The 114,471-nt window shown below is 44.0% G+C and overlaps 5 protein-coding genes across 5 annotated transcripts in view; 4 read left to right on the forward strand and 1 right to left on the reverse strand.

Moving 5' to 3' along the window:
- oplah (5-oxoprolinase, ATP-hydrolysing) overlaps positions 1–13,508 on the forward strand; it is a 23,880-nt gene extending 10,372 nt beyond the window's left edge. Inside the window, exons 10-27 of the mRNA XM_036521846.1 lie at positions 721–1,037; positions 1,610–1,722; positions 2,607–2,777; positions 3,552–3,689; positions 4,467–4,605; positions 5,059–5,171; positions 5,788–5,939; positions 6,307–6,467; positions 6,851–6,952; positions 7,252–7,426; positions 8,253–8,437; positions 9,077–9,223; positions 9,858–9,992; positions 10,712–10,861; positions 11,483–11,640; positions 12,241–12,401; positions 12,569–12,666; positions 13,264–13,508. Of these exons, the coding sequence (XP_036377739.1) occupies positions 721–1,037; positions 1,610–1,722; positions 2,607–2,777; positions 3,552–3,689; positions 4,467–4,605; positions 5,059–5,171; positions 5,788–5,939; positions 6,307–6,467; positions 6,851–6,952; positions 7,252–7,426; positions 8,253–8,437; positions 9,077–9,223; positions 9,858–9,992; positions 10,712–10,861; positions 11,483–11,640; positions 12,241–12,401; positions 12,569–12,666; positions 13,264–13,428 (2,780 nt within the window). The 3' untranslated portion in view covers positions 13,429–13,508. The remainder of the gene's footprint in view (positions 1–720; positions 1,038–1,609; positions 1,723–2,606; positions 2,778–3,551; positions 3,690–4,466; positions 4,606–5,058; positions 5,172–5,787; positions 5,940–6,306; positions 6,468–6,850; positions 6,953–7,251; positions 7,427–8,252; positions 8,438–9,076; positions 9,224–9,857; positions 9,993–10,711; positions 10,862–11,482; positions 11,641–12,240; positions 12,402–12,568; positions 12,667–13,263) is intronic.
- Positions 13,509–17,084: 3,576 nt separating this feature from the next.
- Positions 17,085–21,196, reverse strand: foxh1 (forkhead box H1). The gene is made up of 3 exons (XM_036518345.1): positions 20,681–21,196; positions 18,649–18,753; positions 17,085–18,029 (listed from the first exon to the last, which is right to left on the reverse strand). The coding sequence occupies exons 1-3, from the start codon at positions 21,194–21,196 to the stop codon at positions 17,085–17,087; spliced, it is 1,566 nt and encodes a 521-aa protein (XP_036374238.1).
- A 19,148-nt stretch (positions 21,197–40,344) lies between these two features.
- Positions 40,345–49,009, forward strand: ppp1r16a (protein phosphatase 1, regulatory subunit 16A). Its single transcript, XM_036522360.1, has 10 exons — positions 40,345–40,737; positions 42,132–42,202; positions 43,903–44,048; positions 45,214–45,317; positions 45,657–45,781; positions 46,173–46,298; positions 46,592–46,667; positions 47,097–47,226; positions 47,850–48,012; positions 48,481–49,009. Exons 1-10 carry the CDS (start codon positions 40,488–40,490, stop codon positions 48,976–48,978), a joined length of 1,689 nt encoding a protein of 562 aa, XP_036378253.1. The 5' UTR covers positions 40,345–40,487; the 3' UTR covers positions 48,979–49,009.
- Positions 49,010–55,214: 6,205 nt separating this feature from the next.
- On the forward strand, positions 55,215–79,959 carry LOC118773271 (alanine aminotransferase 2-like). The gene is made up of 13 exons (XM_036522131.1): positions 55,215–55,361; positions 63,043–63,190; positions 63,678–63,867; positions 73,098–73,187; positions 73,439–73,547; positions 74,008–74,141; positions 74,940–75,183; positions 75,477–75,556; positions 76,041–76,177; positions 76,629–76,803; positions 77,395–77,550; positions 78,134–78,246; positions 79,019–79,959. The coding sequence occupies exons 3-13, from the start codon at positions 63,730–63,732 to the stop codon at positions 79,107–79,109; spliced, it is 1,467 nt and encodes a 488-aa protein (XP_036378024.1). The 5' UTR covers positions 55,215–55,361; positions 63,043–63,190; positions 63,678–63,729; the 3' UTR covers positions 79,110–79,959.
- A 20,199-nt stretch (positions 79,960–100,158) lies between these two features.
- Positions 100,159–105,703, forward strand: LOC118770592 (polymeric immunoglobulin receptor-like). Its single transcript, XM_036518356.1, has 6 exons — positions 100,159–100,216; positions 101,630–101,959; positions 102,335–102,641; positions 103,561–103,639; positions 105,427–105,486; positions 105,698–105,703. Exons 1-6 carry the CDS (start codon positions 100,159–100,161, stop codon positions 105,701–105,703), a joined length of 840 nt encoding a protein of 279 aa, XP_036374249.1.
- Positions 105,704–114,471: the final 8,768 nt, after the last annotated feature.

Genomic DNA, 114,471 nt, shown 5'->3' on the forward strand with positions numbered 1-114,471 from the left:
CCTCTCTCTCTCTCTCTCTCTCCCTCTCCCTCTCTCTCTGTCTCACTCCATCTCTCTCTCTCTCTCTCTCTCTCTCTCCCTCTCCCTCTCCCTCTCCCTCTCCCTCTCCCTCTCCCTCTCCCTCTCCCTCTCCCTCTCCCTCTCCCTCTCCCTCTCTCTCTCTCTCTCTCTCTCTCTCTCTCTCTCTCTCTCTCTCTCTCTCTCTCTCGTGCATGCTCTTTTGTTCTTTGTCAGGCTGACTTTGCAGCTGTTCTCTCTCTGTTGTTTTTTTTTCCTCTTTTATTTCTGTCCACTTCAGTTGAAATGGCTTTGCTAGTCTTATGAATATAAGATCTGCTTTGCCATCTTCCAAATCTCTCTCTCTCTTTCTCAGTTCAGGAAGTGCTGAAAGAGCTGGAGCTAATTTCCGTATGAGCTCTGATTTATTCAAATTCTAACAAAATTTCTGATTTTGAAAGATTGAATCTGACAGGGGCAGATCGTAAATTGCCTTTGCACTTGGTTCCTAAAATCATAACATATAAGTCCCAAAGGGTCTGTCTCTGTACAGTAAATATGCGTTCAGAGCAGTGTGCCTGTCCGTGACTGCGTATGCTGTATTAATAGTGCCACGAGATGTACTGTATGTGCGTAATAATATGCAGGCCTAAAGGCCTGGAATGTCATGCTCGAGTATGTCTAGATATGCTGAAGAATTAAATAGGTCATCCTGTCCTGCAGGGGGCCCCCTCACTGTCACAGATGCCAACCTGGCTCTTGGCCGCCTGCTTCCCTCCTTCTTCCCGCGGATCTTCGGGCCAGGAGAGGACGAGCCACTGTCCACCGAGGACACCATGAAGCGCTTCCGCCAGCTTACCCGTGAGATCAACCACTTCCTGTCCACTGGCCAGTCGCACGCCTTCTCCAGCAGAGGCAGCCAATCAAACAGCGGGAATGCCCAGGGCAGCAAATCAGAAATGAGTGTGGAGGAGGTTGCCATGGGCTTCATCCGGGTGGCGAATGAGACCATGTGTCGCCCAATCAGAGCCCTGACACAGGTATCTGGCACAATCCACAGAGTAATAAGGATGATATACTGCACTACTGAAATATGTAGGAAAGTCCTCAGGCTTGTTCAGTTCAGAATGCACAGGCAAGGAAAAAAAACCTGAAGTCAGCTCTTTGAGTTTCAAATGTAGACATGACAAAACTTTGCATGTGTGAAACTATGTCATTTTTCTGGTCCTTTGATGTTATAGTAGAGATCCTAATCTCAGTCTTAGAATGGCCTCTTCTCAAATGTAAAAAAAATAAGAAATTGAAGCCAGATATTTTCAGTATTTCAGTACTTTGAGTGACAAAGTCAAGGTGGCAAAACTATGGAGTAGAGGGGGGGAATGCCACTTTCTTAAGAAGACAGAACAGCTGTCACTGCACTGCCTCACTAAGGTGCTGAGAGAGAATCCCGCATTGGTTTCTCATTTCAAATGCGGGCCTCTCTCAAACTGATGCTTAAGCAGGGGGTCTTAGTGTTAGATTCCCCCCTTTTTATTTGAAAAAGAGATCATTGCATTTGCTGCGGATTGGTCACAGCTTTGCGTGAACGGTTGGTCTCCTGTCCCTCCCAAAGGCCAAAGGACACGACACGTCCCAACACATGCTGGCGTGCTTCGGTGGAGCGGCCGGCCAGCACGCCTGCGCCATTGCCCGGGCCCTGGGGATGAAGACTGTCTTCATACACAAGTAAGTCCCGCTGTGTTGTAGGAAAGTGGAGGCTGGAGGCTGGAGGCTGGTTGCGGTGGTGGCGGGGGTGGCGTTGTGAGGGGGGACGATTTAGAAGAGTGATGTCACCGAAAGGAACAGCGGGCAGGGGGGTGGGGGGGGCGTGAGCGGGTCCTCACGGCGGCCGTCACGTTGCCGAGCGGGGGCCGTGACAGCCGAGCCCCCGCGACGGGGCTCTGGGCTCTGTTTTAGATATTCCCATCGCCGGGGTTATGATTTATGACTCTGAAACAGGTGGTCCGAATGTTCCGCGGATGGGCGGACATCCATCCCGGAATGCGTGACAGTTTTATCCCCGGCTCGCACGATACCACTTTGCCCTTTATCTCCCGGCTTGGTGTATGATGATGACATGTGTGGGGAAGCACAATGTCAGGCTGTGTGCATGTAGAGCCCTTAACATGTGCAAACCCCCCCAGTCCTTCCTGCTCAGAGTTTTTATGTTTGCTCTGGTATGCATGCAGCTGTGCATGTATGACCGAGGGATTGTGCATGTGTGTGTTGTGGGTGGGCTGCTGGTATCTGTTGCATGGGTGTATGTAAGAGTGATTGTGTGAGTGCATGGATATCTGAGCTGCTTGGTAACTGTATATGTATGCATGTGTTCATGTGTGTGAATTTCTGTGAGAGTGTATGGATGTGTGTGTAAGTGTGTAAATGTTTAAAGTAACCCCCTCTCCTCTCTCATGTACAGCGGTGTGCTCTGTGCATGAGTGTGTATGTGTGTTTAAACGAAGGTAGAGTAACTCCTCCCTCTTCCCTCAGGTACAGTGATGTGCCCTCTGTGCGTGTGTGTGAGTCTGTATGTGTGTGTAGGGTAGAGTGACCCCTCTCTCCTCCCGCAGGTACAGCGGCGTGCTGTCGGCCTATGGGCTGGCCCTGGCGGATGTGGTGGAGGAGGTGCAGGAGCCCTGCTCCCTGCAGTACGAGCCGCGCTCCTTCCGGGAGCTGGACAGCAGAGTGGAGCAGCTCAGCCTGCACTGCCAGGAGACCCTGAGGGCCCGCGGCTTCTCCAGGTCAGTCCATGCACCGGAGCCAGTGCACACATGCAGTTCCACTATAGTACCAACACTCAGGTGCTGTACTGCCAACATCCACAACACCAACACACAGACACTGCACTGCCAACATCCACAACACCAACACTCAGGTGCTGTACTGCCAACATCCACAACACCAACACACAGACACTGCACTGCCAACATCCACAGCACCAACACCCAGACACCACACCGCCACAGTACCAGCACACAGACACTATACCACCACAGTACATATACACAGGTGCTGTACTGCCATAGCACCAACACCTATGTATTGTACTGCCACCGGGGTGGCAGCACTATGCACAGCACCAATGCCCAAAATGCTATACCTCCAACATCTACTGCACCAACACACAGACACTGTAGCAGCAACATCCACTGCATCAACATACAAGCACTATACCACTATAGTACCAGCACCCAGATACCATACTACTATGCCCAGATACAATACCGCTATAGTCCCGACACCTAGATACCATGCTGCCACCATCCACTGCATCAGCACAGAGACACCATACTGCTATGCCCAGTCACCATACCGCTATAGTACCAACACCCAGACACTATACCGCTAACATCCACTGCACCAACACACAAACATTATACTGCCAACACCTGCAGCACTGAGACTCACACTACCTATCCCCATAGCCCCAACAAGCAGACACCACAACACACATAGCAAACCCCTGCCACTGTCACCAAGGCCTGCTAGCATTGATCTCTCCCTTCCTGTCTTAGCTCTCAGATCAGCACTGAAGTCTTCCTCCACCTGCGCTATGAGGGAACCGACTGCGCTCTCATGGTGACGGCTGCCGGTCACCCCGGCAACGCCCACTCCTGCCGATCCGGGGACTTCCGCACGGCCTTCACCAAGCGGTACCACCATGTTCATGCTTTTGAACCTCAAAGTAGTGCACCCCTTTTTAGCTGGACAAGACATAAAGACTGGTATCAAAGCTAGGCAGCTGTTAGCTGTCAATGACCCTCTATGGGTGTGATGTTTCAGAGACAGTGTCTCTATTCACATTTGAATATATATGTTGAATATATATGGTACAGATGTTACATAAGATTAAACACGAACACTTGTGTCCATCTGCTGTGTGTTAGTGTCTGTGTCAGTGGTTTTTCTGTGTGATTTGAGTATGTGTGTTCGCGTACGATCTGTGACTGTGTGGACTTGAATCTGTCTGATCTGTCTGCTCTGTCTGACCCTGATTTTGCAGCTGTTCTATATGTGGAACAGATAATTCATTCATCTCATTGTGCTTTACATTGAACGTTCTGTCTCTGTCTCTGTTGAAGATATCAGTGTCCTGATTTGCTGGCTTGTTATGGACATTCTTGAAAGGGTGTGGTCTAAGAGAGAACATCTGTTCATAATATAGAATATCTGTGGTACTGATGTCTAATAGTTTCTCTGCTGTCGTTGCAGTACTAATACTATGAGAAACAAGTCTTCCTCCAGTGTTGGACACTCAGGGTCATAACTTTGTGCATGTCCCTGTCTGTATCTACACTCCTCCATGTGAACACATCTATCCTCTCCTTTTTCACCATGACCTCTTGTCTGCCCATAGATATATTATTCCCCCTCTTCATGATCATCATCATAATCATCATCGTCATCCACATCCTCTCTCTATCACACAGGTACCTGAAGGAGTTTGGCTTCACCATCCCCGATCGCCCCATTATGGTGGATGACATCCGGGTCAGGGGGTCAGGGAAGTCAGGGATAAAGTCAGTGACCAGGGCCAGGATGGTACACGGGCCCCCGAGACCCGTGAAGGTACGAGAGCGGGGTGTTGAGGTAGTGGGGGGGTTGGTATATCATGTGACTTATCACCATGAGCGTCAGCAGTGGGTCAGCGTCCTTCTATGATTTCTGCTGGACCTACATGTTTTCATCCTTGGCTGCTTTTATGGGAGAATGAATTGTACTTTAGACCTTTCAAGCTGTGAAGGAAGGAGTAACAGAATAGCTTACTGGGCTGTAAGTAATCATTAGACTGTCTTTTGAAAAGCACAGGAGCGCAGACTCCAAGCAGGCAGTGAGGCAGCAGATCAGGCTGTACAGACACACTCTTCACTGCTAAAGTCAAATGACAGCATGCAGAGTGCTTCCTAGAGTTATGCAGTGCTCAAGTCTTACTATACAGGTGTAGTATTCTGTCGGTCTGTTCAAGAATGCCCCTTTTTCTGATTCTCACAACGCCTCATTAGCATTTTCCCTATTCTCTAGGTGACCCAGTGTTACTTTGACGACGGTTACCTGGACACCAACGTGTACCTGTGGGAGGAGCTGTCGTGTGACCACAGCATCCGAGGCCCGGCCATCATCATTGACAAGAACAGGTGTGTGCCTCCCTGCACACTGTCTCAGTGCCTCTCAGGTAGAAACAGTATGACAGTTGACTCACTGCCATAGAGCCAGAGGGAGCCATTTTGGATCCTATGCTTATGCATGTCATGGGGGGAGCTGTGTCTGCCTTAAAAAGGGTGATAAAAAGGCCCACTTAATTTCCCCACCATTATACTGCCAAATATGGAGGTACAAAGGAGGCTTAATAAAGAAAAAAATGATAATCCATAATAGTAATCATAATTGTTTGAGACCTGGATTATCCTGTGCTCATTTTCAAGTGTTTGTTTTTAGGATAAAACATGTATTTTTGACAATTAGAAGCTAATTGTTAGCTTTTTAAGGTCATTGGAAGATTTTTTCCATTGATGTGAAATGCTATGCAGAGCTGTAGCCAAAGATATTAGCAGTGCTGGACAGATTAATCGTGTATTTTATGTATGTAACTCAGTTTGCATGCTGTGTCCATTGATCAGACCTCGGATTTGAAATCTGATGCAACCATCACTGGTGTTGAAATACGTGAGGGAGTTGGAAACAAGGTTCCTCTGTGCTTGCAACACACAGTGAAATGACCATTCCTCCTTTTCTGTCTGTTGCTTCCCTCAGCACCATCCTGGTGGAGCCCTGCTGTGTGGCCCAGATGACAGCAGGGGGCGACGTGTGCATCGCCGTGGGCGCGGACCAGCTGTGTGTCCTGGGCACGGAGCTGAACACAGTGCAGCTCTCCATCTTCTCTCATCGCTTCATGAGCATCGCCGGTGAGGAAGAAGAGAGGGAAAGACAGAGAGGGATGGAGGGCAGAGAGGAAGCAGAGGGAGGGAGAGAGAGTAAGGACTGGTATGGTATGGTAAGGGTGGAAGGAGACAGGAGAGAGAAAAAAGAGGAAAGGAGGTAGAGGGGAGGAGAGAGACCCTTGCTATGAGGGAATTGGAAAAAGACAGTTTAAATCCATTAGTTACATTAAGTACATTAGATACATTAAAACCAGGGCAGTGTTTATGACTTACAAGACAGACGGATGTATGAACCTGCACCACATGGCTGTTCAGGGTGTGTAGGACAGCTCTGTGCGCAGGGCATAGTAGTATAACACACTGAAGTGTCCTGTTCTACGCCCCTCTACAGAGCAGATGGGCCGAGTGCTGCAGCGCACCTCCATCTCCACCAACATTAAGGAGCGGCTGGACTTCTCCTGCGCCGTGTTTGGGCCCGACGGGGGCCTGGTGTCCAACGCCCCCCACATCCCCGTGCACCTGGGGGCCATGCAGGAGACAGTGCAGTACCAGGTGAGACACTGAGCCCACGGCAGACTCCCAGTGGTAAAGGCATACGGGTCGCACTTACAGGGCTGCTCCGTGTGCACATTCCATAGGAGAGCGGTGACGTGTGTTTGCACTGTAAAACATCTTTTTCTGCCTCTCACCTACATGTTGCCTCTCTGTGTCCCTCTCTGTTTGTCGTGCTCTCCCTCTCCCCCCTCTCTGTCCCACCCTCTTCCTGTCTCTGTCTCCCCCCCCCACCTGTTCTCCCTTTTTTCTCTCTCTCCTCCTCCTCCCTCTATGTCTCTCTCTCCCCATTTCTCTCTCCATAACACCCTGCCTCTACCTCTCTCTCTCTCTCACCCTCTGTCTGTTTCTCTTTCTCTCCCCCTGTCCCTCTTTCTCCATAGATCCGAGCTATTGGGAATGATCTGAAAGAAGGAGATGTGATCCTTAGCAATCACCCGAGTGCAGGAGGCAGTCACCTCCCGGACCTCACCGTCATTACTCCGGTGAGCTGTGCTCTTACTTACTGACTGACTCTACCCTGTGTCAGTCCTCACTGCCAGCCCCTCCCTCTACTCTACCTCAGTTCTTACTGTGAGGTCCTGCCTCTGTGCTGATGCTGAGCTCCCTGATTCTGGGTCTTTCTCACTAAACTGCTTCTGAATCCCTGCCTCTACTCTTCAATTAGAGCCCTTACCTCTAGGCTGACTTTACTTTGACTCTATATCCCTACCTCTACCCTGACCCCCATGAATAGGTTACTTAGTGTATGTGATGTCTCTCTATATTCATGTTTTTCTCTCAGGTGTTCAGAAAGGGTGTGAGTGGGCCCATCTTCTTTGTGGCCAGCAGGGGCCACCACGCTGACATTGGAGGGATAACTCCAGGCTCCATGCCCCCGCACTCCACCTCCCTGCAGCAGGAGGGCGCTGTTTTTACCTCCTTCAAGCTGGTCACAGGCGGGGTCTTCCAGGAGGAGGGTGAGAGAGGGATGCAGGAAAAGGAAGGGAATAAGGGAGAGGGGGACTGATGAGTAAGGGAGATGAATGACAGAGAGACAGGTAAAGGGGAAGAGGATAACTTTGCACCTGTGAGTTTAGCATGAGGAGCATTTCCAAAATCCACCAAAATAAGTTTAAAATCTGTGACGTACTTGCATAGCACTGATGAGTTTGTTGCACTGATGTCAGATCAAATGAGAAATTGTTAGTCATTACATTACATTACTGTCATTTAGCAGACGCTCTTACCCAGAATGACTTACATAATTTATAATATTTACATGTTATCCACTTATACAGCTGGATATATAAGGCAATTGTGGGTTAAGTACCTTGTCCAAGGGTACAGCAGCAGTACTTTAGCAGGGAATCAAACCAGCCAGCCAGTCAGCCTGTATCCCACGTGTGAGGGATTCAGCTGGATAGCACAGCTGAACCAACACTGCAGTGCAGTCCAGAGGCTGCTGTTCTGTTACCTTATTCATTTGCTTAGATGACCCCACCATCTCAAACAAGTTACAGACCCGACATTGTTACATATTATTCATTTATACAGCTGGGTATTTTACTGATGCAGTGCAGGTTAAGCTGTCACAAACTGCTACCCACAGTGGTTCCACCGGGTAGTATATAGATACCAAACCATGCAGACTGTAAAGCTATTATGCTGTGTTAGTCCATATTCTGAAACGGTGAAACAGGAGCAGTGCTTACATTCTCTCTCTATCTCTCTTTCTCTCACTTTCTCTATTTCTTTTACTCTCTCAATTTCACTCTTTTTTTCCCTCCTTTTTCCCCACCTCAGAGGTAACGGCTGCGCTCTTGGCGCCCGCTCAGTACCCAGGGTGCTCCGGGACGCGCAATCTCCATGACAACCTGTCCGACCTGCGGGCACAAGTGGCGGCCAATCAGAGAGGGAGCCAGCTGGTGGGGGAGCTGATCGACTGCTACGGCCTGGAGGTGGTGCAGGCGTACATGGGATACATTCAGGTGAGGGAGCACACAACTGGCACGGTTCAGTACTCAGAGCGTGTGGGCTCCTGAGTGACTTGGTAAAGCACTTGTTCAGAGCGCAAGCTGAGAGCCCACAGCCAGGGTTTGAATCCTGTGTCATCTGCTGACAGTAACCTGAGGCTCTTAGCAGCAGAGGGGTCTTGGGTTTGTGTTGCTCTGTGCATGTGTTAACTGTGTTCGGTTCAATGTAGACCCCAGTGTGGGTTCAAGGCAACCTTTCTGAATGTGATTTGTACAACGTTTGATTTTGGATGCAAATCCCAAATTCAGTGTGTTCACACAATTTCACTAGATGCCATTGGTGGTACTGTGACATTGCTGAAAAGCTGAAAACATGTTTTATTAGTACAGTGGGGGATTGCCAAGAATGTCAGATGTGAGCTTCAGCAAGCAAGACAACTGTGATTTAATGTCACTTAGTATTTTGGTGGAGGTGTTGCTGACTCCGTGTCTGTGGGAACATTTTTGTTCTCTGCTTTTCCCGAGCAATGTATCTCTTGAAATATGCTACCAATGTGGTGAAGTGTTAATAACGTTCATGATTCAAAGAGAGCCTACAAACCAGTTTGGTTTGTGTCCGCTCAGCAGTTAAAGTGTGTCTCTGTGTGCATGCAGAGTAATGCAGAACTGGCTGTGCGGGACATGCTGAAAGAGTTTGCTCATCGCCGACGGCAACAGAGGGGCTCGTTGGAGGTGGAAGCAGAGGATCAAATGGACGACGGGACACAGATCAAATTGCGGATTCAGATCAATGAGGAAGAGGTGGGCGTGGCAACCTTACAGTATGGAACCGGACAAAACTTGTTGAGCTCTGTGCTTACCTGTAGCAAAAGAAGAGACAGGCCTCTTGAACCCGATAATGGGTGAAGCTTCAATGTGCAGTCAGTCACCGATTTGCTTAAACCAATCAGAGGACTTTGTTGTTTACAGCAAAACAGTGTGAATGGTTCAAATCAATGAGATAATAATAGCACACGATAACTACAGCCACTTGGGGTTCATGAAGCGTCACTGTCCAATGACGGCTTACCCTGTAGTGTAGACACTACTGTTTGGATTCATATAGTGTTACAATGTTATTTATTGTTTATTTTTTTATTTAACCTTTATTTCACCAGGTTTGTCCGATTGAGATTAAAACCTCTTTTACAAGAGAGACCGGGCCAAGAAAAGCAGCACACCAAGTCTCAGACAAAATGAAAATTACATAAGCATTAAAAATACACAAAAAGACACAGGACAAGTAGCAAGTGCAAAGTGCTACAAGTGCAAAAGCGATCAATTTTCAGCTAAAAACATTTGCAAATCCCAGTGTTGCACATACAAGCACAACGTCTTTATCAGTTTTCATATATCCTGTACAATGCCTCCCCAACCTTTGTGTCGCCTCCCTCAGGGCAGTGCGGTGTTCGATTTCTCGGGCACGGGGACAGAGGTGTGGGGCAACTGCAACGCTCCTCGTGCCATCACCCTCTCCGCCCTCATCTACTGCCTGCGCTGCATGGTGGGACAGGACATCCCCCTGAACCAGGTGAGATGGAGGGGGGGGGGGGGGTAGGGGGAGGAGCAGAGAGGGGAGGCATAGAGGAGGCATTGGGGTCATCGAGATAGAGAATGGGGGGAGGAGGAGAGGGGGTGGAGGTAGAGTGGGAGAGGAGGAGAGGAAGGAGAGAGGGTGAGGAGGAAATGGAGATGGGGGAGGCAGAGGAGGTCATGGGGTTATGAATATACATAGAAGGGGAGATGAAGGTGGAAAGGGGGGGTAAGGGGGAAATGGAGGTAGAAAGGGGGGTAAGGGGGATAGAGATATAGAAAGGGGGCATAGACAAGGTGAGATGGTGGTGAGGGGTGAGGGAGAGGAGGAGGAAGAGGGCAGAGATGGCAATAGAGAGAAGGGGTGAAGAGAGAGGCATGATGATCACCCCTGGAGATGTGGTCACAATGTGAAGAGGACATCTTTTTGAGCTAGGTGAACAATAGTTGAAGGTTTGATTCAGTATAACATGGTATTTAAACCAATCCCAAGAAACAACAAGGTGGATTTCATGAAACATTATTCCAGAACTCCCCCATGTGCCTTTTTTGTCCATGATCCTCAAACACAATAAGCTTTTTGCTGTTTTACTCTTGTAAGCTTGCTACCCAGTTATTGGTGAAATTCTGCTCCCTGTCTCTTCATATTGAACCTAGACTCCTAACTCCTGACCATCCTTCAGCCCTCACACATATTTTCACACCTCTGTGTTTCAGGGTTGCCTCACCCCCATCAAAGTCATCATTCCACCTGGCTCCATCCTCCAGCCTTCCCAGAACGCCGCGGTGGTGGGCGGTAACGTGCTGACATCACAGAGGGTGGTGGACGTCATTTTCCGTGCTTTCGAGGTGTGCGCGGCTTCACAGGTGAGAGGGAGAGCTCCACCCACAGCAGCTCCCGATTGGAGCGTCTCAATGCTGCCTTCCTGCACACAGTCCACACACAAATTGGTCTTGTGTTTTAGGGCATCATGCTGCACAGATGGTACATGGGCTCAGACCTTTGAATTCAGATTCTTTGATCTATGAATCATCTGGATGGGTGATACCCTTCTCTTTGCCCACTGCATCAGCCCATCCACATAGTATAAAGGACAGCAAATGTGCATAGACTCTACACATCTGTGCTGCACAACACCATAAAGGTGACTTATGTTTCGTGGTTGGTCAATGCCAGTCAGCCAGTCAGTCAGTCAGTGTTCCAAAACCAGCTAGGGTTGTGTGAGTCATGAACTGCAAGATGGGTCGGATCAACTTTGAGGTTTAGCATCACCTTTATATTACGTTCAATTAAACTTGGGCAACGCCTGGGCTGTCAGTTTAGGAAAATGTCCGACAAAGAGCGACAATTTTGGTCATACAGATGGTAACAGTTTGTTGGATTTGACAGAGATTTGACAGAGACAGACGTTCAAATCATGAGCTGAACAGAGTGTTCTTGGATGATTATGATATCATAGATGATCTCTGTCTCTCTTTCTTCCGCAGGGCTGCATGAACAACGTGTCATTTGGCAGCGAGAGGGGAGGTTACTATGAGACGGTTGCCGGGGGAGCTGGGGCAGGACCAGGCTGGCACGGGCGGAGCGGAGTCCACAGTCACATGACAAACACACGCATCACTGATCCAGAGATTCTGGAAAAGAGGTGGGCAGACCCCGGGGAATGGGTAAGACTGGTGCCAGTCTCCACCCAGGAGTGTGTAGCATAGTGGTAGTGGCAGTGTAGCACCTCCTTCAGAAATACATCCTGGATCAGAACCTTTAGGATGAACCCATTTAACTACTGTTTATCCCCAACAGCATAGCATAAGAATCAGGGCTGGTAACTGAAAGGTTGCTGGTTGGATTCCAATATGGGGCACTGATGTTGTACCCTTGAGCAAGTTACTTAACCCACAATTGCCTCAGTAAATATCCAGCTGTATAAATGGATAAAATTGTAACCTATGTAGGTCAGTCTGGATACAATAATATAATGTAATAGCACAATAAGATACAGCATATTGCAGTATAGAAGAGTACTGTACCGTCACATTCCTCTGATTCAACAAATGACCATGTCTTTTGGGACAGGCCTGTTAAATTGTCTGGACATTCCCAGTTTCAAAGGTTGAATTAATGTCCTGCAGTACATTGTAAAATATGTAAGTCACTCTGGATAACAGCATCTGAAAAAATTGCTATTCTGTAATGTAATAATATTGTGTGCAGTGACTCCAATCCTGTGTTTTGGTCTCTGTGCCAGATACCCAGTGGTCCTGGAGCAGTTCTCCCTACGCCCTGGCTCAGGGGGCGAGGGGAGGTACCGCGGTGGTGATGGGGTGGTGAGGAAGCTGCTGTTTCGGGACAAGGTGGTCCTGTCCGTGCTGACGGAGAGGCGCTCCACGCGACCCTACGGGCTCCATGGTAACTTCACTGCTGCTGACCTTTCCCCTTTGAATTCTGTTTTGCTGTTTTTGTTTTTCATCCATTTAGAGGATTGTGCTCCCTGACTACCTCGTCCTATCACGCATACACACTCTTCCACTCTGGCTTCCTCCATCCCTCTCTCCCTCTCTTTCTTTTTCCTGCAGGCGGGGAGCCTGGAGTCCCCGGGCTGAACCTTCTCCACAGGGTTGACGGCAGAGTCCTGAACCTGGGTTCTAAGACCACTGTGAACCTGGAGGCAGGGGTAAGGCTGTCTTGGGTCTCATCAGCATTTGGGACATCTATCCATGTGGTCTTTCATCAAAGAACCACTCCTGTATATAGTAAACAGTTGAACAGAGCTTGGTTTGGATTGGTCTGAACACTCATCTCACTCAAAGATGATTAGCCAGAGTCTGTTTGGTATTGATGCTGTTCTCCCTGACTGTGCTTGGTCATCTGACTAACAGTACATTGACATAAATGCCAGCACATGGCCTGACTGATGCCTAGGCATTGCCTTACTGGTGCGGGTAGGGTGAGGTTGAGCCTGAAAGAAATGTCAGTGGGAAGGTTATTCTAACAAGGCAAATATTGGAATCTCCTTCATGCTGAATGGCAACATGGATAAGTTTTGAAAATTAGTTTGATTGACAATAATATAAATTCCTGATTTGCTGGTTCACGGTGCAAATGAGTGTAGAAAAAAATGAGGACAAAGTAATGTCCAAAGCAAGGTCTTACATTAAAGTTAACAGCAAGTTGCCATTAGCCGAAAGTTACTTCCGGTTTGATGCAATACGACAGGCTTTCCAAATATGAACATATTTTCACTGTCTGTACTATTACTGTCTGTCTGCAGGACATGTTCTGTCTGTACACCCCGGGAGGAGGGGGTTATGGGAAGGACGAAGAGGACCAAGAGGACGGGAACGGCAGCCCCCCCATCAAGCGCAGACGCCCCTGCGAGACCTTCCCGGAGAGGGGGAGCGTCTTTGAATTCCGCAGGGTCCAGGAGAGTGTCTGAGACCATGTGTGAACCGGTCAAAAAAACCTTAGGAAGAGACAAGAAGCATTCTGCTAGAGACGGAGAGAGAGAGAAAGAGAGAGAGAGAGAAAGAGAAATGGATAAACAGTTTTTATCTGTGTCCCTCCATGACATATTAATCCCCCTTTTTGAATGACTTCTGTAGATTTGTTTCAAGAATCATCAACCATTTGTTGAAAAATAAATTAGTTTTGAAACAACCCCTGAGCACACTGTCTTATTGTACATACATGATAAATCTAGAAAGGGTGGGACATCTTGATTCCTATTCCTGTCCTTGTGGTGCAATACTGCTTTCCACGTGTGAAGTTATGCAAGCAACATTACATTCACATACTGGTGGCAGCCCTGTCAAGCTTCCTGTGTGAATACAGTTTTCACCATTTACTCAGGAATGATCCAGTCCAGGCTGTTGCCAAAAACTATTATGGAGATCTTGGTCTGATTGGTCCCCTTTGGCACGATACATTGCCAAGCTGGCAAAAAGATGGCATGCCCACATTTGGCACGCCTGAAAGAGCTTGATGCTGTTGTCTTACAGTCAATTTCAAATTTCAAAATTTCAAATTTCAAAAACGGTATTTCATTGGCCAAATGGGCAAGCATGACTGTTTCAGAGGAGGGGAGTACACCATTTACCTAATAAAATCCAATCTGAACCCTTGTGATGTGACTGCCTTGAATAGACCTATCGGCATGAGATTTCCTTAACAGGTTTTAGGGAGTAACCTGGACCCTAATTTGCACATTTAAATCTGGAAATGACACCACTGAAGAGACCAGCAACGCTGCTAACACAGCTTAGACCACTTTGCAGGGAACAACAGTTACAATCATATCAACTCAAGCATAATAAAAAATGTCACTTTACCCGGACTAAAACCTACAGAGTCATTTTCTATTTGGGGTACTGTAAAAAGAACTTTGAAGTCACCCTTCCATTAGTACAGTCATTTCTACTGTACTGTAAAAGGGATAAAAGTTAAGAAATTGTTCTGTTTAATGACATACCAATTAATTATACCAATTACCAATTCAATAATTTCCAGACAACATGCTGTTTTTGGGCTTTTATTTATCAAAAATATGGACCATTCCTTTTAAAAAGCAGTGAGCTTGATCCAACATATTGCATCTTATACACAACCCTGAGAATGTGGATAGGTTTTCTGAATGTAAAACACCTTATTACTGCATTGGTCAGTTTTTCCACCTGGGCTGAATGGTTAGAGCGGTCATTTATACTGTAAAAAAAAAAAGCCCTGGACTTTGTCATTCCCAGAGCCCATTTCTCTTATGAACACAGCATTCTACTGCCCCCCTGTGTTAAGAATGTCAACTTTCTACTAAACATAAAAGCTCACAGTGGCAAAAAATAAAAAGGATGCTCTTGTGCTTGTGCTGAATAGTTTAAAAAATATTTTAAAATATTTTAGTCAGAAAGCAGCCTTTTTCTTGAATTCTCACTGAACAGAGATGGAATTTTCTGCCTCTGGAAACAGCGAGGATTCAATCACCATGAATGCCAGGGAGCCACAGAGCGTTCGGTCAGAGATAAGGCTGCCCAGCAGGGGGTGATCCTACAGAGACTGGATGGATGGGGGGTGGTTCCTGTAAGATATTTATGGGATGAGATGAAGGAATGTTATAGCAGCATGAGGTAGGGGTGTCAACTAATCTCAAAGTGGAGGGGGGGGGGGGGTCTGGAGGCAAACTGTAATTGTAATTTTGCAAAGGGTCACCGTGTCTACATAATTTAAGACACTGTATCTGAAAAAAAAACCCACAAAAGCAACCACAAATGCCATTTCAGACTTGGAAACCACACTGGTCAACCATTCAGAACTGGAATGCATTAGTGAAGTAGTGGGGGGGTAATCTTATGGGACTTTGAATCGGACAGAACCTGTAGGCATTGATGTTTGAACCAAGTACCATCTTCACAAAGAGAAAGTCCTAAACCCCACCACCCCCATCCCACAGCAGTGGCTCATTCTCCTGCATTGGCTGATACAGTAGGCTGAGACTGTTCCACTGTGAAGAGGGTGGCTGGCAGAGCCATCACAGACACTCCCCAGTGTCACAGCTATAGAACTCTTTTGCCTGTGCTTCTGTTACGAGCCCCCTGTAGCAGCGGATTTCAAGAGTAGCTTTCACTTAGCGACCAGTCTGACCCTTACATGTCTGGCAATTTTAAAAACCTGGAGAATTGGAGAGGGAACCCAAATGACCCTAAACCCCACCCTACTCCATCCTTTTCTTAAAAACACTATCCACCACAAAAATGAACTTGCTCAGAATGAATGGTGTAGGCCCTGAGCACGACCTTACCATCTGTTAAAAGGTACATGTGTTTTCCTTATAACAACAACTGTGCACAGGTCAAAATGTCAGACACTTCATTTAAAAGTTTATGATGTGAGGGAGATACTTTGATGTGGCATAATACAGGGATCAGCACCAACTACAATACAGGCCACAATTTTTAAAATTCATTTGAGATGACTGGCCTGCACTCATACACAAAACAAATGCACACAAACTCACAGTATTTGAGTGAGGGCTCCTTTAAAAAAGAGATTAAGCACTCAAGACAGACAGACAGACAGAACTAAACAGAAACTCAATCCCTTTCTGCCAACAATGACACAACAGAGTAAATACTTCCCCCTATCTTTCTCAATCTCCCTCAGAAACTACCAGACCATGTGTGGTAGAAGAGCGGAAAAACATCTCCCAATTCTAAGATAACCTGTCTCTGTATAAATATTTAGCTCCAGAATAAGACCACAGAATCATAACATTTTCACGGGGCAGAAGTCATATATCAATTTGAATATCATTTCAACACAGCTCCTCCTCTTAAACAATACTGCCTTTGAGGGTCTGGCTTCTTGGAAAGTTTTAAAGGACAAGAAAACATTTTTTAAAAGACAACTCTTAAAAAAAAACATCACACTGGAAAAAAGACATTCCCTGAGATAAAAAGTTCAACATTCGGTTGAGACTAGGTAGGCAACGTTTATAAAGATTCTTGAAAAAGAAAACAACCAAAAACACATTATTTAAAAAGTACGACAATAGTGCAAATGACACAGTCAGTGCAAAGTCTGGAAGCCTTCAGTCAAGAAGCCCCATAGCAGCTCTGTGATATCTAAGAGATGAAGGTACACTTGCAACTGAAGCACATCTCCTGACCTTCCCAACGTTGACCCATGTTTGATGCATGACTTTTAATGACGTATACCCGCCCCCTGAAGAGGACATGGCATGGATAGTCCACCTTCCGGGGAAATGGATTGAGTGAGATATAACCCCTGAGGAAATGGCAACATGATTGTATCCAGGCGTCAATGATAATGAAAAGGTTCTTCACAAACTATGACCAGAGCTGTGAGGAAATTCAGTGTGGGATTCATGCCTATCTACTCTTGCATCCTTTTTTTAAACACACAGATGTGATTGTCTTGCAGTACTTGGTCACTTGGAAAACTGCACAAATCACAGGCAGGGATGACGAAAGCCATGTCAAGTGATGAATATTTCCTCTTTGTTTCCTTGAATTCTGCAGCTCTGACTTAGGGTTCTGTGGGAGGTAGGTACACAGAGGTAGTTGGTGGGTGGGTGGGGGCCCATTAATACTGAGAGTATCGGGAGAGGGGAGGGGTGCTTTGCAGGGAGTATTGTCCTGGTGGCGGGTGCGACGTCTGGTTGGCAGGACCCAGGACATCGAACACACTCTTGTTGGGTGGCACAGACTGCAGCAGGCTGTCCAGGTCCATCAGAAGAGGTGGGGCCTGCAGGGGGACATGCCCGCTGGGTAGGAGGGGCCAGTAGGAGTGGCTCATAAAGTGGCTGGGCGCAGAGGCAGGGGGCCCGCGGTAGCTGTAGAAGGGCAACCCCCCCAGTGGCAGGAACGGGCCCCCATTGAAGCGCATGCTGGGCGGCGCCACCACATTGGGTGGGGCATACTTGGCGTAGGAGGTGGGCAGCTCCCAGGGAGGGGGTGCTGCGTTCCTCCTGGCTGCCTTGCTTGGGGGCGGGCGGCACTCGTCGTACCCGTCCGAGCCAGCCTCCCCCCGGGGCCTGCGCTTCCTCTCACGGGACGCACCCCCCCAGTCTTCGTCGGAGGAGGAAGAGGAGGATGAGGAGGCCGGGCTTGCCGAGCTGGCCGAGGCGCTGCGGGCGGAGGAGGAGTAACGGGGCTGCGGTGGGGATGGGGGCGCCCGCGGGTGCTCCGCCCACAAGTCCCTGCCCCTCTCGGCTTCCCCTGCCGCGCTGGCAGGGCGGAGGCTGTGCAGGAGCGAGTCGATGGCGAAGGAGGAGTCCAGCTTGGGGCGGTACAGCTCCTCCGGAGGGGACGGGTCATCCCTGCCGGGCGGGGTGGGCAGAGGGGGCGTGACCTCTGGCCGGAGGGTGTGGCCGTGCAGGATGTAAGGGGCCAGGTCCTGCGCGAAGATGGTCTCGTCCTGCCGGGAGACAGCTGTGTTCTGCCTCTTGAGGAGCTCCAAAGGCACCCGACTCAACTCTACCACCCAGTAATTCCCCTTCCCCTGGGGCTTTCCGGGATCCTTTAGCACCTGGGAGAACAGAGGAGGGATGGGATAGGGTGGGGAAACAAGGGTCAGTTCCACCATCACATACTCCAACAGACTGGCCAAGCTGGATTTTCTCCAGACAGATACCATTCACAAAACAATCACTGTCAGTGCCCTGCTGTGAATTGCTAAGAAGTCTTGCCTACCTCTTAAAAAAAGGATAAGGATAGGACTCTTATGTTTACACAGTACCAGTAAAATGTTAGGACACACTTTTCTTTATTTATTTTAACTAATTTTACACATTTTTAGAATAATAGTAAAGACATCAAAACTATGAAACAACACAAACGGAAGCATGCAGTGACCAAAAAGGTGTTATAAACAAATCTAAACTTAGATTTAGAATCTTCAAAATAGGCACAAAATATTTTTAATTTTTTTTTAAAAATTGGGAAAAACTTCATACATAGGCATCAACTTCACTATTTGTTTGTCTAAGGAACAAATTTCAAGCATTTAAGCGTAAGTCGTTAGATCAAAATGTCTTTGAATACATGTTTCCCATTATCTTAATCAGGCGTATGCAAATTTTTGGACTGGTGCTATATAAAGCTCTGATATAAGGCAGGAGAGGGAAAGGTGGCTGACGTGTACTCACCTTTACAAAGCAGTCGTACGATGAAAGATTGTGTCGCACAGAATCCCTCCAGCCCTTGTAATTCCCCTTGAAAAATGGGAAGAGGGTACTAATCTCCTTCAGAATCTACAAACAGAGAGAGACGGGAGAGCAGGGGTGGGGTCAGCTACTTTTCCAAGGCGATTCCCCATTTCCATAATGAAAACCGATATGAATGGAAATGGTAGCATGGCAGCAGACTGATCAAACGCTTGCTTAAACGGGCGGACAATGTTGGAATAACATACTGATGAATCCAGTGTATGGCAACATTTACTGTGGTCACTCACACAGTCCCTCAGTAAACTGTAAACCAAGATTGGCAACATGTTAACAGTAACAGTTCTGAAATCAGTTACCTAATGAATGTCATACAAATCTACCACAGACGCAAAATAAACAGGCTCTGTTTTTTCTGCAACTACAGACAGCAGCTGCTATCTGATACTGCAGAGTACATATCTCCTTATCTACAACACAAGACAGTTGGAGCCAAATCACTCCACACATGCCAGGGTGTAGTAATTAACTGCTGTATCATTAAGGGGACACTTCACTTGACAAAGGGAAAGCTATATGCATTTGACTTGTTTAGGGGGGGACAAATGTCCATATAACACTGTCATACACAGGGTATCAAATACATTCTTACAATAAAAAGATTTTGGCATTCAATCTAAACGTTACGTGATCAGACAAAAGTCTCTGCAAGGGTTACTTTCACTCTTGTGAAAAATAGTTCATTATTTCCAGTGGCCCAGAAATTTATGAATCTTTGTACAAAACCAAAAATGAGCTGGACTGAATGATCCATCCTGAGAAGGGAGACTGGAGAGGGGGAGGGGGGGAAAGGGACTTTCTGTGTTCCACACTGACGTGTGGGGTTTTGTTCTGAGAGATGAGATAGACTGCAGAGGCTGGCCAAACAGGTCCTGGAGAGGTTAAACATCTCCGGCGCAAAGGACGGAAAGCAGCTTTGCCGCCCCCACCCCTAGAGCCACCATCATCATCACAGCCCACTTCTCTCAGAGTCTGACAAATTTATAAACATCCCTCTTCACAGAGAATGTCTGAAAATGTGGCCTTTGTCATCAGAAACTACTTCTGTGTAAACATTCATTATGAATAAATACAGTGTGGACACACGCATGTGGTGTATTAGTGTACACTAATAATAACTAAGGTTTGAAAATTAATCATCAATGGGCAAGGCAGATAACCACGACTAAAGTTTAAAACTAGTTATGACTTGAAACATGAATTGCAAGTGTTGTACTGTTAGAATCATTTTCTGTTAATCAGACCAGTCAGATGTTTAGGTGGATGGTGGATATGTGCAGCTAGGTCTTAAATCTAGTTTAGCTGGAAAAAAGTATGTATGCCCTGTATATATTCTTAGGCAATCGCGCTCAGTTTCACCCTAACCCATCAGAGACATGGGTTAGAGTGAAACTGAAACTTTGGTTCCAATGTATGCGCTCCTTATTAAAACAATTCAAGACGGGGCAGATCAGTCAATGGGAAGTGTCACGCGGAGGTTATACGGAGCGCATGAATGGCTGTCCGCCGGAGTGTTTGTGTAGGTGCTGGCAACAGAGCGGTCTCAGCCCCCTCCGGGAACATCACAGCCACTCACCAGACAATAATAATAAAATTCCAATTTATTAAATGACCCTGGACAATCAGCTCGATTTGCATCTTTAAATAACGTCACGAGGGACAAACAATAGTTTGCAGATCGAACGTTGTAATCATCAGTACATGTAAAAACGTTTGAAAGGTAATCGGTCAACGCTATGCGAGTTTACGAAGTTAATTCTCTTTGCCAAATCATCTGTGGGCATTATGAACAGAAATGACCGTGTCTTTTAAAGTGCTGTACTAACGAAATACCTTAATGTCTAGTCGATTAACATATATCCGCGTAGGACAGAGACGAATAGGCATTTCGAACGGATCGCTCCATAGTTCCTTACATAAAGTAGCGCACGCACTCCTGCGAAAGTCAACTCACCTCAGACAGGGTAAGCCTCTTTTCGGGGGAGCTCTGGATGACCATGGCGATCATGGCGAGGTACGAATAAGGTGGTTTGGGGTACCGCTGATAATTCTTTTTCCTGCCGCCTTTGGGGTTACCCTCTTGGTCCCAAGTATCCGCAGCGCTGCCATGCTCCTTGACTGGTGTGTTCTTGGTTCGCTGTGGAGCGGTGTAGAACGGTGCCGGCTGACGGTTGCGGTCCTGAGGCATCATTGTGTCCATGGGCGCTGTGCCACAGGCGACTGGTACAGCTGCGGTCCTCTCTAGCCGGGGAGGGTCCTGCGCCGGCCAAGGACTGGGTTTGCTGTCCCAGTGTGGGGCCGGAGTGTTCCCGGCTACGCTCGTCTGAAGGCAGGTTGAGTGCGCATTACCTGCTTGCGCGTCTGAAGCGAAGTCAAGGTGATGGTCGCGGTGCGCCCTAAAGCTACGAGAGGGCAGGTAGGTGACGGCGGGTGGTGCCAACAGGCTCTGACCCCCCCAGTGCTTTGTCATGCTGATGAATGGGGGTATATTGGGCGACCTCGGCCCGGACAGGAGGAAGAAGGAGGGAGCCGGTCCTTAACCGCTGGCAGACTGCTGGCTCCAGCCGACTCTATTTGAAGAGCAAACAATTAACAGTTCCATGTAAATCCCGCAGCGTAATCGAGGAGAGAATGGAGCGCTATCTGTGGGCAGAATGACTGATCGCCCCGGGGGGCTGGGGACGTTTGTATGTGTGGGAAACGCTGTAAATCTGTAAATAGCTCTCTGACAAATATACACAACCCCATCTATCTCACAGCTTTTATTTTGTCAACGTCGTGGACAGAATAGTAACATGTGATGATTAAACTGAAGACTTTCAACTCTGTGAATTCTTCTAAAAAATGTATTTTGATTCCCCTCCCCCTAAAGTGTGGGGAAGGGTGACACCGATAGGTCAACACCCCCCCCCCTTTTCCCCCACATTGTTGGAGTCTGCTTACAGTAACCACAGATAAGTGCTGTGATATTCCAGTATCGCTGGCTTCAGACGCCAGAGCAGAGCGATTTCTGGAGAAGAGGGTGTTTGAGGAACGTTCCATAGAAAAAAAATAAATAAAGGGGAGGGGTTAAGAGTTAAGATTCTCGATGTTAAAAAAATTAACCGCAAAGAATATGGGGCCGGTTTTACATTCAATCCACAACTTCTTTATGTCAGGCAATATACATTGAATTGCTAATATACAAACCCAGCTCTACAGCACGCAAGAGATTAGCACTCTCGGTTTGAAGATACGTTCGCGGCTGATGAAATATCAGTAACCAAACACTCTCCAATATGCAATTATCTTAAGGCTGAATGAGTGAATTGTTCACAAATTCCGAAAATAAACACTTTGATATACTGACTGGAACGGCTAAACATACAACTAACATGTCATGAGAAAGATCACTTCATGTCAAAATTTGAAGATAGATATAAAACAATTAAAATGTCCGCATTTACAGAAGTTGTTGCGTGACAGGATGCTCGTGGAGGTTTTTAAATATCTTAAACTAGATCTGCAGACGCGTTTATTTGCGATGTCAGTCGTATGATATTCCTATTCGAAACATCACTTATGCCACTACTTACATTTACGTACACATTTACAATTCACAGTGTGAGGTTTTATAGTCTTTAAACTGCACGGAATTATGTAGTTTTACACAAAAATAAAGGCGTCCCAAGGGCGCTTTAACGATCATGGATGGTCACACTTTTAGGACATGCACTGGCTTGGGTTGTTTGACATCTTTTTTGACATGTTTTCGGTTAGAAGGGAACCTGCAGTGATACGTCGTTACTGTGGGTGATAACTTTCTGGGAATGGAGCGCTGCCTTTGTGCAAGTTAATGTAGTGTTAATGCCCTTGTCCATGCTTCTCAGCAAGACAGTGAAAACAAGTTGGATTAGGGGGGATTTCTTTGGAGTCAGCTATCGATGTCTCGTCCCGGGGTGCTCTTTTACATATGAGGCAACACAATGGTCGGTTCAACACTACCCGTATTGTTTTATTGTATCGACTGCTGTTGAGCGACAAACACGCCATCCCCACTTTGCAATCTTCGGGTAATCATCTTGCGTTGAGTGTTTGTACTGTGTACTGGAAAACTGTGCAACAATAGCGGCATTTGCCAGTTCTGTCGCACCAGTTTGATGGTGCACCAACAACTCGAACTGCGGCAGTTGGGAAAATGTCGAAAACTGGACGCGGTAGCCTATATCGTCAGCAGATATCATTTGGACTTCTCCGTATCAGCATTAAGATGGCGCCCACCAATCTAACAATAAACCACTCAAATTATCTGTACAAGAAAAGGAATTCATCTTCATGCAACTTTTCCTCCGGGGGAAAAGTCGTGTTCATTATCACTTGTGGTGAGAATGTAGCTAATGAGGACTGCATGTCGGACCCAAGTGACACTATGAAACCAAACTGTTACTGATATCGTCTACATGCTTATTAATGCATTCGATACTTTACGACTGGACAGGTTTTTAAATATGTCCAGTTCGTGGTACCGGTCTTTATTTAAAGTTATTTGATCAGTATTGGGTGTTAATTTACGAGACTGAATTAAGCGGAACCGGTCGTATAAGAACAAATACAAACAGGTGGAAGTATCTGTATTCTGTGAAAGCTATTCACCTATGATGTTTATAGAGGTCCAAGCTATAATATCGTTTTGAACATACGCTTGCTGAACCTTTAAAACACGCTTTGGCCACCAAGTCCATCAATTAGGACCTCTAACTACTGGGGACAACATAAAATATATAAAATAAAATAAAATAATTTTTAAAAACACGGCAAATTATTATAAAACTACGACCGACTGGTAGTTCAGTCTACATCTAAAACGAACTCAGAAACTCGCATTAATTGCAAACGAATTAACACAACTTAAGATAATCACGTTGCTACTTTTGAGACTTTTGTGACATGCGGTGCTTACCTATTCTGATAAGTTCGCGATGACTCCAAATTGCCCAACCGAAGCGATATAACTGTGATTTGGCTGCAGTATGGTATCAGAAAGTGTCATAGCGAGAGTACAGCAGGTGTGGTCGAACACTGATGACCTTTTCACCTGAATTCCGTTGTAATCACTTCTTCTTGATTGCGACCTCTGCCTCTGATTGGTGGACTTCCGACCACTCTGGGGAGAGTGTGCTTTCTTAAAAAAATCATGTAGTTCAGATTATGAAAATGAGTGACTAAATATTCAGGCGAAACAATAAACCCTCTAATTTGTCCTTTGCAGCATGACATGATTTTGTTTTTAAAGTATGAAAAATAATAGGCTAATTAAAAAATATTCATTAAAACGTGGATCAAGTGAGGAGTTGATACATTCTCAGGCATGTTTAGGCATATATAGTGAGCCTCCCTGGACCGCTCACATTCACACAGACAAGTCTGGACATAGAAAGCACAAATTGTAATACTTATTTATAATTAACTGGAGAAATGAATAAAAAACACAGCACACTATAAATATATCAGACTGAACATTTAAGTTCAAACAATTCATGTATTTTAGTCAGATAAGGTAAAGTGTATAAATTGTTTGGAAATGGATTTCAGTGAGCATCTTTGACAAATTCTTTCCCATAATAATTTCCACAAACACCCCATGAAACAGCACACATTCATCTACTGTGGCTATGAGAAGCTTTAAAAAATTCATTGAGAATTGGTGACACATTGGCAAATCATGACAGATATACGAATAATAATGTTCCTCTGGGAGATATCCTCAGTCTGACTGCAAGAACACACAAAGAGAGGTGGAAAGTCATCACACTAAACAGTAAGAGTTTAGTGGGTTTCTGCAGTTTTGGTTCAAGGTGGTCTGCAGTTACAGCAATGGGTGTTGTATGTGAAAACAGTGCTTGTTCACTTGTTGGTCATCTGGGATACTACCCATCAACAACAGCTTCCACAATGAAAAAAAAACATGTAAGACAAGACAATGTGTCAATAAGATGCTTCTATGATTTATGTGGATGCAAAAATAAATACATCTGTATATACAATACTTTCTGGTGGCAAAGTATGTCAGATGGTCCACGTAAGTTAAGGAAGAATCTACAAAAAACTTACAGCTTAGTGAGTTTTAGCATTTCCCTTTAGCAGCCTACGTGACGCAGTCTACACAGCTTGTTTCTTTGGTTGGCTTATTAATCGACCACAGCAGGTTCTGTGCTTAATGAACAGTGGGAATGGGAGCATCTTAAAGAGAGTTGTAAGACAGGGAAAACTTCAGAATTCTCCAGTCGGGCTGACATTGTTTGCCCTAATCCTGTAAGCTTCCCTGAGCCCATAGGAGTGACAAGAAGAGTCTGAGATGAGAAGCTGGGTCCTGCTGAGAGTGCCCATCTTTGTCTCTGGAGAAGATTAGCTCAGGCTGACATTCACTGCATCCTGATTGACTTCTGATCTATGAAAGACATGCACAGCCAGCGAAAGCAATCCTCCACTTCAAACAAGGGTGGCTGAGCAGAACACAATGAGAGTGACCTGTGTTAAACTGCCAAATGCCTCACTCATTTTCAGACACCTCATCCATGTCTACAAGTTCCAAAAATGTGTCCAGATTTCAATAGATTTCTGACATTGTGGTTATCTGTGTATTTTTTTAAACCGTTGCCATCATTGATGAAGCTGATTAACATGAAACTGTGTTTGAATATGAGTTCGTCAGGGCAGAAAAAGGACAATGTGTTTTAGGGGTTTGGGGTGACCTTGAAAAACATGGGAAGCGTTGTGACATGTTGGTCACACCTTTTGAATGGAAACATCAAGTCTTCAGCTCCAACTCTTTTGTCACTAATATTCTGAAACATTAAATCTTTCTTTTTGAAGGGTTTGCTTAAAGCAACTTCATTTTGCAAAAGCACCTTGAACTCACTTATTGGTGAAACACATTTCTGAGCCTTGGGCAATGAGAGCTATGGTAAATGGATATAAATTACTCAGTTTTGGCATGTTTATTGAAAAAAACTGAGAACATGAAATAATTTACATGATTAAACTGACAGACCTACAATGAACTGATGGTATCAAAATATGTTAATGCCATGGAAATAATATTAACAGTAAAAAAAAAAAACAATTGTACATGTATATTGTATCAGTTTAGGGACACTGAACTGCAAGGTTGGTAACATCACCAGACTGATCTCACTATCACTTCCGTAGGTTTACAATTTTGAATCTGTTGTCAGTTGCTTCACCCACAACTATAGAGCATGTTTATTTTTCTAAAAAACATAAATTTGAATGTAGAATGTATTTGGTCTGTATTGTTCAGCTGATATATAAAGTCAATGCATGCAAATATTTCAGTTCAATTAACTCCATATAAGGCTCACTGTGGTTAGCCAGCTGGATTAGATGGGCTATATACTGTATTTTGACAGCAGTCCCTTGAAATTTTCAAAAAGCCCTATAAATACTACCACCAAGTAAATGGTAAATAGCATGGGGACATTGGTAAATAGCCAAATGTCATCCTAAATATGTTAGTTAGGCAAGGGGATTAGCTGGCATAGAAATAGCAGCCAGTTAAAAACAATATACATTACATTATTGTCATTCAGCAGTTGCTCTTATCCAGATCAACTGATGTATGTTACAATTTTTACATGTTATCCCTTTATACAGCTGGACATTTATTGAGGCACTTGTGAATTAAGTACCTTGCCCCAGGGTACAGCAGCAGTGCCCCTTCAGGGAATCAAACCACCAACTTTTTGTCTACAAGCCCTGCTCCTTACCACTATGCTACACTACCATCCCTATATACAGTACACAATATACAGCGCAGGGTGAGTAACACCGATGGTTAATATAATGGCAGTACAGGTGAACACAGTGGTCTAATATTCTCCTAATATTCACCTATCTTTCTGTTTTTATCCGTACGCCAGGAGCTGGAGCACAAAGAAGATGGATTATGGATAGTTTTCGTGGGTGCTATTTTAACAGAAATCAGTCCACGTGTAAACAATTAATGCAGGTTTCCTGGACATTCCTAGAATTCTAAATTCTATTTCCGGTGATGATGAGGGCTGCAGTCTGTTGTGGTCGAGACAGAAGTCATCCTAGGTCCGCATCGCGCTACAACAGTAGCAGCTGCAAGCGGAATTATATCGCCTTGAAGAGACACCAGTTGGTCATAGGCGCTCTCTCCACACACGCACCGAAAGATAACACACCGCACCTCACCTGCACACCGAGTCTGTTTCATTTCTCTTCTCAGATAACAAATCTTTCTCAAAAGACGGATGGCTCCCCTTGTTCATTCGCAAGTCACATTCATCTGAGGAACCCAAAGTGAGAAAGAATACTTATTGCCATGCGCATTTACGGTGTCCAGTTTACAAAGTTGCGACGTATGAGAACACACAATGTGTGGCGTGGGAAGGGGTAATTGTTTTGTCAGCTATAGCGTTATTCCACTTGATGAAAATATCTAAAATATATATCGGTACATCTAAACTTAACTAGTGATTTCACAGCCACAGAGACATCTAACTAAACCATGAAGACAAGTTCAAGATATGTTAAGAACTTGGTATATGAATCTGGAACTTTTACTTATTTTAAGTATAAACTTGTAGACTGTCAAAAGGAAACTGTTGCGCATTGTCGCCACCTAGTGGGTCGCTATTTGATGTCGTCAGAAAATTCATCCGGAAAGAAGTGCGGCGGTTGTTATGGAGAAGCATTTCCCCCGAGGGGTAACGAGGTGGATAGAGAGCAGCTGATCGCGAATCGGGAGGCATTAGACAGGACGGATAACACGGATGTGAGCGGCCAGTTTGCTCTCACGCTCGGTTGATTCAACAGGTAAGGCACACACGCTTCAGTGTGGACAAGTTTTAATTTTTTGCTGTTCACGATCGAGGTGTGCGCTCCAAAGAACACAACGCCAAGACTTCGTGGAGCAAAGCCTAGCTATCTGGCTAAGTAGCTGGCTAGCTAATGAATTGGCACACGCTAGGTAATTCGCTGTAGTCAGTGACAAACAGCTTGCTACAGCTAGCTAGCTATGCTGTTTGCTGTGTTTCTCCAAAACCGCACACGCTTAAGTGGAAAAAAGTAACAAACATTTGCGAACCAACTAGTATTGTTCGGAAAAAGCCCGTGAACCTGAAGATGTTTTCATACAAAGTTCATTTCTGTGTATTTTGTCGCTTGTTCTATAACGGCAGGTGCACAGAGTAATAACCTGACAAAACTAGGTAGTTAGTGATACAAGCTACTGTAGCAAGCTAGCATCTGTTAACTAGCTAGCCAACTCTGGAGGAGTGCGCTTACGTAGCAAAATTAGACATTTCGCCAGAATTAATAGACATAATGCATGGATTTTGGTCCAGAAAACGGACCAGATAAGCATTTGGTAAGTGTATTAATCTTAAGCTTAAAAGTTATAAGAGAATGCTTCACGTGTACACTTGCAACCATCTCGCCAGCTACGTGCAACAGGTGAACTTAGCTAGCTCGTTAGCTTGCTTTCTGGATATGTTCTCTTTGGTGGAAAAGGGGCAGTGGTGTATATTGAGCTGTCTGTATGTACATTAGCCAGCAAGATAGCTCGATGATGTGGCATTCTGGTATAAACAGGTTTGGTAAATATATTGTGCCTACTTTCCCCTCTTATTGCCTCTTTTGCTCGTTGCCACTTATCGTATTCCAGGTTTTGTGAGATAGATTATTCCATCTGAAACTCGAAACATTGGACAAGACCGTATCAAAAAAATGTATCGTGGTTTATGACTCACATATTTGTAGACTGAGAGAAATCAGATTAAACAGGACTACAAACATTACTGCTGTGAAAAGAAGCTGCAGTCGTTGTGAACATGCTGTTTTGGTAAGCATATTTATGAGGTGGGAGTGAAAATGAACAGTGCTATGGTGGAAAGTACAGGTCATGAGATATACTAAAGTGATTTCTTGTTACTTGGCATATGTATTTTTGAAAGTGAATGATCATGGTGGTACTGCACAGAGTACAGAGGCACTACTCGTGCCATGTAAAACAATCCCACTGTGTCCGTTTGCTCTGAAATAGGTGTTCCTGATTTATTGTTCTATGGTTATTTTCTCCATTTTATATATTTCATTGTCACTTTCCTCTCATTTGAATATCTTTGGGACATCAGGTTGAAACCAGTTTCTGGTTATCAGTTTCTTTGCTGAGATTTGTTAAAATCCTGAACAAACATGTACACTTTTGTAAAGTAAGTTCTGGAGGTGTTTTCACAAGGAGGAGGTGATCTGGTTGCGTGCTAAGAGCAGTCTTAAATATAATTTTAATCCTTGTTACTACATTTTGTTCGAGAATTGCTTTATACCTCTTGCACAGAAAATTTGGGTGTGGTGTGCCATTGTTGCTTCAGTTTCCCCCAGTAGTTATAACTGTTACTCTTAGATAAGACGAGCCATTTTTTCTCTCTCCACAGAAGTCCCAAGTTGAAGTAGAGGTTATAGTAATCGCAGTCACACAACCGTAGTGCACGTGGTTGCTTGCTATCTCTGATTAAGCAGATTGCTGGGCTCCATTGCAACACCATTGCGGGCGGCATGGTCAGTTCTCCTGTACTGTGTGATTTCTACCTGCTGTAGCCCACCAGTTGGCTGATCGAGAGCACTGGCCGCGTGAAGCCTTGCTGACACGCTAAAATGAGATGGGCATGGTGTCTGTTAGGCCAGTTTTCTGACCTTTAATTTTTAACTGTCGTGATGTTATGGCATGGGGGAAAAAAAACAGACCTGAACTGAACAGTTTCTTCTCCAAACAGAATCACGCAGACTTTCCAGTGCCAGCCCAGAAGGCCTTTAATAGGAACTTTGACATGGAATTAGCCAAGGAAAAACAGGGAAATTTCACAGTGGTGTGAAATATTCACCTGACTAAACAATTCTGGGATTCATATGCCCAAGCGGAGTGGGGAGTTTATGGGTCTTTGCATATCAACCTACATTTTATAGCCTACATTTCTGTTGTCTTGCAATTTTGCCTGAATTGTCCAGTTCTCTCTCTGGTCTGCCTTGAAGGGTGAGACACCTTTGTGAGTGAGTGGGGGGTTCTCAGGTTAGAATAATACAGATGGCCTGTCTGCGATGTGTCTCTGGCAAGCAGCGCTCTTTCATTCTGCGAGGTCTGAGGCAGCCGTGCGGGTCAAATAGTGTGCTGTGTGTATGAGAGCTGAGTCCGTGATTAAGAGCGTGAGCTCTGGGCTTTGTGTTATGTGTCGAGCACATGTGCTCAGCTTGTCAAGTGCTGCGTTGGTTTGCTAGCAGAAGTGCACTTGGCAGATGTCTGTCTCAGGATCAACCCACATCATGCTTCCCTCTGAGTGTGTGTGTGTGTGTGTGTGTGTGTGTGTGTGTGTGTGTGTGTGTGTGTGTGTGTGTGTGTGTGTGTGTGTGTGCGCGCGTTTGTTTCCCTGTGTCCCTGCTGAGCTTGTCTGTTGCTCTCAGAGCACTTTCCTGGACAATGAACTGGTTGATCAGTTTCATGCATTTCTATAAAAAACCCAGAAAGAGAAATATGTCTCCCCTTTGCTGACTGGATCAAATTCTTTTTAGGCTATTTGTGAGTAGGTCATGGTATGAATTTGTGTAGCTCTGTACTATGAGGGATCCTCCACCTTGGTGGGAGAGACCCACAGTGCAGTTATGCCTGTCTCTCTCTCCCTCTGTGTTTCCCTCACTTTATTCTGCCATGTTCATCTGCCTCCCTCTCTCCAAACTTCTCTCTCCTTCCCTGTTCCTTTCCTCTCTTTCTCCTTCTCCCCACTTTGCTCTCTGTCTTCCTACCCTTGTCTCTCTCTCCATCCCTCTGTCTCACTGTATTCTGCCATACTTTCCAAACTTCTCAGTTCTTGTTCCTCTATGCTCTTTTTCCATCTTCTCACTTTGCTCTGTCTCTCTTTCTCCATCCCTTTCTCTCTCTCCCCACCCCCCCCCCTCCCCTCTCCTCCCACTCCCCCCCCCCCCCCCCCCCCTCTCCTTCTCGAACACCCCAGTGCGTGTGCTCCTCTCGCAGCTAATGGCCGCACTGCACATGACCGGGCTTAGCCGGCCCACCCGTTTCAGCTGGGTCACTCTCTCGGCTTTGTGTTTTAATTGTCCGCTAACCCATTTCAAAGCCCGGGGGGAATGAGCTTTGCAAATATTCGTCAGGAGATTAGGCCACTGGGCAGGGATTCAAGTGGCAGGATAACCCCCTCTCCGCCACCCCCGCCCTACGTTGAGTCAGCGTTGTCACAATGCTGTGACGGTCACTTGTTTGTTTCCCTTCTTTTTTTTTCTGCATTTGATTACAGAATGATCAAAGCCACATGTTGCGCTGCGTCTTTTGAATAGGGCTTTGCGGTTTCTGAAACGGGAAGCTTTATAGATTGTAATGTGGCCCTATGCACACACCGGAACATGAATACTATGAATAGAAAGGTCTGCATCATGCGGCCTGGCCAACAATCACCAAACCGCGGCCTGCATGATTTTTTTCTCCATCTACCGGCCCAGTCGCTTCAGTCTCTCCGGTTTAGATCTGCAGATTGCTGGACGCAGAGCATCGTAGGCAATCGCAAATGTCCAGACACACCGAGCCTTGTTAGCTCTTTTGGCCAACCTGCACGTGAACTTATCCGTGACAGCCGTTTTTTTCCGAAGTAGCACACAAGCACGCCCCTTATAAACAAGTGAGCGCATTTGTTTTTACAAGCCGGAGCTCGCCGGACGAAAACAAGTCTCGGCTGTTTTAAAAATGAGATTTTCTGTTTCACAGAGCGGCCTACTGTTAGCGCGTCCCATCGCGGTGATTTGCACCGAGGCGAAAAACAACTCCTCTGCAGTCCGGTCCTCGGTTAGCCGCAGGAAGCTAGCCGACGCAGATCGCGCTGTTTAGCGGCGGTGGCCTTCGAGGTGTTGGTGGGGAGATTTGCGCTGATGTGAGCCGCGGCGTCCGTTGTACTCTGAGCAATGCGCTTAGCTTGAATTAATATGGTGGCCCTGCTTCATAGATGCCTATTGTGTGAAAGGGAAGCAGAGCAAAGTCCCCCAGGATAAAGGGTATCAGCTGAGAAAGGGGAAAAACGTCTCTTCAGACAAGCTGAGGACATACCTCCCGCCCAGTGTGCAGGTCGAGTAAATTATCGTTATTTTCTCTGAGCTCCCTCTTTTTCAAAGCTCTATTTATAGAAAACGTGCCTTCATGTACTGCTCTGTACATTATAATTTGTGAGTTGTGGGTGGGGTCATAGTGCTTTTTTGGTCTCGGTTCGAGTCTGAAATGTAATTTCTGGCTCTGGTTTAGGAGGTGTGTGTGTGTGTTTGTGTGTGTGTGTGTGTGTGTGTGTATATATATGTATGCAGAGAGCTGTGTGTTTGTGTGTGTGGTACTGGGTGGATACGAGGACTGTACAGCTGTGTGCTATACTGTGGACTGAGGAACAGTGTGCTACATTGTTCTGCCTTTAAGGTGTTGGCCCACACAACATACAGCAGTGTACCTGTACTCAAGCTGAGCTGGCAGGGCGAATCATAACACATCACTTTGCCTGCTTTTATGTTCACTCACACATCCCCTCTTACCAGCAGCAGTGGAAAATTAGTCAGGCGAGATCATTTGGAAACTGCTATTTTAATATATTTCCAGAACAGCATTTATGAATGAGCTTAATACTGAATACTGGAATTCCTCATACAAGTTCATTGTAACAATTTAAAAACTAAACTTGTTGTTTTAGTGCTGCGGCCAAATGCTCCCGTGGCTGGTGTGGTCTGTTTACTGCCAAATTCACTTGAATTTGAGTACAGTGGAGTAGGCCTTTCCGTATAGCTGGGGAATGTCTGTTGTGTAATACATATGCTCTGTGGTGAACTGTACACCATGCTGTATTTTTGTACCACTAAATCTCTCCTCTCATCCTCTGTTAGAATATGGATGGCTAACTCTTTCTGTCATACCCGTTACCATCAGGAGCTCTGTGGAAGGAGCAGTTTGTGTGTTTAGAAGGTCAATATTATTGACTTGGATGATAATATTAGTGTGGTAAAGAATGAAAAACCATGGCTGTGCTATGTCCACACGAGTTTTGGAACAAGATGGACAGAGTAGTATACATATTCAGAGGGTTGAGGTTTTGTTGAGTCTACATGGACTGATCTGTTGAAATTGTGTACTTTGTTTGAGAGAGAACTGGATACTGTGATGTTTCTTGAGTCATTAAACAAAAGATTTGTCTGTTTTAAAAACTAAAGGGCTTAAAATATTGCCCGGTCACTTTGCCCAGTGTATTGTGCTGACTGGAGGTTCAACTGCCTTGACCTTCCAGTGAGCCATTGGTCGGGTAGGTCTGTGCGCAATGGGTCAAAGTTCACTTTGTGGCACCGCCTGTTACCTGCTTGCCACAGAAGTGGAAGGGTGTTATCTGTAGTTGTGTAATTTACTCTGTCATAAATATAAACCTGTAAGGCCCCATGCTGCAGTTATGAGCGAAGATATGACTGCTGACATTGTACTTACAGAAAGTAGATCATGGATCAGCAATTCAGCATCTGTGACTGAGCGATCAATGTGGTCTGTGTATTTCAGACTCAGGTATTGATTTACAGCAGCGTTTCTCAAACCTCTCCTGGAGGACCCCTTGTCCTGCATGTTTTAGATCTCTCCCTGCTCCAACACAGCTGATTCAAATGATCAACTAGTTATGAACTCCTGAAGCTGCTTAATAACAAACTGATCATTTAAATCAAACGTGTTGGAGCAGGGAGAGAGCTAAAACATGCAGGACAAGGGGTCCTCCAGGAGAGGTTTGGGAAACGCTGATTTACAGGTTGCAGGTGTTGTGTCTCTATCTTGTAAAATAAAGTGCCATTCTAGGTCTCAGTCAGCTGTTTGTTTAAAGTGCAACTACTGTGAAGAATGTCAGCGACTACCTTCTAAGGTGAATAAAAGCTTGAAATACTCATGTGGTCTTTACAGTACAAAAAACTTAATTTCCTAACTGTTAATTATAATATATATATATATAATTATAATTTCCTGACTGTTGGTTAGAGTGACATCACCTTGACTGCTGTCTCATTAACCGGGTCTTTGTGATGTCACAAAGGAAGTAACTGCACGGTGTCGAATTTCATGTCATAAGGCAAAGGCAAATTTGAACTTGAAATTGAACAATATATTAACCCTTTCACACGTAACTTATTTTTATGCTATGTATCGCGCGTGTTACATTACATGTTTCATTATGTTTTCATCAGCGTTATTAAGCTTATCATAGTTTTCAGTTAGCATTTGCTATATTTTTAAAACTTAAATTGCTGTTTCCTCAAAGCTAAAATTAGCTAGAATTTTTCCAATCTAGTGTTCTCATCGCACCGGTTTTAGCATATGCGCTAAACGGCTAATCGCACCAGTGTCACTGTACGTGCAAAAGGGTTAACTGATAACAGTTTAAAGTATACTTAAATATATAAATATAAACAAATACGAAACACAACAAATTTACATAACAAATTCACATAATAAATAAAACCTAACCCAACTACAATAATTTAGCACTAAATAACAGTTACAGTACTGTAACGTCCGTTTCGGAGCACCAGAGGGCAAATATTTCAATCGACAACTCAGGGCAGGCATTTAAGTGGCTACCAAATGAGGGACCGAAATCTGCATTGTGATTCGGTCCGGTAGATACCGAGTTTCGGTACCCAACCCTAGTTCAAATGTTTATCATTTTGTTTTCTTTTTTCTCATTTTCTTTTAATAATGTGAAAAATGACATTACATCACCTTTAAAGAAAGGCTTTAAACTGAGTCATTTTAAGGACCTGCAGAGCTATGACATTCTAAGTTCCCATTACAGTAACATAGATACTGTGTATATGAAAATACAGGCAATCATTTTCACCACTGTCCATGTTCACAGGTTAGACTTCGTTCAGGCTGCAGTGGGTGCAGTCACGGAGCAAACTGGAACCAGCCAGAACAGCACAACGTAATGAAAGAGAAAATTAAAATGCTGTCTGTGACCTGCGGGGTGAACGTCTTCAGCTGTTTGGAAAAGAGCACTCATCAAAGAAATATGTTAGCTATTTCCTTTATTGCAATATTTTTTCCTGCTTAGGGATGCGACTTCTCAATCACAGATGACAACAACAGAGAGTGGAAGACAGTGTTCGTAATGAGAAAGTGTTTGAGATAGAGCACGTTTTACAGCGAGCGCGAGAGAGGGAGCGACGGGGACCAATAAATCTATACTGGGAGGGGCTGCATGTGTAATTATTTGAGCACGAATGCAGGTGCAGGTCCTGACGCGCCTGGGCGTGCACTCGGGCACAGATGCACGCTCATAACGGCAGCCGTTCGTTGCAGAGACGGTTATGGGCGTGTGTGTGTGTGTGTGTGTGTGCGCGCACGATCGTTGCAGTGTCTGGTCACATGGTGCTGTGCACGCACTGGAAGAGGCTGGCACACAGATGGGGCTGATTTTATGGCCGTACGTTGGTCAGGTATCTCTGTCACATGAAAACAGTCTACAGCAGAGCAGGCTACATTTTAAGCTGACATTGCTGATTGCATCAGACTTTACCAATAGCCTCGCTCTCAAATCCATGACTGGTTTTGGGTTGATATTGGAGCTATGATTGACACCTGGGGGGAAAAAATAGAAAAATACGAATCACAAATACTTCAGTTGTGCTCACATTGCAGTGTCTCATACCTTAAAACCCTCAAAATCCAGCTGCCAAGCATGTCTTCATCTATAGGGGTTATAGATATTCCCTTCCCTGTTAGTGTATCTTGTACATCATCTTGAGTGCAGTAGCATTGAATACTCAGCCATAGCTTGGTCCAGTGGATTAGTTTCAGCTTTAAAATATTTTGCACATAATTGAGTGTATATTTTAGAAAGCTGCATATAGGATATTGACTTCTGCTGTCAAGTGAGTATTTCGAGGGTAAGCCTAAAACAGTCTTGATTGGACAGTAATGATGTCGATAATACTAACTTTACAGCAGAACATCATATTTAACATGCCAAGACTAATGGCTCCTCTACATACAAGTACAAAGAAGTACGTGATTGAGAGCTACTTAATCACATATACAGTCTTCTACAGATCCCTGGAACTGAGCCTTTCATTAAAGGTAAACAGCAGCCTAATCAGCTCAGCCACCCTTCATCACTTACTGGACTGACAGCCCACTTCTTGAGAAGCTTTGAAAAGCACTTTTCTTCGCTCAGATGTGCGTCATGTGACCCCTTAACCAGCGGCGATACGTGAGCGAAAGGTTTCTGTGGGATTTATTCGCGGTTGCGTTCAGTGCCTTTTTGTTCGCGGCCCGACGCTTCCGTCACGATCCCTTGGGGGTACCGCCTGACCGGGGGGTGGGGGGGGTTGAGGAACGGCACCTCTCCCTGTCCCCAAAGCCCTCCCCTGCCTCCAAATCTCCTTAGTGCGACTCAACAGGGGCTCCTTTTCTTTGTGGTGCACTGTGGCAGAAAAGCAGAGTAGGAGGGTTACTGTGGGCCATGCCTCCCTCATTTTCCACTCCAAATTACCTTTAAATGTAAACCTAAATCATGTTAAAATAGATGACCCTTGTGACTTATGTCTACAGTATGTACATATTCATATAAATCTATCTCAGCATATTTATGTGTTTAATATATCTAATTCTATATGTCTATGGCACACAAATATACGGGGCAGCTGTGTGTGTGTGTGTGTGTGTGTGTGTGTGTGTGTGTGTGTCTGTATATATACATGTTTAGTCAATTATCTATTAATCTATGCTAAGTAATGCAAAAAATGTGTTCACCTCTGTTTTCAGTTGGTGATTAAGATGTGTCCTTGCTTACTTTTAGCAGTTCCAGTGTGTGACCTTTGCTGACTCAGTAAGGAAATCCTTACATTGTGGATGCTGACAAAGGAGAATGTAGCCTAATGTTAAATATAGCATGAAACTGTAGCGTCACTGGGAGTCAAAGTGCACTCAGGGGGTGCTCGTCATTACCTTTAGCTTGGAGCAGCAGATATTTCTTTGTTGTGAGGTAACGTGACGTGGTTTTCCTGTTTCAGTGTGAATGTGTGACTGAAATGAGCTTGAGTCAGTGTGGCTTGCTTCAGTAGCGTTAAATACCACAGAAGCAAACCAATTTGGCAAGATTATGCATTCTTCCTGCTCTGACGTGGAATCTTAAGTGAATTCAAACAGAAGTATCTAGTACCAAACATGTTTTTCTCCCACTTTGTATTAGTGTTTGTTGGTCAATTTCCTCATGGCACAAAAACCCCTATTGTACATTACAAACCACAATGAGGGCCCTCTCTCAAAAGCTGTAGGTCGCATGGCAGTGATAATTTAACATGCTCATTTTGCTTGAAATCCATCCATCTTTATTGTACAGGGGGGAAAGTAAGTCAATAACCAATTTAATTGAGAAACTCTGGGAAGGTGTTTGGTAGGGCCAGAGGATCAGGGCCTGTGAGTCCTGCCCCTGCTCCCCGCGGCAGAGAGAGGCTCGTTAAAGATATTGCCAGCGCAGATGCGGCCGCATCTAGTTGACCTTCCCTCCCAGCTCACAAGCCGGCTAAATAATGGATGAGTTGCCTGGAAAGAACGGCGAGAGAGAGATTCGCCTGGATGGTCAGGGAGAGGGCCCCGGAGGACGGGAGACACGGGTGTGCTCCTGGTTTTTTTTGATTGTTTTTTTTTTTTTTTTTTTAAACACGCGGAGATGGGGGAGGTGGCATTCCCCGCGGCCTCTCCCTGGCGCTACGGTGTGCGGACACCCTCCGCACGCCATCGGCCGCCGGGCGTGGCCGCAAGGCCGGCTCGCTGCAGAGGTGCCGCTGGGGTGTCAATCATTAATGAAAGCAGCCCGTCTCTGGTTTCGGCTCTTGAATTCCACTTTCGGGCAAGGGGGGGGACGCGGGGGTGGGGAGGGGGTGTCACACACGCTCAGCTAGGTGCTGTGAGATGAGAGCCGTGCGCTGCGGCCGCTGGAACCGTGCCCTGCTCTCTCTCTCACTCCACATGCATGCGTGTACTAGTGCACATACCTACGTATATGCAAACAAGCATGCACAGATGCACGCACATACACACATACAGCAACAACAGGCATGCATGCACATGTATGCACATACACATGTACAAACACACACACTTACAAACTGGCATGGATGCGCACACATGCACATACACACAATATGCACAAACAGGCATGCACACACATGCAGTAGCAGGTTGCTGGCTCAGTTTCTTTCTGGGACACTACTTGTGTCTTGTTTGCAGATGTATGTGTGTATGTATATGTATGTACGAACGCACGTAAACACACATAGTGTAGTACTGTGTTGGGCAGCTGTCTGTGGTTAGTTCATCCTAGTTCATTCTACTTACACTTCCTTGAGTCTATATAAATAGTGAAACACCAGCCACATGATGAAGAAATATTTGTTTGATTCATCTTTTTGGTGGCAGCTTTTTGTTGGACCTGACGACTGTATTTGAAAGGATACATTGGGCAGTGGCTGTTTTGTTTGGTATTGCCTTTCAAATTTTTGTGTGGGGGTGGGGGCACTGGGTTTTAGAGCACGGTTCCTGAGTCAGTGCTATCACCCCAGTGCCCTCTCATACAGAAGAAAGGCAATATCTCTCACTCAAATTCGAATATAAACTCAAAGGTGTTTTATTTGCAGGAGAAAGAAACTGTGTTGCCAAAGCAGCAACACGAAAGCAAATAATCACAAATGATTAAGTACGGCCGTAAAAGAGCACGCACACATGTGCGCACACACACACACATACACACACACACATACACACACACATACACACACACATATATAAAACCTTATTTGTTACAACCAGTGCTAAATTGATTAATTTTTCTGATTATTATCTACATTATAATTTCTACAATAATATCTATTATACTTATCTCTATTAACCCTTTTGCTCCTAACTTATTTTATGCTATGTAATGCGTGTGTGTCGTTACATGGTTTATGTTTTCATTAGCGTTATTAAGCTTCTCATAGTTTTCACTGCCGCATATGCTGTACTTTTTAACGTTAAATCACTGTTTCCTCAAAGCTAACATTAGCTAAATTTTTTCCAATCTAGTGTTCTAATCACATTGGTTTGACTGTACGCACTAGACGGCGAATCACACCGGTGTGACTGTACGCGCGAAAGTGTTAATATCCACATTACAATTCACTCTTTCATTCTCTCTCCCCCTCTCTCTCTGTCATTCTCTCTCCTTCTCTGTTTCTCTGTCTCCCTCTCTCTTTCATTCTCTCTTTCCTTCTCCTGTCTCTCTTTCTCTCTCTGTCTCTGCCTCTCTCTCATATGCAGGTTTCCCTTTGGAGTCGCAGACACTCAGGCCTTGGCCAGCAAACCCGGAGGAAGAGACATCACAGACAGAGCGGCCGTGTGCGGTTTGGAGCGCGGTCATGGAGAGCAGGTGTGCGCAGTGGATCCGTAAGATCACGTGACCTCCTGCTCTCTCCTCCCGCCCGCGCAGCACCGTCTCCCACGGTGTCCACCAGGGCAGACCCGCCTGAGGCGCGGGAGGGTCGCCCCGACGCCTGGCGCCGCCGCACTCGCTGCATTCGACGCCTCCTGATCCTGCCTCCGCTTCTTACAGCGGCTGCCTCTTGGCCTTTGTGTCTCACAGCTGCTTGAATTCTGGGTCACTTCCTCTTCGCTGACCAGTAAGCTTTGTGTGTTCTTTTTTTAGATTAAAGATGTGAGCCGTCGTTTGACCATGTTTGACTTTCACCCCCATGGTGCTGAATGTGTCACTGTCCTGCCCTAATTCTGCTCTCCTTTGAGTCCTGAGGGGTTCCTCTCCGACTCTCGGGTTGGCAGCGCTCCATAGTTACGGCAGGGTTGAAGACAGTATGATCAGGCTGCCCCGGTTGCCCCTTTTCAGTCCACACCAATCAGATGCCATGGATTTGAAGCAGCCCCATCCACGCTGCCAATAAGAGCAGGAAGCTAGCACTGTCTGATTCTGCAACACTGGAACAGTGCCTCCACAGAACGGCCATGGAATTAACAGCTGAGGAAGACTCTTCAGGTCAGATGGCTTTGCGCTGGGTGGATATTGGTGTAGCAAGGCATGCCTTAAGGATCTGAGGTTCCAACCAAACTGGAAGTGTTCTTTGTACTTCCTTGCTTATACTTGATACACTGGGGTCATACAGAACAGTCATACGCACTTAAGGAAAGATGGGGGAGAACTGTGTGTGGTAAGGTAGCTTGTGTGTGTGTGTGTGTGTGTGTTTGTGTGGGAGTGAGAGTGAGAGTGTGAGAGTTTGTATGTGAAAGTGTTTGTACAATTGTGCCTTTGGGTCTTGGGAGTACTCACCATCCTGGCCTCATTTGCTGGGTTGACTGAATTCTGTCAAAAGGCCAATCTACCTGGATTTGTCACAGTTGGGAAAGTTCCCACAGAGAGACTGAGCGAGTTGGCCAGGCACGGCTGCCCTGTGGCCTCTCTCCAGCAGGCCCTGTTACAGCACCGCTTGCGCCCCCTGCTGGACCTCCCACCCGCTGCTCCTTCGGAACCAAGACGACCGGGCCAGCCGGGCCCTCGCTGTCACTCCAGGGATGTGTGGGCAGTGAGGAAGCGAGCAGGATTGCGTCAGAACCAAAGAATAACGGCTGAGAGCGGCAGAGAGGGAGGGACGCGGGGTTCAGGCGCGGGTCGAGCGGGGGTGTCATGGCGGACCACGCGGAGCTGCTAGCAGAGATGGCGACCGTGGGGCGCCTTACCGCCACCGAACGGCTCAAGCACGCCCAGAAGCGGCGCGCCCAGCAGCTGAAGGGCTGGGCACAGATGGAGAAGGAGGGTGCCCGGGGCAACAAGGCGGGGGCGAAGGGCGGCAAGAAGGGCGGCAGGACCCGCAGGGTGGCCTTCCCCGACAACATTACCCTGCTGGAGGCTGCTGCCCGCAACGACCTGGAGGAAGGTGAGGCCAAGATGTGTACAGTATACACACAGGGCACTGTTTAAGTATTCCTGGTAGAGTGTCTGTCACTATACACAGCAGAGTTGAAACACTGAAGAACCTTATCGATTTGACCTGCAATAACTGCCTTTGATGCTGTTCTGTGTTCATGTTTGCAGAAAGGCTTAAGGATGAACTTAATTTACACTTGATGCGTTCTCAGTCAGTAACACTTAAGTCAGAACAGACTTTTGCCTTCTTCACAGTTACACGTAGTCTCACATCGTATTTTCCAGTAGCAGGGAGACGCAGAGAGCAGAACCTGTATTGCCCTGAGATGTGTGCACAGTATATATAGTCCATGTGTATAAATAACCAATAAATTTCCACTGGCTTTACCTGCTTCTTTGTCCCGAGGATTCCAATGACGGTTTCAGAGGAAATATGGTAATAAGTAGCTTTATTCCCAGTAAACCAAGAAGATATGCAAATGCGCATTCATTCAGTTCGCCAGCTCCATAGCACCCATGAAGAGTGGAATTTACTAAGTCGCCATTGTTAGGGTTAAATGCAAACTACACTAGTTTCCAGTGTGCTTGTTGCACTTTTTTTGCCACTGTAACTCTTAAGGTTCAGCTGCAGAACTTCTATTAGAAATAGTGATGGACAGTTGTATGGTGGTAAAGAGCAGGGCTTATAACCCAAAGTTTGCTGGTTCTGTTCCCAGGTGGGGCACTGCTGTTGTACCCCATGGCAAGGAAATTAACACAGTAATACTTGCTACAGTGAATACCCACATGTATAAATGGGTAATATGTGCAGTTCTAATAAGTCTGTCTGAGGGAAAAATGTCTGCTAAGCAGTTGTAATATGGTGATAGTTTGTGGTTCAACTGCAGAAGCACTGCAGACATTAAATGAATGTAATGTGGTAATCAGGGCAGTTGTGGGCACGTTGAGATGACCATGTCTGGAACATCCAGGAAGCCACAGTGACACAAAGCGACTGTATCTTTAAGCATGGTACTTTACCTAAGAGGCTCTCGTGCATGTCCAGCTTATATAAGCCAGACCCGGTGTGAAGTGAAAGTGAAAATGTGCAATGATAATGACTGCTGAGGAAATGGGCACTGTTTTGCACTGACATATCTCAGACTTGCTCTTCACATCTAGCTGCATACTGAACTTTGATGCTGTTTCACAAATGCTGTTGATACTTTTAATGCTATGGATATTTAAACATCTTCAGTATTTTGCATTTATCCTCACACACTGTGATCGTGTACAGGTTGATTATGTGGTTTCAGACATTGTGTTTTGCCGTAACGGGCCCTCTCCCCTCTTACGGTGATGAGCAGTTCTGGGGCTGGCCCAACAGGGTGCTGGGTAACAGGCCTCCTGTGTCTCGTTCTGCAGTGAGAGAGCTTCTGAACAGTGGAGTGAGTCCAGATCTTTTCAATGAAGATGGCCTCACAGCCCTGCACCAGGTAGATATGATACAGCACTGTTTACACACACACACACACACAGACACAGACACACACACACAGAGCTATCTGTATACAAACACACCACCTTACAACAGGCTGTATCAGACACACACACACAGCAGCAGAACTGCACGCACGCTCCTCTTTCTGTCCGTGCGGCCGTGCTCCAGCTGTGCTCTGCTGTCGGCGTTTTGTCTGCGTCTCCGTTCTCCTGTCGCAGTGTGTGTAAACACTCTGTGTGCTCCACATTGTTTCTCTCGGGAGGCCAGACGTAAACCCAGCGCAGGCCGAGACCCTTGAGAAAGTTCCGGAATTCCTGCTCGCTGCTCGCTGGATTAGCGCTCCCTGTGCCTTGGCACAGCAGCCTGGTTTTACAGACTGGGTAGGCTGAGCCGGGATGTGTAGGGTGGCAGTGTAGCATAGTTGTAAAGAACAGAGCTAGTAACTGAAAGGTTGCTGGTTCGATTCCCCGCTGGGCCACTGCTACTGTACCCTTGGGCAGTGTTAATTAAGCCTCAGTAAATATTTAGCTGTATAAATGGATAACATGTAAGAATTGTTACTTACATAAATCGCTCTGGATACGAGAGTCTGCTATAAATGCCAATAATGTAATGTCTCTCAGTGCTGATACGGCCATGTTAAACGCAGATGAAGAAACGGACACTGCAGCTGTCTTTACGGCTGCTGCCTTTCCGTCTGAGAACAAAGCCAAACGTTTGTGCAAACAATGGCCACAGTTGAGATGCTAATTCTGCTTGTGTGCAAAATAGGGGTCTCAGTGTGTCAAGGCTGGGTGCGTCTGTTTGTGTGTGTATGTGTATATAATGTATGTGCCTCACCTACACTTAGCAGTCTGTGTGTGCATTTTCCTCAGGGTGCATGGTTAGATGGATGTGTCAGCTGTTTGTTTATTTCTTTGAGTTTTGCCTGGTGTGTTTCTCAGCATCTGTGTCTGATTTCAGACATTTTGCAGCAAATGTGGGTGTAGTATGAAGCTGCTGTAACTGATATACTGTTTGTCACTACATAATATAATGACATGATCATCTAAAACTACAAAGGAAAAGTTAGAGGTATAAGTTGGAGATGCATCTCTGCTGTGCTTGAGTATCCATAAGGGACAGTAGTGAGTTACTTTTGTTTATTCTAATCTAACAGCAATTTGCTTAAGTGGCCATGGGTTGCCTTCTCCTATCTTCATTGTCTGTTGGCGTATTGAGTGGCTTGTATTGTTCCTCTCAGGCCTCTTGCTTACATAGTTCACTACAGCCATAATGAATCTTTGTTGTCCCACAGTCATGGTCATCAGCTGTTTAAATCATGCCTGTACTTTGCAGTGGGCTCAGTGATCTCATTGCGTGTGTTGTCTGTCTTCAGCTATGTTAATCGTGCCTGTGATATGCAGTGGTCTCAGTGGTTTCGCCCCGCGTCTGTTCAGTCTTTGCTGTACTTTACAGTGGCCTCGGTGGTCTCATTGTGTGCGGCGTCTGTGTTTAGTTTTGTTAGTCGTTACTGTGATATGCAGTGGTCTCAGTGGTTTCGCCCCGCGTCTCTTCAGTCTTTGCTGTACTTTACAGTGGCCTCGGTGGTCTCATTGTGTGCGGCGTCTGTGTTTAGTTTTGTTAGTCGTTACTGTGATATGCAGTGGTCTCGTTGGCCTGATTGAGTGTGGTGTCTGTGTCTCCCCGCCTCAGTGCTGCATAGATGACTTCGTGGAGATTGTCCGCTGCCTGCTGGACGCGGGTGCGAGCGTCAACGCCTGCGACAGTGAGCTGTGGACCCCTCTGCACGCCGCTGCCACCTGTGGCCACACCGGGCTGGTGCAGCTCCTCGTACAGTCGTGAGTACCCGTCGGGCCGCCTGCTCCCTGTCAAGTCTAACTGAACACACACTCTGTCACTGCCACAGTATAGTAGCTCTATTTTGCAGGAAGCGTGTGTAGATATAACAGAAGGTTGGACGACTGCCATATTTTGCGCTATGTTTGGGGGGAAAAAAGTCATCTGTAGATATGTCTTTTCTAGAAGTCCAAATCCTTAGAGTGCAGCTCATTTACATTGCTAAAGAGGCACAGAGACCACATTCAAAGCAGGATATTTTGCACTGATATTCACTTCCTCTATTCCATGATTCTGATCGTGTGTAAAACACAAAAGTTTTTAAATAAAGTCTTTTTTTTCTTGGAATGTCTTGGGGTTGTAAATAACACTTTCACTGAGCTCACGTTACACGATTAAGGTCTTTCAAGATTACCATGCTCACTGTGGTTTGCTAAGGTGCTTTCTTGCGTGATTAAGGAATGCCTAATACAAGTATTGCTCAGCGCATTCCCTAACGCCTTCCTACACACAGTCCGTACGCTGTAGTAACACAAGCTGTGGTCTGAACGCATTATGAAAATGTATACCCGCTTATCTATGGGGGCATCTGTGTTTCACACACGCGATCATCGGAATCGCGGAACAGGAGAAGTGGGTATCAGTGGAAAGCATCCTGCTTTGAATGCAGTCTCTGTGTCTCTTTAGCAATGTAAATGAGCTGCATTCTAAGGATCTGGGCCTCCGCTAAAGCCTTATCTGAGTGGGTAATAGTTTTTGTATGTACACGGATACAGTACATTTCTCAGAATAGGCTGTTTGTCTCAGTGGCAGCTCAATAGGACGAAAGGCAAATTCTCTTTAATCTGCTGGCTGCTGTTCCAGGTGAACTGGCATTCCTTAGCCCGGGCACTCAGGTGTTTTTAACTGCACACCTCCTTTGAAACACTACAGGTGAATCAGGTAAAGGTGTTATGAGGTAACTGAGAACCCTGTTGGCCTGACTGGGAGAAACCTGCGGGTGTAGGTGGAGTCAAAGGCCAGGTAACCCACAGCTGTCGTGTTATGCACCAGGCCGCTGGCTCTGCTGGTGATGCAGGGCGGGCTCTTCCAGTTGTGTTGACACTGACGGTGGCTTTGACTGGGGTATGGCTGACACGTGTTACTCCCCTCTGTGCGTGTGCTCAGTGGCGCCGACCTGCTGGCGGTCAACGCAGATGGGAACATGCCCTATGACCTGTGTGAAGATGAGGCCACGCTGGAGCTTATCGAGATGGTCATGGCAGAACAGGGTTAGTTTAAGTTAAATACACAGGTTGTTTGTTTGCACAAGTGTTTGTCTGTGTCCAGCTGTAACACTCTCACTGTGTAGGTATAACTCCCTCTCTGTTGGTATAGCTCCCTGTGCAGGTATAACTCTGTGCGGGTATGATGCAGGTGTATATCTTTCTGTGTAGGAATATTGTAGTTATAACTCTTTCTCTGTAGGTATAGCTCTCTTTAAGCAGATATGACTCACTCTCTGTGCAGGTATAACTCTCTGCGGAGATATAGTGCAGTTGTAACTGTCATCCTGAGTAAGTATACCTTGCCCTCTGAGCTCTGGGATAACCGGGTCTTTCTCTGTGTAGGTATAACGCAGGAGCGTATTGACGAGTGCAGAGGGGCCAAAGAGATGGAGATGCTGGCAGACGTCCAGGCGCTGATTCAGAGCGGGGCGGACCTGAACGCCCAGGACGACCAAGGAACTACTCTGGTGAGAGGGAGAGATAGAGAGAGAGACAGAGGGGGGCAGAGAGAGAAGGAGCAAGACAGAGAGGGAGAGAGGTTGAGAGTGTGAGTCTGAATGTGTGTGTGTGTCTGTGTGTGAGACAGAGAGAGTGTATGAGTGTATAAGTATATGGGTGTGTGTGCGTGCATGCATGCGTGTGTCTGTGCCACTTGAGACTGCAATGTACTTTCTAGCCACCGGCTATGCAGCCAGTGAAGAACCTGTCTGAGGTGGGATGGGGATGCTGCACTCAAGAGCTGTGAAGTGATGTGACGGGGCTCGTTGCCATGGAGCCCCTCTTTGAAAAGCAGCTCACCGACGTGACACGCATTGCCCTCCCTCACGTTCTCCTCCTCTCTGCCGACCTGGTTTGCAGCTTCACATCGCTGCGGCCAATGGGTACCAGATTGTGGGTGAGCTGCTCCTGGAACAGCGGGCAAAGGTAGAGGAGAAGGACAGCGATGGCTGGACACCGCTTCACGCTGCCGCCTGCTGGGGACAGGTGGGTATTGCACCCCCATGGACTTTCAGAAATAATGCACAGACTTGACTGTGATGAGTGTACAGATTCAGTTGAAAACAAATGTAAACATACTCCCTTTTACTCATAAAGCGCACACCTACACCCTGCACCTCTGCTGGTGGCTCCTCTGTTATAGTCACACTAACTGAGTGCTGTAGAATTGCTGTAGATTGTAACAATACTTGTGACAATAACAATACTTGTTGGAATTGACTCTTGATGCTTTTTTTCCCTCAGGCTCTGAGCTGACATTTTCTGTTTTCCTGTTTCAGATCCAGATGGTAGAGCTGCTTGTGGCACATGGAGCGAATCTTAACGCCAAGTCGGTCTTGGAGGAGACGCCACTGGGTGAGTTCTGGCTTCTGCCTGACTGAGGGAGATTGAGACTTAGGCTTGCTGATTCTGAGGGGTTTTGCATCGGAGACTCGCTGACCTAGAGGGGCTTTAGATCTGAGAATCACTGACCCAAGGAAACTTTAGATCTGTGAATCACTGTCGCAGAGGTGCTTTACATTTTAGATTCACGAATCCAGAGATCCTTCAATATCTGAGACTCACTGACTGATGCCGCGGTGTTTCATATCTGAGACTCATTACCTAGAGAACCTTTAAATCAAATATGGTCAGCCCTTCTACAATGTCTCATTCTCATCACCGTCCATTCTGTGTCGTCAGTGTGACTTAGATTAGTGAATCTGATGGAGGTTGACATGTTGACATAATTTTGCTTATTTGTATTGTATTGCATTGGCGTTCTTGTAACGTCTGTCCCGGCAGATGTGTGCGCAGATGAGGAGGTGAGGGCCAAACTGCTGGACCTCAAACACAAACACGACGCCATCATGAAGAGCCAGGACAGACACAAGGGCACCCTGCAAAGGAGAGCCTCCAGCACCAGCAGCAGAGGGTGAGAGGCCGGGAACGAGAGAGGGCAAGGGAAGAGAGACAGAGAGGGGGAGAAGCGTGGAAAGAAAGGGGAGAGAGGGGGAGGAAGGGAGAGGGGGAGGAAGGGAGAGAGGGAGAAAGAGAAAAGGAAGAGAGGAGAGTAGGAAAGGGCGCAGAACAGAAGGGGGAACAAGATGTGGGAATAGAAACCGAGGGAGGGAGAAGGAGGGGGACTGAGGCACAGAAAGACAGAGGTAGGAGAGGATGGTAGAAGGAGGGAAAGGGAGAGACTGGAAAATGGAGAGATGGGGATTAAAGGAAGGAATGGAGGAAGGGATGAAAAAGAGGAGCACGAACATCATTAGGGTGATGGAGAGAGAATGACGGAGAAACAGGGGAGGAAAGAGAAGTAGAGTAAGAATGGGGAGACTCAGAAATGGAGGAATTGACAGATGGGGAAGGAGTGAAAGGAAGGGAAGACTGCAGGTGCACATTGCGAGATGGATAGGAAAACTAAGAGTGAGGAAGGAGTTATGTTGAGGGTGGAGTAAGGCACTGTGGTTTGGTTAGAGGCACACAGCGGCACAGGGCCACCCTGTTCAGCCTGCCGGGCTGATGGCTCTCTCTCGCCCTCTGCTGGCGCAGGAAGGTAGTGCGGCGCGTGAGCGTGAACGAGCGCTCCAGCCTGTACCGCCGAGAGCACCACAAGGAGGCCATGGTGTGGCAGGAGCGCGGGCGGCAGCCGGACCCTCAGGATGACGATGAGGACAGACAGACGGACGCAGAGCTCAACCAGCACGCCTCCGCGGTGAGCTGAGACACAGAGGGATAGTTGGCTTGGCATGGCTGTGTGTGTCACACTCTCTGTGTGTCTTAGTAAGGCACGATGAATTAGAAGCACTGATACTAAGACACAACACTAGAGCGATGGTTTCACACGCCTCCCTCACTCCCTTTCTCTGTCCCTCCTTCTCTCCCTCTTTCACTTTCCCTCCCTTTCTTTCCCTGTCCCTCACTAACGTCACCTTCTCCTCTTCTCTTCCTCTATCTCTCTCTTCCCCTCCCTCTCTTTCTCCCCCTCTCTCCCGCTCCCTCCTCTTCTCCCTCTCTCTCTCTGTCTTTCTCTCCCCCCCTCCCTCTCTGTCTCCCTCCATCTTTCTCTTACACTCTCTCTCTCTCTCTCTCTCTCTCTCTCTCTCTCTCTCTCTCTCTCTCTCTCTCTCCCCCTCCCCCTCTTTAATCCCTCCCTCTGTCTCTTTCCTTTTCTCTCTCTCAGGCCGCAGGGTCAGGTGCGTGGGCGCGGCAGGATGAGGAGGATGGTGCTGAGAGGAAGAGGGACTCCACCCTGGGGAACGGGGCGACGCCGCTGTCCTCCATGTCCTCCATGGTGCCGGGGGAGCCCCGCGGGGGCGGCCGCATGGACCGCAGCGCCTCCTACCAGCTGGCCCCCGCAGCCGGGGAGGGGGAGGGGGCGGACAGCATGACCCGGGAGAAGTCCCACCACACCCTGGCCGACCTGAAGCGGCAGCGGGCCGCCGCCAAGCTCCACAAACACCCCGCCCCTCCCCCGCCCCTGCCACCGCCCACCGAGGAGGAGCCCGCCCCTCCCGAGTCCCCGCCCCCAGCCCCTCAGGACACGCCCGATGCGGGTGAGGCCGCCGCCCCCAGCACGGTCTACTTCACCCCCGCCAGCGGAGACCCGCCGCTGCTGAAGCTGAGGGCACCGGACGAGGAGTCCTCCAATAACAAGGAGCCCTGCTGTGGGCTCATGTAACTGCACAATCTCACACACACACACACACGCACATGCATAGAGTGGTGTGACTATAAACCCTCTCTCACATACACGTACACATGTGCACAGTAACACAAACTGGTGTGAGTATAAAACCTCTCTCTTTCGCACACACACATACACACACACACACACACACACACACACACACACACTCACTCACACTCAAAGGTGTGCCCATAAATCCTCATGTACACGCAAATGTATTATAACTGCATACACACAGATGTGTCACTGTCTTACACAAACACACACAAACTCAGCAGGAGCTGTGACACAGTGGACAGAACTGCTTTTCATGAGCTCCTGCCTGACTTGGGAGTGTTTGTTTCCCAGGTGGGAGACAACAGAGGCTATCTAACACTACCGTGTTATGATACCTTTCCACGGGAAACATTGGAACAAAAAAACCCAATATTTATGAAATTTCAGCTTTTTCATATTTAAGATAATTTCTTTGACGTTTGATTTATATGAAAGTCTCTGATGTAATTTTTGTATTTTTTTTTTGTTTTTCTTTGAAAACTGCCTTTCTCGCTGTAATACTGATTTTATTTCCAGCTTTGCCACTCACACGCTCTCTGCAAGGTGGGTTGTTTATACCAGGTCTGCGCCAACTGTCATTTTGCATGACGGTGACCTAAACAGCAGTGAGGTCATAGTTAGGAAACAGAGGATAAATTGTCAGCACCTGACTTTAAAGCACACAACATTCCAAGCTTCTCTCCACATTAAATTGCAGGGCACCTCAAAGGCCTCAGTGCTGTCACACTGTGGCTGCACAGCAAACTGCACATTCCAGGTAGCTCATTCCTGAACCAGGCACTCACTCCCTTGAATACACTTTGTTTAGCACCTTACCTAAATGAAGGATAAGTGATACTTTATAAAGTGAAGCACAGAGAAATGTGAAGTTTCATCACTGTAAAGCACAGAAATTCCACAGAGTGATCTGTTAGTGTTTGCATTTGACAGTTCCTGAGAGATTGGTAGTCTCTCAGTTTTGCCACAGAGGTAATGTGAGCAAAATCAGCACTTTATTAACTGACAGGCAGAATGAACATTTTTCAGACTCAAATCCAAAAAGATGGAAATATAATGAAGTAAACGTTTAAATGTGAGGCAGACAAAGGTAAAGCTGAACACTGCATGCCCCTGGAGTGTGGCGGAGAAATGATTTCCTCCTTCCTGTTGAGTTTGAGTGGCAAATTTAAGCAAATGTCACATTTTAACTTCCCTTACATCTAGCGCAGGAGACTGAAGAACAAGGAAGTTAAGCACAAAGTACATTACAGATTACCTTGAGCCTTGAGAATCACCTCACTGCATACTCCCTCCCATTGCTCCTGTTTTTGCTTTATGGGGTCTGAATGTCGGGTTTTCAGTAACACTAAAGCTCCATCTGTGGGCAAATGAGGCAATACCTGCCATGTCATTATTTAACAAATCAGTTTTCAATGATTGATTGAGCATGACTTGAGTTAGCTTTATGTTCGGTTTTATGAGACCAGTGGTGTAACGCCCCGGCTATTATGTGTGAGCAGCGTCTTAGTTAATTAAGGATAGCGGTGACAATGAAGACTGAGATTTAACATTGAAATTTAGCACTGTATTTATTTATTTATTCCATGCTGATTAGATTTCTGATAGCAGGCTGTACTTGCACCTTTGGCTTTGGCTGGTTTTCTGGGAGAAAATGACGCCGTTGTTCAGTTTTAGTGTGTGGAAAACGCACTCGTGCATTAACCTGTGTGCTTCTCAGAAGGGTTTGAACAGCTAAGAGCAAAAGCCTTTTCAGTGAAGACCTAGAATGCTGCTGCTGTAGCTGTGTCGCCTTCTCTTAGGAAGAGCTATATCACCATCTCTGACTGCAGCCAGCTGTAAGTAAAAGCTCACAGGTCATGCTTCCAGGTGTTCCCCCCCCAAAATGAAAGTCGTCCAACCGTTTTTCTTTAAATAACGGTATGCTTTAATTCCAAGACACTGTGCTGCATGCCTTTCATGCCTTACCAAATTTGTTTAAAAGAATGATGTGTGATATAATCTTTATAGATGTTGCAATGTTCATGAAAAGCCTATATTTTGATGATTACTGAGCAAAATGTATTCATAAACGTGTTTTTGATGATGGGGATTAACACTTAGTCACAGGCTAAATTAAGGCATTTTTTTTTTAATTCCCCAAAGATGTAATTTGTTGAAACATCCCTTTGAAGTGTTACAGAGACATGTGGATTGTATTCATGCATAGCTGAATGTGAAAATCAGTTGTGGTAGAGCGGGGGGGGGGGGCTCCTTACTCGACTCTGACACTTTACACTAGCCCTTGTACTGGAGGCAGTCTGTACATCTTACACTACATTTCCTAGTCCTCGCACTGTGAACACAACTCTACAGGCATTCTCCCTCTCCATGGACCACACTGTGCAATTCTCTTTTGCTCTGTGCTCCTATACCTTTCAGAGAGTAGGTTATATACCTAGACCTTTTTCCCTAAACCCTAAAAAAGTGGTTATACGATTTGAAATGAAAGCTTAAGTTGTTTTTTTTTTGCCTCCTTTTCTTTCGTGCGATGCTGTACTTGTGTCACGAGGTTCTGCAGGTTCCTCCAGCTGTGTTACAGCATGGTACTGCTGCTGAACAGCTCTGCCTCGGCTCCAGACGCAGAGCGTTGTTGTCTGCAGCAAATAAAAGCAAAGGTTTGTAACTGAAGTGAAGCTGTCCATTAAACATCAACTGGCACATCCAGACTAGGAGATACAGGTGTAATACGATGTGTAATGACCACAGGTTAGTGCAGATTTCCTCCTGTTAACTCCACTGATACAGTGCACAGATGAGGAGGATCTTTGTTCTGCTGTTCTGTGTGGGCTGAGTTTGTATTGCAGGTAGCCGAGGCCATTAGTCCCATTGTCAGACCATTGCTACTACAAAATCTCACACTTAGGGATAGAATGCTTGTTTTCTCTGGTACTCACAGTGGGGAGCGTGTCCTGCGTGATGCGCCACAGACACATGCTCCAGTTGCATCATTTCCATTGGTTTGTTCACCTCTGACTTGTCTTGCTATTGCCTGTTAAAAGGGTTGTCTGGTTTTACTGATTTTTTTCTTTTTTTTTAAAGAAAGTGATTTTATATTATTTTGGACATTGTAGAATATGTGTGTGAACATATTTCTTATTTGTACATCACAGTTTATTTGATTTTTATTTTGGGATGGGAGGGGTGGGTGGTTTTGCTCATACTGATCTGGACACAGGCTGAGCCTCAGGCAGGGGATCTGATTATTATTTTTTTTTTTTTTTTGATCAGTCGATGGTGTTGCAGAGTCAGATTTGTGTAGCATGTGCATTATCAGATATAGGAGGCTCAGTGTGTACGATGAATCATCCAGATGATTTAAAGATGAGTGAGTTTTTGTGCGGCATTGATTGGGGTGGGGGGGGACAAAAGCTGAGAGAGCTTAACGCCAAAAAAGCTGACACAGAGAGTGTCCACAGGGGAGGACGATACAGATGGTAACGGGGTCCAAAGCACAGGAGAAGGTACGGGGATCTCCTCACAGATCCTCCTAAATTTACTGACATGAAAACCCCTGAGTGCCTCATAGCTAACCCTCTCTCTGCACCTCCTTTTATTTTTGCTGGCACTGAAGACGGGACAGGAAATGAGCTTCCTCAGAGAGACCCCCGTGTTTCACCGTGCTCCTTTTTTGAAGTGCAGCTCAGAGTCTCTTAAAAAAAAAAAAAAAAACCTTGCAAAAAAAGGACCACCAGGAGGGTGAAGGGCTTTACCGCGCTTTCTCTCACTGAGCTTTACACAGCACAGCAGGGACGCACCCAACTTAACACTGGACTTGCACCCTCACTGAAACCTGAAGTGTGCTCCAAGGAAACAGTACTCTGTGAAAGGACATAAAGAAAGCAGGAAGAGAGCCCGGGGTCACCCGCCTTCTGTGTCAGGTCCTCCAGCTTCCACAGCCACTGATCCTGTATGAGTGGAAGGAGTTGGGGTGATGGTTACAGAAATTAAAGTGTTAGATCGAAGGACTGTGCCTTTCCATGGCTGGCCAGCCTAATTTGGACACAGTTGAGAAAACCCATATCTCGTCCTGGGATACTTTAGGCTTCAGGGAGTGGAGAAGGCCATGGAGGAGGTCACTATTGTTTCTGGGAGAGGGGTAGAGACTCGTTTTGGGTGTAAATGGAGAGCCTGCTGATCAGATGCTGTCACACTGTGCATTTTTGTAACTTGTTTTCCTGGTTTATCTTATTTTTCAGATCACTTAAAAAAACAAATCTAAAGCTTATTTAAATTATTTAGAATAAATATATTATGTAATGTTGATGTTGAGTCAGTGGTTTATATTTTTATTTCAGTTTCTGTTTTTATTATCCTTACGACATAAATTGCATCAAGATGTTTGGTAATGTCTGTCAAACCCGACCCTGGGAGCACAAATCTACGTCACACAAAACTGAAATGTTGTGGAAAGACTGAACCAGGAGCAGAGCAGCATGTTACTTCTCTGACCTTGAATCTCTGAAATACGATTCTTCCAACCAAGCTAACGTCTGTCTCCCCCCTGTGGCTAGACTGTGTAATACGTCTGCCTCAAGTAACATCAAGTCAAATCTTGGTGCCTACTACATGTTGATACCATCTTTTACCGCAGAAGTATTGGTAATGCCAGTTTCATAAAGGCATAAAGTTCATGAAGGTGAGTACATTTTTATGTGTTCATGTGCTGTGCTGTAATGATGCAAAAGTATTTATGACCTATTTTTCCCCGCATCCCCATGACACTTTCTTGTTGGAAATCACCAGTTGTATGCTAGGCTCCTCCTACCACAGCAACAGCTTCACGTGCAGGAGCACTGAAGCCAGACAGTGGCAATCCTCCAGTACACCCTAACACAGCCAGCGGTTATTTTTCACACTGAATTTCACACAGTGCCCCGCAGTGAAGTGGGCACTGATTGGAGGATGGTGGAGCTACTCCACTAACATCACCAGGGCAACTCGCAGGCAACTTTGTTCCATTGCTAAGGGCTCATGGTCGTTGTCGGGGGCTGGTGGGACGCGGCACTGGGCACTGGGTTGCTGACTGAGGTGCTGGAGAAAGTAACAATCAGAAACAACATCCCTTTTTACATCATTAATGGAAAGAAAATACTAGTTTTTGGTTTTGGTTGTGATCTGTTGGCTTGCACTTCTAATAATCCAAAATGGATTTCTACTTTGCTGATTTATTCCCTTCCAACAATCACGATTATCATCAGCCATAACCCATCTGTAAATGTTTGAAAAGAGTCTGGTTAGGTGAATTACATTACATTATCAGCATTTAGCAGATGGTCTTATCCAGAGCAACTTACATAGGTTACAGTTTTTACATGTTATCCTGTTATACAGTTGGATGCTTACTGAGGCAACTCTGGGTTTTAGTACCTTGCCCAGGGGTACAGCAGCAGTGCCCCAGCGGGGAATCAAACCAGCAATGTTTTGGTTACAAGCCATGAATGGAACTACAACTTTAAACACCCCAAGACTCTTGCACTGACAGCTGACTGTGTAACAGGTGCTGTTAAAGTACAAGTACCCAGCTGTGTGACCTTGAGGAACGGGGGCACACGTTCACATGTCCATGCATGCAGCCAGCTATTTGGCCTCATGCATTACAGAAGGACATTTTGTGCAAGACGGCTGAGTGGCTTGTGACATGGGACATCACATGGAAATGTTCCGCACATGAGTGAGGATCAAGTATCTCCAAGAAACTGCCACGAGTCTCCACCCAACACCCCTCCCCCCAGGGCCTCCCCTAAAGTAGGCTCCTTGATCGCAAACTCTCCCCGATCTTGTGCTCACAATCTGTTGCCTTCCTGTCTCTCACCCACTGTTTCTGGCCCTGTCCCCTCTCTTTCCTTCTGTCTTTCTCTCTCTCTATCCCTCTCTCCCCCTCTCTCCACCACATTCCACTGTTTCCCTGCTGATCTGTGGTCAGGGACGGTTTAAATGAACATATCCCATGGTGTACTGAGTACTGATCAGGGATCAGCTGTTTGGGGGGGGGGGTCGAGGGGTTTGGAATGTCGTATAGCTCTCTCTCTGCCTGACTGACAGGTGGTCGCTCCTGCTGGCTTGGTTTCTTATTTAACCATGTTTCAAGGGGCAGGTTTCCCCGAATAGCCGAGGCGGAGGCACCGTTCCAGGGCGGGAGGGAACTGTGACATGATCACTGCGTTCTGTGGCCAGCGACAGTGACCGGGGTGGAAGCGGACAGAACTGATTCAGACTGACTGACTGGTGGACACACACTGAACTGCTGTCTTACGCGATTCCTGGCCACAGCCAAGAAGGTACCGTACAGTATTACGCCATCTGTATCAGGGTTCCACTGAGAAATCTGCTGCTGCTGGCCTCATATTAATGTAATGACTCCTGTCTTAGAACAACCTGTTCAAATTTTGGCCATCACATTCAGCCAAGAAACTGGTTTTATTAATGCTATTTGTTATTTTAAATTTATTACACTGGAATATGTTAGTGAATGTATTTTTGGGGGCACCAGCATATATATTTTAATGTGGTATTGTGCCTTTACATTCTTGCAAATTAGCCAGCACACACAAATAATCAGCGGACAAATCCTTGTTCAGTACTGAACAAAACTGGTATAAACAGATGTTGTGAAGACTGGTATTTAGGATTTAAGATTATTTTCATCTGCAGATACTGTTTTATGGAAATGCCATGCATGTTGGAAACATGTACTGTAAACGTATATATATATGTTGCATATAAAGATACAATTTACCTCACTAGCAAGCTCTAGCCAGTGAATGAAGGTTTATTTACTGCACAGTCCTGTTACTGGATTGCCACATCCTGGTGCGAGCTCTTCAGTAAATGAACGCGAGCCGTGCAACCACACAGTGTTTTCAGCAGTGTTTGGTTTGTCCTCATCCGACTCACTGAGGCCTTTAGTGCCGTTAGGAAACTCCTTACGCAAAGAGAGGGACCAAATGCAGACAAAGGCTGTTGCACGGATGTGTCATTAATCAAACCACTCAAACAAATTTCACCGTAAACTTGGGGTAGGATTGTTTTTAGACATACTATGTGTAGTTGGCCACAGGCAACTTTCAATAGAAGACTGCAGACAGGTTTAGGAATGTCTAAATCTCTAAAAGTCACACAGTGGTGGATCGTTCATCACATGGACCAGAAATACGGATTTCCTGTATGGCCAGTGGTCATACGGGGAGATGACCCACTACCAGAGGAGCCAGCTACACAGCCACCAAATAAGGATATCAACTAGAGATGACACTATAACATGACATCATATGACATTATAAGGCATCTTCAAAATATTTGTTACAATTTCAATGTGCAAAAAAAAAAAAAAAACATTTTACTCTCTACTCACTCAGTAACTGAACTTCATGAGGTGAGGGGAGGTGAATCTTACAGTGTACAGGTTGCTACAGGGAATGAGGAAGTGTGTGTATCAAATCCGGTGCTTACTTAATTCCCGGCCAAAAAGAAGGTACTGTACTGTGTTAGGTCTCTGTGAAACTGGCTGAATCTGACTGTATTTATTTGTTGTCAGTTTTTTTACAGCTGCCAACAACTTACTATTTAATTGTCATGCATTCCAAGGGGGCTTAAGAGAATACGCTTCTACACGCCTCCATATGTGTTCACAGCATTGGAAATTCAATGCCAAGCAGTATTTGTTTTTTATTTCAACGTTCCAAATGAGTGAGGTGAGGTAAGGTGAGTCTTATGATGCAAGAGATGTTATGGTAAATGAGGACATATGTGTACCAGATCAGGTGTTTCCCAGCATGCACTAGCACGCCCTTTGACATTTGCATTAAAATCACTGGGAAAATTTATTTTAACCTCAATTAATTCAGCCTGCTTCCAGTTCTGTGCTGGTTAAACTGCCATAGTTCATTGTGCCAAATCTGCAAAGTACTATATCTACTCAGTTTACTCTACTTTACTTTGGTTACAATCATTCTAAGGCTATGATCTGAACGGAATATCGATTTTCTCAGTGGACTGTATGTTGGGACATCCAATGGGAAAATAGCAGGAACTGTCTCTCTGGTGGGGAGAGTAATCAGATGTGCCAGCGTTAGTCACCCAAAAGCACATGGTGCTGTCTGGTTTGAGCTGGCTGTGCCGTTGGTCCTGAAGGGTCGATGAAGGGCTGGAACCGGGGCCACGCTCCTGGTATTTTGTCACATGAAACCCTCCCCTCTGCTGCCTCCTCTTACTCCCTCCCTCTATCTCAAATTCAAATTCAAATGCACCTCATTGGCATGACTGCTCAGAACACAATAATGCCAAAGCAATTAACACAAAATACACGTAGGACATCTCTCTCTCTCTCTCTTTGCCTCTCTGCTTCTATCATAAAGAAGCACTGACACCTTCTAGGGGCTTGAAAGAAACTGCCTGGCCAGCTCATAATTTGAAACATTGACTTTGTTGTACAATAAAGTGGCTGCTCCTCGATCATGGGGGCAGCAGTGTGGCATAGTGGTAAGCAGGGCTTATAACTGAAGGGTTGCTGGTTCCATTCCTTGAGCGCTACTGTTGTACCCTTGGGCGAGGTACTTAACCCACAACTGCCTCAATAAATATCCAGCTGTAAATGGATAACATTTTAAGTCTTTCCGGAGAGTCCACTAAATGACAGCAACGTACTGTCTGCACCCCTGTTGGTTAGATATAAGGTCACAGAGGAGATCAGTTCTGTGACATTCCATACTGTCTCTGCCAAAAGCATGAGACAGTCCAAAAGAGTGTCCCACAGGGCAGAGGAGAGGAACAGTGCTACACTGGAACATGTCAGCAGATATTTGCTGGCATGGAGAATATACGAGGGAGGATACCAGGCAGGGACACCCTGTCGTTCCAGTTTGTGTCAGTTGAGTCGTACCCGCGGCGTATTATCATGCCATGCAACAAGCCGGCTGCGTTGGTGTTACACTACATTCCATTTCATTTGGTGTTAATTAATTACATTGCCGAAGGACACAGCTGCACCCACAATAAGATTAGCCTGGCTTTCATGTGTAGTGAAGCGCATTAATACAGTGTAAAGGAAAAGAAAATGCTTTGTGAGGGCAGGGGGGATAGGTACTTGAGTCTTATGAAACATCTCGGCGTGATCTCTAGGGTGGTGGCCTGCAGATAGTGGCCATGCAGCTGCGGCCTCCTGCGATGATAACAGTGTCACACTTCGCTCACTCGTAAATCAAGATTTGTATTTTTACACTAGCCTCTTTAGCGCCATCAAAGCGTTTCACATGCTAGGCCCCCCATTTTGTACTCCCTGTGCGGGCTGCTCTCTTATGTTTTCTCAGACTCCTCCTCCCTTCGCTCCTGCTTTCTTTCAATCCACACTCCCTGGTTGCCTCTTACAGGACAAACATTGTTCAGTCCTGCCATAATAATGGCAAAGTGCACATTCTAGATGGGCCACATTGTTTTCAACAGGGAAGTAGTCTGTAGATGACTTTTTTGATACCGTTGTTTAATCACGTGGCATCACTTCTTTGCTTAACAGACACCATGCCTCACATCTTGCCTATTGTGTGTTTATATAGCTGCGTGTTTGCTGAAGCAGGTAAGGCTACAGGGATTCTACTCTTGGGGTAGAATATCAGTGCCCCACCCAGAATTTAAAGTGTACCCTGCTCCTTGCCATTACACCTCACTGCTTCATATCATAGGTTCATGCAAAAACTGCTGCGGTTCACAGCATGCAGTGGAGGGATGGAGAAGCATTTTAAATAGCATTTTCACTACCACCCAAAGTAATTTCTTATGTCCTAAACTGTTTTACTTTAATTAACGGTTTAATGCACTTGCTTGTACCTTGCCTGGCCAAGTATTGAAACTTGGTCATGCAGCACTTCTAATATTGTGACTCTGTGCATGGCATTCTTTTGTGTTGTGCTCTGCCTCACTTGTAAGTTTGATAAAAGCATCTGCCAAATGAATAAGTGTAAATGTAAATCTAAAAAGAAAAACAACATTCCAAGAATTATGGGGTAATTTTGGAAAGGGGGGTTTGGGCAGTTTTTGAAACACTGTATAATAACAAGTAATATGGCTATGGATGTAGCTGACATAACAGGGCTAAAGCCTAACCCTCCAGTGGAAGTCTGTTGTGAAGATGTACACTGGGAAAATGTGCAGACAAAAGTGGGTGGTGTGAGTCATTGCATGACCAGGGGTTTTAGGGCAAGGGAGGGGGGTGCTTGTGTAAGTGTGGTGGAGTCGTAACCCTACACCCCGGCCGCCTGGAGGAAACGGAGCACACAGCGTGCTGTCTCACGAAGGCTAGGCCGGAGCTTGGCTCCAGTAAAAATAGCCCGTCACACACTTGTACCTTTCCCAAACTTCCACAGCAGGGACGTCAGCTCCCTCGCTAAAGCGTTATGCCTTTACATGCTAAATCTCTGCCACCAAACAGCACTCAGAGGACTAACTGAGTTCTAGAACCTGCAGCTATGATTCTACAGTCTTTGTTCTGTTCTGTCTTGTGCTTTCTACGGATTTTAACAGATTTCATGTTGCTTCCCTTGTTTGTGGTCATGATATGGCATAGTCTGCTGAGATACCACAGTGAAGATGGCTGGTCTTCATTTTGTTTGCAGTGGTCATGTTAACGCTGTAGTGAGAGTGTACACAACTGAATGCCAGGTGAATACATAAAAGTCTCTTAAGGTAGCAGTGCTGGATATGTACATGTCTCAGACTCAGAGCTGGAGATTTCTGTTCCAATACAATTGCCTATTTCTTACTACCAACTGAACACAACTCTTGGTCCAGTCCCTTGTGCTCTCCAACCTGGATTATTGCCTTTCCCTTCTCACTGGCATCCCTGCAAGTGCCATCAGGGCTCTAACTGATTTAGAACACAACGGATTGGCTGATCTATAACCAACCAAAATACTGTCGTGCTCCCTGGATCTGACATGAGTGAGAACCAAGGTGGCTAAGTTTGGATTTAATCGTAACCTATTTTAACCCGTGCTATAAAGTAAAAGTAAAGTAAACCATTATACTATTCGGATCTTGAGGTGATAAAAGCACAGATCAGGGCTTCTACAATAGTAAAGGGCAGATAGACCCTCAGGTAAGCAATGTCACAGAGGTAGAAGAATGGCACCTTGATCACTGGGGGCAGTGCCAGATGGGCGGAGTCTCTGAGATTCCGCATAGGAGACATACAGGCTATAACCAAACTAAAATGGCTGATTCTGTGAATAAGGGAAAACTGATAATACTTTGGATCTACTTCAATTTTACTGGATTGGATGAATATCTCCACATTCACAGTTTCATTCTCTTGTTGACAATAGGGTCTCTATGCCTCCACAAGTTCCTATAATTACCCAAGATTGTATAACAGCTACAACCAGGTTTGACCAGTTTCTGCACCCAACCATGGAGACAGCCAGCTGTTGGCTAATACTAACTCAAGGGTGAGGGGAATATAGAGTAGGATAAGTAACACATCATAATCCAACTGTGAAGAAAGAAAATAAGGAAAACATGAAAAATCAAGTATGAGAGGCAGGACTTTTACAAGGTCTGCCCCAAGAAATGCACAGATTTATATCTACCATATATTATTGGTGCAGTTCAACATGAATGACCAAAATGTACAGGCTCAACCACTCGTAACTGGTTCACACAGTGACATTCATAAGATGTGCCCTTTTTGGTCTCGGCTCACTTTAAGAGCTGGAGGTCGTGACCTTTGGGAACTCTGGAACTTCAATGACCGCCCCGAGGTACCTCTGACACAGAATGCAATGCAGACAAACTGGGCAACATAACTTCTCTGATTATACTCCCATCCCAGGTTTACAACATAGTTTGATTGATGTTAGCAGTGAATCCAATCACTCATTCAAAGTGTATAATTTTTTAATAGTTGCATTATCACAAAGTATTCGGCAAGGTGATTTTTTTTCCTTTCCAGAGGGAATAAAAAAATAAACAAACAAAAGAGAGAAACAGTAGAACAGAAAACAAACTGTACAACAGAAATAAATGAAAGCTTGTAAATGAACACTTCCACCAGTTTGCTGAATGAATCCAGGGACTCTTAGATGGAGTTATGGTGTTCAGTAGCCAATGGCAAGCTTCGGTTGGGGGCTTCCCATTTGACGGTGGCCAATGGAGGGGCCCTCCCATCCAATGACAGCTTGGGCTTCCCATCCCAGGACACAGGTGGGGCCACATTATTCTCAAATATACTCACCATTTTTGTAGCAAAGTCAATATTTCAAGTTACTTCCCTGGAAGTTATAAAGTTATAAAGACAATGTTTCTTTAATACAGTGGAATGGGCAGAGGAGGGGGTAGTTCTGCTTTTAAAAGTGAATTAGTCACAGAGGCAAATCTTATTGTCTTTCTCCCTTTGACATCCTTTTGGACATACAATAGACCTGGAACTCCTGTTGTGGCCCTGTCTGAGGACTTTGAGGCAGCATTATTTGAGCTGAGGGAGAGAACTCAACACTGGTGTAGGATTACATGACAAAAACTGGCCTGTGAGGAATGGGGTCCCACTTGTTCTGGTTCCCCGGGGTTTCCACCTTATTACTCTGTTAAAGGGAGATTTTTCTTGCTGCTGCTGCCCTTGTCTTGTCTTGTCTATGTGAGGGCTCTTAGATAACCCCTGATTTAGCTTTCAGTCTTGTTTAACCATAGATGATTGTATCAATCCCGTTAAGTGTTGCGATAGAGTTCCCAAGTTTGTCCTGCAATAAGCAGTCTCGATCACGGACGATTCGATAGCCCGCTCACAATTGTTTTTTTCCTTCCTTATTGTAAAAGAGCTCTGTGACAAATTCTTTGTAAAGGCATGCTTTATCAAATAAAATTGTGAGTGCGTGTTTCTGGGGAAGGGACAGAACCTGAGTGAATGCAGTTGCATAGAGAGGTGGCTGTGTACGATGAAGCACAAGAGAACGGGGCTAATCTCTCAGCGACAGAGAAAGCGCGCTGCCGGCTTGCATGGGTAGTGCTGTGCAGCCGGCGTCCTGATATGACTCACGTGGGGAGGGAACAAACCAGCTTCTAAATGCAAACAGTGACAGGGTGATCACTGGGGCTGACTTTTCACAAAACAACCCATCTGCACCCCACCTCTCTCTTTCCCCAACAATTCCTACAGAACTGATTTATAATCCAGGTCCCGGATCAGAATATAGCACCATGCCAACAAAGTTCAGGACTATCTTGTGGTTGTGTTGCATGGAGTACAGTATGTGCAGCAGATCTGTGTCAGCAAGCTTGTATTATTTTTGCAGTTTCCCCGTGGCAGAAGGGAAAAAACAACTTGTCTCAATGACACTGGCCGGAGAAAATGGTTCACGACGTCCTGACGCCAAATAGGACCGTGAAACTGAGGCTGATATTACCGTAACGTTAAATAACAAATCGATGCCGTAAAGTAACTAATGAAAGACTGATCTGATTATCGTTTCTCAGTTTTCACCAAGATATTTCGCACTTTCGCTAGTGACAACGTAGTAATAAAGTTGAACACTTGCCAGCAGCGCTTTTTAAAGTAGTAAAACTGGGCTTCACTCCCTTTTGCAAACGTAATTGGCTAAAGGCAGTTTAGCAGGTCTATGTAAATATAGCATTCATTTATACGTCTGACATTACTAAACCGAACTGAACAGTTAAGCAAATTACCTAACTGAACAGTTATGAAGTTAACGTTGTAGACAAGCGCAGAAATGGTATATATGGCGATTACGTACACTTTTAAGATCTGTTTGTGCCATACGGTTGGGCAAAGTGCCCTATATATCATTCCGAGAATAATTCAACTCCGCCTCTCATTTCCTCGAAACAGCCTCGGAAGATGCCCGCAAACTTCACTTTTTCGTGGCTAATATCCAAAGGGGAGGCACGGGAGCCGCGCTTGTTTTGGGATCCTACCTTACATTTTGTCTTTCAATATGCAATCCCCTCCCAATTCTACAGAGACGGGGTGTCCGGAAGAGAAACTACAGGGAAGAGCCAGTTACACAGCGGACGAGAGGAGGCAGGTTTACAACAGCTATATTCATCTGACAGCGCGGCTCCCGGTTTTCTCCAGGCTCCGAAGAAGCGACCTATAAACCGTTTTTGGGTACGTAGCTGGGGAAGAGAGAGTTAACACAGTGAGGTCTGATGAACATCAGTTGCATTATTTGACGTTTGTCCCAACACTGTCAATTTGTTACGAAAAGTAGGTGGGTAGGTAACCACTAAATTGAGCGAATCTTTCCTGTAAGAGCTTTGCTATTCAGTGCCATTAGCTAAGTCGCACTTGCTGTGACATAGTACTTGCTCTGCATAGTAAGTTAGCCAGCGAGCTACTCCAAGACGTAGTTAACTTTATTTATTATTTTTTTGTGTACTTGACTGTTACAGATCGGGACATGAAACCGGTTTGACTTGGCGCCCCAACTTATAAAGAACAGTTTTAAGGTCCACAGGTTGCAAGTTGCAAGTTTTCTGCAAGTTAAGGGTAGTTTACCCTAATCAGTGTATCACCGCTATTCATGGGCTAGCTAAACGTGTTGTTCGTGTGGTGCTCATTCAGTTTCTTACTTGCCCTCTCATCTCTCCAATAGACCTTTTGTGGCTACGTTTTGATAAGCTGCGGATCCTTGCAACGGACAAACAATGGAAAACGGTGTGATATCTCACCGGGGCAAGGTGCTGACCACGGACACCATGAACCCCAACGTGAAGAAGGTTGAATACGCGGTGAGGGGCCCCATCGTGCAGCGTGCGGTGCAGATCGAGAAGGAGCTCAAAGCGGTAAGTGTGAGTGAGTTCACGGTGTGAAATGTTTTCATTGCAGTGTGCAAAAACCTGTTGGCGTCCAGCTGTTGGAGTTGACAGTGTTCGTTTACGTAATTAATATATCTGTTCAGCCATGTTCCTGTAGTCTTCACGATCAAATAGTCTGCATAGGTCAATTTTTGTAAATCCGTTTCGCCAGTGTCTAGTAAGACTTGAAGACGTATCGGAAGCGAACCACTGATGCTCACTTCTGAAACGCTTGTTGAGTTGACTTGCATTCCGAACGTGGTGCAGGTAGTCCTAAGAAACGTGCAGACATTCCGACAATGATCTGTATACGATTAGCTCACACAATGAAAAGATACAATAGAGAGTATCTCCCTCTGTTAAACATTGTCCAGTACAGGAATGAGGGTTACAGTGTTATCGAACGGCAGATTAATAAAGGACACTAGAGTGTTCCGGTGTAGTTCAATCCCAGTTGAGGAATTGCTGCTGTACTCTAGAACATGATACGCAATCCGAATTACTCCAGTAAGCATTCAGCCATGCAAACCTCTTTCCTACACCCACTGGTCTTAGTAAATCAAAGACACACCTGCAGCTTTCAGATTTTGGGAGGTGGTGTGATGTAGGAGTGTTTAAATCATTCAAAATGCAATTCAAACTCGATGTGTTTTAGACTAAAACTGGCAGCCAGATTCAGTGTACAGCAGGTAGGTTCTGCATGTTATTTTCTGTAGTAAAAATGAGTATGAGTAGTAATTGATAGTGTATCCACAGAATGGCCCTTTGGGTCTATGGTACCCCCAAATACAGATCCCAACATAATTCCAACCATAAACCCTCATATATTTTTAACAAAAAACAAAACCAAAAACTGAAATAGCCCACAAGCTGGTGCTTAGAGCTGCCATCAACACCTAAAACTCAGGGTTTTTATAGGTGGGCAGCAGTGTGACGTAGTGGTAAGGAGAAAGGTTCATAACCAAAAGGTTGCCGGTTTGATTCCCTGCTGGGGCATTTCTATACTCTCGGGCCAGGTACTTAACCCAGAATTGCCTCTTTAAATATCCTGCTGTATAAATGGATAACAAGTAAAAATAACCTATGTAAGTTGCTGTTGATAAGAGCAGCTGCTAAATGACAAAATTGTAATGTAATGCATCCATTTGTGCTTTGTGTTGTGTGCGAATGGGAGGTCATAGAACGCTCAATTAAGATTACACTGTTGATCAAATGAACCGCGTTTTATTAAAAAATTCCTGTGAAGTCATTGCGTGCCAGTGCTTTTATTGGGACATGCAAGATTAGCAGTCCCTGGGGTGTTTCTGGGTATGTCATACAGAAGATTGATGTGTGATAGATAGCGTGGTACCACATTCTCACTGATTTCACACTCAGGCCCATATCATACGTACTGATTGACAAACTGGAGCCTCAAGCCAGACCAGACCTCTTTACATTACTGGCATTTAGCAGACACTCCAGAGCAACTTACATTGATTACTTTTTTTTTTTAACAATGTTATCCATTTATACAGCTGGATATTTGCTGAGGCAATTGTGGGTTAAGTACCTAGCCCAAGGGTAGAGCAGCAGTGTCCCAGCGAGGAATCAATCCGACAACCTTTCAGTTACGAGTCCTGCTCCTTAATTACTACACTACACTACACTAATTCTTAGCCAGGGTGTAAGCACCGTACTAGGAATAATCAGCAATGAATCACACTATAGTAGAACCTAGATGTAGAAAAGAAATTATATGCAAATATTGCAGGGGAGCTCTCTAAGTTAAAATAGCAGATATCTGTCTAAGATTTCTAGTTTGCTTTGGGGAGAGGGAGGGAGCATTTGTGAAAGCTGGTTTTCAGAGCATCATAAAGACGTTCTCTGCCTGGTGACATTCTTCAGCATTTGGCTGGTCTGCATTTCTGGAATTGCGCTTGCTCAGGTGGACAGCATTGAAACCCAGGTGTGAAAAATGCCTGGCCCCCGATATCTCTCTGCTCTGGGGTCTTGGCCTCCATCATACTGGCGGGGCGGAGAGAATCTGTGGTTCACCACCCGTCCTCAGTCGACCTGGAGTCCCCTCTCCCTCGGTCCTGAAAAACATCCCAAAGGACAAGTCCCAAGACTCCTGCAAGGAAAACACAGATCTGCTGAATTCACCCGAACCTTTAGCTAATTAGCCCATCCTGCAGGGCCTTTTCATGTCGACAGAGCCATCCCTTTTGTTCTTTGTCTGAACTTGTCAGGGAAGCACCGTCTGTCGAATCTCTCCCCTGCTTTGTTTGTTGACCCACCCGTGTGTCTTTAGTCCCGGAGACAGGGGGCAGAGGAGATGCTGCAGGGGGCTGAGGGGCGGGACAGGAGCAGAGTGGATCACGCGGGCTCGCTTCCCTCCGATGGCGCTGTGGCCGTAATCCACCAGCGCCAGGAAGAGGGACGAGCAAGCCGGTCTACCGGGGCCTCTTGTGACTTTTAGCATCTCCTCACTGTCTTGCCAGGGGCGCCATGCCAGCCTTACACAACCGTGCCGCCACACATACTTCTCTGGAAGAGGCACCCGCATACCTCAAGGCCAGCGTTGTGTTGAGAAAAGCTTAATTCGGCGGTGTCAGACCGACTGACTGACGCCCAGTGATAAAAGTGGCGATTTTACCAGTGAACCGTGCAGCCGGTCAGCCGAGTTCCAGTCAGATTAGTGCTAGTGTCTTTGCCCAGATCCTGATAAACCAGAGCGCGTATGTGAATTTGCCTTCTTTGCTGACCATGAGCCCAAAGCCTTTCTGCAAGTGACTGTGCACAGTGACTGTGTTAGAGTGTCACTATCTCTGTGGTCAAACATTTGGTCATGTTGTCACCCAAGCTGATGGGAAGTGGTGTGACAGACCTTCCTCCACACATGGGGAAGAGGTGGAGGAGGGGGCTTTGTTTGGGTTTCTGATGAAACCCTCCTCTCCCCTCCAGGAATTCTGCACAGAAATCCCAAAAGCGACTTGAAACAGAACCTTCAGTGGGCGAGACCAGCTAAAAGCTGGACTGCATTGAACAAAGCAGCAAGCAGCACAAAACCTGCAGTGATGGCTGAATGAGGCTTCACGAACCCTGAAATGGGTAGAGCTGCCATGCATTGTCAATGACTGACATGAGTCAATCCTGTCTCTGTAGTGAATCATATGAGTCAAATTGAGTCACCGATGAGACGCAGCAGCTTCACCCATCCAGCCTCACTTGACAAAGGAGTTAAGGTAGAGTTTCCCTGTGATGGAAGTGGATGGTCATAGGGCAGTCATTGTGAGCACTAGTCAACAGGAACAAGATAATATCAAATAAGCAAACACCTCTTGACAGGAACAGTGGAGCAGGGTCAGTTGGTGGAAGGCTCAGGTGAAGTGGAACGGGGTGGGATTGGGGGGTGGGGGGACATTAGTGTCACTGGAGTAGATGGGGGGAGTGGTTGCCACATACTTTCCTGGCAGTCCCCCAGTCAGAAACCCTTTGGAGGAGAGTACTCCACTGAACAGCCCACCGCTGCTGAACGAACCCTCTGTTGGCCTCAAAATAAAATGTAATTGTGTCAATTAGTGCTGGGGAGTGTTCTTGCCTGTTTGGAGCCTTGGCACCCTTCCTGTGCTTTATTGCTGATAATTGAGGTAAAAAAAAAGAGAAAAAAGAAAAAAGCACGAATCTGGAGGTCCAGAGAATACGCTAAAGCGGGTTGAAAGAGTTGCCATGGTGACCCCTCGCCTGTAGCCTTGCAGTAAACAGCAGCAGTCAGTGCGCTGACCAGCAATTTTAGCATGCTGTGCCACTTGAGCTAGCTGCCTACATTAAACATACCTAGAAATCCTGAGTGTAAGTGGTCCTCCTGGAGTGATGTCCCTCTTGTCTTGGTGGAACTGGATTTGTCACTGATTAGTGTGACACATTAATCAGTAGCCAATGCAGGTTCGTTTAGGCAAGAGGGACACCACTCTGGGAAGATGGCTGCATACCTTTTCTGTGTGGTCTGTCCCTTATGTGGCCTTTTTATGTGCCTTTGCTTTTTGAGTTGCTCTGGATAACAGCGTTTGCTTGCCAGATGGCTTAACGTACCTGTGAGACAGCAGTGTAGCATAGTGGTAAGGAGCAGGGCTCATACCCGAAAGGTTGCTGGTTTGATTCCCTGCTGAGGCACTGCTGCTTAGCCCTTGAGAAGGTACCTAACCCACAATTGCCTCAGTAAATATCCAGCTGAATAAATAGATAACGTAATAATTGTTACTTATGTAAGTCGCTCTGGATAAAACAACATAAATGTAAAGTAAATGCTCAGTGGCAGTGGTAGGGAGGCGCAGCCAGGAGGGAGAGTCTCTGGGGCTCTGCTCTGTGACCGCAGTGCCTTTGGTTGCTGTCATGCTTTTGGCTGTGCCCGAGTGCCTCTGTCCGAGCCTGGCGCTGAAAGGGGGTTCGGTCACGGGGCACACTGGCGGTCAGCTTTCCTTGGCAGAACAGCAGGGCCTTTGTGGCAGCAGGGAACAGGGGACAAAAAGAGAGGACAAACCCGTGAGACGGAACCAGACGTCACACATACTTTGAGAGGCACCGAGAGGCATGTAGGCATGCACACATACATACACAGATACATAATTATAGACACAAGCATGAACCCATACATGGACACAATGATGTGCACCCATATGCAGATACATACACAGACATGCAGCCCTACACACATACATACATAGACATGCATGCATGCACATATGCACACAAAGACACACATACGGCATACAGAGACACACACTGACATGCAAAAATATGAACACACATATGCACAGACATTACATTATATTACATCACATTGTTGTCATTTTGCACACACATGCATTCACTTACATACGCACTGCTGTACACATGAAGGCATATACAGGCATGACCATGCATACACACATGCGCGCGCACACACACACACACACACACAACGAAACAAATGCATAAACACATCCACAAACCCAAATAACCAGACGCAAACACACATATGCTTGAACAAGCATTCTGACGATCCAGTCAACAGACACAAACAGACTCATTGCAACAAGGAAACTGAGTAGGCAGATTCTTAGGAGGGGAGCTCCTAAAGATAGCTGATAATGACCTAATGGGCAAAAACACTTTATTTAAGCAACTCTTTGGCGTGGGAGTTTGGTGTTGGTCCAAGCCCCAGACGCCGTGTGACACGGGACCTGTGCAAAACTGTGTCAGAGAGGAATATTCCATTTCAGGGTGTTTTCAGGTTGTCTGTACAGTGATCAGGAAACAAAAAAAGCACTGCTAACAAATAACAAATAGCTAACAGGAAGAGTCATTGAGCACAAAAGTGCCTTGGTGTTATATTCGTGGGATAATGGCCAAATCACCAGGCAGACTTGCTGTGGTAAGCCTTTACTGAGGTCATATGCGGTCATGCAGGTGTGTCTTACTTTAAGGAGCAGACAAAGGCAAGGAGTGTTTATCCAGAACAGATGTATGATTACATTACTTAATAGAATTAGGACATCAAGAGGCCTTCCAGTCATTGATTAATTACCAGGCGCAGACTGCCCTTTTCCACCTTCTACACACACTAAAGAGTTTAGGCCTATTTGTATATTTTTGTTTGTGAAATCAAAGGTTTTACAATACATTATTGCGATTTAGCTGATGCTCTTATCCAGAGTGACTTACACAGGTTACTATTTTACATGTTATCCGTTCATACAGCTGGATATTTACTGAGGCAATTCGGGGTACAGCAGTGTCCCAGCGGGGAGTTAAACCAGCAACCTTTTGTTTACAAGCCCTGCTCTTTACCACTATGCTACACTGCTGCCCCAGTTTTTATTTAAATTGGTGTGTTTTTGGCTCCACAGAACTTTACATAAGGGAAGTGTGCTAAAACATTCATGATCTTACATCATTATCATCTCTCTCAGAGACAGGGATGTTAAAGGGGAGGGATTATGATGCGAGAGGGTAACCGTCATTGGCCACAGGTAAATTCTTTCACATCATTACATCATATCATTTAGTAGACGCTCTAATCCAGAGCAACTTACATCAGTTACAATTTTACATTTCTATGGCTGGATATTTACTGAGGCAATTCTGGGTGAAGTACCATGCCCAAGGGTGCAGAAGCAGTGGCTCAGTGGAGAATCAAACCAGTACCACCTGTTCTACGCAGCCGCCCCATCCCTCTCCTCTGCCAATGAGAGGAGAGGGAGGCGGTGATGATGTCACCTGGGGGGCGGTACAGCTGTCATGCTGTTGATTTAATTAATCAGCAACAAAAGCACATATCAAACACAGACTTTGTGGCAACAGACCTCTCTTAACTTAATTAAAGGGGTAAATAGACCTAGAAACCACCAGACCTAGTAGCCAGCAGACATTTTGCCCCACCCATGAAGGACAATCAGTTTTGGAAGATACAGTATAAACCCTTGAGCCTCATGTTTTTACAGTGAAAGTCACTTTTGTACACCACACCACCCCACCTAGACACACACCCTTTTTATCTTCATGATTAGATTCCTCTATGTTACGCAGTTTCCCACAGTAAACTGTACGTTTGTATAGATATAGGTTTTTGTATTTTGCTCCTCTGTCTACTAGACTCTTCTGTCTTCAGGCAGCAGTGTCGCATAGTGGTAAGGAGCAGGGCTTCTAACCAAAAGGTTGCCCATTCAATTCCTTGCTGGGACACTGCTGTTGTCCCCTTGGCAGGGTACTTAACCCAGAATTACCTCAGTAAAATATCCAGCTAAATAAATGTATAAAATTGAAACCTATTTAAGTCTCTTGGGATAACAGCATCTGCTAAATGACATTAATGTAATGTAATGTCTACTAATATTGTGCAAGACCAGCATATAAATAAGATGATGTAATGCAATGCAAGTGTTAATGGTCTGGTTTTTTTTGGAGGGGGTTGCATTTGGGGTAGAGTAGAATAGTTTGTAAAATCCTTTTACAGTGGGCACAGTGCAACCTGGACAGACCTGCTGCTGGTCTTGGGTTTGCTACGTCCCCTTTTCTGCCCAGCCTGTCATCCCTCATGGCTTTCCTGCTCATTTGGGCAGGGCTCGGGGCTCCGTGCATCCAGGCGCAACCTCTCCCCAAATCTCCCTTCGAGCCCCCTTATCTCCCTTTCAGCGTAGCTTGTAATCCACCCCTGTCCCCCATGCCCCCTCCTTTTCCACCCCTCTGTCACCCCCCCCACCGCACGATCTGCCCTCTCAGTGCCAGGCTGCTGTCTCTGTGCCACTAATGAAAGAGAGAGAGAGAGAGGGGAGAGCGGGAGAGAGGGGAGAGCGAGAGGGAGAAGGAGAACAAGGGGGCTATAGAGAGAGGAGGAGTGCACAGAGATGGAGAAAGATTGAATGAGAGCAAGAGAGGGAGAGGGAGGGAGAGGGAGAGGGACAGAGAGAGAGAGAAGAAGGAAGAGAAACAGGGAAAGAGAGGGAGGAAGAGAGAGAGGTAGAGAGTGAGAGTGCAGTATGGAGTCACTTCTCTGTTTGTAAAGAACTTGAAAACCAATTCCTCACCAGCTACATGCATGAAACAGAGTCTCAATTAAAAACACTGGGTCCTTGGATGGCATGAAGGAATGGGGTAGAGACGGTCTGGCAGTTTGCCACCTGTTGCTCTCTCCCTGGCTGTACCAGAGAGGTTCCGAAAAGCCCCCTCTTTTGTGGCGCAGTGGTTCATGAGTGAATTCCCAGAACCGAGCCGCACAGAATGTGGAATGCAAACAGGGAGTTTTGAAAAGCGTGTTCCAGGGCAAGCTTTGTACCTTTGTACCTTTTTTTTCTGTTTGTAATAAAAAGGCCTGTCTCATACTGCTTAAACAGACTTAGGTCCTGCTGGGGAGAGGGGGTGGTGCCTCAAAGGGGGTGGCGCCCTGGTTCTCTCATTATCATTGGTTAAAATTAGAGGATGGCCCTGCTCCCAACTAATGGGAAGGGAGCAGGAAGGGTCCCTGTGGAACGGTGGTTTTACTGGAAGGCCAAAACAGAAGATTGCCTTGTTGTTTGCCACATTGGGGGAATGAACTGCCACCTCTCACATTCCCCACAGGTTAGCTGCTATAATGGTTGCGTGCACCCCAGCCTTCCTGCTGCTGCAAGCTCTTGTCAGCTCATTGCCAGCTATGGCTGGACTGCAGCACAAGCTCCTGAGTCTTCCCAGTCATTCAGTGTATGAGTCCAGTAATACAGGCTCTCAGTCTGACTGATTGATTCTGTCAGCTGTCTGGTACAGAGGGGAAATTCTGAAATGATGGAATGAGGACATAAAATAATAGAATAAAATTAAGAAATGACTTACAAATTTATGTTCAGTACAATCAAGCTGCAGGTGTCAGAAGCTAGCCTTGGCTAAGAAATCAATTTTGTACATATTATGTTACTGCATATTAATACTGCATATTATATTCACTTTTGTCATAACCGTTGTTCTGACCTACTGAACAAAAACTGGAAAAACCACATCCTCAGATATGATACCAGAAAAAGGGAATATTTTTCTCCTTTCTGATATTTGAAACTTAATAAACTGTTAAAATTTTAATTAAAATGCACGCTTAAAACAGTCCTTTCATCTATTTAAATTACATTTTTTGGGGGGGGGGTATTGAGGCAAGCAGTGGGAGGGTCAGACTTTGGGAGAAGAGCCAGGCTGGCACTTGTGTGTGTTGGTAGAGAAGGATTTCTTCATCCGTGAACACAGTGGAAGGGTATTACAGTTGACAGTGACCCCACTGATGCAGCCTGTTTGCCTTCCTGATGAGGTGAGAAGAGTACGCTCCTCTCCAGTGTCTGACAGAACACAACAGTGGTGAAAGTTCAAAAACAGAGTTGTGTGTGTTGGGGGCTTCCCAGCAGAACCTGGGTGCCCTCACAGAAGAGGCGGTGATGGCTGCTCATCTCCTTTCGGGATAGAACCACTTTTGATCCTCTGTGGGGTTAAACTCCTGTGTCTCTATTCTAGCACACTCCAGTCTGCTTGGACCCTTTCAGCTGAAATATACAATGCGTGTGAAATCAGCACTTAGATGACTTCCCCCTGAAATAAGGAATGGGCCGTTCTAGTTGGGTTGCCGTAGCCCTTCCTGCAAAGCTGTCCAAGGATCACATCTCAGGATAAAATGGTGGACGCTGATAACGCTAAAATAAAATGTTTGTCTTCCTCCCTCTGTCCTCCCTCTCCTGCTGCAGGGAATGAAGAAGCCCTTCTCCGAGGTTATCAAGGCCAACATCGGCGATGCCCACGCCATGGGCCAGCGACCAATCACCTTCCTCAGACAGGTCAGGTGCAGGACATATAATTTCCAATTCATCTGCATCACCCTCTATTCTAATATCATGTCTGGAATTTCTTGCATTTCTGTTCTGATTGCTGTGTTGAATGTGGTACTTGTTACTGGTATCAGTTGACATTAGTCTTTGTAATGTTTAACGCTGCTTTCTCTGTTCTACATCATGTTTGATGTTATGTAATGTTATGTAATGTTATGTAATGTTATGCAATGTTATGTAATGCCACCTCTCCGTGTCAGGTCTTGGCGCTCTGCTCTTACCCGGAACTCCTGAATGACAACAAGTTTCCAGAGGATGCAAAAAACAGAGCACGCCGCATTCTCCAGTCCTGTGGAGGGGGAAGTATTGGTAAGAGGACCCTTCTTTGTGTGACACGTGTATGTGTGTGTGTGTGTGTGTGTGTGTGTGTGTGTATGTGTGTGAGAGGGAGAGAGAAAAATGTGAGTGTAATGTCTTATTTATTTATCTTCTCATCTTGTTTTGTTTCTTTCTCCCTCTCTCTCACTCTGGCTGTCTTTCTCTCTCTTTCCTTCATCTTTCTCTCTGCCCCTCTTTCTCTCTCCCTCTCTCCCCATCCTCTCCCTCTCCCTCTCTCTTTCCCTTTCTCCCTTTCTTTCTGTCCCCCTCCTGCCCTCTCCCTCTCTCTCCCTCTCTCCCTCTGTCTCCCTCCTGCCCTCTCTCTCCGATCTCCCTCTTCTCTCCTTTGTTCACTCTCTCTCCCCATCTTCCCCATCTCCTTCTTCCCCTGTCTGCCTCCCTCCTGCGCTCTCTCTCTCTCTCTCTCTCTCTCTCTCTCTCTCTCTTTCAGGGGCCTACAGTGCCAGTCAGGGTATAGAGAGCGTGCGGCAGGACGTGGCGCGCTACATTGAGCGTCGGGATGGCGGGATCCAAAGCGACCCCGACAACATCTACCTCACCACCGGCGCCAGTGACGGCATCGTGGTACGACCGTCTGTCCCACACGTCCGTCGGTCTGGCTGGGAGCCAGAGTGCGTGGCCCCGTCAGGGTGTTCTGCCTGTGTGTTTCTTTGGGACCTCATAAGCATACCTGGTCCTTATTCTGGCCCACGTTCACACTGTGATCTGATTGGCCATAGTTTGCAGCTGTTATGAGCTGTGAAGGTACTTCCCAGGAAGCAGTGTGGGGTAGTGTTTAGTGCCCTTGTCTTATGAGAAGGGTAAATTGTCTTTTGGGCACTGCTGTGTATCCTCCAGCATTTTACTTGTCCTGAACTTCTTTAGTAAGTATCCAGGTGTAAAAATGGATGATATATAACAGTATCCTGGATGACGATGTCTGATAGGCAAATGAACAGTAGTAATATCAACTTTTCCATACAGACACACACAGATGTAGAAGACACCCCCTGCTTCTGTTACTGATAACAAGTCCTTGCTTGTACCCTCATTCCTCTCCTCTTCCTGTGCTCCGCCTCTCTCCAACGAGGCGTTTGTACTGTTACGGTTTTGAAGATGATGATCTTCTTCTTGGCGAGTCCACATGCAAGCTGGGAGTGATTCTACCAAAATTCAATACATTCTGCAGCAACGTCATTGCATTCTGCAAGGTCCTGTGCATTGGTGCTCCAATGATTGTTGTTTTCTTCTTGTTTCTAAGTTACGTTTTTGTTTTTTGTTTTCTACTTTTTTTCTGAAAAGATGCTCTTTTTTAACTAATGTTATGTCAAACCAATGTCAAAAGTCCTCTCTCCTTCCCCCCCTCCTCCGCCCCCCCCCCAGACGATGCTGAAGCTGCTGGTGAGCGGGGAGGGGCGGGGCCGCACCGGGGTGATGATCTCCATCCCGCAGTACCCGCTGTACTCGGCGGCGCTGGCCGACCTGGGCGCCGTGCAGATCAGCTACTACCTGGACGAGGAGCGCTGCTGGAGCCTGGACGTGCGGGAGCTGCGGCGCGCGCTGAACGCCGCGCGAGAGCACTGCCAGCCCCGCGCCCTCTGCATCATCAACCCCGGCAACCCCACCGGTACGCCCGCCAAACCCGCCGCCCCGGCAAACGCGTCCAGAGCTGAGCGCTGTGATCAATCCCAAGGGCAGCAACTACATCCAGAGCTGATCCCTTTGACCAGTCCCCACAGAAAACGCCACATCCGTAACTAATCAGCATGCTCAATCCAGGCAGGAACAATGGATGTAACTGCACTGCAGAGTGCTGCATTCAACCACACAGCAAAGATGAAACCCTGAAATGAAATGCTGTGGATGTTCATTGACAAAATGAGCAAATCTGATATAGTATGTGCCTGTGCTCTGTGATAGGTCAGGTCCAGAGCAGGCAGTGCATTGAAGATGTGATCCGATTTGCTGCTGAAGAGCACCTCTTCCTAATGGCTGATGAGGTAATATGATGATGTCACAATGGACGGAGGAGATCTCTTCGTTCCTTCTCCTCCCCTCTCCCACCCCTGCTCTGCCTTGTCTCCATGCTTAAAGTGAGGGTTGGGGTGTGGAGTACTCACGCACACTGCTGTTGGTGTCTGTTAGACATTTCATTTATTTTTGTTTGAGCTTTAACAAAAAGTATTTGTTAGAGGGCATTTTTACAGTTGGATTCTACAGTATGTCCACTGGGTGGAGCTGTTATCTTAGTGTTACCACGTGTCATGCTTTACACAAGGAGGTAACTCTGGGGGTGCAAATTTTAAGAACACCGATTGCTTCTTAATTGCTTCTTAATTGAGAATGAATATGTAGGACAATGTTGCTTACAGCTGAGGGGCCCAAAATATAGCAGCAGGCTGGAAATAATTAAACAGCTTAATGATTAAACAACTCTGACATACACTCTCTCTCTCTCTCTCTCTCTCTCTCTCTCTCTCTCAGGTGTATCAGGACAACGTGTATGCAGAGGGCTGTGAGTTCCACTCCTTTAAGAAGGTGCTGTTTGAAATGGGACCAGAGTATTATAAAACAGTGGAGCTGGCCTCCTTCCACTCTACCTCCAAGTGCTACATGGGAGAGTGAGTCACTGACATGCACTAACACACAGCGGTCACTCACACCATAGTTTGCATAGCATACACAAACCATCACATATACATATATACACATATCATAGTTTCTGCATGCACCCACTATCATGTTTGTGCACACACATACACACATACATATGCTTGTACACACAGGCATGAGTACATACAAATACTTCAGCATACATACATGTATACACATGCTACCACACGTGCATACATGCAGCCACACACACACACACACACACACACACACACACACATACACACACACACAAAATAACAGCTCGAAATGAATTGAGTCCCACTAAACACGTACAGTATGTCCTGTTTCTCAGGTTTGACCCTGAAGGCTGTACTATGGATAGTGACTTGTTCTGTAGTGTATTGCCATTATGTCATTGGTAACACTGCTCTGTGGCTGTGCTCACCTGGCGTGCAGGTGTGGCTTCCGTGGAGGTTACATGGAGGTGATCAACCTGGACCCTGACGTGAAGGTCCAGCTCACCAAGCTGGTGTCGGTCCGGCTGTGCCCCCCTGTACCGGGTCAGGCCTTGCTGGACCTGGTGGTCAACCCCCCACAGCCCGATGAACCCTCCTACGCCACCTTCATCAAGGTCAGAACCAGTACAGGACGGTGAAGCTGCTTTAGACAAACCACTGCACTCAAAGTGGTCCGAAAGACTCATCTACCCCTGCTACATTACGTTACATCATCATTTAGCAGGTACTCTTCTTCAGAACAACATACGATTTTATCCACTTACACAGTTGTTTACGGAGACAATTGTGTAGTAAGTACTTTGCCCAAGGTTACAACAGCAGTGCCCCAGGGGGGGATTGAACCTGGGAATCTAGCCCTGCTCCTTACCACTTCACCACACTGCTGCCCACATGCTGCATGTCCATATTCCATGTGCAAAATTGGTCAGTCTCACAAGAGTTTGATTATTGCAGAAATAAATGAATCCATGAAAGTATTAAGAAATCGCTCTGGAATCACTCCGGATAAGAGCATCTTCTTGATGTCCACATGTATTGTTAAATGTACTCATCTTGCATGTTGCTCTGGATAAGAACTAAGTCTACTAAGCAACAAAATGTACATGTAAATGTAAATGTAAATGTTGAAAAGTCGTGGATGATATAAATCTGTTCATCTTACCCTGTCTCCCTCTGACCCCGCCTCCCTGCCCCCCACCCCCCAGGAGCGCACGGCCGTCCTCACTGCCCTGGCAGAGAAGGCCAAGCTGACAGAGCAGATCCTGAACACGGTCCCCGGGATCACCTGTAACCCAGTGCAGGGGGCCATGTACTCCTTCCCCCGAATCACCCTCCCGGAACGGGCCATCACAGAGGCCAAGGTCAGCTCTCCCTTTGTCACTCTTTCTGTATCCACTCTCCCACCCTCAGAAAGGCCCTTCCCTTTCTTACCCACTCATTTTATCTTTATTCCCTCTCTCTGTTTCTTCATCTTCCTGTTTGAAACCACCTTCTTAACACTACGTCCTTGTACAGGGTATTCTTCCATTTTAACATCAATCTTCCCCTCTTGTCCCCCACTCATGTCTTAGGGTCAGAATTTTCACATTTCAGTTATTTTGTTTTGTAATATTACATTTAGACCCAGCTTGTAATTAAAGGATATTCTGACCCTTTCTTTTATCAATGATACATATTGGTACTGGATGCTATGGAAGTAACTACATAGAATGATGGATGAATGTTTTTCATTTGATAATTCTGTCTTCAACTCTACCCTTTCCTTTCTCTCTCTTTCTCTCTTCTTCTGTCTCTGCCACTCATACTCTCCCTCTCCTGCACCTTCTCTCTGTCTTCCTCTTACACTCTGTCCCTCTCTCCCTCCCTCTCATCCTCATGCTCTCCCTCCTTTTCCCTTTCTCTCCCTCTCTTCCTCTCTCTCTATCTCTCCCTCTGTCTCTGTAGGAGAAGGGCCAGGCCCCGGATATGTTCTACTGTATGAAGCTGCTTGAGGAGACTGGAATCTGCCTGGTCCCAGGAAGTGGATTTGGACAGAGGGAGGGAACATTTCACTTCAGGTACACAAATCTGGCACCATCACAGGCCTGTGGTGCATAAGCGCTCTTTAAGATGCACTCTGCCATGACACTGTGTTTTGGTTTCTGTAATCTAGGTACTGTGATGCATGGTAGTGTGTGTACTTGATTTCCCCTAGTTTCTTGGCTGCCTAGTCAGGTTGCACAGTTTAACTAGTGGTTGGGCTTGAATAATGTTATGCTTACACTCATTGGTCTGGGAGTGTTGATACCCTGGTCTGACACTGTTGCTCGTTCAGCCTGAATGGATACACCTCTGTTCTTTTGTGCTGGAAGTCACTTTGGATAAGAGCATCTGCTAAATGAATGTAATGAAATGTAAATCGAGCAAGCCAATTTTTGTTGGCTTAAAAAAAATTATGAATAACCGCACATTGAGTTATAGTCAACAGTGAATTTCACATCATGCCCTCTTTCACCACATGACTAAGATGTGTGTGGATAAACATAGTCAACATTGCAGCTTTAGTAAGCGAATCAGCAGTGGGCATAGTAGTAAGGAGCAGGGCTCATAGCCGAAAGGTTGCTGGCTCGATTCTCCACTGGGGCACTGCCGTTGTACCCATGGGCAAGGTGCTTGTCCCAAAATCATCTCAGTATATATCCAGCTATATAAATGGATAAAATTGTAACCTATGTAATTCTGGCTAAGAGTATTGCTAAATGACAGTAATGTAATGTAATGTAATGAGTCATCACCACTGAATGTTGTGAAATGGCATGAAGGTTGAATTTGGCTCTCTTCCTTTCCCAGGATGACCATCCTGCCTCCCATGGACAAGCTGAAGGTCCTGCTGGCCAAGGTGAAGGAGTTCCACCAGAGTTTCACCCAGCAGTACTCCTAACCCCCTGCACTGAACCCCCCTCCCCCTATACATCCCTGCTGGAGCTGGTTCTCCCGAGAGAGAACGAGAGACAAAGAGACTGTTAGAGAGGAGAGAGAGAGTGTAAGAGAGAGTCTGTGTGCGTGAGGGAGTGTGAGAGAGATAGATACATTCGCAGCAACACACTGAATTAGATGGTCAGTTCGTCAGCTAGTGCCTCTCCATTGATCTGACTGTCACCATGTCACCGCACTTTCTCTCAAACTTTGTCCCCCCCTCCCCGTAACCTCCAGCCTTTAAGAGTGGCATTTTAGGCCCTGTCCACACGTACACGGGTATTTTTGAAAACGTAGCTTTTTCTATGTGTTTTGGCCTTTCGTCCACACGCAAATGGCGTTTTAGGTCACTGAAAAGGGAGCTTTTGCAAAACACCTTCCAGGGTGAAGATTTTCAGAAACTCCATTTTCAGTGTTGATGTGTAGACAGGAATAACAGAGTTTTTGGTTTGTAACGTCAGAGTGTGCGCCGTTATCTTTTTTGTTTACATGATTTTGTGCAATGGCGGACATAGCCAAAATACTTTTGGTTTTAACATTTCCAACAGGACTTTTTACATGTTTACACATACATGTACAGTTACATACATCCACACATACGATTCCCCCCTTCCTCGATGTGCCATTGTTGTTAGCCTACCAGAACCGTCAATAACTTTTTTTCAGGCTTCTGACTGGCCAACATGGATTTACGATTAGGGTTATATCGCCGCCTGTCGGTTTGGCATGCTCTTGACAGCACTTGACAGCGTGTTTTTGCATTTTCATGTGGATGGAGATTTTTTTAAAATGGTGCTCGTGTGGACGGAGATTTTTTTAAGAATGAAGGAGGAAAACCCCCACCGTTAAAAATACCTGTGTACGTGTGGGCATGGCCTTAGTGGTGTCCGATTGTTTGTGTGTTGTCAATTGCGTGTCTGGGTGCATGCGGATGTGGCGATAACAGTGCTATTGACGTAAGTGTTGTGTGACTGTGAGTGAAGTTCTCAGAAGGTTCCAGTGGAGTGTTCACACCCCATGTCAGAGTGAAGGCCCTTACTGCTGTGCTGTTGAGTAACGGTAATGTGCATGAACAAAGAGACTCTTTCCCCAGAATCATGCACACACACATACACGTATGTATGCACGAATGTACACACACGCACAGGCGCGCACATACAAAATTGCAATCATACACACATACGCACACATGCGTACATGAACATGCACACACACGCACACTTGCGTGCGTGCACACACACACATATGCACACCTACACACACATGCACATGCTCATATACTTTCTCATGCACACACACACACACATATACAAACACACACTCATGCACACACGCGCCACATCTGAAAAATGATATGGCCGATGCAAAAGAGGGAAAACAAGTGAACGGACTGAAGTGAACAGTGAACTGAGCCTTAAACTCTTGGCATTCGGTAAATGACGATGATGGATGATTGTTATTGTGCTGGTAATGTGTTAGAATGGCAGCTGTTAGCAGAATGGCAGCTGTTAGAATAACGGCACCTGTATACATTCTTTTCTCTGTGATCCCCCATCACATACCACCTACTTCCCTAGATTTAACTTTCCCAATTACTTTATTTTCTGCAAATACTTGGCACCTTTCCCAAAACAAGCTGCAATAAAATATCAATCGAATATTGATATTCAGTTGGACACAAATGCTTCCGACATGAGATGCATTGTATACAAACACACACACACAGACACAAGCGTGCAGCACAGTATTAGGAATATAGAATGTGTTTCTTATGTAGCCAGCTGGGGGAGACTGGAGCTTAGCCTGTACACTTGGTGTTCAGTGGAAAAAAAAACAGTTCAATAGGGCCATGCTGTCTGTATGTTTCATGTTTAGACTCTCAGAATGTTTGGACATGTTCAGATTGTAGCCATCAATAATAGTGAACATGTTCATTTTGTTCATGTAAAAATAGATAATAAAATATTAATTTCGATTATCTTTGTTTTTGTTTTCTTTCCCTAATGGGTTTCCATAAATCTGACAATAGAGAGCTCAAAATTCATCCTAAGATACAGATTGTGATGTGGTACATGACAGGTGTCATACAGGTGTCATAAATACTTGTTGTTGTAGAAACTGGTTCCAAAATGCCACCCGTGTTCCAGAACCCAGTCTTTTTCTGTTTATGACATATAGTGCACACCTGTCATTAACCACCAATGAATGCAGTGTTGAGAGAGAAAGCGAGATGAGTGGCCACTGCATGTGAACAGAGACTGAGGAGGAAGAGGGCTGGGAGTGAATGTGATGTCACAGAGTAGAAGGATGTGAAAGTAAGTCTCCAGGGATCTGGAGTCCCATGTATATTTTTCATGTATTCGCTGTAGTTGAGTTCTTGGTGAACAGCAGTGTACGTCCACAGTGACAATGGTTACACTCTTCCCATGTGTCCTGGGTCTTCTCCTCATGATTGGACTTCATGGTAAGATACACTTGTCTTCAGTTTTTCCCAGAAGCTTCTTATTTCTAAACATATTTGCAAAAACGGAAATACTAAAACTCAATTCTTCCTCAGAATCATGCAGCAAAGTCGTGCACAGGCATTAGTTGGTCTTTCTATGTCCCATAAATTATTTTTAGCTTCTTAAAATCACTGCAGAGAGAAAAGTGTGGAGCTAATACATTTCCGTTGGTCTTTATTAAGACTTAATAAATTTGGGTAGTATAGAGCTGGAAAAAGTTGCTCAAAGAGGCAGTGTAGATGTGATGGCAAAATGTTGTCTTGTGCAAGTATAGCAATTTTCATAGTCTTTGCATTGTGTCATTTCTCTGGAGTGGTGTAGTTCCCTTACATGGAGCTGTATTCATAGGTATTGTAAAAATTGAAAGTTATCTTTTTCATGTCATCTTATGTTACATTGTAATAGCAGATAGCAGCGTGTAATGTAATCCAATGCTATGGAAATGCAATATGATGCACTGAATGTTTCAGGTCAGTGAGAACCCCGTCTCAGTCTAAACGGCTGCTCCGCATGTTTTCATCACATATTTTTTTAGTGTCCTTCATCAAATCTCAAAGCTTTAAACAGACAGAGCTATTTCACCATTGACTTGTACCAGCTGTATGGACGAAGTCGCTTGTCACATGTCACTTAGAGTGGAGTTGCACAGTCTAGTTACAAGTTGTGCTCCCCTTCAAGAAAATGTGAGTTTGTTTTATGAACTGGATTCTACTTTATAGGACACTTGAACGAAACTTATTTGTTAAGATGCGCCAAACACAAGTAAGTATGAGAAAGAGAGAAAAAGAGAGAGAGAGAAAGAGAGAGAGAGGGAGAGAGAGAGGTGTGTCTTTATGTGTGCTGGGTGGAGGTTTTCCAAAGAATCCTGGTGGTATTACTGAAACACTGCATGGAACTTTAAAATAAGAGATGTGAAACTGCAGGGACATGTATAATTAGCATCACTGCAGATAAAAATAAGCATCTTGTGACACAACATTTGGACACAGGTATGCACCAAGATGCATCATTTGGTGCATACCTGACCAAGTAAAACTCACTTTTGTTCTTTGTGTTTTTGTGTCTTTCTTTTGAGTTTTTTTTTTTATTACATTTCCTAACACCACACAAAAAGAAAAACAGACAAGCAAACACTAAAGAAAGAATTAACTTGACTAATATTTCCTGGAAAAAAGAGGAAGGAAAGGATGAAAACAAGAACATGAAAAAGGACAAGTGTCATGACATCATTTCAACAGGATAGTGCATGTTAACAAATGAATAATAATGACACCTTTTAATAGAGACAATTTCCAGCACCTATAATAATGAAATAAGATTAAATTCAAACTTTAAGAAATGCAAAAATGTAGCTGTAGTTTGGTTTTGTGTAAAAAATAATTGAAGAATACTGGAAAAATGGTGATCTAACAGCCTCAGCAATCAGCAAAAAATAGCGCAAGCTGCTTTGTGCTTTTGTGTAATTTTTAGTGATGCCAAGCCATTATAAGAAAGGTTTTTTAATTTCACTATTTTAAAAGGAGAATTGGGCCCTAGGTTTTTAGTTACCTGAAACAAGTGTGTCATGGCAGCTCAGAGGGTGGTCTTCACATTTAATGCCCCAAGAAACGAGTTTCGTTTTCTGGAAAGGCCTCTTTGGTGGTGTTGACACACAATGAGAGGAGTGAAGATTTTCAGAAGGGTCAACTTCAAAAAAAAGAATGCTCTGTGGTAAAACATGGGGCACTCATCAAAAACTAATCAACAAAAGCCAAGCATTGACACACCTTTGCCCAGCATTTAGAGCTCTGTGGATCTACTGAAGCTTTATGCAGGTCTCCCCCCAGTGGCCAAACACGGGTTTGCACCTGTGGATAGCTCCGGACTCACAGACTAAAAGCCTGTGTGCATGTTTGCAGTGATATCGCCTATGGATTGTGACTCCGATGTTATCCTGGTTTACAGATGTGGCTGGTGTGGCGGGCTTGGCAGGTGTGTCCACAGTGGGTCAGGTGCATGTCCAGAGGGGAGCATCAGTAACCATTCCATGCCACTACCCTCTGCAGTACAGCGACCACGCCAAGTTCTGGTGCTGGGGCTACTTCTGGCACATCTGCCACACCCTGGCTCACACCGACTCCCATACCACCGGGGGTCGAGTGTCAATCGCTGACGACCCCGCCCAGGGAGTCTTCACTGTGACCCTCAGGGACCTGCAGGTGGAAGACACTGCCACCTACTGGTGTGCTGTGGAAGGTGGCCCTGCAGCGTATCTCTACCTGGCTGTCACTGATGGTGAGGCAGTTCTCTGTGCGTGACCCAGGGTGAATCACTCTGGAGCTGCTGACCGTGGGTTTGTGGTTAAGTTCTTGCATGCTCCAGTTTTTTAGTTCCTTCTCATTTTTGGCACACACACAGACACACACAAACACACAGACACACACACGCACACACACATGCACACATGCACACATGCACACATGCACACCCCCTCATACTTATCTTGGACTTCCTCTTTTTCACTGTCTGCTACAGTACTATAGAGCCAGTCATACAAAGTACGTCACAATATTACAATGACTCCCATAAACGGATTTAACCAACTGATCAACCAGTCAATGAATGAATCAGTCAGTCAGTTTGGGGGACTAAACCCAAAACCTTCAGCTGCCAAAGTGATGATATTCGACACATCTCTGTCTTGTGTTGTGTTATGTTGTGTTGTGTTGTGTGTGTGTGTGTGTGTGTGTGTGTGTGTGTGTGTGTGTGTGTGTACGTGTGCGTGTAGATAGTCCAGGTCTGTTGATAGTGAAGGACACGGTGACAGGAGAGGAGGGAGGTAGCGTGAGCGTCCAGTGTCTCTACGGCGACGGATACAGGGACAGCGTGAAGAGGTGGTGCAGGAGCGGAGACTGGCAGTCCTGCCTGACGGGGAACACCAGCGACCCCTCAGGGGGGAGGTTGGTCCTGATCAGGGACGATGGGAGAGGCGTCTTCACTGTGACAGTGAGGAGGCTGGAGAGGAAGGACACAGGCTGGTACTGGTGTGCTGCTGGAGACCTACAGATCCCTGTTCACATCACTGTCACTCAGGGTAAGGTGGAAGATTCCTGTCCACACATTTTAAAACAACTACACGCCTTTTCAAACCTGTTTTCTTGCACCTGATTGAACATTTTGTTTGAAAAGTGACAAAACGTAACTTTACTAAGTGGATACTAAATGGATACTACATGACTAATTTAGTAACATGTTAGGTATGAGAAGGATGTCAGCTGTTGTTCTATGTTTTGACTCAGAGTGCATTGTTTTTTAATGCTTTCAGATATTTGAGCCATTGGTATAATAAGCATCAGTAATGCTCATCTTGAACACAAGAACCCTATTTGAACTAAAACAGACACCTGTACTTTTGATTTTGCTGACAGCTGCCCTCGAGTCTCCCTCTCTGTCCCATGAGGAAATGCTGGTCACCATGGGAAACGGATCTACAACATCTGTAAAGCCTGACCATTTAGATGACAGAAGCCAGAAGTATTCCAGGTGAGTGTGGTGTCATTCTTTATATTTGTTGTCACAATAGGGACCTGTTCAAGTCACCCTATTCTACATAGCAGTGAAGGAGCATGACGTCCAGGTATGGGGCACCACATGTAATACAAAGCACCAAAAATTCCCATTCTGAGTCCTGTTTTTCCCCAAAATTTAGCCTTTAACTTTTTGAGGCCCATATTCAGCTGGCTCTTTTTTCTTTATCTTTACAACTGTACCAGTAGTTCCAGCAGTAGAGACATCAATATTGATTTCACCAAGCAGCATCACCGCCAAGTACCACTGAAGGCAATATCTCTGTTTTCCCTTTGTGGTTAAAGTGCAAGGAGAGACACAGAAATTGAAGTTCCAAATGAAGATTTGGGACCAGAATTTGCAGACAGTCTCTTTGCAATTAACAAGCCCATCCCATCCACTAGTGTAGAAAAATCCCATCACCATATCTTTTTTGTGTTATCATGTTCATGGCATCCCTCCTTCTCCCCATCTCCTCCTCTTAGGCTTCCCTTAGGGGTGGGACGTCAACATCTTCGGCCCTTCCTTCCTTGTGACCCTTTCCTTTGGGAGCCAAGCCAAATACCAATACCCCTACACCCTAATTGACAGCAAGGCTGCTCTGCTTTTTCTTGTACAAAATCCTACTGAATAAATATTGTTTTACCTTCCACTGTACTATGTCAGCTGAGACATCTGGAATAACTAGCAAAAGTAGATAACAGTAGGGGGGAGTCAGACCAATTAGCAATTTATACACAAACAAGAGGCAATGCACTTGATGTCTTGTGTGTAAACAGGCTGAGGAGTCTTGCTTAGACTGGTCAACATTAACTTTTTGGGTGGACTCAAAGAGTCGGTATGCAGTTGGGAAGTCCAGGCATTCTACCATACGAAGCTTTTCAGCAGATCAAATTCTACCATCTCAATATGACACAAAGGGCTGATGGAATTTTTTATTTCAAATCTTTCTTTTTTCCAAGCTGTTTTCTTTTTTCAAGCTTGCAACACTGTTTTGGAATTGCAGATTATACTTTAGGCCTGTCTCACCTCGGCAACCTCTAGGTTCACGCAAGGGTGCTGAAGCAGGAAAAATGCCATCTTCTGGTACATTCTTATTTAGTGAAAGGCACTACAAATCACATGGTGCACCCCAATGAAGTAGGTGCTCATTGGAGCATGAGCACTAATTGCTAGACAGGCCCAGTGGACACAGTTGAAAGCAAATGCAGTCTCATCAGTGATTCCCTTGTGGTATAAGAGGAAGGGGCACTATTGTCATAGCTGTCACTATCCTTCACTTTCTACTGTCATTGAAACATATATTTCCATACATCCATCACCAGAGGTGAGAAGTGGGAGCCCCTGTGAAAGTAATTTGTGAAGCAAGGAAACAGGGAAGACACCCATGCACAGAAATATGGACAGGAAGTCCTCACTGTATTCTGGTTTCATCTGAGCAAGAGATTATAACCTTTGTTCAGGGGGGGGGGGGGGGGGGTTCAGGCAGCAACATACAAGTGAGGACACTCAGAAAGCAGGGATGTGCATTTCCTTCCAAACTCTCTCTCGATGCTTTTATAATACACCCAGAAGGGAAGAGCCCTGATTTCCTCTTGGATACTTATTAGTTATTCTCGCTGGATAGTTATGTTTCAGGCTGACCAGTCAAATGTAGCAGGTAGATGCACTGCCCTCTCATGGCTAAGTCATGGGAATAACACCTCCAGCAGAGCAAACCAGTGATATTACAAGTCACATTAAATTCTCTTTTAGAATAATGTCTCTACATCATTCTATACATTTTCTGCCTTTAGGATAATTTAAACATGTTGAAGCTCACTTTCTAAAGATAACAGACAGGGATTGAACTACTGAAAATAATGACCATAAATTGTGTTATTGATGACAAAGAATTAAAAACAAATAGTGGGTGGTGAATGTAGTATGATGTCAACACAGGCCCCTCTAAAATGAAATAGATAATAAAATCAAAACTATTCTGTAGGCCTAAATGACTAACACTCAAAATGTTCATTTCTGTATAGCACACTGACATATGAGGAACCTGTTCTGCATGCACTGCAGAAAATTGGGATTTGTGTGGTCTACCTGATATGCAGCATCATAGCCATCAGGAAGATATGGCACACTCGCAGTAAGTCATGCAATTATTCCATACACCACTGTAATCATCATGCCAAAGTAAAGTGCCATCTACAGTAGAATCCAGGTACTATTTATAAGGGTTAGATAAGTTGAGCAATAAGAAATTGATCAGATAATGAATGGGCTGGACACTGATTGACAAATGGAACAAGAATTCAGAAACAATTCTTTCTGCAAAACTCCCACCAAATGTATCCCACAAGAATTTTATTGTGACTCAGTAAAGGAAATGTGGAGCTGGAACTGGATTTGAATGTAGAGTTTCAGATCCAGAGCTTGTTTATTTCTTATTTGAAAAATGAGTTAGGCCAGTGACAATCTACCACAAATGCTCACTTTTTTCTATTATTTAAGGGTACATTTGTAGTGAGTTGTAAACATGGTAAAATTAGGCTCATATTTTTCTTACAAGGCTTAAAGAGATATGAGAGTACAGAACCATACCACAAGAGAACAGCAGTAACAGTTGTATATTTGTCATGGCACACAGACCTGTTACAAGGAGCAGGGCAAATACAGGTGCAGAGATGAGTCAGGACACCAAAAGGTTTGGTTCAGGGAGACAGACGGACAGAGAGCAGGGCTTAAATAACAGAAAACATGGGTGAAACCAAGAGCTAATCAACAACTAAATGAGACATTGAACACAGGAAGTTATGAGGCCATCTGGTGTTCATCTCGGGAAGCAGCAGCCAAATCCCTGACAAGATACAGTTAAATATAGGAGTGTGATAAAGCAGAAATGGGTAAAGGAGGAATTAAACAGTTGCTACTGTTACAACTGCTAACATCTTCACAGTTTATCACAACAATTGAGACAGCTCCAAATGCAAAGCATTCTGTGTTGGTTCACTTGCTTCTTTGAGGTTTTATTGACAGTCAGGTAATCCATTCTTATGTTTGTCTGGGGTAGGGGTGCAAAGAAGAGAGGGATGAGAAGAGAGATCACTGGACGTAACGTCGCCCTAACACTGGTGAGCCCTAAATACTGGCTCTGTGTTGCTTTAAAAGATGGTTGCTTTTAAATGAAGCAAGGCGATTGCACGGGTTGCCCAGGCAGTGGGAGTCCCCATCACAGTCTTATGTTATTTATTGTCTGTGGCATGATTCACAGTGAAACTCAATAAGAACTCAAAGCAACACATGTCCCCTTAAGAGTCTTTTGTTTGGATTTGTATGTGCTATGATTAAAAGAGAAACATTAAAATACTCATATCTGAAACATTCTGATAGATCATTCCATAACTTTGAAACAGCATTTGAATTTGTGCCATGTCCCGTGCCATTTCATCACTAGTATTCTGATCAGTAAATGTGTGCTTCTTTGTCTTTGGGGTGACAAAGTCAAACTGAGAGGATGTTCTGGTTCTGGAAAACTAGACTCAATTGAGGACGTGATAGTTAGGTCTTAGTATGTCAACTGTTGTAATGTAAGGAATAACACCAAATAATGATCGTTCTTTTTTTACTTACTTTCTATTTATAACTCATAGAGTTTTTAGGCCTCTGTTAATAGGTCAGATGAAGTTTTTTAGAAACATGATTGTGATCATTTCCTTCTGTTACAGGTGGACTTGCTCTGATGTTGAAACTGTCACCACACACCTCTCACCAGCATCTGCCCGGTCTCTTCTTTAACCACTGAAGATCCACAGCTAAATAAATAGCTTAGGGACAGTTTTGTAATGTTTTAAATGAAACGATTTTAGCATATTGACAAGTTCATATATTTTATGGGGTAATATGTATTCCTTATGTAAACTTTTACATACCTTTAAGGTTGTCTTATGTACAAGTTTGAATAGTGGTATGCATGAGGCTCAAACTGTGGACTCATGTGAAGCAGTGTGCCTGCAGAGTGAAGGGGTTTGAATAGTCAACCCTCCTAGTAATATCAAGGCACTCTCTTATATCCAGTATTTATTCTCAGAACTGAAGATCTGAATGTGTTTAGAGAACATCAATGTTGGCTCATGTAGCCTGCTAACCAGTGAGCAGTTTTAAAGCTTGGCTAAGATCAGACCAGGAAACAGCACAGCTATATTGCTACCCGCAATTAAAATGTGACGGCTTCAATATATCGTCAATAAAGAGGATTTGAAAAAGACTGATGAATGATAATTTCAAGTTGAGACTCACTGGGCCTCACTGATCAAAATTTTTGTACAAACTAAACACACACAAAGTGTGTATAAAAAATTTATGTTGGATTCATGAAGCGTTTGTAAACACCCAATTTTTTCTTACTCTTGTTTGTATGATGATGAATCCTAGCTGTTCTTATGTTAATTGCTCGTGCATGTTATGTCTGATTAGCATAAGCAAACACCCACACAATCCCACATACCGGGGACATACCGATTCCGAGTTGCGAGTATAGCTGATACGATTCAGGCATGGCGTCCTCTCAATGCTGTTCATCTAATGGCAAACGAATGCCATTCTTTCATGGCCATGTTGTGGGGGGCACAGCAGGCCAGCATCACCTTCCACAACATATCTGATGTGCTCAAATGCGTGCCCTCTGCAGAGTCCAGACATGTTCACCACCCTTTTAGTGCTCCATCACCGAGCCTTTCCTGTATGTGGTCTTACACAACCTCTCATCGGGTCTGCCAACAGTGTCATTTGTCAGGATTTCAGCACATAACTATATAGAATAGAGAACAGCTCTGATGAAGGTCGCTTGACCTAAACATTTGCTAATTAGCACATAGGCACTTCACTTACCTTGCCTGATTTCTTTCGGTGGGATTTTTAGTCCCAGATAATAACGGTTTGAGAGTTTTCATTTGTGTCTCATTGTTTGTGAGTAAAGAGAAGAATTATCTCACGGAGTGTTTTCACACAGGAACAGGATGTGAAAATTAGCTGTCTTAAAGTTTGTGACACAGACAGACAGATAGACAGACAGAAAGGCTTTCATGCACACACACACACGCATACACCAATTCTGTGCTGTTCCTCCTCCCCTTCCTTACAGTGCTCTCAGGGAAGACCTACTGATCACACCAGCCCTGACAGTGCATGTGTGTGTGTGTGTGTGTGTGTGTGTGTGCATGTGTGTGTGTGTGTGTGTGTGTTTGTGTGTTTGTTTTTTGTGTGTGGTTTCTTGGAAACATTCAGGAAGAACAATAAATCAGAACTGATGGTTATGGCAATGACAACATTTACACATAACAGACAAAGATGATCTTAATTAAAGTGCACACATAATATACATTGGATAAGAATGCATATCACCCTTCTCTCTCTCACCATTTCCTATAATTTTGACAACCTTAAAAGGTTAATGAAATGTAATCACTATTCTTTAAACAATAATTAATTAGAATATTCTAACTATATCTGAATTGTTCTGGTTTCCACAGCAACCGCAAACACCCCCAGTATCCCTAATGGAGCCTGTGATTAACCTTCAGACATCTAATAGTGAATATTATTTTATTTATAAAGATTATTATATTTATAGTGCTGAAGCACTGTATGTTTTTAGTGGTTTTAATGTTTGTTTTTCATGCCAATAACCCCTTTTAACTTCAACCCAGCTAAACTGAATCTAGTTGAATTAAAATTAATTGTACTGATGTGAACTGAACAATAGAAAATTCTATTCAGTTGAGGACATGCAGACAGAGTCTTCTGATTATGACCATCTTTTCTCCAGGTGTGTAGGGGTCTTGTCCTGTAGAGGGACAGCTTCCTGTGATGTCTTTGTTCTGCCAATCGATATGTTGCTGTTTTACCACATGGAGTGCTGCTTTTTTTGCTTCTTAATTGAGTAATTGTGACGAGCCAGTTATAATGACAATCTGCTAGTGAGTAAAGGTAGAACGAATGCATATTGATGCATATGTAACACAAGTGTGTACAGCTCTTATCCTGGAGAGGGGAAGCTTCCTGTGGTGTAATTGCTCTGCAGATCTGCATGTTAGTGTTTTACCACATCGAGTGCTGCATCTCCTGCACTCTCAGCTCTGGCCACTGTAAGAAAGAAGAGAGACCAGAGAGGAAGAGGACACAGAGAAGATGGTGTCACTGAGACGCAGGAAGTGACAGTCATTCTCCAAGGAGCAGAGGTTTCTGACACACGCATGTACACATGGCTCCCTCTCTTCCAGTCTTCCTCATCCTCCTCTTCCTCACTGGACTCCCAGGTAGGCCTCATTCATCAAGCCTGTGTATTGCACTGATGACAATCAGTGACTACTAAATGTAAATATATGGGTGTCGCTGAAGTTTGAAGTGTGCCTGAATAAAAGATGTATGTCATTGATGTTGATAACTAAAATGATTGTAGGCAGTGATTCAGAGTGCATTAGATTCCAGGCACATCCTAAAAACCCATTTCAGTTGTTTTGTCTTATTAGCTTCTTCACTAGAATACCTCCTTTTATATGTCAAACCAATGAGGCTCAAGATAAGCTCATGTAGAAGTTGTGAGGGTGTTTGCTCGTACGACAATGTGTTCAACAGTGTATGCAGTTTTTCTTTAATCTAAACTACTTTTATTCAACCACATCTAGTATGTAGTATGTACTAGTAATACATGCAATGTTGTCCATGCAATACACTATGACCATCAGAACCATAAAGGCCATGTGCAGTTGCAGTGTATAAAATATACTAAAAGTAGGATACATTTAAAAGGGGTGCAATGAAGAAACATAATTTCAAGTTTAGTAGTTCCACAAGATATTTATAACGAGCAGAGTGCAGTATTACCAAAAGTAAAGTAAGACTGTAAGTGAAAATGCTCGCCTGGTCTTGTGTTTGTGAAAGTCCCCACAAGAACAGCTTCACACTTACAGTACACTCTAGTCTATATCACACGGGGTGAGCTGAGACAAGTTGACCAAGGAAAGGAAAAGAGATAAGGAGAAAGTACATAAATCTACCTCAAGATTTACATTATAACATCAGAGGAAGATTACTATTAAGGGTGTAGGTATCTGTGACACTGCATGACAACAAATTCAAATTCAGATTTTCAGCTTACTGTAGGTCATCAGATTTTATAAGGAGTAACTTAGGCACAGAAGAGGCAAAAAGTAAATTACAAATCTAATTATGATGATAAACACCTGTTCTTTGTAACAAATCTGCATTTTAATGGAACCTCAAAGTGTTCAACTGATTAGTTGGACAGACCAGTTCCAAAGCTTATTTATGGATTTTTAAGAACAAGTTCAGCTGTACCCTGATTAAAGGTGTTTGTGAAAATGATATTCCCTTCATTAAAGTCTAACGGTAACTATGCACTAATGACACAAAAAACATGCATCCTCATTTCTATCAAGACTTTAATGTGAGCTGGATGAATGTAGATTCATTTAGTCATTGATATTTTTTATTGTGTTTGTATTTGACGGCAAACTGATATGTACTGATGTTCTGCATGTTGTCTCTGCAGGTGCTGACAGTGTGTCCACAGTGAACAGCGTAACTGTACAGAGAGGAAGATCTGTTACCATCCCGTGTCACTATGATCTCAAATATGAAAACAATGTGAAATACTGGTGTCAAGGATATTTCTGGTCTAGTTGTTCTGTTATAGTTCGCACTGACTCTCCAAAGAATAATGGTAAAGTGTCAATCACTGATGACCCCGCCCACCAGGTCTTCACTGTGTCCATGACGAATCTGCTGGAGGGGGATTCTGGATATTACTGGTGTGCTGTAGAGACCGGTGGAACGGAAACTCTAAATGATTTTGCATGTCTTTACCTAACAGTCACAGCTGGTAAGATGTCTGCAGCATTCACTAGACTCAGCAAGACCTGTGTCCCAGTCTCTAAAAGTGCATATAAAATTTTACTACATAGTAAGGAATTTTAATGAAATTTTTTTATGAAAACACTTTTTACAGTACAGTAATAAAACTGCATTGACAGTCTTCAAGATTCTTCATGCTCTTTCCCATTGTGTGTCCATGCAAAGAGCTTAAAAGTTTTTTGTGGTCTGAAACATTCTGGTTGTTTTCATTTGATGGGAGATTCGTACTTGTGGTGTACTCTGCCTTACTTGTAAGTCGCTTTGGAAATGAATGAATGTAAATGTACTTGTCTTACAAAATACATTTTCTCTATTTTTCATATTTTTCATGCGTGTGTTCAGGTATTCCAGGGCTTTGGGTGGATCAGCAGGAGGTGACTGGTGTGGAAGGGGGCAGTGTCAGGGTCCAGTGTCGCTATAGCAACCGTGGTGACAGGAAGAAGTGGTGCAGGAGTGAGAGCTCCTGTGTAACAGGGAATTCTGGGAAAGTCAGCTTCTCAGATGACAGATTGAATAACGTCTTCACTGTGACAGTGAGGAGGCTGGAGAGGAAGGACACAGGCTGGTACTGGTGTGCTGCTGGAGACCTACAGATCCCTGTTCACATCACTGTCACTCAGCCAGCCACTGCAGTCACAACAAGTAAGGAGTTAACATCTCAAAATCCCTTATAAAAATGCAGTCACTAATTATGTTATTACATCTTTTCCAACTGAACACTTCATTTCAATCACTGCAAGCCAACTACATAACAGTAGTTAATTAAATACAAAATGGTAATGGAATTACAAAAATGATGAAATCCACTGTCAATGGCAAAGTTTTGATTTTATTGTCAGTCAAAAATGTTACTTGATTTTGTGTGCAATTGTCGCAGTCTTAAGATGATATATTTTCTGCACGGACACCTTACAGCCACGGAATCTTCAAACTCATTGCAGACAACAGCCACGACAGTCAGTACATCCACATCAGCAGCCACAAAGAGTCCTACTGTAGAGGAAAGGTAAATACTCACCTGCTTTTTACATTTTTTCAAAAAAATAAATACTCAGCTGGCTATATTTCCATTTTCTATTGTCAACATTACAAAGTTCTGGGAGGAATATAATGTATACTGAAAATGTTTCTTTTTTTACAGACTCATCCATGTTTTAGAACTGTCCTCTTACTGTATTTCTCTTGGTCTAATGTGTTCTCACATCTAACTTTTACTATAATCTAACAACCACAACTTTCCCGTTTCCAATGACACGTCACAAGTCAACACCTGCTGACATGAGAAAGGATTTCTTTCACAAGCAGGACAACAAAGCCCTTTGATGCATATCTGTCAGCCTCACTGGCCAACCATGAGCCAGGGTTACCAGCAGTGGATGTTTCACCTTCTTAATCGCTACACAGCAGACATTTTTGAAAGAATAAAGGAAAAGTGGGTGACAAGTGCTGGTGTTATTGTAAGAACACTGTCCACATGTTAACTGACAGTAAAAAGAAATGCAATAACCACACTGCCAGATTATTTTGTATTATTTTATATTAATATCATCATAAAAACAAAAATTATTTCCAAAATGTTTTAACCTATTCATAAAGTGTTGGTAAATATTTTAACAATGGAAAAACCTTGTGATGAGGGCAATTCTGAAGATTTACTGTTTGTGGCTATACGTCCCTCTGAAGGCTTTTAAAAGAAGTTGTGGCAAGTACACTTTTAAAAGCTAGTTGAGTCCCAATTTTTTTTTTAATTATATTTTTAGGATAATGTACTGTCTGCTGTTGGTAAAATTTAAATATCCATAGACTAACTGTACAGAGATAAACCATAGGAAAATGTATCCTGAAGCACTGCGGAAAACTGGGATTGCTATGGTCTACCTGATATGCACCATCATAGCCATCAGGAAGACATGGCACACTTGCAGTAAGTCATGCAATTATTCCATACACCACTGTAATCAACACGTCAAAGTGCTGTCTACAGTTGATTCCAATTTCTCAGTGTGAGGGGTAGGTAAACTGAGCAATAAGAAACGAATTAAATAATTAATAAGCTGAACACTGATTGGCAGCTTGAGCAAGAATTTGGAAACAGTGCCCTATCCATGCAGTGCATTCAGAAAGTATTCAGACCCCTTCACCTTTTTCACATTTTGTTATGTTGCAGCCTTATGCTAAAATCGTTTAAATTATTTTTTTCCCCCTCAATCTACACTCATAATGACAAAGTGAAATCAGGATTTTAGAAATGTTTGCAAATTTATTAAAAATAAAAAAACTGAAATATCACATTGACTTAAGCACTCAGACCCTTAACTCAGTACTTAGATGACGCGCCTTTGGCAGCGATTATAGCCTTGAGTCTTCTTGGGTATGATGTGACAAGCTTTACACATCTGGATTTTGGGATTTTCTTCCATTCTTCTCTGCAGATCCTCTCAAGCTCTGTCAGGTTGGTGGAATGGGGACCGTCAATGGACAGCCATTTTCAGGTCTCTCCAGAGATGTTCAGTTGGGTTCAAGTCCAGGCTCTGTCTGGGCCACTAAAAGACATTTAGAGTTATCCCTAAGCCACTCCTGCGTTGTCTTGGCTGTGTGCTTAGGGTCATTGTCCTGTTGGACGGTTCACCTTCAGGTCAGTCTGAGGTCGTGAGCACTCTGGAGCACAGGTTTTCATTAAGGATATCTCTGTAATTTGCTCCGCTCAGCTTTCTCTCAACCCTGACCAGTCTCCTAGACCCTGCCACTGAAAAATACCCCTATAGCATGATGCTACCACCACCATGCTTCACTGTTGGGATGGTATTGTGCAGGTGATGAGCGGTGCCTGGTTTCCTCCAGACATGACGCTTAGAATTGAGGCCAGACAGTTCAATCTTGGTTTCATCAGTCCAGAGACTCTTGTTTCTCACAGTCTGAGCATCCTTTAGGTGCTTTTTTGTAAATTCAAAGTGGGCTTTCATGTGTTTTTGACTGAGGAGAGGCTTCTGTCTGGCCACTCTGCCATAAAGCCGAGATCGGTGGAGTGTTGCAGTGATGGTTGTCCTTCTGGAAGTTTCTCCTATCTCCACACAAGATCTCTGGAGCTCAGCCAGAGTGACCATCGGGTTCTTGGTCACCTCTCTTACCAAGGCTCTTCTCCCCCGATCACTCAGGAAGAGTCCTAGGAGTCCTAGTTGTTCCAAACTTCTTCCATTTAAGAATTTTTGTTCCGAATTTCTTCCATTTAAGAATTATGGAGGCCACTGTGCTCTTGGGAACCTTCAATGCAATAGAAATTTTTTGTAACGTTCCCCAGATCTGTGCTTCGACACAATCCTGTCTGAGTTCTGCAGGCAGTTCCTTCGACCTCATGGCTTGGTTTTTGCTCTGATATGCATTGTCAACTGAGAGACCTTATACAGACAGGTGTGTGCCTTTCCAAATCATGTCCAGTCAATGGAATTTACCATAGGTAGACTCCAATCAAGGTGTAGAAACATCTCAAAGATGATCAAGAGAAATGGGATGCAGCTGAGCTAGAGTTCAAGTGTCATATCAAAAGGTCTGAATACTTATGTCAATGTGATATTTCAGTTTTTTAATATTTTAATATTAATAATATAATATAATATTTTTATATTGTTAATATATTTGCAAAAAATTCTAAAATCCTGTTTTCACTTTGTTATTATGGGGTATTGAGTGTAGATTGATGAGGAAAAAAATGAATTGAAATGATTTTAGCATAATGCTGCAACATAACAAAATGTAAAAAAAAAGTGAAGGGGTCCGAATACTTTCTGAATGCATTGTAAAATTCCCACAGAGTATGTTGTATTGGGACTCAGTAAAGGAAAGGCGGAATTACAACTGGAATTGAATGTGGGGTTTTAATTCCAAATTGCAAAACCCTACATTCAAAGTTCAAATTAATTTCATCTGGGAAAAATACGTTAGAACTCTGACAATAATGTGACAAAAATGTGACAAAAATGTGTTTTGTCTTAATTATAGTTTAAATGTGTAGTGAGTTGTGAGTATAATAAAATTAGGGTCTATTTTGCAAGGCTTAAAGAGTTATGAGAGTTCAGAACCATACCACACGAGAACAGCAGTAACAGTTTTATATTAATAATGACATTCAGATCTGGTTAAAAATTCTCATGTATAAACAGAAGTTAACCACGTTAGCATATATAGGAGGGAATTGTGAGTGTGATGAAAGCAGAAATGAGTAAAAGTAGAAATTAAACTGCTTGTCTGCTAACATCTTCACAGTTTGTCACAACAATGGAGATGACTTCAGCTGGAAAGCATTCTGTGGTCTGTGTTCACTTGCCTCTTTGAGTTTTTACTGACAGTCAGGTAATCCTTTCTTGTCTTTGTGGGGGGTTAGGGGTGAGAACAAGAGAGGGCTGAGAAGAGAGACCACAGGATGTTACATCACATTTATGCTGGTGAGCCCTAAATATTTATACTGTGTTACCTACACGTGGCACCTGCCTTTAAATGAACCAAGGTGATTATATGCGTTTCCCAGGCAACAGGAGTCCTCATCAGTCGTTTCTTTGGTATTGCATGTGGCACAACTCAAAGTGAAGAACGATAACACAGTTTTTTTTTTCTTTTCTGAAATACCAAAGCAGACTAGAAGTTGTTTACAATCACATAAGCCAGTTGTCTGTGAATTTGCCACCTTCTACAACCTTTTAATGAGCTAACAGCAGATCTCCAAGTTATTGTCTTGTGGTCAGGGTTCAAGTTTAAAAAGGGTGTGATGAGTTCTAGAATCTCTGGTAGTATAGCTGTCTTCATCAGAGCCAATTTTTGATTTTGGGGGGAATAAAATTCATAAAATTCATTTTAAAGGGAATTCTACTGATAAATCACAATTTGATAGACAAATCCTGACATTTAAACAGTATTCTGATTGCTACCTTTCATGTCATATAATAACTGGTACTCTAAACTGGTATTACAGAACCAAACCCACACCCTCAGTCACCTGAAATCAATGTGTGATTAAAACTAGCCAAGACCTTGTGTTATCATGATAGGCAGAGAGCAGCCAAAGAATGTCAGTTGAGTCATGGAGGTCATTTAAAATTGTTTGGAAACCTCTTGATCATTTCTATTTCTTTCAGGTGGGCTTGCCCTGATGGTGAAACCATCACCACACATCTCTCATCAGCATCTGTCCAGTCTGCTCTCTTTAACCACTCAGGGTCCACAGTTGAAATAACCGGTTTGGCACAGTTCTGTAACAATGTTAACAATAATTCTTCTAATTTCATATTGTATTATATTGACACATTCTTGTTTGCTGAATGAAGGGGTCTGAATGGTTAATCCTCCTAATAACTTATGTTAATGCTATTCAGCAGTTATCCTCACAGCTCAACAATGTATTTAGAGAATGTGATTATTTGTTCATGGAGTCTATTAAGCAGTTAGAGAATAATGTGATCACACCAGGAAGGAACACAGCTATGTTGCTACCCATGCATGTGACGACTTCAACATATTGTCAATAAAGATGATTTGAAAAAGACTGGCACTCTGTTGGGTTCCCCCCTCTTGACTGAAGATTCATGAGCAAAATAACGGATTCATTTTGTTTCTGTAATGCACCTGATCACTTCACTAAAGTCTATGAAGAGTCTTTTGAAGCTAATACTTGTATCAGGTGGGAGCACCCAAAGAGGCCACAGAAAATATTTCATTAAACCTCCTTTATTATTGGAGAGCCTGGTTCCATCCAAGGTCAGAATCCTTCTTCCCTAAAACATGAAGTGTCATTCTCCATAACAAGGCCTTCACAGACTTTGCCTTTTTCTGTGGTAAACTGCAATATCATTCATGCCTAGTACATTTTCTTCTTGCTGTTCTTATTCACATTCTCCCTGTTTTTCTTCTTCTTCTAAATGCACTGTTTAGTGTATTCAGCAGCATTCAGAATGAGGCTCATGTTGAGGTCTCCCGTTTGCATGCTGAGACTGCACTGCATACAGCTAACATGGAGTGAGTAAAGAGAAGAATGAACTTTCAGTGTTTTCACATGGGAAGAGGATGTGAAAATTAGACACATACAAACAGTAAGGCTTTAACACACATTCTCTCTCTCACATACATTTTCTCTCTCTCAGACACACACACACACACACACACACGCACGCATGCACACGCACACACGCACACACACACACACACGCACACACACACACACGCGCGCATGCACACGCACACACGCACACACACACACACACACACACACACACACACACACACACACACGCACACACACACCAGAACTGTGCACTTCCTCCTCCTCCTTTTCCTTAGAGTGCTTTCAGGAAAGTGGTACTTTCCTGTAGAAGTAGGGTAATTACTGTCCATTGTACATGTAAATACACCATCGAAACTCAGTAGAAACATGTTATTTCACTGAGAACATCAAAGCTGCTGGTGACACTGTTACTTGATAAAACCTGTATTATCAGTAAAAATGTTAGAAAGCTAACTGGGTTAACATGCCATATATTAGAATAGCTTAGACACACAGAGCATGTCTATTAGCCAGCAGTATCCAGTAGAAGTGTTTTTAATTGGAGCAATCATCTCTAGAGTAGTAATTATTTCGAAATGGTGACTTTGATCTGGTTTGTGTTTGGTATGTCCCCTCAACACATTTTCTTGAGATTTCAATAAATTTTGAATGAGTTCATATACTTGCAAAGGGAATCTTTCAGTGTGCACTTACATGGCAGCAATACAACATTGCCTTACACTTCTGCTGTGGAATTGCATGGACAAATTGAGTTGATGTATGATGTAATTCAAAGTGTTATGACAGAGGAAATTTTCATAATATTCACTCATGTTATATTAATAGCGTTGAGAAGAAAATGATAAAGTACACCTCAAATACTGTATGGTGTGGTGGGTTATATTGTTTCCTACTATGCAGCGTAAAACAATAAATACAATATTAATATGTAAATTGTAACAATTCTTGAAGAATTGTTGAATACGAAATATTAAATTGCTCTGCAGATCCGCATGTTAGTGTTTTACCACATCGAGTGCTGCATCTCCTACACTCTCAGCTCTGGCCACCGTGAGAAAGAACAGAGACCAGAGAGGAAGAGGACACAGAGAAGGTGGTGTCACTGAGACGCAGGAAGTGACAGTCACTCTCCTAGGAGCAGAGGTCTCTGACACATGCATGTACACATGGCTCCCTCTCTTCCAGTCTTCCTCATCCTCCTCTTCCTCACTGGACTCCCAGGTAGGCCTCATTCATCAAGCCTGTGTATTGCACTGATGACAATCAGTGACTGCCCTAAATGTAAATATATGGGTGTCGCCGAAGTTTGAAGTGTGCCTGAATAAAAGATGTTTGTCATTGATGTTGATAACTAAAATGATTGTAGGCAGTGATTCAGAGTGCATTAGACTCCAGGCACATCCTAAAAACCCATTTCAGTTGTTTTGTCTTATTAGCTTTTTCACTAGAATACCTCCTTTTATATGTCAAACCAATGAGGCTCAAGATAAGCTCATGTAGAAGTTGTGGGGGTGTTTGCTCGTACGACAATGTGTTCAACAGTGTATGCAGTTTTTCTTTAATCTAAACTACTTTTATTCAACCACATCTAGTATGTAGTATGTACTAGTAATACATGCAATGTTGTCCATGCAATACACTATGACCATCAGAGCCATAAAGGCCATGTGCAGTTGCAGTGTATGAAATATACTAAAAGTAGGATACGTTTAAAAGAGGTGCAATGCAGAAACATATTTTCAAGTTTAGTAGTTCCACAAGATATTTATAACGAGCAGAGTGCAGTATTACCAAAAGTAAAGTGAGACTGTAAGTGAAAATGCTCGCCTGGTCTTGTGTTTGTGAAGCTTCACACTTACAGTACACTCTAGTCTATATCACACGGGGTGAGCTGAGACAAGTTGACCAAGGAAAGGAAAAGAGATAAGGAGAAAGTACATAATTCTACCTCAAGATTTACATTATAACATCAGAGGAAGATTACTATTAAGGGTGTAGATATCTGTGACATTGCATGACAACAAATTCAAATTTAGATTTTCAACTTACTGTAGGTCATCAGATTTTATAAGGAGTAACTTAGGCACAGAAGAGGCAAAAAGTAAATTAGAAATCTAATTATGATGATAAACACCTGTTCTTTGTAACAAATCTGCATTTAAATGGAACCTCAAAGTGTTCAACTGATTAGTTGGACAGACCAGTTCCAAAGCTTATTTATGGATTTTTAAGAACAAGTTCAGCTGTACCCTGATTAAGGGTGTTCGTGAAAATGATGTTCCCTTCATTACAGTCTAACGGTAACTATGCACTAACGACACAGACAACATGCATCCTCATTTCTATCAAGACTTTAATGTGAGCTGGAAGAATGAAGATTCATTTGGTGATTGATATTTTTTATTGTGTTTGTATTTGACAGCAAACTGATATGTACTGATGTTCTGCATGTTGTCTCTGCAGGTGCTGACAGTGTGTCCACAGTGAGCAGCGTAACTGTACAGAGAGGAAGATCTGTCACCATCCCGTGTCACTATGATCTCAAATATAAAAACAATGTGAAATACTGGTGTCGAGGATATTCCTGGTACAGTTGTTCTTTTGTAGTACGCACTGACTCTCCAAAGAATAATGGTAAAGCGTCAATCACTGATGACCCTGCCCACCAGGTCTTCACTGTGTCCATGACGAATCTGCAGGAGGGGGATTCTGGATATTACTGGTGTGCTGTAGAGATTGGTGGAGCTGGAACTGTAGATGACAGTGCATCTATGTATCTATCAGTCACAGCTGGTAAGATGTCTGCAGTATTGGCTGCACTCAGCAAGACCTGTGTCCCAGTCTCTAAAGTGCATATAAAAATTTCACTACATAGTAACATATTTTAATAATTTTTTTTTAATGAAAACACTTTTTACTGTACAATAATAAAACTACATTGACAGTCTTCAAGATTCTTCATGCTCTTTCCCATTGTGTTTCCATGCAAAGAGCTTAAAAGTTTTTTGTGGTCTGAAACATTCTGGTTGTTTTCATTTGATGGGAGATTCGTACTTGTGGTGTACTCTGCCTTACTTGTAAGTCGCTTTGGAAATGAATGAATGTAAATGTACTTGTCTTACAAAATACATTTTCTCTATTTTTCATATTTTTCATCTGTGTGTTCAGGTACTCCAGGGCTTTGGGTGGATCAGCAGGAGGTGACTGGTGTGGAAGGGGGCAGTGTCAGGGTCCAGTGTCACTATAGCAACCGTGGTGACATGAAGAAGTGGTGCAGGAGTGGGAGCTCCTGTGTAGCAGGGAATTCTGGGAATGTCAGGATCTCAGATGACTTCACTGTGACAGTGAGTGGACTGAAGATGCAGGACACAGGCTGGTACTGGTGTGCTGCTGGAGACCTACAGATCCCTGTTCACATCACTGTCACTCAGCCAGCCACTGCAGTCACAACAAGTAAGGAGTTAACATCTCAAAATCCCTTATAAAAATGCAGTCACTAATTATGTTATTACATATTTTCCAACTGAACACTTCATTTCAATCACTGCAAGCCAACAAAATAAAAATGGTTAATTAAAAAAATATAAAAATGATCATAGAATTACAAAAAGCTGTCAACCATACAGGCTTAAAACCATTAGCTTTTTAAATTTTAAAAAATAAAATGAAATAGTATTGAAGACATTTTGATTAGTAGGTCAGTCAATATTGCAATACATAGCAAAAATGTAACTCTTGACTCTTTGTGCAAGCACTGCAGCCTTAATACCCATGTATTTTCTGACTCCTCACAGCGACTGGATCTTCAGCTTCACGGCAGACGACAGCCAGTACATCTCTACCAGCAGCCACAACGCATAATGACACACACATGAGTCCTACTGTAGAACACAATTTAGAAGAGAAGAGAAGGTAAGTTCAATCTGTGAGCATATTTGTCCATTTGCAAATGTCTTGTGACCTGTATTTGTAACTGTTTTTCTGAACTAACAAGTGCCTGCAGACATAACTACAGTTTTGTGCATTTTTAAAAGGTCCCTGGGCTTTCACCTCTGGTGCGCCAGAGACCTCATAGCTCTTAACCACAACTGTGCGACGTGTAATGACACTCTACTACTGCACACGTACACATATCCTGGCTCAGAAACAAGACAGAATGCACTAATTAATAATACCACAAGACAGAAGATTACTCTCTACTCTTTGATAAAAATCTTTTATCTGGAAAAGACTGTTTTTTTTTCTTCACAAGCAGCATGGCAAAGAACAGCCCACCACAATGTCACAGGTTCATAATTCTCTGTATGTCTAGTAGTTTTGGCCTTGCTGAAATGCAGTCCAATGAGAGCATAGCTGCTCGCTAAGTTGAAAGAATCATTTGGTCTGTTGTTTAGTTTCTGGCAGCCAAAATACCTCCTGATTACTTCTGGAATGTTGCTGCTGGGTGTGGCTATTGTGATGGTTACCTGGAAGGTACGGAGCAACCATAGTGAGTATGCATGTAAAATATTTCTATTCATATCCAAGAATAATTCAGATACTATAAATGTGATCAGCAAATATGGTTGTCCTTAAAGACTGTGATAACTTGGATCAACCAATGATGTGGGGAGTGCTTTTTATTAACCTGGCAACTTTCAACAACATTTGATGTTTTTTTTTAATTTGAATTTTTTATTTATTACATTGCTGTCATTTAGCAGACACTCTTATCCAGAGCAACTTACAGATGTTACAATTTTATCCATTTATACAGCACGATATTAACTAAGTGAATGCAAGTGTTACCATCATTCCTCTATTTATAGGGGAGATCCAGACTGATCCCAGAGGAGCAGAGGAACATGACCTCACAGTACGTAAATGTATACACTGCTCTGTGTTGGTGAGAATGTGGCACCTTTCAGAAGGGATAGCATCTCAAATCCATCCAATCTTTCATATGTTTAAATATTATAGAATGAGACATCATATTCACTATTTACCCAAGTACTCAAACTCTGAACTGAACATAACATCACAGCATAAACAGTATAGTAATCCCAATATATTATATATTGTCAATAAAATGTAATTAACATCAATGAAATAGAAAATAGTTTACAAACATAATATTATCAATCACAAAAACAAACTTTTTTTGGAAGCCACACTTAACTTCAGTTGTATAATAATGTAAAAATATATGCAAGTAACAATAAACTCAATGGTCAACAATAAAACTGTATTGACAGAGAGTATTATATAGATGGACTGCAGGAATTCTGCAATCCTTTAAAATCCATGACAAACATTTTCATCCTAGAACATTATGAAAAACAAATAAACAAATAAATATTAACCTATATTAAATGTATAGACTTTGTTCTTGTCTTATACCTTGGCTTCTGTCTTAATATACCTATGTGTTTGCTTCCCCTCATGCCTTGTGAATCTATCTCCTGGACAACCCGGGAGACTGAAGTCACATACAGCACGGTGAACACCACGAAGAAAGCACGGCAAACAGTAAATAGCCTACAGTTTTCTCTCAGGAATCGTAGATTTATCACCTGTGTGTCTTGTTCATGTCTATTTTTCACAAAATAATCTTTACTATTAAAGGAAAATACCTCAGATGTTTCATTATTTTATTTTTTTCTGAAATATTAGTGCTGAGGGATTATTGCTTTGAAAATTCCTTTCGATTTCGATTTTTGAAAATAACCCCGGTTTCGAAACACGAATATAGACAGTTAAAATAAAAGTGTGAATCTGCGAAAATCTTTATTTTTAATTAAATGTACACAAGATATGGCCCAGAAAAAATGAGTTAATGATCATAAAAATAAATGTTTACTCTTACAGTAAAGTTTCATTTTAAAGACTTTACCAACAATGCATCTAGAGTATTAGGTGAGCTAGTTCACTTTAATGTTGACCTCCGCACCGTCTCCCTCTCTGCCTTCGCGCTTGTCCATATGTACGTGTGTGAGAGCGGGTAGGTTAAGGCCAGCGCGCTGCTACTTTTCACACAGTAAGTGCGAATAGCTGAACTGCGACAACACATTTCATCTGATCTTAAAAAAGATCGAAAAAACACTGTTCAAGTAAGTGATTTAAGTTCGGTAAATGTCTCATTTCACAATCGAAAAAATATAGACGTGCCACTTAATCGCTCAGCACTATCAGATATTGTTTGTTGCATGTAATTTTCAATGTGGCGGTTAAGCATTTGTAATTCGTCGTTGACATTAACGCATTGTGACTAACTTTCCCAGCCTTCTCAGGACACTGCAGATGAGATCATCTACAGCTCAATCGTTCTGTACAACCCACAGGTAAGATGATTTATTGTAATGGAATGCAATGTAAACTGCATACCTAGCATGCAAGTAACAGCAGTTGGGAGACTTTGAACTGCAGCACCTTGGGCAAGGAGAATATTATTGTCTTATCTTCAGCTTTGTGTTACGTTCACCGCAACGCGTGGTGCGAGTCCTTTCGACCTGCTCCTGTTTAGGTCATTCTTTTCTCCTCCTCCACACTCAGGACTAGAGGATTCAAATACATATGTGCGATCCCTCAGACCAAACAGCCATAGGAATTATTCATAGTGCATGTTGTGCCACCTGCTACTACCAATCTACCGTATTCAATCTACAGCTCACAGTAACGACGCTCCTTCACATCTCTGTATTTTTCCTTTTTTTTCCTTTTCCTTTTTCCTTCTTACCAGCCTATGGCAAACCCAGACAGTGCTGTGGTCTATAGCTCAGTTTTCCCACGGAAAAAAAAATAGGTGTGTTTTTTCTTTTATTGTATTGGATTGTTGGGTTATTCATTGTGTTTTGAACATGTTGCCTCACTTCTGTGATGATAAAGTAATGTAACCTTTCTAACTCAAAAATTTAAAGAAATCACATCCCATGTTTGCATTTTTGGTCTTCGGCCCTTTACTGCAGTCCACTATAGTTTACTGTTTGTTATAGGAGACTTGGTGTAAGTCCCTGTGATCAATGAAACCTGGCACAATTAAATTAAACTGAACACATTTAATTGTAAGCAGAGTCTTTAGGCTGTCCCCTCACATCTCTTTACTCACAGCTCGTCATTATTCTTTCACTGCTATCTCTGGTGCTCCATCATGTGGAACGGTGCTGCCATTGAAGAGGACATCCCCAGTAGGAGTGTCTTCCTGCAAGCAAAAGAGGGGCCCCTATATTCATAAAAATCAAGAATAATTGCCAGGGAGGATGAGGAGCTCCATTCCTCCATAGGCCCAAAGTCCTAGAGGTTTTAGTGTTAACTTTCAATCTGCATATGAACATTAGGTGAATCAATTTCCTGCCTAGAAAGTGCCTCATTTAAACTATTCTTATCTGAAGGAAAGGAAAACCCAGAAGAACCCTGTGGCCCTTGGAGAATGGATTTTCCTGTGCCTTCATTCAATTCAATATTTTCATAATGCTGGAGTTGTCATACCATACCATCACTGAGAAAATCTGACATACAATGTACCTCTTCTTCTTTAACAGTGCAGCAGATCGCATGAGAGTGAGGAAATTCATTGTTGTATCAAACTCAATTAGCCGTGACATTACGTTACATCACGTTACATTACATTCATTTATCAAATGCCCTTATCCAGAGTGACTTCCAGCACAGTAAAACATAAGTGTATGCATTCAAGTTGAATGAGCAACTGTGTTTGACAGTGTCAGACCAGGTTGTCACTTCCAGACCATGAACATACTCAGGCTGTGTTTTTAAGTTCCCTGAAGTGCCAATGATGTGATGTTTGAAGTACAGTGAATTTATTTATCTATGTATTCTGTAGGATGGTCTCATAATGAGGCAGCGTAACTTCAGTTTCTTAATAACCACATCATGGTAAGACGAATATGCCTAGATTATATCAGGGCACACAGACCAACCATTTTTAAGGTAGATGCAAATCGGACCAATCCTGAAACGGAATTTCAAAACCTGCTGTTGAAATACAAGTGTGGCATCAGAATATCATAACTCAATCATGTCCCAATCTAAAAAGCTCCTTGTACACATGGCGAATGTTCCATGTTGCCTAGGTCATCCACTGACATCACTACCTAATATTGTTAAAGTGATAAAAAAATGACTGTCAGTTTTCACAATGAATATTCTTTCATTTTCATTGCCAATAAATTGCTTGTTTAAGGAATCCATGTCAATCCAATCCAATCCAATCCGTGAAACTTGACTTCAAAATTCATGCTAAGTAAGCAAGTCAAAGCATATACAGTATACTGAACAGTGGCAAAGACAGAAGACAGTGACACACAAGTTCACAAGAGAAGAATACATGGTCCATATTATTTTTAATGGACGTTGCCTGTCTAGTCACCAACAGTGTAGTTGTTACACACGATGGCCATTCCGCATACACAACTTAGATCTTTCCCTACGAGAGAGAGGAGACGTGAGCAGACAGAATACTCTCATCTTGGAAAATAATTAATTGATGCAAGCCAGAATACGCTAGGTGGCTTTGGCAGCAAGGTGTTCAGAATCTAATATAGGTACTGTCGTTAATCACAATCTGTACTTTTGTAAGTTATGGCTGGTTGCTCTGATATAACTTTGACGTATTTGTACATCAATACAAGTTAAAATATATAACAATGTAATATAAATTGTAAAGACGTGTAGGAATTTAGTGGCTAGTGGCTAAGATGATGGAGTTTAGCATAGTGGTAAGGAGCAGGACGTGTAACCGAAAGGTTGCCGTCCGATTCCCTACTGGGGCACTGCTGCTGTACCCTTGGGTAAGGTATCTAACCCACAATTGCCTCAGTAAATATCCAGCCTTATAAATGGATTACTTAAAAAAAAACTGGAACCGATATAAGTCGTTCTGGATAAGAGCGTCTGCTAAATGCCAATAATGTAATGTAATGCCAGTGATTCAAAGTAGTACGTAAGAAACTTTTCAAAATGAACACTTTTAATGGCAGACCTAATATTTATGCATATGATAAATTGCCGTTTTATGTGTTGAAAATGTTATAATGATATTATAATGATATACTAATGATATCACTTTAAATGGTAAATTACATGATTAAAAGTTAGACTAAATTATCCTTCCTCTTCTCTGAATTGTAAAGTAAATTATTTTTTGTGCTTTTGTGTTTCTTTTTTCCTTTACACTATAACACTATTTGGTGAGTTCAGAGACCACCAAAATTTACGGTTGATTTAAAAATTGTGTTTATATTAGAAAAACGTGTGTTTATATTAGAAAAACGCAAAAAAGTAACGCTGTCTAAAACTGTCCACTGGAGGGCCACAACACATCAAGGATGAAATGAAAGAAACTGCAGGTACCTTTTGTATCCAGCGGAGGCAGCATAGAGCCATGAAATGGCGCAGTACTCGAGCAGTATTAGCGCACCAATTGGTGTGACTACACAAGTCCATGATCAGGTTCATTATTCTACACATAAACACAAATTAATGTTTCTGCTCTTGTACATTTCAACTCATGGTGTCAGTTTTAATCACATGATAAGAATACTTTCCAGGAAGTGAAAAAAAGCAGTTTTAGGACAATACGAGGGCAAATTTTATACCAGACATAAAATTCCAGATATTTGGTTCCATGCTCTATCTTTGCTGCGGCTATAATTGCTTGCTGTAATTGATTAACCATCTCATTATGAATAATCTTGAAACTACATGATCTAAATCAGGTCGTCCAATGAGAGTATACTCATGCATATAGTCATAGTCATGCAGATAGCACCATACCTTCCAACATACCAACAAGAACCTCATAGACAGAGGACAGAGGGAATTGCAGGAGCCAAATATTCAGCCATAATAGAGTATCTGTGACAGCAGGGTGCTGAGCAGAGGTTCAGGAGAGATATAGAGAACGTCAGGCTGAGCAGGTTCTCTTACAGTACCATCGCTTATTTGATAAAATATCAAAGCTTGGGGGCACTTCCCTGCTTGTCCCATAAATAATCAGAGCATGACAGATACAGGCTTTCTGGTGCTTCCCCATCACCTGTATTAACTGTAACTACTGCAGCCTCCCGCAGATGTCATCTGGGTCAAAGTTTTTCTCATGATACTCCCATTTTTCCTCTCCGCAAATTAATGCATCAGGTCTGTGATCAGGCAGAATGGTTTCATGACACTACAGCTGTGGGATCAATACTTTTTTGACGTTAGTTTGAATTCCTGTAAATTCAGTGTCCAGATGTGGATGTTTATTGCATTAAACAACAATAAAATGTATTACACTTTATATATTTTGCTCGTTGATGTCAATGAATGAGCTGTGTGTTTTGTTTTCACTGTCAAAATCCTATAATGCAATGAAGACCACTGTAGCATCTTTTTCTGACTTGTTCTGTGCTCTACAGGCAGGTGTCTGTGTGTCCATGTAGAAGCTAATCTCAGGATATGTACTACAAGTGTCATTTAATGACACTGCAGTGAGTGTCATATAATGGCGGTATGTACAAAAAGCTTTATAGATTGGTAATTTGAGTTTTATGTGACACATACTCAGGTGTCACATTTTTATTTTCAACAGGGTTTGCATATAAATGTCATACTTGGTTTAATTTGCATACACCTTAAAAATTGTGGACTGTGTGCCATGATAAAAACTATGCGTGTTCATCGTACAGCACTGTGGTCACTCAGAACATGTCACCTTATTATTATCCCATCCTTCAATCATTACCCTAAGTTTCAAAAAAACATCATTGTGATGCGCTGGGATACATCCTCAGTGATGCCTGGGGTCATGGGGGGTTTCAGGTCTTTCAACATCAGACCCCCTCACCCAGGTGACCCAGCCGGGGTTGATCAAGTCCCGGCTTGCATCCCAGCAGCAACAAGCCATGGGTCTCCCCTCTTCAACCACAGCCACCTTGTGGCTCTTTCTGTGGCTTCAGTGATGGCGCGTATGGCTCCCCGCTTTGCTGCTCCATTCACCCCCAGCACTGTCAGTGCCTTGCAGAGGGAGCAACCCAAGAAGCCTCGACAGCCCACTTCAATGGCATCGCAGGGAGCCCGCCATCCACGGCTTCGGCACTCCTCCACAAGATGTTGGTACTTGGTCAGTTTCCTCTCACGGGCCTCCTCCATGTGTTCTTCCCATGGCACCGTGAGTTCCCACATGATGACTTGTTTGGTGGAGTCTGAGAAAATGACCATATTGACAGTTCAGGGAAATTAAGTACGCAGCCCTGAATATCTCAGGTGCAATTGAGTTTGATATAATAATGAATGTTCTCACACTCATACTGTCTACCGCACTGTTAAAGAGGACCAGTGCAAGTCAGTGACAATATAACAGCTCCACTTTTATGAAAGCATTCATTTTTTATTGTGGAACCTCACAATTCAAAATCCATTGCATTTAATCAACAGCTCATTGTATTCAATGGAAACAAAATTGATAGTAATGCTGCCATACATTAGATCATTTATATACTAAGCAGACATTCCAATCCAGGGTTATATACATTTTACACATTTTCCATGTAAATTCATTTATATGCTTAATCAACAGACACTCACATGAGGACTCATTACTTCTAATACACAACATGCATCTATGAATATGAAACAAAAAATAGGAAGATTCATAACCAAATTCATCCAGAAAGAAAGTACAAATGCAGACAATTGCTTTTGCAGACAAAAATGTATGACACTGCTTTGAGAGTGGTAAGCAGTTCTCTTTGATGCTATGACACAGCTATGAATTAGACATACACAGGAACATCCGTTCTTCAAGGACTACAGGGTCTTCTAGTTTTTTAAGTAAGTTTTTAAATCAGGAAATTGATTCACCTGGTATTCATATGCAGATTGAACGGTAACACTCAAACCTCTAAAAATTTGGCCACATGGAGAATTTATATTGTGTTGAGTTATATTGTTTTCTGGTATGCAGAGTAAAACCACATATACAATATTAATATATAAAATATAGCTGCAAGCAGCGATACAGGGGCCAAGCACAATGAAGGAATCAGCAGAAGAAAGAATTATGATTGTAGGCCATGCAATTCAAAAGATACGTTAAAAAATAGGTATAAGTTATATGCAATATGTGCCACCTAGTGGTCAAATGACACTAAAACACTTGGGCACTTGAGATTAGAGCTGACTTTTCATAAAACAAGTGCAATATCAAGACAGAAACAGGTGAACAGTTAGCTTTTGTTGCCTGCCACTCAAATGTGTCATTAGTTGCACGGCACTTCTTAATTCTGAAGAAGTTAAAAATATCTGCATGTAACAGTACTGGTGTGAAATGTCAACTCTCAGGCATGTGCATGAGTGGCACAAATTTTGATGAAGGCTGATAAAGTGCCTTTAGAAAACTTTGTCTTAAGAAGTTGCTTTTGTGTATAGCATCACCTCTATAAAGACTGATGGCACAGATCACTTAAATATGACAGGACTTGAAATTAAAAAAATTAAATATACATGCACATATATTTTCTTAATCTATGGGAAGTTGAAATAAATTGTACTGATGTTCTTCCAAAATAAATCAGTGTAAAAAAAGCCCAGCTTTTTTTGCTTCTTAATTGAGTTATTGTGACGAGCCTGTTATAATGACAATCTGCTAGTGAGTAAAGGTAGAACGAATGCATATTGATGCGTACGTAACACAAGTGTGTACAGCTCTTATCCTGGAGAGGGGAAGCTTCCTGTGGTGTAATTGCTCTGCAGATCCGCATGTTAGTGTTTTACCACATCGAGTGCTGCATCTCCTGCACTCTCAGCTCTGGCCACTGTAAGAAAGAAGAGAGACCAGAGAGGAAGAGGACACAGAGAAGGTGGTGTCACTGAGACGCAGGAAGTGACAGTCACTCTCCTAGGAGCAGAGGTCTCTGACACACGCATGTACACATGACTCCCTTTCTACCACTCTTCCTCATCCTCCTCTTCCTCACTGGACTCCCAGGTAGGGTTCATTCATTAAGCCTGTTTATTGTACTGATGACAGTTGGTGATTGCCTTAAATTTAATTAGATAGGTGTTGCTGAAACTTTGAAGTGTGCATGAATAAAAGATGAATATCTTGCTGATGTTGCTGAACAAAACATTTGCTGCTATTGATTCACATCCCATCAGAATCAGGCTCCAGGCACATTCTAAAAACTCATTTCAGTTGTTTCGTCATATTTGCTTCTTTACTAGAATGCCTCCTTTTAAATGACAAATCAAACGGGCTCAAATAAGCTCATAGAAGCTGTGAGAGAGATGTGTTCAACAGTGTATACTGTTTTATTAATCAAAACTACTTGTATTAGATCATATCATGTATGTAGTGATCATTTATCATGTAGCATCATTTGAAGTATAGTAGTTTGACCAGATGAATTTGAGTTTGAGAGTTTGTATGGTAATGTATTCAACAGTGAGTGCTGTTTATTTTTATTTATGTGCTGTTGTCCATGTAATAGACTGTAAGTATCAGAGAAATAGTGGCCATGTGCAGTTGCAGTGTATGAAATATACTGAAAGTGGGATGCATTTTAAAAAAGTGCCATGATGAAGCATAATTTTAAGTTTAGTTCAGTAAATATCCAGCTGTATAAATGGATAACATTGTAAAGAACTGTAACCTATGTAAGTCGCTTTGGATAAAAGCGTCTGCTAAATGAATAAATGTAAATGTAAATGTAAATGTTTAGTTGTTCCTCAAGGTATTTATACTGAGCAGAGTGCAGGATTAGCTGCATTAGGATATGCTGGCCTGGTCTTGTGTTGTTAAAGTTCCCACAAGAACAGCTTCACACTTACGGCACACTCTACATCACACAGGGTGAGCTGAGACCATTTAGCCATTCAAAAAAAACAGAGGAGAAGAAACATAAGGAGAAACTGCTTCAATCCGCATAAAGGTTTTACAGTAGAACATCCAAAGATGTCTACTATTAGGGATGTGGTTATCGGTGACACTGCTTGACAACAAATTCAAGTTCAGTTAAATGTGTGTTGTCAGTTTTTTTTAAAAGTAGTACCTTAGGTACTGAATAGGTAGAAAGCATGTTAAAAACCTAATTATGGTTTTAAAAATCTGTTCTTTTTGCCAAATCTGTATTTAAATGTCATCTTGAGGTGTTCAGCTGATCAGTTGGGCAAAGCAAGCACAAGTCATAGACCAGTTCCAAAGCTTATTTAAAGATGTTTAAATATAATGCAGTCAAGCCAATCAACACTTCTCTTAAGTTTTGATTTTTCCTCATAGGACCAGTCAGATGCTTTTCCTCTGCTATAATAGTACAGTTATTAATTAATTTTAAATTTTACAATCAACTTGAATCAATTCACCCCATTTTGTAACCCTGCATGATTTAACTATCAACTAAATATTGACCATTTACATTCTTTAAACATGGCATAATAATTTCTCTGGCATCTGAACTTTGGAGCACAGACTGCAAAATACATTCATTAACAAATGTTCCATTCAACCAGTGTGAAAAATTAATTTGGCTACCTTAAGATGCTCATTGGTCACATGTGCATGCACACATATACATAAAATAATGACCCCTGTCATTTGGTTTTCTAGGCAAACAAATTGCCATTGGCCCCTGTAGGGTAGTATGCACAGGTAGTATGTGTTCCTGAGGTTAGTGAGTGTGTGGTAAAGTCTCATCTGTTCCCTGTAAATAACTAGCTAGCTAGAGAACACGAAATGAAACAATTGTACCGCAACACGTTGCATCATAGCTGTCATTGGAAAAGGGTGATCGGCATGACATTTCCGACATCTATTTGACAGATCATTCCCCAGGCTATGGTTTAAACTGAAAGTGCACAGTACTGTTAAATTGCTGACAGAACACACTGGAGGCCATGACCCCTTTGCGATTCACCATTCCAGTGAGATTTCAAATATCGCTGTCTCAATGTTTATGCATACTTTATGAGCATGGGAAAAATGTTCATGGGTTATTGAAACATTTACTGATATATGTATATTAAATATGCTGACAGTGTGTCCTTAGTGAGCTGTAACTGCATAGAGAGGAGGATCTGTCACTATGATCTCAAACATGAAAAACATGACATTCTGGTGTCATGGACTTCAGTGGCACAGTTGTTCAATTGTAGTACTGACTTTTCAAAGAATAACAGTAAAGTGTCAATCACTGATGACCCCGCCCACCAGGTCTGGATATTACTGGTGTGCTGTAGAAATTGGTGCATCTGTAGATGATTTTGCATATCTGTACCTAACAGTCACTGCTGGTAGAATATCTGCAGCATTCACTACACTCAGCAAGTGTGTC

Source organism: Megalops cyprinoides, chromosome 2, assembly GCF_013368585.1.
Source record: "Megalops cyprinoides isolate fMegCyp1 chromosome 2, fMegCyp1.pri, whole genome shotgun sequence".
NCBI lineage: Eukaryota > Metazoa > Chordata > Actinopteri > Elopiformes > Megalopidae > Megalops > Megalops cyprinoides.

Excerpts from the sequence above, each read along its gene's own strand:
- foxh1 (XM_036518345.1), bottom strand. The coding sequence starts at position 21,196 with ATGACAAAGCACTGGGGGGGTCAGAGCCTGTTGGCACCACCCGCCGTC. Across the intron at positions 18,754-20,680 it reads AGAGGCTTACCCTGTCTGAG|ATTCTGAAGGAGATTAGTAC; the intron begins GTGAGTTGACTT and ends CTCTGTTTGTAG. Across the intron at positions 18,030-18,648 it reads CGTACGACTGCTTTGTAAAG|GTGCTAAAGGATCCCGGAAA; the intron begins GTGAGTACACGT and ends CTGTTCTCCCAG.
- ppp1r16a (XM_036522360.1), top strand. The coding sequence starts at position 40,488 with ATGGCGGACCACGCGGAGCTGCTAGCAGAGATGGCGACCGTGGGGCGC. Across the intron at positions 46,299-46,591 it reads CTGCCGCCTGCTGGGGACAG|ATCCAGATGGTAGAGCTGCT; the intron begins GTGGGTATTGCA and ends TTCCTGTTTCAG. Across the intron at positions 48,013-48,480 it reads TCAACCAGCACGCCTCCGCG|GCCGCAGGGTCAGGTGCGTG; the intron begins GTGAGCTGAGAC and ends TCTCTCTCTCAG.
- LOC118773271 (XM_036522131.1), top strand. The coding sequence starts at position 63,730 with ATGGAAAACGGTGTGATATCTCACCGGGGCAAGGTGCTGACCACGGAC. Across the intron at positions 73,188-73,438 it reads CAATCACCTTCCTCAGACAG|GTCTTGGCGCTCTGCTCTTA; the intron begins GTCAGGTGCAGG and ends TCTCCGTGTCAG. Across the intron at positions 76,178-76,628 it reads TCCAAGTGCTACATGGGAGA|GTGTGGCTTCCGTGGAGGTT; the intron begins GTGAGTCACTGA and ends CCTGGCGTGCAG.
- LOC118770592 (XM_036518356.1), top strand. The coding sequence starts at position 100,159 with ATGTTAGTGTTTTACCACATCGAGTGCTGCATCTCCTACACTCTCAGC. Across the intron at positions 101,960-102,334 it reads GTATCTATCAGTCACAGCTG|GTACTCCAGGGCTTTGGGTG; the intron begins GTAAGATGTCTG and ends CTGTGTGTTCAG. Across the intron at positions 103,640-105,426 it reads TTGTGATGGTTACCTGGAAG|CCTTCTCAGGACACTGCAGA; the intron begins GTACGGAGCAAC and ends TAACTTTCCCAG.